This window comes from Ochotona curzoniae, unplaced genomic scaffold (genome assembly GCF_017591425.1).
Source record: "Ochotona curzoniae isolate NIBS_2020 unplaced genomic scaffold, NIBS_Ocur_1.0 scaffold_3208, whole genome shotgun sequence".
NCBI classification, from domain to species: Eukaryota; Metazoa; Chordata; class Mammalia; order Lagomorpha; family Ochotonidae; genus Ochotona; species Ochotona curzoniae.
Window position 1 is genome coordinate 365,885 of NW_024467106.1, and position 121,759 is coordinate 487,643.

The following is a 121,759-nucleotide window of genomic DNA, read 5'->3' on the forward strand; positions in this document are numbered from 1 at the left end:
ACTTTCCCACCCACCACTGGACCTGTTCCACCCACCACTGGACCTGTTCCACCCACTGCTGGACCTGTCCCACCATTGCTGGACCCTGCCCCACCCACTGCTGGACCTATCCCACCCATTGCTGAACCTATCCCACCCATTGCTGGACCTGTCCCACCCACACATTGCTGGACCTGTCCCACCCACCCATTGCTGGACCTGTCCCACCCACCCACTGCTGGACCTGTCCCACCCACTGCTGGACCTATCCCAACTACTGCTGGACCTGTCCCACCCACTGCTGGACCTGTCCCACCATTGCTGGACCTGTCCCACCCACTGCTGGACCTGTCCCACCATTGCTGGACCTGTCCCACCCACTGCTGGACCTGTCCCACCCACTGCTGGACCTGTCCCACCCACTGCTGGACCCTGTCCCACCTTCTTAGAGCCTGGCAGGTGAGTCGGACTCCTGTTCCTCTCCCTACATGAGCACCACAGGACAGAACTGGGGAAGACCTGTAAGATTCATTTTCATTCATTAGAAAGGTGAGGGGGGAGGGGGAGAAACAGAGATCTTCCACCCACTAACCCTAACCCTCTCCAAACGGCTGCAAGCAGGACTGGTCAGGCCAGAGCCCGGGGCTCCGTCTGCATCTTCCCAGTGGGGGCAGGGTACCAGGGCTCAGTCCACACTCCACTGCCTTCCCAGGATGAGAGGATGAACCCGGACTAGCATCTGTGTGTACTCCGTAAATAGGTGTGAACAGCCAACTTACCCTCTGGCCCAGCCCCTCCCAGATGCCCTGCCCCCCAGGGGGCTGTGCCCTCTCACCCTGGCCCCTCCCCACCCAGGGGGCTGTGCCCTCTCACCCTGGCCCCTCCCCACCCAGGGGGCTGTGCCCTCTTACCCTGGCCCCTCCCCCAGGGGGCTGTGCCCTCTCACCCTGGCCCCTCCCCCAGGGGGCTGTGCCCTCTCACCCTGGCCCCTCCCCACCCAGGGGGCTGTGCTCTCTCACCCTGGCCCCTCCCCACCCAGGGGGCTGTGCCCTCTTACCCTGGCCCCTCCCCCAGGGGGTTGTGCCCTCTCGCCCTGGCCCCTCCCCCAGGGGGCTGTGCCCTCTCGCCCAGCTCCTGTACTGTCTCCATCCTTAGCATCTGCACTGACCAGGCTTGCATGACCACAGACTTTTAGTTTTCCAGAACATTCTATATGGGAAGTGCAGACATCTTAAGGGATTGAGTGCTGGTGTGCCTGGGGGGGGACACTCAGGTGCCAGTCCTTATATGGCCAAGGCCCCACTGTCCCGCTGCCAGTTCATGTCCTGGCTGCTCCACCTCCTGTCCAGATCCCTGCCTGTGGCCTGGCCCAGGTCCTTGGGTCCCTGCACCCATACAGGAGGCCCAGATGGAGCTCCTGGCTCATGGCTTTGGCTTAACCCAGTCCAGCTGCATGGTCACGGACTTACTGCACACTCTCTCCGCTCAGGGTCCTATCCTGCGATCTTGTGGCCTTTGCTCCTGTTTTTTAAGCAATTTTTAAATATTTATTTTCCTGTATTTGGAAGATGCAGTTACATTGGCTGGTTCACTCCTCAGATGACCACAGTGGGCAGGGCTGGGCCAGGAATCCCAGGAGCTCCTCAGGGTCTCACATGTGGGCAAGCCACCTCCCTGTCCCCCGGGTCTGTATTGTAGAAAACTGCAGGCAGGACCTGGCATGGGGGGCATGGGGGTACCGACTGGCATCCTGACCGGTGTGCTGACTGGCATGCTGACTGGCATACTAACTGGCGTGCTCACTGGCATTTAGAATACTGACCAGCATGCTCACCGACATGCCCACCGGCGTGTTCACCTAACACCCCAGGGCAAGGGTAGCATTTAGCCTGGCACAGTCGCCCAGATGTGCAGGACACCATGGTGATGGGAGCTCAGCAGTGTCTGCACGTAGGAACGTGTGCGTGTGTATGCCTACATGTGTGTCTGTGTGTGAGGTGGGGAACGTGGGTGGTATGTGTGCGTGTGGGCACATGTGTGGGTTATGCATGTGCGTGTGTGCACTGTGTACATGTCTGTATGGGGTCATTTACATGGAGTTGGATACCCGCGGGCTTCAGCTGACCTGGCAGTGGGTTTAGCCTCTTTGTCAGTGACGAGAGGACCAGAAATGAAGGCTGTGCAGGCCCCAGAGCAGGTGCCCCATGCCCAGTCCTCTGGGGTCCCCTGGTTCCCTTCAGAGCTTGACACATGGCTGCATCCAGTCCGTGGGCTGCTGCACAACCCAGCTCCCACTTTGCAGGCAGGCAGGGCATGGGCCTCTGAACCAGCATGTGGCTGGCATGGAGGGCCCCAGGTGATGGTGAGGGAAGGTAGTGCCAACCCTGTTCCCTGTGGCCCCCGTGTCCTGTTCAGACTAATATCTGTCAGGGCTTGGTGAGAGAAATATGCATGTGGCAGGTGTGTGTGTGGGTGAGAGGTGTGAGCATGTGAGTGTGTCTGTGGCAGGTGTGTGCTTGGGTGAGAGTGTATGTGTGTGGCAAATGTGTGTGCATGGGTGAGAGATGTGTATGGTAGGTGTGTATGTGTGCAAGGTGTGTGTGTGTGAGAGAGAGAGGTGGGTGCATGTATGAGAAATGAGAGTGTGAGTTAGTGTGTGGGGGTGAGTATGTGTGTGAGAGAGTATGTGTGTGTGGCAGGTGTATGTGGGGGTGAGAGGTGTGAGTGTGTGTGTGAGCTGTGAGTGTGTGAGAGGTGTGTGTGAGTGAGAGGTGTGTGTGAGAGGTGAGTGTGTGTGAATGTGGCAGGTGAGTGTGCATTGGTGTGCGGCATATGTGGGCAGAGCCCATGCCAAGCCTAAGCTTTATCCCTGTGGGGGAGTGGGTCCCAGGGTGGGGAATTTCAGAGCTGGCACCCCAAAGGTGCCCAGGAGGGGCGGGGTCTGCCCTGGTCAGTGGGCGGGGGCAGGGTGAGTCACGACAGAGGAACGCAGGCCCCGGCGAGGCCGGAAGGGCAGCGGACATCCTGAGCGGTGGCGGGTTTCCTTGTATTGTCGTCCATGTGGGAACTCACAGCCAGGGGAAGCGGCCGCTCAGACGCAGGGGACAGAGGCCTCTCTGTTGGCCAGCAGGGGCCCCTCAGGAAACATGGAAGTCACAGCTGGGGTCCCTCACATACCACACAGCCTAGCCTCCCTGACATGGAGACCACCCGAGCAGGGCTATCGCTGGGACCTGTAGCCGGTACTGGCCTTGCCCGAGCAAGGTCATCGCCAGGACCTGCTGGCAGTGCTGGTCTTGTCCTGGGCACGCTGAGAACTCCTGCTGCTGCCTGGGAAGGATCAGCCTTGAACATGAGGGTCCTAGGAGCTTTGTACCACCCTGCATCCTCTCCCATCCCGTGTGCCCTGTGTCCCCTCTGCTCTGGCCACTCGCTTCACTTTCCTATCGGTCCCCCCTGCTCTGTCCCTTCTGTCTGGTGTCCCTTCTGCCCCATCTCTTTACCCTGTCCCCTCTGTCCACTGTGTCCCCTCTGGCATCAAGCACTGAACAGAGGTTGGGGGAGAAAAAGTTGGGAGCTTTCAGATGACGTGTGTGCCCCTGGGTGGCACTGAGAGTCCCAGGTTGGGTCAGGGCTGGGATGACAACCCAGGGGTGTACCCAGTGTCTAGGGGAGCATGGCCACAGGCCTCACTGGCATCGTTCCTGGATATCGGCTGTGGGCAGTCGAGTCCTGGATGTGGTTTGCAATTCGCTCCTGAGGCAGGGACATAACAATCTCCTCTTGGCTGACCCCCGCTCCAGTGCACTCAGTAGCTGCAAGCTGGGCTGTGTCAAGCGGAGTCCGGTCTCCTATGGGGGCAGGGAAGCCCAGTTGCCAAGGGTCTGTGTGGGCACAAAGCCAGAGTCCAGAGCCAAGCAGGAACTGGTCCCAAAGCTCCCAGGATGGATGCAGGCATCTTAAACAGGGCGGAGCCTGGACCAGCCCTGCCACGCTGTGTTCACTGACACCCCACACTGATGCTCTGAGCTGAGGGGCACCCAGGAAGGGCCCAACACATTTGCCTCCTGTCCTGCATCCATACAGCAGGATGGGCCAGTGCCCACGGCAACCGCTCCTGTGAGAACTCTGCACCTGCGTGGGGCTTGGTGACATCCTCCGAGGGGAACATGCAGCCATCTGGGTTCATCCTGGTCCTGCCTCAAGTGACCAAAACAGAGTCTGGGGGAGAAGGAAGATCCGGTCCATGGTAAGGATTCCAACAGACTCACCAACACACTGACAACAGGAGGAAGAATGGTGGCTGAGGCAAGAGCAAGCACAGGCGGACAGAGTGGACAGGAGTGGCCGGCAGCAGGGGAGTGGTCATGTCAGAAACAGGAAGCAGAGCTGAGACCCTGACACCTGAGCTGAGCTGTTCAAACCTGAGCTGAGCTGGTCACACCTGAGCTGAGCTGTTCACACCTGAGCTGAGCCGCTGACACCTGAGCTGGTCACACCTGTGCTCAGACAGTCTCTCCTGAGCTGAGCTGTTCACACATGGCACATTCCCACCTGAGCTATTTTTGCAGACTTCCCTGTACCAGACCCAGTCACCTCTGAGGCCCTCAAGTAGAAGTTGGCCGTGCCCCCAGGACACCGCAAGGTCTTAGGGGCTGGAGCAGGAATCTCCAAGAGGTGAGGACGCCTTCCACACTCCTGGTTCCAGCTCCTGGCAGTGCAGACTGAAGCGGGCAGTAGTTCCCACCCCCGACATGGGACTCTGACCGAACACAGCCTTGCAGGGTCTGGGGGCTCAGCGCCTCCATTTATCTCTCCCCCGCCTCCCTGTGTCTGGCCCCTGCCTCTCTCTTCCCCCTCCCCTTCTTCTCCCTCAGGCTCCTGTCTCTACCCCATTTCCCGCCAGGCTGTGCTCCACTCCACCCATCACTAATCCACTGGGAAGGAACTCATGTGGCCCACCAGCTTTGGGGGTGCTGGACTCACCCTTATTAAGCCGTCCCCTTCTGGCTTTGCCCCTCAGCGCCACACCCACGTAGTACCTTCCGTGCAGGCGCGAGTGGGAGTGGCCTTGTGTCCTCCAGCATCCGGGAGAGAGCGCCCCTCCTGGTCGCCCCGCTCCGCATGTCAGGGCGAAGTGATTTCATGGGGACCCTGGTACTTCCAAGCATGATTCTTAAGGTTACTTTTTCTCTTTAAAAGCAGAGAAAGGGAGAGGGGCAGAAAAATCTACTTGCCGTTACACATGGCCACAACAGCCAAGCCAGAGCCAGACTTCAGGCACCCCCTCTGTGCCCCCACATGGGTGCAGAACCCAAGCACCTCGGCCACCTCTCAGTCCTCCAGGTATATCCACAGGGAGCTGGACAAAGTGGAGCAGCTGGGGCTGGGACCAGGGCCACAGAAGTGCTGGTGGGGGCCCCTTGGCAACAAGGACCAGCAAGTGTACTGGTCGGAGACAGGCCTAATGTCAGGTGTACACACCCAGGAGCAGGGACTGCTAGGAGGGGTGGCCCGCCTGGACCAGAAACTCGTGGGGCTGCAGGTGGACCAGGAGCAGTGGTAGGGGACCCCTCAGGTACTCAGGGACCCACAGGGCCAGTGTCAGGGGGAGGGAACAGGCAGACGCAGAGTGGTCTCAGGGCAGATATGTGAACTTGAGTCAGGCAGGGAAGGAGGCTGGCAGTGACTGTGTGCCTGCAGGTCCACCTGGGCTGGTGTCCCCAGAGGTGTCCAGGGACAAAGGGCCAGGACTGCGGCCCTGCAGGCCTGCTCACCAGGCCCTGGCCATGTTCCCACTACTCACTCTGGGAGCCCCTGGACAGCAGCCCAGGCAGCCGATCCTGGGGATGAATTGGACTCAACTCTGGAAAGCTGGGTTGGTGACCATCCGTGGCTTAGCTCCCCTTGCAACCCCTGCATGGGGCAGGGTCAGCCCTGGCCCTTCTGCACAGCACAGAGCCACTGGCTACCAGCCATTGAGAGTCACACACTCAGACCAACCTGCCAGGCCCCTGCCACCCAGCTGCGCTCTGCCCCTGCCCAGCTCCCACAGCTGAGGTGCAGGGCGCTGGGCTCCACCCTCCCTGCCCGGGTCGGAGCCCGGCTCCCTCCCTGGAGAACCCTGGCCGCTGGCTGTCCATTTTCCCTTCCCGCCTTCTGCTATTTTGGTGCAGCTCCCCGAGGGAAAGCCTGAGGCCGACTGCGTTCCCAGGGCAAGGCTGGCCCAGGGCTGGGCAGTGGGGACCTGGGGACTAGGCAGCAAGGCAGCAGCCCCTTCCCAGTGGCCAGGGCTCTGGGATGTGGCCAGGACCTCAGGGCATCCCGCTTCCCTGCCTCTGGAGACCCCAAGATGGCTGTCAGCAGCCCCCCCACCCCACCCCAGTGAGCAGCTCACTCTAGGAGGGAAGTGAGGATAGGGGTGGGCCCAGAGCTGGTCTCAGGCCAGGGCAGAAGGCTGGGGGCGACACCAAGGCCTCCTCGTCCCCACCCACGACGACAGGGACAGACAGGAAGCAGCCTGGGGGTCACAGACCCCGCCCCTCCTGGGCCTTTGTCTGGGGCAGGCCCATTCCCACACTCTAGTCACCAGGCACAAAGGGGCAGAGCCCCAGCCCTAGGGATGGAGGGTGGTGCTGACGGGGCCTGGGCTGCAGCCTCCCTTACGCCCTCCGCCTACCTCCAGGGAGGCCCTGAGTCCCACCCCACAGACCCACCACTGGGACCCTAATGACCCGGACATGACCCCAGCCACTTCCCAGCCCCTGTGTGCCCTCCAACTGAGTCCCCACGGATGACACCCCAGAACAGGTGGATGGCCTGCCATAGGGCTTGGACACAGCCGGCAGCTGCTGGGGTCAGGAGGCACCCATGGGTCAGCAGGGACTCTGGCGATGGTGGGCAGGTGGTAGAGGCCTGAGTGCTAGGTAGGCATCCACCCTGGAGCTGGGCAGGAGCAGGGCACCCATCACAGGCTGGGAATACCCACTACAGGCTGGGGGCACCCACCACAAGCTGGGGATACCCACTACAGGCTGGGGACACCCATCACAGGCTGAGGGCACCCACCACGGGCTAGAGGCACCACCCATCACAGGCTGGGGGCACCCACCACAGACTGGGGATACCCACTACAGGCTGGGGGCACCCATCACAGGCTGGGGGCACCCATCACAGGCTGGGGGCACCCATCACAGGCTGGGGATACCCACTACAGGCTGGGGATACCCACTACAGGCTGGGGGCACCGATCACAGGCTGGGGGCACCCACTACAGGCTGGGGATACCCACTACAGGCTGGGGGCACCCACCACAAGATGGGGGCACCCACCACGGGCTAGAGGCACCCACCACGGGTTGGGGGCACCCACCACGGGCTAGGGGCACCCATCACAGGCTGGGGGCACCCATCACGGGCTGGGGGCACACCCACCACAGGATAGGGGCACCCATCACGGGCTGGGGGCACCCATCACGGGCTGGGGGTACCCACCACGGACTGGGGGCACCCCCCCGGGGCTGCAGTGCTGCGCATGGCACTGCCCCTCGGCCCGCCAGGCCCCGGCGGCCGTTGGCTTTTGAATGCGCGCGGCGCCCGGAGTGGCCCTTTCAAAGGCGGCGGCGGGCGGGGGCCGTTCCCAGGCGCGCCCCGCCCCCGCCCGCCCTCCTCCCGCTTTCCCACGCGGCCGGCCGGCGGTTCTCACGGCCGCCCCTCCCCCGCCTGGGAACCGCGGCGCGGCGCGGCGGGGGGCGCTCGGGGGTCAGGGGAGGGAGGGGGCACTCGGGGTCCGAGGGGGTCCCTGGGGACGGGAGGGGCCGACGAGGAGGGGCCGCGACCCCCCAGGCTAAAGCCAAGGCAGGACCATTCCCGCCCGGTGGGCCTGAGTCGTGGGCTGGTGGACCCTCGCTGGGGGCAGGAGCCCCCCCCTCATTGCCAGGCCTGCACCCTCCTGTGCCCTCAGACCTGGGGTGGGCCTGAGTCGTGGGCTGGTGGACCCTCGCTGGGGGCAGGAGCCCCCCCCATTGCCAGGCCTGCACCCTCCTGTGCCCTCAGACCTGGGGTGGGCAGCCTGGGCCTGTGCCCAGGCTCCAGGACCAGAGGTCCACCATGTGGCCCAAATGCAGGTCATGTTTGGTGAGGGGCTGTGGCCCCAGGGTCTTCAGCAGCCAGGTGACTCCTCTGTGTTGTGGGCTAAGGAGTTGATTAGCATTTGTTAAGCTTGGCTCCTGCAGGAAATGGGCTTGAGTCTAGTGGCACCTTGTCTGTCAGACTCATTAGCATCCTATTGTTCTGCTAGGGGCTTGGGGAAAAAGTATACATGGCTGAATAAAGGGAGGCCGGAGAGAGACCTCTTCCACCATCACTGGTCTGTCGGTGTTTCATTCCCTGACCCTCGCCGTGTCCATGCTACTGGCTCTCCTGGCCGGTACACCTCTGGAGCCCAAGTGGGGGCAGGACACCCCCACAGTGCCATGGCAACAGTCTAGCTACAGGCACATTCAGACCCCAACACCTGCAGACCCCAAAGCCCCCTGTGCACACAGCAGTCATGTGATTCCCGTGTGCACACCACAGGCCGTCACGTGATTCCTGTGCACGCTGCAGGCCGTCACGTGATTCCCATATGCACACCACAGGCTGTCACGTGATTCCCGCGTGCACACCACAGGCCATCACGTGATTCCTGTGCACACAGCAGTCGCGTGATTCCCGCGTGCACACTGCAGGCCGTCATGTGATCCCCGTGTCTGTCCCACCACACAGATGACGTTCACGCCGCAGGCTCCTGATACACGTGACCCACAGCAGGGCACTTCGGGCTCAGGGTGTGCTCGGGCTGCAGCCCCTCCTGCCCTCCCTGGTGGCTGGGGACGACAGAGCATGGCCCAGTAGACCCTCACTCCAGCAGCCCTGTCAGTGCCTGGGGCCCTGGCGGGGAAGGAGGCAGGCAGCAGTGGCCCAGGACCCGGGTGCAGAGCCCCTACCTGCTTCGCCAACATGGGCCTGTGTGGCGAAGAGGCCTGGAGTAGTGGGGACAGACATGCATGGGAGTAGCAGCCCAGCCTCCCCCTGCCCGGCGGCGGCAGGAAGTCCAGGAGAGGCCTCAGCCCCCCTGCAGCCCCCTCCCCTCAGGGCTCTGAGACCAGGCCAGCAGGAGGAGGGGCTGCAGGAAGAGAACTTGAGGTCACAGCTAGACCAGCCACTCTTCCAGCTGGCACCCTGAGCTCAGCACCTGCTGCTGGCTCCATCAGGACCCAGCCTGGACTGCTTGGAACCTGGGGGCTCCAAGGGTCAAAGTAGGGGAGCACACAGGGGCCTCAGCACACTTAGGCAGAGGTGCACCTGCAGGCCCACAGCCCTGGGCCTCTGCCCAGGGGGATGCCAGCTCTTTCTCACTGCCCTGGCCTGGGTATGGGTCAAGCTGAACATCCCACTCCTGTGGCTGCTGCCCTGAAGATGCCCTGGGGCTGTGGGGGAGATATAGGGGTAAGGCTGGCAGCCAGGTTCCCATAGAGCGCCCAAAACCTCTCTGCCAGAGACTTGCAGGGCATCTGGGGGGTTCGGCGGAGCCCTCGGTGGGCCTGTGTGCCTGAGGTCCCAGAAAGTCCCTCCCTAACCCAGTGGCCCAGCAGGTGCCCAGGTGGAGTGGGCGGGAGGTGGACAGGGAGGCCCTGGGAGCTAGGCAAGGCGGGGGGTAGAACCGGCTTTTCCAGCCGGGGGCGGGGGAGCGGGGTGACAGCAGGGGCCGTGGGAATCCCAGCCCCGGTGGTTCCCGAGGGTGGGGCCGGGTTGGCCGACCCGAACCAAGGCCCTGGGCTGCAAGGCAGTGACTCAGCTTGAGCAAGCCGACCCGCCCCAGCCGGCGGGGCCCTGAGGGCTGGCCCGAGCCCCACACCTGCCAGCCAGTCCCCAGGTGGACACAGCCGCACCTGGGGCAGAGTGCCTGAGGGGCCCGCCCCCCCACCCAGCTGGACCTGGCAATGACCACGGAGCTGCAAAGCTGCTCTGTGTCTGGAACCTGGGGCCAGACAGGGCAGGTAGAAGAACCCAAGTCCCAGGCTTGGCAGTGGCCTCTGGGAAGAGGGCCAGTGGGCAGGTGCCACCGCTGTGGGCACATGCTGGGGCCAGGCAACGGCAGCCAGGTGGGAACCCTGCCCCCTAGGCCTGGCACATGCAAGCTGTCATGTACAATTCACAACACACTGACACCTGCTCTGTCACACAGGGCCAGCCTGGGCAGACAGCAGGCAAGCAAGTGCCCATGTCCACCCCAACCAGGGGGACCTTCAGGACAGGGTTTCTGCCTAACCCAGCCCTGCAGAGCCCACATTCCAGGCTGTTCCTGGAGGGTGGGGGGTGAGGGAAGGGCAACAGCCCAAGACCCAGGCATGGAGACAGGGAGATGAGGGGCAGGGCACCCAGTGTCCCGGCAGACGGGGCAGCAGGACTGGACACAGGCTAGCCACGCTCCTTTGGAGGAGCGGGGAGCCCCGGGGGAGCCAGGCCTCTCCCAGCTCAGCTGCTAGGTGCTGGGCCCAGTACCCTGGGCAGGTGGGACCTCCTGTCGGCCAAGAGAAACTGCATCGGAGGGTCTCCCACGCCCCAGCTGTCTGCCTGCCCAGCAGCCAATTTCACAACTGTTCCCTGTACCGGCTTCATATGCCCGTGGCTTGGCCAGTCGGCCCCACTGCACCCTGCCCCCAGAGCCCCAACTGGCCCTGAACCCCAGAGATGGTCGTGGGATCCATCTGCCCTTGTACCCTCCCCACAGCTGGTGGTGGGGTGAGGCGGGGGTCACTGGTGCCTCCCCTTGACAGAGCCAGGGTTAGCCCAGACCTGCCACCCAGGACACAGCTCCTCCTGCTCGGGGTCCCGGGATGCTCAGCAGGGGGTCCCTTGTGGAAGTCAGGGGCTGGGAACCAGGCTCAGGGCCGCCAAGGCCTGGGCCGCGTGTGGCTGCCCTGGCGGAGAAGTGGGCCTAGGAGCGGAGGGGCTGGTGTACGTGCCCAGGGCCTGCCACAGGGTTCTGAAGCTGGGTCAGGCCAGACCTCCGCCTGCCAGGGCCCATGCCGGCCAGAGTGGCCACCACGCTGATGGCCAGGGCCGGGGCGGGGACAGTCGGAGTGGCTCCCTGCAGCCGGCACGGGCAGAGCCAGGCCATGGACTCCTGGGCGCCCTGCTGGAGTGAAGGCGGCTGAGGCCTCCGCCAGCTGCCCGGCACGACCCCGGACGTCCTGGGGGAGCAGGGGCCAGCCTGGGCCCCCGACCTCCTCCAGCAGCCCTCTCTCCGGGCTCCCACTCCAGGAATGTGCCCCTCCCCCCTCACATCCCTTTTCCTGCACTTCCCCCATGCGGAAACCGGCTCGGATCTGGCCGAGGTGCCCAGCGGAAGCCAGGGGGAGAGGGGCCCAGGGGCCGGGAAGGAGCTGCGTGCCCCACCCAGGTGGGCATGCCTCTATGCAGGCAGCACATGGAGGCTGGCATCACCCCCAGCCCGTGGCAGTGGTTCTACCTGGGGGCTTGAGACCATGCGGACGGCCCAGGGGGTCATGTCCACCCCACACCCGGCCTCCCCGTCAACATGCTGGGCAGAGAGGTGGACAGAGCCAGAAGACACTATAATAGGGTGGGCAGGCAGCCATCCCCGACCACCAGATCCAGAGGAAGCAGCTGAGGGACAGCACAGCTCAGCCCAGCTGCCCCCTGGGGCGCGCTCGCAGGCCACAGGACTCGGAGACCGGGCAAGGCTGGCGGCGCCGGCTGGACTGCCCAGTGCCTGCTTCCTGCCCGCTGCCCAGCCTGTGGCTCGCGCTGGCTGGAGCCCCCCTCCACCAGGTGCCGGAAGCGAGCTCGGGGCCTGCAGAGTGGACGCCAAGAGGCAAGCCAGGCTGGGCAGAAGCCGGGACCCGGCCATCGTCTGCCGCTGTTCCTGCCCTGGCCTGGCGAGGGTTTGTTATTCGATCCGCCCGGGCCTTCCACCAGGTGTCTGTGTCGCTGGGAAGAAGCACGCTCCTCGTTCCCACGCTCCCCGACACATTTTAATGAATTAGCTGGAAGCCCCGCCCCCGCTCCCCTCCCCCCAGGCAGGGGCCCGAAGGTGGCCCCGGCTCAGCCCAGCTCTGGCCAGCTGCGCTGTCCTGCCCCAAGCCAGCCCAGGCAGCCCCGGCCAGGCTCCTGGGGTATCCCCGCGCCCCCCGTACCATCACCTGCTGAACACAGGAGACCCCAGCCTCGCTTCTGTGACAGGTGGCTGCATGGCAGGGGAGGAGGGACGGGTCCAGCGGTGTGGCAAGGGCTGGGCCTGTCCCTGCAGGCCCCTGGGCCCACAGAGAACAGGGTGGGAAGAACCCACAGCGTCGGGGCCTTACAGCTGCCCCTCCCCCCGTGAGTGACAGGCCTGACACCAGGCCCTCAAACCCGACACCAAGGGGCCCCACATGACACCAATATGACACCAATGGGCCGTGCTTGACACCAAGGACCCCCTCCTGACACCAAGGACGCCCTCCTGACACCAAGGACCCCCTCCTGACACCAAGGGCCCCCCCAACACCAAGGACCCCTCCTGACACCAAGGACCCCCTCTCCTGACACCGAGGGCCCCCTGCCTGACACCAAGGACCCCCTTGTCTGACACCAAGGACCCCCCGCTGGCACCAAGGACCCCCTCCTGACACCAAGGACCCCCTCCTGACACCAAGGGCCCCCCCAACATCAAGGACCCCCTCCTGACACCAAGGGCCCCCTCCTGACACCAAGGACCCCCTTGTCTGACACCAAGGACCCCCCGCTGGCACCAAGGACCCCCTCCTGACACCAAGGACCCCCTCCTGACACCAAGGGCCCCCCCAACATCAAGGACCCCCTCCTGACACCAAGGACCCCCCTCCTGACACCAAGGGGCCCCCCGCCTGACACCAAGGGCCCCCTGCCTGACACCAAGGACCCCTTTGCCTGACACCAAGGACCCCCTTGCCTGACACCAAGGACCCCCCCAACACCAAGGACCCCCTCCTGACACCAAGGACCCCCCTCCTGACACCAAGGGGCCCCCCCGCCTGACACCAAGGGCCCCCCGCCTGACACCAAGGGCCTCCTCCTGACACCAAGGACCCCTTTGCCTGACACCAAGGGCCCCTTTGCCTGACACCAAGGACCCCCTTGCCTGACACCAAGGGTCCCCCGCCTGACACCAAGGAGCCTCCCCTCGCCCAACACCCCAGGGGCCCTGCCTGACACCAAGGGGCCTCTGAGCCTGACACCAAAGGCCCCGCTCCACCCAACACCACAGGGGCCCAACCCCCGCCCGACATCAAGGGACCCGACCTGACACCAAGGCGCCCTGGCCGCCCGGCACCACAGGGGCCCCACCGTCCATTTGGAGCAGGTGTCTGCCATTTGGTCGTGTCCTTCAGCGGACGGCAAGAAGTGCTGCCCCCACGCCCTTCCATCCTCAGCACCAGTAGGACCCCCCATGAGGCCTAACCCTCCGACGCCTCTCCCAAGGCCCCCCAACAGGCTGACAGCATGTGGCCCCAGCAAACGGCAGGTCTGGCCGTCTGCATCTGACCCCCACTCTGGACTGGGCTGGGCTCTGACCGCACATCGGCTGCACCGTCCCTGCCGCTGATTTCACGCCCGTGGCGGCCGCCCGCGTTCCCACGCTGTTCACACAAGGCCCTTTGTCTGCCTGGCTGCTGCCGGAGTGGACGGGGCGCTCCCAGGCTCGGCCGCGGCCCTTCTCCCAGCCCCACTGGAGCCCACCTGGCTGGGACCCACGGGACCCCAACCCTCCCCCAGGCACAGGCCTCTACGGGACATAGGTGTGACCCCCACCTTGCTGCACCCCCACCCAGCCCCAGCTGTCCCTGTGACTGCAATGACCCCACCTGCTCAGCAGGGACACCCCTTGAGAGAAGCAGAGGGTCCTGTCCAACCTCAGAGAGACCAAAGTGGGTCTGCAGCAGGGCACCTCAGAAACTCAGCTCTGAGGCCACAGAGAGGACGCATGGGAGCGAGGGGCTCTGCTCAGCCGGCCAGTTTGTGACCTCTCAAAAGTCCAGGACGGGAGCTGGACCGTGTTCACCCTGGGGCAAGGCCTGGCACAGCGGTCCCGGGCCCAAGGCGGCCCCCTGGAGTGCCCAGCCTGGAGCACCCAGGAGCACCCAGCCTGGAGCACCCAGCCTGGAGCACCCAGGAGTGCCCAGCCTGGAGTGCCCAGCCTGGAGCACCCAGGAGCACCCAGCCTGGAGCACCCAGGAGCACCCAGCCTGGAGCACCCAGCCTGGAGCACCCAGCCTGGAGCACCCAGGAGTGCCCAGCCTGGAGTGCCCAGCCTGGAGCACCCAGGAGCACCCAGCCTGGAGCACCCAGGAGTGCCCAGCCTGGAGTGCCCAGCCTGGAGTGCCTAGCCAGGAGCACCCAGCCTGGAGCACCCAGCCTGGAGCGCCCAGCCTGGAGCACCCAGCCTGGAGCACCCAGCCTGGAGCACCCAACCTGGCTCCACGCTTCAAGCCCGGGCCTGCCCGGCCTCGTTGCTGCCTTGCTCCCAGCTCCCGACGACCGCAGGAGCGGGAAGTGGGGCAAATGCTGGCGAGGACACAGACGCGGCTGTGCGCGGTCTCTCCCGAACTCCGGGCTCCTCACCTGGGGCTGCCCACCTGGCCCAGCCTCGGGGGCGGGGCGAAAGGCTTCGCGCCCCTCCCCGCGGCCGCGCCCCCGGCCTCGTCTTCCGCGCGCGGGAGCGGGCACGGGGACCCACCCACTTGGACAGGTGCCCCGCCACTAGGGGGTCCCCCCGGCACACCCCTAACCTAATCGGGCAGCGGCTGCGTCGGGGTCGCCTTGGTCCAGAAGGCTGAGCCTTCCCTGCGTGGCCGGAAGCAGTGGCGCGGACGCCAGAGGAGGCAGGGGCGGCGACGGCGGCGGGACCCTCCTCCCGCCCGGGGCCACCTGGCCGCCTCCGCCCCGCCGCCGCCCGCGACCGGCGGCCCCAGGCGCGGGGCTCGGCGCCGCCCGGGCCCGCTCCGCCCCTCCGCGCGCGGCCCAATGGGCAGGCGGGTGGCGCGCGCGTCACGGACGCCCATTGTTATGCAAATACCAGGGGGGTAAAAGGCGCCGGGGCGCGGCGGGCGGGCCAGTGCAGCGGCGCGGCGGGGAGGCGCGTGGGGCCGCGTGGGAGCCGCGTGGGAGCCCAGCCGGGAGCGGGAGCGGCCGTCCGCGGCCGGGCCCGGCCCGCGAGCGCTGCATGCGCGCCCGGAGCGCGGCGGGCCGGCGTGCGGGGCTCGGGGGCGGCGCGCCCTCCAAGCCCCGAGGCGCGCGCGCGCCCAGCCCCGCGGCGGCCGCAGCATGAGCCAGGCCGAGCTGTCCACCTGCCCGGCGCCGCCGGCGCAGCGCGTCTTCCAGGAGGCCGTGCGCCGCGGCAACGCGCGCGAGCTGCGCTCGCTGCTGCAGAACATGCGCGGCTGTGAGGTCAACGTGAACTCGTTCGGGCCCGAGGGCCAGACGGCGCTGCACCAGTCGGTCCTCGCGGGCAACCTGGAGCTGGTCAAGCTGCTCGTCCAGTTCGGCGCCGACATCCGCCTGGCCAACCGCGACGGCTGGAGCGCGCTGCACATGGCGGCGTTCGGCGGCCGCCAGGACATCGCGCTCTACCTCATCACCAAGGCCAAGTACGCCGCGGGCGGCCGGTGACGCCCGCGCCCCGCACCGCGCCGCACTTCCCGCCAACTACCTCGGCGTCCCGCCCGCCGCCGCCGCCGCACCCCCGACGGCGCGCCGCCGACCGGGTCCCCCCGCGGCTCGGCACGTGCGTGGAGTTGACGGTGCAGACCGCGCTTGCCCGGTTGTTGTCGCCTTGCGTCTGTGCGTGGCCGCGGGAGGGGAGAGCGCGTTGCCTTTGCGTTTGGTCGCTGTTTTTCTTGAAATCGAAAACTTGAGCCGGCCATGGCCCGGTGGCACTGCAGCCGCCACCCAGAGCGGGGGTGCGGGCGCGCCCCCTTCCAGCGCGCTCTGTCATCGCTGACGTCGGTTGCACATTTATTTAACGTCAACGGATTTCCCACGGTTAGCCGTCATAACATTTATGACGCAATGCAAGGTATTCACGCGTGAAGCCGCGGCCCGTCGGGGGTCCCCGACACCCCGGGCGGGCGCCGCGAACCCTGAGCGCGGCGATTCACATGGAAACGAGGCTTCCCCTCCGCCAAGTGCTGCTGACCCTCCGTGCAGAAATGGGAGCGCTCGGGACACAGGTGGGCGGAGGCCCTTTGCGCGCGGCGGGGCGTTCCGGATGCCAGCGCCTCCCCCAGGACCTGCGTTCTCGCCAGGACTGCCCGGGCGCACGAGGCCGCCTCTACCTGGATCCCGTCCCGAGGGCACCCCAGACTGGCGGCGCAGCACGAATCGATAAATAAATTTTCCACTGATTCTTTTTTTCAATATTCAAGAAGACGCGTGCTGGTCCGTGCGTCAGCGCCTCCCGGGAGTGCGGGACTGGCGAGGGGCCAGACGCCCCTCCACGCACCCCCACCTGCCAGAGCCCCTCCCCAAGCTGGGGTTCTTGATACTTTGTACCATCCCAGCTCTGTCTGCCGAGTCCAGGAGTCCAGGAAGGGTCTGTGCCGAGTCCAGGGGGGTCCCCTCCAGAAGGGATTTCCGCACCTGTTGTTGTCCCACGCGGCGTGCTGCCTCCCAGGTCACACTCCAAGCGTGGGCACCAACAGGAGCACCGTGTGCGGCCCCAGCCGTTCCCCAGACCCGCCCAGGCTTTGGAGGGGCCCAAACCCAGGGCTGCCCTGCAGAGCCCACAGGAGCCAAGGACCCTGCAGAGTCTGGAAGGAGTCTGGAGAGACGGCCTGAGTGGCCTGGCGGGGGCAGGAGGGGCTGCTCTGGCGTCCGCGCCCTAGCCAGCCAGGTCCAGGGTGAGTGAGGCGGGTGGTGCTGCCCCATTGTCCGGTCGCGAGGGCCCTGGGCGCCTGTTTGGCTTGGTGGCTGCAGGCTGCAGGGAGCCCTGCTCTGGGGACCCAGACCAGGGGATCCATGCGGGAAGGCACGGCACACAGAGGTTCCATGGGCCGGAGGACCCCACAACTCCTGACGCTTAAGGAGAGCAGCGATGGCCACTGACGCCTCTGAAGGCAAGACAAGGGTGACCCGGGCTTCCATCCCCACGGGTGCCGCGGCCTCTGCCTTCCCTGAGCAGCTGCCAGGCTAGTGAGGCCTGGAGGAGCTCTGCGGGGACTGGACGCGCACCGCCCGGTCTCCTCGGGGGCGCACGGCGGGCCCCTCCAAACCGCGGCCAGCCCAGGTCCCGGAGCAGCGCGCTCTCAGCGTGGGCTCAGTGTGGGGCGCCCGGACCCCCTCCAGTGCCCAGGGAGCACCATCCCGGACCCCGGAGAGCGGGCCGCGCTGCCGCCCTGTGGCCGCGGCCGGAGGTGCGCCCCAGCAGAAGGACTGTGGGCGCACGAGGGACCCAGAGCACAGGGACACAGGACACAGGGGACCCAGAGCAGCCGGTGGGGGTGCCAGGAGGCCACATCAGGGCAGGCAAGGCCTTGGAGCACATGGCCAGCTAGACAGGCCTTGCACCCCGCAGCCATGGACGCTACTGGTCACCCTTGGGCTGGGTCTGCATGTGCCTTCTGTGTCGGTGGGCACCCTTCGTGCCACCTGCTGACCCCAGGGGCAAGAGCCACTGGCCGACGGCGGTGGAGTCCTATGCTTCCCCGGCCTGCCCTGGGTGTGGACGCAGCCCCAGGTGAGCAGGCTTCCCTAATGAGCAGGGCCGGGAGGTCAGGCTTCTCCCACGCAGACCCCAAGGTGAGCCCGAGGCAGGCTGTTGGGCCAGGCCCCTGCTGCCCCCTCAATCCCTGGGTTTCTCAGAGTGCCTCCTGTGATGGCTTCTGGACTGTTGGCGATACTGCGTGGGGCTGAGCCACCACCCCCACGTGGGCTGCGGGTCCAGCCTGGCTGCTCCACTTCCCATCCAGCCCCTACCAATGCCCCTGGGAGCAGCATAGGACAACCCAAGTTCCTGGACCCCTGCCCCTGCGTGAGAGGCCCGCATGGAGTTCCTGGCACCTGGCTGTGGCCTGGCCCAGCTCTGGCTGAGGTGGCCATCTGGGAGTGGACCAGTGAGTAGAAGATTCTTTCTTAAAATATATATATATGTATGTATAATATATATATTTTAAAACTTTTTATTGGAAAAGCAGATAATATAGGGAGGAGAGAAATTTGTTGATTCACTCCCCAAGAGGCTGCAACAGCCAGAGCTGAGCCGATTAGGAGCCAGGAGCTCTTCCGGGTCTCCCAAGCAGGTGCAGGGTCCCAAGGCTTTGGGCCGTCCTCACTGCTTTCCCAGGCCACAAGCAGGGAGCTGGATGGGAAGTGGAGCTGTCGGGATTAGAACCGGCGCCCATATGGGATCCCGGTGCGTTCAAGGTGAGGATTTAGCTGCTAGTCTACTTCACGGAGTCCATTCTCTAACAGACACACATTTTTAATCCAAGTTTCTGTGTCTTGGTACTGACTTTCCGTTATGTGGAAGGCAGATCTTTGCTCACCTTCCTTCCCAAATGCCTGTGGTGGCCAGGACAGGGCTCCACCCGGGTGCTTTGGGGTGCAGGGGCTCTGCCTACCAGGGTGCACACTGGCAGGGAACTGGGTGGGACTCAGAGCTCAGATCCAAACTCCACCCGTCCCCACAGATCCTCAGCCACACCTCGACTGGGGGGCCAACCCCACACCCCTGAGTAGCTCCCCGGTGACTGGACCAGGTCACACAGAAATGTTGCTCAGCTTTTACTATTTTTTAGTTTATATTTTCAAATCTATGTGCAGTTTCTCCAAGCATGCAGACGTAGGGTGGCTTCAGTGGCCTGGGCTGACACCACCACTGGGCACAGTGGTAAGGCCACTGACTCCCCCAGCTGGGTGCCAGGTCCACTCCTGTGGGACCCCCCCCCCGGGCTGTCCCAGCCCCTGCTACTGCTGGCGCTTGAGGAGTGCACCAGCAAACGACAGCTCACTTTCTCTTTTAATAAAGGGCCCTGAGCTTGGCCCAAGGCCAAGAGCAGCCATCAGGACCTTGGGCACCAGCCCCCAGGACGTTGGCTGGTATTCTATACAGCATGGTGCCAAGAGCATCTCAGTAGAGCCAGCAGTAACCACTCCCCTGGCCAACTGGCCACCTTAGCCCAGAAACCCTGTGTCCCTAGGGCGGCTGGGCAGCTTCCAGAAGGCCGGATGTGGCAGTGCCACCTTGGGGTCTGGGCGGGAGCCTGAGCAGGCACGTTCCCACTCAGCTCCTCTTGGCATCTTGGGGTGGAAAGACATGACGTCGCCACGTGAGCCAGGCAGGCACTGCCCAGGACGCTAGGCACATTTACTTGGAGGGATTCACTCCCAAATGTGTGGCCATGACAGCCAGGGCTGGGCCAGGCTGAAGCCAGGAGCTCCATCCAGGGCCCCCATGTGGGTACAGACTTGAGCCGTCCTCCACTGCCCTCCCTGGAATGCCAGCAGGGAGCTGGGTGGGAAGTGGGGCAGTTTAGCCCACTGTCCCGGGACGCCAGGACAGTGTTCAGCTGGTGGAGCCATCCTGTGGCTCTCAGGTACCAGGGACTGGCGGCATGGCCGGGTGGGCACCCTGTCCCGGTCCCATCGTGCTGCCAGGCAGTGGGTTTGAAAGCCTTGCCCAGGCATCCCTAGTGGAGCCTACGTTCATCCTGGGCTGGCACCTCACCCCACCCCAGTTCCCAGAACAACCCTGAATCTTCTCCTTCCGGATCTTGGGATGCTTGGGTCCTCTGCCCTCAAAATCCTGTCCACGGGCCCGGCGCGGTGGCGCAAGTGGTTAAGGTCCTCACCTTGCACGCCCAGGATCCCATATGGGCACCGGTTCTAATCCCGGCAGCCCCGCTTCCTTTCCAGCTCCCTGCTTGTGGCCTGGGAAAGCAGTGAGGACGGCCCAAGACTTTGGGACCCTGCACCCGCGTGGGAGACCTGGAAGAGGCTCCTGGCTTCGGATCGGCATAGCATTGGCCGTTGCGCTCACTTGGGGAGTGAATCATTGGACGGAAGATCTTCCTCTCTGTCTATCCGCCTTTCCGATAAAAAAAATAATAAAAATAAATCTTTAAAAAAAGTTAGTCCAACCCTCCATAGAGCACCGTGGCATGCAGACCCTAGCCCCCCGCCCACCCCCATGCGCGCACACACTGGATAAAGTAGCTGCGGCAGCAAGCCAGGGACTGGGCCACTTTATTGCTATGTGGTTCATGGGCCTCCGGCAACTCCGCCCACAGTAGCAGTCCTCGGTGGAAGGTTCTAGAAATAAATAGGCAGGAGGCCCCTGGCGGGGGTGGAAGAGGGCAGCAGTTGCAGGGAGGGCAAGCGGAGCCCCCATGTTCCCTTCCTGCTGGCCTTGGCCACCAGGGCATGTGCGGGAACGCAGAAAGTCACCACCTGCACCATGGGCCCCATTCCTGCGGGGCCAGCGGCGGCCACTGTGCGGCAGCACTGAGACGCCCGCCTCCAGGGCTCCCCACGGCCTTCCTGGGAGGTGAGGCTCACGGCCCTGCAGCTCTCCAGGGCAACGGCTCCAAGGGCCACAGGGGGCAGACGGCTGGTCACCAGTGAGCGGCCACCTTTCAATGGCAGTGAGGACTCAGCAGGGCATTCAGCAGCTGGCATGCTGCAGGCCCTGCCCTGTTACCACCTGGCTGGGGGCACCAGGTCGCCGTCCCCACTGCCTGAAGGAACTGGAGGGACTATGTCACTGCGCCTGGGCAGTGAGGCAGCTGTCCTCCTGGGGAACCGCAAAGGCTCAGAACTGATTCTCCTATGCACGCCAGGAAAACTCAGGGCTGGGGGCTCAGAACGGACCCCGCCCCTCAAGGCCTCCTTGGCTCCCAGGTGGAGCCAGCGGCCAAAGGTCACACAGCTCTGATTCTGCGCCCAACAGCAAATGTCCGCTGGCTCCTACTACAGGAGGTTCACCTTGGCCACCACCTGCTTGCAGCCAGTGATGGCGAACTCCCGACCAGCCACGCGGTAGTAGCTGAGCTGCGCTGCCAGGCGCTCGGCGTGGGACTGCTCGGGGAAGAAGCCCTCCCCGGCCAGCTCTTCCCGGAAACAGCTGACCACATCCTGCTTGTCCAGCAAAAGAAAAGGCACCACGGCCGCGGCCTGCCAGAGCGGGTGCTGGCGGGCTAGGAGCGCACGAAGGCGCGCCCGCAGCTCCTCGTCGGGGCGCGTGCGGGATGCGTTCTGCAGCACGGAACGCGTGACCTCGGCGCTGCCCGCACCACTCAGCAGCACGTAGACTGCGTTGTGGAAGTGGCGGGGCCGCTGCGGGTGCAGGAGGCTGTGCAGCTCGTCCAGCAGCGCCGGCGGCAGCCTCTCCACCTCATCCAATACCAGCAAAGGCGTCTTCTCCTCCGCCTCAGCCCGCGCCACCACCTGGGACACGAGGCGCGTCAGCTCGGCGCGGCAGTCCCCCGGGGCGCGCGGCGCCGGGCAGTGGTGCCGGGCATCGTACTGCAGCACCAGGCCGCCGTCGTCGTCGTCCAGCGCCGCGCGAAAGTGGCGCGCCAGCAGGCGGCCCACGTGACTCTTGCCCACGCCACTGGGCCCGTGCAGGGCCAGCAGCAGTGGGCGGCTGTGCACGTGCGTGGCCAGGTAGTCGCGCAGCAGCGCCACGATGCGCGCCACAGCGGCCGGCTGGCCGAACACGGAGCGCCGCAGCACCTTCTCCAGCCCGTCTAGGTCATAGCGCTGCGCATTGTCGTCCAGGTTCTCGATGGCGTTCAGCACCTGGAAGCCCACGATGGCTACAAGCAGCAGCAGGCAACGCTGCGCACGGCTGCGGCGCTCAGCGCGCGGCAGGTACTTGCGCGAAGTCTCCGGATACAGCACCACGCGGCTGCGACGGCGCCTCCGGCGCGACACCCTGACGGGAGGAGCGGCCGGGCTGTCGAACGTGAAGAACTGGGGCTGCTCCGGGCCGGCACGCGGGGTGCGGGGACCGCAGACCGGCCGGGGTGTGCCAGGCCCGGCGCTGGGCGGCTGGAGACGCCGCTTCCGCAGGACGCACACGCGGCGGCGCAGGCGGACCACGGCACGCACCGGTGCCATCATGCACTGGCCGGAGGCAAGGGGCGCTGCGGCCGCGGGCTCACTGCTGGGCTGACCTGCGTCCATGGTGCAGGAGCGGCGCTCGGCATGCAGGTCGCGCTCCCTGCGAGAGAAGACAGGGGAAGGCTCCTGCCCCCGCCGTCTGAAGCCCTCCCTCTTACCCCGGCCCCAGGGCCAACCTGGTGTGGGGCGAGGGGACCCTCTCTCGGTCCAGGCTAGGTCCCGGCCTCGCCCCACTGGCCAGGAAGCGCCGCCTCCTCCCTCCGGCCCCAATGCAAATCTCTCCCACAAGCGGCTGCGGGCCTGCAGGAAGTGAGGGGGGAGGGGGCGTACGGTTTATCTGCCGGCGGCAGCCTGGGCTTCCTGGAGGAGGTGTGGAGAGGGGTCTCCCCCCCGCAGCAGCGATGAGCCGGATGGCCCAGTGTGGAGAGGGGCAGGGTGGCCGCCCCCGAGGCCAGGGAGGAAGCCCTCCCTGGAGTTCGGGACGCCCCTTGCCACACACACACACACACACACACACGGGCTAGCCTGAACTTCAATTCTGGGGAATCCGGGCTTAGCCCAGCCCCCTGTCCAACCCACAGCGGGGTCGGCCAGCATCCCTCGGTGGATGCACTACAACGCAGAAGGCAGAGAAGCAGGCGCCGGCAGAGAGCCCCTGAGCAGGGACCCCAGTGTTCCCATACCTCCGGCCCCTCAGCTGCTTCCGCTCCGCTGCTCCGAGCCCCAGACCAGACGCTGCAGCCACCGGGGTGGGTCGGAGCCTCCGGGGCCAGCTCAGGCCGGGAGGGGGCAGCAGCACCTGAGTCCCCGGGGAGAGTGCAGCAGAGGAAGCGCTGGAGGTTTCCGCTCCAGGGCAGAGGAAGTGAGTCAGGGGGTGCGGCGGGGGCGGGACTTGGGCTGGCCGGAGGCACCCGAGGGGGAGGCCTGGGGCCCTGACCTACAGGAGCTGGGCAGCAGAGCCGCCTCGGTCCCATCCATGGCCTGCTCATCCGGGACCCTGGCCACCTGACCACCTGAGGGTCCTAGGGTTCCTAGCAGTCCCCGCAGCCTGAGAGCAAGCAGTGAACCCCATGCGTCCCCTCGCTGCCCAGGGTCAGTGCACACTGGCACAGGAGCCCCGTGTGTCCCCTCCCTGCCCAGGGTCAGTGCACACTGGCACAGGAGCCCCGTGCGTCCCCTCGCTGCCCAGGGTCACTGGCATAGCACACACCATGTGTCCCCTCGCTGCCCAGGGTCAAGTGTACACTGGCACAGGAGCCCCGTGCGTCCCCTAGTTGCCCAGGGTCACTGGTACAGGAGCCCCGTGTGTCCCCTCGCTGCCCAGGGTCAGTACACACTGGCACAGGAGCCCCGTGCGTCCCCTCGCTGCCCAGGGTCACTGGCACAGGAGCCCCGTGTGTCCCCTCGCTGCCCAGGGTCAGTGTACACTGGCACAGGAGCCCCGTGTGTCCCCTTTCCACCCTCCCCTGTGGCATTTAGGACCCTTGGGCCCAGGGCTGCTGGCCGCTGGCCCCTTTGTACGCCCCCACTTCTGGGTGACAGGTTCCCCAGTGTGCACCCTCACTGCCCGGCCAGGTGCTACAGCCCCTTCCTTGGCTTGGGGCTTCTGACAGCGGGAGGATCTGACCCCCCCAGCCCACTCCAAGCGTGGGCCAAGCAGGGGAAGGAGCTGTCCCTGTGTTGAGTGAGGAGGGACTGTGAAAAGGTCAAGACAGGGGTCAAGGCTAAGGACCCAGCACGCCCTGGTGACTTCAGCCCTGAACTTCCCACCACCTAGTGCCCTGCAGTGGACAAGGCCCTCCAGTCCCTAGCGTCATCCACACTCCCCAGGTGGCAGCCACAGGGGGCTGTCCATCCCCAGCTCCCGACCCCTCCCCAGGTGTCGCTGTCCTGCAGCGATGGACTTGGTGCATGGAGCCGATATTAACACGCGTGGACCCTGACTGATGGTCAAAGCCGAAGTTTATTAGTGGCCTCAGTTTATTAGGGACTCGCCTGCCGCAGCCTGAGAGACCAGGAGCCCCCACGAGGTGCAGGCCCAAGCCCACACTGCAGACCAAGGCCGGCCTCTGGGAAGCCACAGCGAGACTGGGCAGGCCTAGCAACAGGGAGCTTGTCTTGGCTCATCCCCAAGTGTCCACAGCCGAGCTGTCGGGAGCCGGGTCACCCACTTGGAGCAGGGGCGCAGGGACCTGGCCAGCCTCTGCTGCTTTCCCAGCGAAAAGGGAGCTGCATGAAGTGGTGCCCACAGGGGATGCTGGGTCACCAGTGAGCCAGCAGCAGGACACAACCCAGCCCTAAACATGGCCTCGTGCCACCCCCCACCCCAGGCTGTCACCAAGCACAGGGTCCTCACACCACCAGGTTTACCAAAACACCTTTATTTATACAAGCAGCAGCAGCTTACCAGACCCCCCCGGGCTGAGGCTGAGACCCCCTCCCCTGCTCAGCACCTGCTGAGACTCCACTGCCGCTCCTGCTGCGGCCTCAGTGAGGGGAGGGTGCTCCAGCCCGCCACCCCCCAGGAACAGGAAGTGCTCCAGCCCCCCCTCAGGGAACAGGAAGTGTTCCAGCCCCCACTCGGGGAACAGGAAGTGCTCCCAGCCCCTACCCTCTTAGGAGTACCCACAGGCCGGGCCAGGGAGGACCCAACCTCAGAGCGCAGTGGGGGCAGGCCCGTGGGGCAGGGGCAGCTCCAGGGCTGGCGTCTCCGGGGCCTGTGCGGGGCTGGTCTTGCGCTGGTCCAGCTGCTCCAGCTTCTCGCCAAGCTGCGAGTAGAGCTCCTTCACCGCCTCTCCACTCTGCAGGGAGCCAGGGTCAGCCCTGCACCCCGTACCTCATGTCTGCAGCCAGGGTCAGCCCTGCACCCCGTACCTCATGTCTGCAGCCAGGGTCAGCCTTGCACCCCGTACCCCATGTCTGCAGCCAGGGTCAGCCCCGCTCCCCCTGTCTGCACCCAGTGTCAGCCCCGTACCCCACGTCGGCAGCCAGGGTCAGCCCTGCACCCTGCACCCCCCTCTGTCTGCAGCCAGGGTCAGCCCTGCACCCTGCACCCTGCACCCCCCCTCTGTCTGCAGCCAGGGTCAGCCCCATACCCCACGTTGGCAGCCAGGGTCAGCCTTGCACCCTGTACCCCATGTCTGCAGCCAGGGCCAGCCCTGCACCCCGTACCCCATGTCTGCAGCCAGGGCCAGCCCTGCACCCTGTACCCCATGTCGGCAGCCAGGGTCAGCCCTGCACCCTGCACCCTGCACCCCCCCTCTGTCTGCAGCCAGGGCCAGCCCCATACCCCACGTCGGCAGCCAGGGTCAGCCTTGCACCCTGTACCCCATGTCGGCAGCCAGGGCCAGCCCTGCACCCTGTACCCCCCATCTGCAGCAGGGTCAGCGCTGCAGCCCCGTCTGGCACCCACCTGGCCTGTGGGCTCGAGGGCCTTCTGCAGGGCCTCGAGCTTGGCCGGAGCCACCCTGGGGTGCAGGTGCAGCAGCAGGCGCAGCACGTGCCGTTGTACATTCTCCCTCCTGGAAGGGAGGCCGGGAGGGCAGCAGACCCTGCACCCCCACCATGGGACCACCGCCCATGGAGCCTTCCCCACACACGGGGGCCGCCCCCCACACCCCAAGCGGGGTCCCAGCCCACCTGGGCGATGCCGTCAAAAGGAATCCATCAAAGAGACTGCTGCAGAAATCCTCCAGGGCAAACTCATCCGCCAGCAGCGCCAGGTTCCCCGTGAGCAGGTGCAGAAAGATGTCACTGAACGCCAAGTCCCCGAACGTGTCCACTGCAAGACCAGGGGCCATCAGCCACCCCAGCCCGAGGCCCCAGACAGGAATGAGACCCACCCCAGGCCTGGGGCCGTGAGCTGGGGCCCTAGCTGTCTGGGGCATGGTCACTGCCAGGTGACTGCCAGGTAACAGGTGTGAGGACTGCGCAGCGTCAGCCCTGAGCTCACTCATGGGCACCAGCAGCCCTGCCTGTGGCTGTGACCGCAGCCTGTGGTGACCCGCTACTCAAACCCACAGATCGCTCACCCACTGGCTCACACCCAGCAGTCCCAACCACCAGGCCAAAGCCGGAACCAGGCACCCCCTCCTGGGCACCCAGGGACGTGGAGACCCCAAGTCCTTGGCAGCCTTCTGCTGCCCCCCAGGCACCCCAGCAGGAAGCGGGATGTGGAGCAGCCGGGCCCAGCAGGTGCCCGCAGGGGAGATGGTCGTGGCAGCAGTGCCACCACACGGGCTCTCATTCTCAGGGCGTGGCCATGTCCCAGTCCCAGCTGCATGTGGTTCCAGTCCCGCCAGTGAGCTGACCAGCAGCAGCTGGTGCGTGCAGCCCCGCATGGCAGCTTGGCACTCGGTCAACCAGAGCATGGACAGACACGTCTGCCCATGATGGACGTGCATACTAACGTGACCCTCGGCCACCGCCCACACACGACTCACCCAGGCCGGGCAGCAGACGCAGCAGTGCGTTCTTGTTCCTCTGCTTTGTGATGTGCAGGACGTAGTAGAGCCCCACCTCGCAGGCCGTGCGCTGCTCCTGCAGAAACCTGCACCCACAGGCAATCAGCACCGCTGTGCCCCTGCCCAGCCCTGCCCCAGCGTGTGCCCAGCCCTGCCCAGCCCTGCCCCAGCGTGTACCCAGCCCTGCCCCAGCGTGTGCCCAGCCCTGCCCCAGCGTGTGCCCAGCCCTGCCCAGCCCTGCCCAGCCCTGCCCCAGTGTGTGCCCAGCCCTGCCCCAGCGTGTGCCCAGCCCTGCCCCAGCGTGTGCCCAGCCCTGCCCCAGCGTGTGCCCAGCCCTGCCCCAGCGTGTGCCCAGCCCTGCCCCAGTGTGTGCCCAGCCCTGCCCCAGTGTGTGCCCAGCCCTGCCCCAGTGTGTGCCCAGCCCTGCCCCAGCGTGTGCCCAGCCCTGCCCAAGCGTGTGCCCAGCCCTGCCCCAGTGTGTGCCCAGCCCTGCCCCAGTGTGTGCCCAGCCCTGCCCCAGTGTGTGCCCAGCCCTGCCCCAGCGTGTGCCCAGCCCTGCCCAGCCCTGCCCCAGCGTGTGCCCAGCCCTGCCCCAGCGTGTGCCCAGCCCTGCCCAGCCCTGCCCCAGCGTGTGCCCAGCCCTGCCCCAGCGTGTGCCCAGCCCTGCCCCAGCGTGTGCCCAGCCCTGCCCCAGTGTGTGCCCAGCCCTGCCCAAGCGTGTGCCCAGCCCTGCCCCAGCGTGTGCCCAGCCCTGCACCAGCATGTACCCAGCCCTGCCCCAGCGTGTACCCAGCCCTGCCCCAGTGTGTGCCCAGCCCTACCCAGCCCTGCCCCAGCGTGTACCCAGCCCTGCCCCAGCGTGTACCCAGCCCTGCCCCAGTGTGTGCCCAGCCCTACCCAGCCCTGCCCCAGTGTGTACCCAGCCCTGCCCCAGTGTGTGCCCAGCTCTACCCCCTGCCCAGCCCTGCCCCAGTGTGTACCCAGCCCTGCCCCAGCGTGTACCCAGCCCTGCCCCAGTGTGTGCCCAGCCCTACCCCCTGCCCAGCCCTGCCCCCAGTGTGTACCCAGCCCTGCCCCAGTGTGTGCCCAGCTCTACCCCCTGCCCAGCCCTGCCCCAGCGTGTACCCAGCCCTGCCCCAGTGTGTGCCCAGCCTTACCCCCTGCCCAGCCCTGCCCCCAGTATGTACACAGCCCTACCCCCTGCCCAGCCCAGCTCCCCCATCTGTACCCAGTCCTAACCCCCTCCCCCGCCCAACTCCCGCCGTACTTGGTGAAGCTGGCTGGCAGTGTGTTGGGGTAGGTGGCGGCGGCCTTCTCCTCGGCAGGGAGCTTCTGGTCCACGCTGAATGTGTGGTCATCCACCACCAAGGACATGAGCATGGGGAGGAAGCGGGTGACAAGCTCCGCCTCCTGCAACAGGGAGCCAGGGTCACGATGGGGACCTGGCACCCCCAGGAAAGGCGCTGCATTGGAAGGGGCCCCGAGACTGCACGGGTTCCTGCTCCCCACACAGGACCCGCCACGCCTGTTACCATCTTGGGCTCCTTGAAGACCTGGCTGTCGATCATGTCCCAGGCGCCCTGGCCCAGGGCCAGCAGGCGCAGCAGCAGGAGCAGGTCAGGACTGTCCTGCAGGAAGGGGGAGGCTGGGGCTGTGCTCACCTGGGCCTCCCCCGGACTCAGAGCGGCCCTGGGCAGGCTGGGCGGGGGCTCACCCTGGGCAGGGTCTCCTGACCCACTAGCTCCTGCAGGTGCCGGATGGTGCTGAGAGAGAGCGTGTTGATGGCGAAGGGGTCGCACAGGATCATGGATAAGTCCCTGGGGGAAGCCAGGTGCTGAGCTGGGGGGGTGGGCAGCCCCCTGCTGCACAGCCTCCCCCTCCCGCTGACATGGTGCTGCCCGACCAGTGCAGCCTCACCCCAGGACCTGCTCCTGGCCCTTCTTCACGCCGTCCAGGAAGCCCTGCAGTTCCCGCGCTCTCTTGCCGTCCACAAAGCGCTCGCGGATACAAGCATCCAGGCACCAGGTGAACTGCGGGCAGGAGTGTGTTGTGAGAACCACCCCCAGAGCAGCCCAGGAGCCTCTGAGACCCTGCGGGCCAGCCAGGAGCGCACTCTGAGATCCTGTGAGCACGCTCTGAGATCCTGCCGGCCGCGGAGGAGCACGCTCTGAGACCCCTGCCGGCCACCCGGGAGCGCACTCTGAGATCCGCGCGGGCCGCCTGGGGCCACAGCCAAGCCCTGGGGCTGAAGCCTGAACCGCAGGTTCAGAGTCGGACAGCTCAGATGGGTGCACCTGTGGACATGTCCTAGGACAAAGAACCACGCCAGAGGACGGGACAGCTTGGAGAACCCCACTCTGAGGATCGCTGCTTCACCAATGGGCCCTACTGGACTCGGGGCAGGGGACACTCAGTGCTGGGGGGACAGCAGACAGACCCACCTTGTGGCAGGGGTCCACGGTACAGATGTCACCCACGTCCAGGTCATGCAGTGACATGAGCAGCTCGGCACGCAGGGTGCAGTAGTGCACGTTGCGCGTGCGCAGGAACAGCGTGCGCAGGAACTGCAGCACCATGTCATACAGCTTCACGTTGCGCCCCACCATCTGCGTCAACTTCTGCACCACCTGCGGGGCCGCCCTGCCGTCAGCCCGGCCCGCCCCTCACCCCTGCACCCCTCACCCCTGCACCCCTCGTCCCTGTCAGCCCGGCCCGTCCCCACCCCTTCACCCCTCACCCCCGCGCCCCTCGTCCCGCCCCCGGGCCCCCACCTCGCCCTGCCGCCGCGCCTTGGGCGAGGGGCTGAAGAAGTTGTGCAGCACAGAGAGCCCCTCGCTGAAGAGCGCGCTCTCCTTCTCCAGGATGTACTGCTTCAGCAGAGGCGACACCTCGTCCCCAAAGAGCGCCTGGTTGTCCTGCCAGATCTGCCGCTTCACCTCCACGGCGCACGCGCGGTACAGCTCCTTGTCAGCCATCACGAGCTTCAGCTTCTTTTCGGGGACCTGCAGAGGTGCAGGTGGCTCAGGGCGTGAAGAGAGGGGTGCAGGTGGCTAAAGGCCCAGGGAGAGGGGTGTGGACTGGCCAGGGCGCGGAGGGGGTGCGGGCTGGCCCAGGGCGCGCAGAGAGGGGCACAGGCTGGCCCAGGGAGCGGAGGGGGCGCAGGCTGGTCCAGGGTGTGCAGAGAGGGGCGCAGGCTGGCCCAGGGCGTGCAGAGAGGGGCGCAGGCTGGCCCAGGGCGCGCAGAGAGGGGCGCAGGCTGGCCCAGGGAGCGGAGGGGGCGCAGGCTGGCCCAGGGTGTGCAGAGAGGGGCGCAGGCTGGCCCAGGGCGCGGAGGGGGTGCAGGCTGGTCCAGGGCGCGCAGAGAGGGGCGCAGGCTGGCCCAGGGGCGAGCGTGCCACAGCGGGGCAGGTGGGCGGCCGCCGACCCACCTTGGGCAGGTGCTTGAGGACGCACATCACGACTGGCTGCAGCGACGGCATCTTGACCAGCGAGAAGCTCTTCTCCAGCAGCTCCTCCAGCTTCCTGGACCTGGGGAAGCGCGCTCGTGGCTGCCGGCTCCGCGCCCCCCAGGCCCGCCCCCAGCCGGGCGCCCGCCCACCTCTCCTCCGCCTTGCCCTCCGACGCGATGGCCGACACGCGCTCCAGCAGCTTGTCCCGCAGCTCGTCGAACACCGACTGGTGGAACTCCAGCCGCGGGGTTCCGTGCAGGTCCAGGAAGGGCAACGCCGACTGCAGCGAGGGCAGCAGCACGCCGTTCTCCGTCTGCGGATGGCCAGTGGGGAGGGTCCTGGGGGTCAGCAGGGCCGGTCGGCGGGGGTGGTCAGCAGGGACAGCGGAGGTCGGGGGGCGAGCGGAGGAGGTCGGTGGAGCCAGCGGGGCCAGCAGGGATGGTCAGCGGGGCCAGTGGGTCCATCAGCGGGGCCGGTCGGTGGGGGCGGTCAGCGGGTCAGCGGCCCGGCCCCCCGCCCGCCCAGGCGCGCACCTGGAACTGCTCGATGGCCTTGAGCGGCTCGGTGCAGTTGGTCAGCGTCTCCTTGAGGTCCTCGCCATTGGCCACGCCCAGGTCCTGCAGCCCCGCGAACATGGCCGCGACCCCCGCGCGGCTCGGCGCCGCATCCCCGCCGCGCTCCCCCGGGCCGGGCCCGGCCGCCCGCTCCCCCGGGCCCCGCGGGCCGCCCGCGCCGCGCTCGCCCGCCGCCTCCAGCCTGCCAGCCCCGCGGCCTCCGCTCGGGGCCGCGCCACTTCCGCCCCGCCGCGGTCCGCCCGCCGACGCGTCCCGGGGAAACGCCGCCGCGGCCGCGCGCTGGTTCCTGGGAGCGCCGCGGAGTGCGAGCGCCGGCGCGCGAGGGGCGGAGCCGGGTGACGCGCACGCCGGCGACGAGGCCACGCCCCCTCCAGGAGGGCCGACGGGGCGGCCTGGGAGCCCTGGGCGACCTTTGACCCGCCCTGCCCCGGGCGCTCCCCGACCTGCCCGGGGGACCCCGGGTGTCTCCCCGCCCTGCCCGACCTGTCCAGGGGACCCTGAGTCTCTCCCCGACCTGTCCAGGGGACCCCCGATCTCTCCCCGCCCTGCCCGGCCTGTCCAGGGGACCCCCGGTCTCTCCCCGCCCTGCCCGGCCTGTCCAGGGGACCCCGGGTCTCTCCCGCCCTGCCCGACCTATCCAAGGGGACCCTGGTCTCTCCCGACCTGTCCAGGGGACCCCCGGTCTCTCCCCGCCCTGCCCGGCCTGTCCAGGGGACCCCGGGCGCCCCCCGCGCACAGCCACACCGCAGACTCGGGGACGTGGAGAGCGTCTGTAATGGGAAGAGCGGGCCTGGTCAGTGGGGGCCGTGGACAGAGGGCCTCGGCAGCCCCCGGCGCCCTAGAGCGCGCAGAATGGGCCGGTGTCGTGGCGCTTGGGTCTGCGCGCGCCCTGGATGAGCCCGCCGGGCGCAGGGCGGCAGCGCGAGTCGAGGCAGAGCTCCGCGCGGTAGGCCCCGGGGCCCGGGACGCCGGCTGCGGAGAGGAGGCAGTGCGCTCAGCCCCGACCCGGCCCGGTCCTGCGCCCCGACCCGGGCCCGCGCCTTACCGGGGCTGCCTCCCGGCGCCGAGGCGCGCGCGTTGCGCATGGAGAAGGCCGGCGAGCGCGGGCTTCGCAGGCGATCCCCAGGCAGGACGTCGTAGGTGCAGGGGCCTGGGCGCTTCTCTCCGCGAGCCCGCGCCAAGGCCTGGATGAGGGGCTGGGGCCCTGAGGGCGCTGCTCGGGCCTGGCCCTCGGGTGCCCTGGACACGGGCCGATGCGCCCAGGGGCTGCAGGCACGGGCCGCGGGCCCGCTCAGCGGCCGGTAGTCAGCGGGCGACGGCCACTGCGGGAGACAGGACAGGCCTGAGGTGCTGCCCTCCCCTGGCCCGAACCCCGCAGTCCCCCCCGCGGGCCGGCCCCACCTTCTTCTCCCGGTTGAAGTCCACCTTCTGCGTGAAGGGGCTCTCGCTGCTCAGCCACTCGGTCTGCCAGGCCCTGCGGCCGCCGCCCTCTGCGTGAAACAGGGGGCTTAGATAGCGGTCCGAGCAGGGGGGAGCCCCCTCCAACGGCTGGGGCAGCGCACCTGGGCCGGGATGCTTCTGTCCCAAGCTGTAGCACGGGTGCGGGGAGCTCTCCCGCACAAACACATCAGGTACCTCGTACTTGGCAGGCCCGGGGACTTCCAGGTCAGTGACGAGCGGGGGGCGTCGCTCCAGCACTGGTCACAAGAGGCAAGCTGGAATGGATCCTGGAGAGCAGGGGTCTTCCACCAGACCCCACCCCAGGCCCAGCAGAGCGGCCAGAGACCTGGGCTCACTTACACAGCTCCTTCAGGGCCCCCATGTTGGCCGGTGTGCACTCTGTGGGGACGTCCAGACCAGCTGGGACATCATGCCTGGGCAACGGCCATGCCTCCTCCCAAGCTGCCCCCAGCCACAGCAGGGCAGCCCCGGGCCTGCTGGGGACACAAGCACAGGCTGGCCACTGGGCCCCCAGGCCACCCGCCCACCTGACCTCTGCCTGCTGCCCTTGCAAGTTACTGGGGGGATTGAGACAGCTGCTGGCTCAAGGGCCCACGGGTCCAGTGTCTGCCTCCATTGATGTAGAAATTTGCCAGGAATTTCACTGCCTTCTGGTCAAAATTCATCTCCCAGTCTCTGGCTGGCTTCCTGCTGGCTGTTGTGGGGGTTCTGTGACCTCACAGCTGGAAGGGACCACCTCCACCCTGTTGCCAGGGACTCCTGGCGAGGGGGTGCCCGGGGTCCCCGTGGTATTCCGCCCCTGACTTGCCCCAGCCCCTTCCCTTCTGCAGACTGGGGGCTGAAGGAGAGGTGGCCAGGGTCCCTCCCCCAGGGCAGAAGGCCAGGACAGCCCCAGCTGAGACCCAGTCCAGGAGGAACAGTGAGGGCCACCCTCCCGCTGGGGACATGCCAGAGGTGTCCCATGGACTGGCACCAACACCTGGCAGGGCCTTCCCTGGGGACTGGCCAGCTGCCCTTCTAGCCAGGACATGGGATGTGCCACCTCCATTTGGGCGTGATGGACAGGCGTCCGTCTTGAGCTGTGCTCCCACCCACCGGGTGTGATGGACCTGGCTGATGTCACACGCTGCTCTAATGGCTGGCCCCAGGCTGTACCCTCAGCTCTGGACCTCCAGCTCTGGCCACAGTGTGCCCGACTCCTGCGTCACAGGCCTGTCCTGCCCGAGGCAGTCGGCAGCTCCCACACTGGAAACAGCAGAGCCTGGTCTGCAGTTTTCATGTAACCCTGGTGTTCACAGCTCAAATCCTGCAGACAGGTCCCCAAACCAACAAACCAATACAAGCCAGGATCTGCTTACAAGGGACTGAGCTCCCTCCCCTGGTACAGGGCCACCGTGGCCGCCCAGGTAGGACCTCTGCAGGTGGCCAGTAGGACACCTGAGCCCAGGCCTTGAGCTCAACAAAGCCGGGCCCTCACAAAGGTTGCTGGGCAACAGGACCCCTCCTGGGGAGAGTAAGAGGCCAACAGGGCCGGGAGAGTTGAGGACAATGACAGCTGCTCAGAAGCACAGCTTCTTCACTCCAGAACCCCACTATATCCCTGGGTAAGGGATGGGGGGGGCCATGGACACAACGACCCCTGGGCTGCACCCCCCCCGCTGGCCTTTGGCCCAGGACACCACCAGGTGGCCGGCGTGTCCGTCAAGAGCAGAGAACTGGGCCAGCGGAGCAGCTGGCCACAGCCAAGAAAGAGTAGTGCTTGGGGTAAAGAGCACAGCCGGGCGCCTGGGCAGGCAACGGGGCCAGGGGCCAGGTCGCAACACCTGCCGGCCCCCTCCAGCGGACTGCTCACATGCACCCCGGCCAGCCGCAGACCCCTAAGGGCCTCCGGCTGCAGTGCCGCCACTGTCCACGCCTGAATGCCCAGCACCCACGCCACCTGTGTGTGATGCAGTCTGTCCCGTGGCCACCAGCAACCTGATCTTTCTCCTGGAGTGTAACTGTCACTCGTACTCCTGGAGCCTGCCCAGCCGGCAGCAAGCCCTTGGACCTGGTGCCCCCGCACTCCCAGCCCCAGGAACCCGGCTGCCATGCGTTCCTGCCTCCCTCCTCTGCCCTCTCTCCCTGCAGGTATGCCGGCTTCTACCCGCAGCTGCGCTACCAGGTGGGAAACACCTACGGGCGCACAACGGCCCAGCTGCTCACGGACCCCAGCGTACGCAAGAGCCCCTGCTCCGTGCTGTCCCCCATCTCCAAGCCCAAGTTCATAGAGGACTTCAGCCAATCCAGCCATCCCCGGGTGCCCTGCAGGGACCTCACCGAACCCCACATCCCCCACTACACGGGTGAGGCGCCCCTGCCCCCCACCCCGTCCCTGCCCTGCGGCTGTCTCACACTGGCCATGTCTGCACAGGTGTCAAGCCCTACAAGAACTTTCAAGTCCTGGGCCGGCTCCTGCCACAGGAGGTGGGCGGCCCGTGTCCACCCCGGGCCGACAATGTGGCCACGCAGGTGCAGCTGCCGGCTGGCTGCATGCCCTACTTCCCCTACCCACCGTGCCCACCAGGGAAGAAGGTGGACGCCAGGGCCTGGGGACACCCGGGCCTGCAGCTGGCATATGGACAAGAAGCATGGAAGAGCCAGGACCCAGTTCCAGAAACCCCAGGGCAGTACCAGGTACCCAGACCCTTCCCCCAGCTGAGCCCGGCCCACCCCCCAAACCAGCCCGGCCAGGACTGAGGGGCTGATGGGCCCCCCCACCCCACAGCTATACCACTGCAGGAGGGACGAGGGCCTGCTGCAGCCCCGGGGCAGGCAGGAAACACTTGACGTGGGCAGGTTCCAGCAGCTGCCCCAGCTGGACCACCCGAATCTCATCCAACGCAAGGCCATCTCAGGTGTGTAAGGAAGGGACACGCGACCCCCGCCTGCCCCTGGAGCCCCACCTGGGTTGGCCCAGCTGGAACCAACCCTCGCCCTCCCAGGCTACGCTGGCTTTGTGCCCCGCTTCGCCTGGGTCATGGGCATGAACTACCGGGACGCAGTCACGCAGGCCCTGGACGAGTTCGACAAGACCCAGGTACGGTGGGGCTGGGGAGGGGGCTCAGCCAGCGCCCAGGCACCCCCACCCGTCCATGCGGCTGGCCGTCTCGCAGCCGCACCCCGGTCCCCCAGTTCCTCTTCAGGAACCCCGAGTGCGCCCTGGGTGAGCGGCTGCCCAGCCCCCACTGGCCCAGCGGCAGCATCTACAGCAGCCAAGGCATGACCCCCTTCTACATGGGCTTCATTCCCTGTGAGTAGAGGCGGGGGGCCGGGCCTGGGCTGCCTGCCGCCCCTCTGCCCGGCTCAGCCGCCCCCCTCCCGCAGCCATGCAGGACAACTTCGCGCTGACCTTCGGCAACAGCACCCGCCGCGCCTACCGCAAGTGGAGAGGCGGAGCCACACACCGGGAAAAGCTTTAATGGTGCTTCTGTACAGCGGGGCCAATAAAGAGTTCCCCCCGCGGCCCCTAGGCCACCTCCTCCTCGGCCTCCTCCTCGAACTCGCCCTCCTCCTCGGCCGTGGCGTCCTGGTACTGCTGGTACTCGGACACCAGGTCGTTCATGTTGCTCTCGGCCTCGGTGAACTCCATCTCGTCCATGCCCTCGCCCGTGTACCAGTGCAGGAAGGCCTTGCGCCGGAACATGGCCGTGAACTGCTCCGAGATGCGCTTGAACAGCTCCTGGATGGCCGTGCTGTTGCCGATGAAGGTGGCCGACATCTTGAGCCCCCGCGGCGGGATGTCGCACACGGCCGTCTTGACGTTGTTGGGGATCCACTCCACGAAGTAGCTGCTGTTCTTGTTCTGCACGTTCAGCATCTGCTCGTCCACCTCCTTCATGGACATGCGGCCGCGGAAGACGGCGGCCACGGTCAGGTAGCGGCCGTGGCGCGGGTCGCAGGCGGCCATCATGTTCTTGGCGTCGAACATCTGCTGGGTGAGCTCGGGCACGGTCAGCGCGCGGTACTGCTGGCTGCCCCGGCTGGTGAGGGGCGCGAAGCCCGGCATGAAGAAGTGCAGGCGCGGGAAGGGCACCATGTTCACGGCCAGCTTGCGCAGGTCGGCGTTGAGCTGGCCGGGGAAGCGCAGGCAGGTGGTGACCCCGCTCATGGTGGCCGACACCAGGTGGTTGAGGTCGCCGTAGGTGGGCGTGGTGAGCTTGAGCGTGCGGAAGCAGATGTCATACAGGGCCTCGTTGTCGATGCAGTAGGTCTCGTCCGTGTTCTCCACCAGCTGGTGCACGGACAGCGTGGCGTTGTAGGGCTCCACCACCGTGTCCGACACCTTGGGCGAGGGCACCACGCTGAAGGTGTTCATGATGCGGTCGGGGTACTCCTCGCGGATCTTGCTGATGAGCAGGGTGCCCATGCCCGAGCCCGTGCCGCCGCCCAGCGAGTGGGTCAGCTGGAAGCCCTGCAGGCAGTCGCAGCTCTCGGCCTCCTTGCGCACCACGTCCAGGACCGAGTCCACCAGCTCGGCGCCCTCCGTGTAGTGGCCCTTGGCCCAGTTGTTCCCGGCCCCGCTCTGACCTGGGAGGGAACAGCGCGTCAGCCCCGGGCCGCCCCACCCCGCCCCGCCGCCTCCCCAAGCCGCTTAGCGCGGCCGTGACCTTGGGCTCACCGAACACGAAGTTGTCAGGTCGGAAGATCTGCCCGAAGGGCCCCGAGCGCACGGAGTCCATGGTGCCGGGCTCCAGGTCCACGAGCACGGCGCGGGGCACGTACTTGCCGCCTGCGGAGGGGAGCGGGGCGCGTGAGGCGGGCGCGCGGGGCGCGGGGCGCACGGGGGCGCGGGGCGGCACTCACCGGTGGCCTCGTTGTAGTACACGTTGATGCGCTCCAGCTGCAGGTCGCTGTCCCCGTGGTAGGTGCCCGTGGGGTCGATGCCATGCTCGTCGCTGATCACCTCCCAGAACTGCAGGGCGGGCGCGCGGCTGAGTCACGGGGCGGCCCCGCCCCGGATGGGCGCGGTGCGCGGCGGCCTCCCCCGCCGGGCCGGGCCGGGCCTCGGGCCTCGGGCCCCGCCGTGCGCTCCGTGGGCCCCGCCGTGCGCTCCGTGGGCCCCGCCGTGCGCTCCGTGGGCCCCGCCGTGCGCCCCGGCCGCTCGGCCCGCGCCCCGGCCGCTCCGCTCCGCCCGCCGCCATGCTCCCTGCCCGCCCGCCCGCCCGCCCGGACCCCCGCGCCCCGGCCGCCGCGCCCGCACGCCCGCACGCCCCGCACCTTGGCGCCGATCTGGTTGCCGCACTGCCCGGCCTGCAGGTGCACGATCTCCCTCATGGCGGCGGTGGCGGCGACAGCGGAAGGACCGAGAAGAGCGCGGAAGAGCGGGCGCGCAGAGTGCTACAACCGACGCTCCGCCGACGTTTATAAACCCGCTGCGCCCGCCTCCGCCGGCCTCAGATTGGGCTGCCGGAACGAGGCTGGGGCGCGGCCTCATCTGTATGGCTGAATCCCTGCCAATCGACCTGCCTAAGGCCCGCCTTTCCAACGACCTTCGCTGCTTATTGGTCAGCCCAGTGCTCTTATTTTCCTATCACAACCCGTCCCGCCTCCCGCCACAGCGCTTCGTCCATTGGTTGTTTCAAATGATTGATTTGCGCCCTGATTGGCTGGCTCCCTGGAGCGCGCCCACGAGCTGCCGCTATTGGCTGCCCGGCGTCCGCGTCCTGGTAACCGCCGCAGTGCCGCGGGAGACGCGCGCGGGCGGGCGCGGGCTTCCGGCGGGGCGCAGGGGCCAGCGGGCGGCGCTGGGGGAGGCGAGCCTGGCGCGGGCGGGGTGCAGGGGCCAGGATGCGTGCTGCAGGGCGGCCCTCCCGGGGTCCCTCACAGAGAGGGGGTGCAGGGCGGGCCTACCGGGTCCCTCACGGTGCAGGGGTGCAGGGCGGGCCGACCCGGGGTCTCTCGCGGTATGGGGTGCAGGGCGGGCCGACCCGGGGTCCCTCACAGAGAGGGGGTGCAGGGCGGGCTGAGCTGGGGTCCCTCGCGGTGTGCGGTGCAGGGCGGGCTGACCCGGGTCCCTCACAGAGAGGGGGTACAGGGCAGGCCGACCCGGGGTCTCTCGCGGTATGGGGTGCAGGGCGGGCCGACCCGGGTCCCTCACAGAGAGGGGGTACAGGGCAGGCCGACCCGGGGTCTCTCGCGGTATGGGGTGCAGGGCGGGCCGACCCGGGGTCCCTCACAGAAGGGGGTGCAGGGCGGGCCGACCGGGGTCCCTCACAGAAGGGGGTGCAGGGCGGGCTGAGCTGGGGTCTCACCGCCCCCTCAGCCGCCCGTGTTGTGGAGACGGTCACCTTGGTCACCCTGGCGACGCCGTGTGTTCTCACGGGGCCGGGCTCGGCTTGTGTTGGAAACGCGGGCGCGCCAGGCACCCCCAGAGGCGCGGGGCGGGACTGGGGCCGGGGGCGCGGGGCGGGACTGGGGCCGGGGGCGTCTAGCGAGCCGGGGGTCGCGCCTGGGGCGGGTGAGTCAGCAGGGGGGGAGGCTGGCCCGCGCGTCCCCGGGGTGCAGGGGTGCAGCCGCAGAGCCTGCTCAGGTGCCCCCGCCCCGGGGAACCGGCCAGCACCCCCGCCCTCCCCACCCTGCAGGTAACAAAACGCCACCGCGGCACTTGTGCCTTCCTCACCTCCGGGCGCGGTGCACGCTGGCCCGGCTGGGCCTCCCCGGGACACCCCAGCAGGTGCCCAGCCCCCCAGGATGCAGACAGACGCAAGGGGGAGGGAGCGTCCGTGGGGAAGGCCGGGTCCCCGCGGGAGGATGCGTTACTGCAGCCCGGGGCAGCAGCCAGACGGTCCTTAAAGGACCTTGTGGTCAGCCTTTGTGGGGGACCTCACCTGCCCCGGAAGGAGAGGTCCCCAGGGGCCTCCCCACCCGCTCCATCTCTCTGGAGAGCAGCACGGGCCACAGGGAGGAGGCAGGGGCGTGAGAGGCCCCCGGCCGTGCCACAGTGAGCAGGTGGACAGGACACTTGAGTCCTTTCCCAGGGCGGGGCTGGGCCAGAGGCCCCTGCACTTCCCCGGCGTCCAGTTCCCCCTGGCCGCAGAGGCTTTCCGGAGTGGAAACCAGACACGGTGCCCCCAGAGGAGGGGCGTCTGCCTGCCCGGACAGGCTTGGCCCGCTGGGGCCTGAGCAGGTCGGGCCGGGGACCGCTTCCCAGACAGGGTGCCTGCCAGGCCAGCGCACAGCATGGGGGGCGCCCCCTGAGGCAGCATAGGTTGACCTGCCTAGGGGACCCGACCCTGCGCCCCTTTCCCAGCCTGGCCAGGAGGGTCCCTTATCACACCAAGCACTTGTAGGCATTGACACCCCGCCTAAGGGGCATAGGGGCCTGAGTGTGCTAGCAGTGGCTGCACCCTACCTGTCCCCCTCAACAGAACACAGAGCCCCCACCCACAGGCAATAAAGACCACTGCACCTGAGCCCCATCTCGTTTATTTGTAGTCATTCATAAGCCCACTGCTGGGGACAGTAGAATGCACCCCACAACCAGGGAAATTCTCCAGGTGGTCCCAGGGATCCAAAGAACAGCCAGAGGGACAGCCAGGCCCAGGACCTCAGGTGGCCAAGCAGTGTGGGCGGTGACGCTGACCAGCTGACCAGAGGCCCCACCAGGAGAGCTCAAAGGCAGCTGGGGCAGCAGGTGGCCAGGCCTCCAAAGCCCTTGGCCAGTGGCACTTCACACCACAGCAGCACACCCTCCAGGTTGAGTAAGTAGATCAGCCCCCCTGGCAGGTGGGACAGCGGAGTCGGGTCGTGGCGGGGGGGCAGTGCCCACACTGAGGGTCCCCCACGGACAGGCATGGGCCAAGGGGCTGCCCTCAGCTGCACAGGCCAGCAGCATGTTGACCGGGCTGGCCAGTACCACTACCAGGGGGCGTGTTCATGGCGCCCTTGAAGAACCAGCAGGGGCAGAGTCACCCAGGACCCCATGAGCAAGGAGCCCTGCCTGGGCCCTACCCCGTGCCCAACACCTATGGTGAAGGGTGAAGCCACTGGTGCCTTGAAGCAGGATGGCCAGGTTGCAGCTGAACCCCAAGACGGGGCTGGGTCAGGGCCGAGCACCCAACCATGCCTCGGCCTCCCACCCCCGCACCTGCATTGAGGATGGGCTGCACCACCTGGGCCACGCAGCCCTGTAGCAGGAGCTGGTGTAGCATTGCAGAGGGAGTCAGCCAGCAGAATGCCGCCCACCACCAGGGAGAACGCCATGCCTGGGGAAGTGGGCACCTGTCCCAGGTCAGGGTGGGGGCTCAGAGGGCACCTGTCCCAGGTCAGGGTGGGGGCTCAGAGGGCACCTGTTCCAGGTCAGGGGTAGGGGCTCAGAGGGCACCTGTCCCAGGTCAGGCTGGGGCTCAAAGGGCACCTGTCCCAGGTCAGGGGTAGGGGCTCAGAGGGCACCTGTCCCAGGTCAGGGTGGGGCTCAAAGGGCACCTGTTCCAGGTCAGGGGTGGGGGCTCAGAGGGCACCTGTCCCAGGTCAGGGTGGGGGCTCAGAGGGCACCTGTCCCAGGTCAGGGGTAGGGGCTCAGAGGGCACCTGTCCCTGGTGGGGGTAGGGGCTCAGAGGGCACCTGTTCTAGGTCGGGTGAGGGCTCAGAGGGCACCTATCCCAGGTCAGAATGGGGGGCTCAGAGGACACCTGTCCCTGGTGGGGGTAGGGGCTCAGAGGTCACCTGTCCCAGGTCAGGATGGGGGCTCAAAGGGCACCTGTCCCAGGTCAAGGGTAGGGGCTCAGAGGACACCTGTCGCACCCAGGTCAGGGGTAGGGGCTCAGAGGGTACCTGTCCTTGGTCGGGTGAGGGCTCAGAGGGCACCTATCCCAGGTCAGAGGTGGGGGGGCTCAGAGGGCACCTGTCGCACCCAGGTCAGGGGTAGGGGCTCAGAGGGCACCTGTCCCTGGTGGGTAGGGGCTCAGAGGGCACCTGTCCCAGGTCAGAATAGGAGGCTCAGAGGGCACCTGTCCCTGATGGGTAGGGGCTCAGAGGGCACCTGTCCCAGGTCAGGGTGAGGGCTCAGAGGGCACTTGTCCCGGGGGGGGGGTGGTGGCTCACAGACACCTGTCCCAGGTCAGGGGTAGGAACAACTCCACACTCCTGGTCATTTCTCTCCATCTAGGGGAGGGGGAGCAGGGAGGACTCAGAATGGGTTTCTGTGGGCAGCTGGGGGTCAGAGGTCAGAGCCATCCCACCATTTCCCTGCTGTGGCTGCAATACCACTTAACGAGGCTGCTGTGTGTCACCCCACCTGTGAGTGTCAGAGGGGTCATGACCCATGGATGTCCCCTGGGGCCCCACCTGGCCTCAGGTCCCTCAGGGTCTCCCTGTCCACCCGCCCTTGTCCGCTCTCTCCTGCCCAGTCCAGGGCAGCCTCGTCACCTCCCCTCGTCACCAGGTGTGTAATCAGGCTGGTGAGCACCTTGAGGAGGCTGCTGGTGCCTGGGCCAGCGCGCTAAGCCGCGGCAGGACGGCCATGACTGTCCAACGGCAGCAGGACCAACAGGGTGAGCCAGTTGAAGATGCCATGGATGGCTGACTGCCGAAGGCCCTGCAGCCAAGGCAAAGCGGACTGACTGAGCCGGCCCTCCACTCACCTCTGAAACTCACCCTAGTCCCCAGCCTGCGTGCTGGGGTCAGTGGTGCCTACACTAATGTCCATGATGATGGGCACAGATGCCCACACTGCCCGCCATCTGGCAAGGCATCAGCTGCCTGGACTCCCAGCCCATTCCGCAGCCTCACCTACCGACCACCCACCCAGCCAGGAGGCCACTGCTGACCATGATGGCAGCATTGCTTCACATTGTCCTTGAGGACATCTGCCGCCACTCTGCCTGCATGTGCCAGAGGTCGGGACACGGTGGGGGTGCAAAGGGCTGACCACCTGGCTGCCCACCGCTCACTGCCTAGCAGCTGGGAGGCGGAGCTGAGAGTGTCCAGCGAGCAGATGAAGGGGCTGAGCTGCCCAGCAGCCCATGGGCCTTGAGGAAGCTGCTGGCTGTGCCCAGCTCTGCAAGCACAGGGTCGTGCTGCCCATGACCCCTGGCCAGCCTCACAGGGCAGGGCCCACCCCCAGAATGGGGCGGGCAGCAGCAAGCCCTGGGGGTCTGACCTGCCCACCCACTGCCCCTGATGTACCTTCCCAGAACTGGCCAGTGTCCTCCAGCTGAGCCAGTCCCCTGCTCTTCCAAGATGAGGCCAGAGCTGGAGGTCCCTGCAAGGCCGGGCTCGGGTGATGGAGGCAGGATGGAGCCCCTGAGCCCAGCCCAGGGCGTTAGGAGGTGGGGTGGGGCGGGAGGCGTTGGGGAGTTAGCGCACCTGCGTTTCCCAGGCTTTGGTCAGCCAGGTCGGCCCTGCCCAGGGCAGGCTGCTGGCAGTGAGAGACGTTGGGTCTCAGGATGGACACTGCTCTGCTGCCAAGCAGCCCGAGGTCAGGGCCGAGCCCTGGGGCCTCAGGACCTGTGATCTCGGCCACTGCTGTCCCACCCAGCCCCTGTTGGCCCGGGGGACTCTCCTCTGTCCACCAGGGTCTGACCGCCGTGGTCTAGGCTGTCATCAGGTAGGCCTGGGGCCGCCTGGGCTGTGTCTAAGGGACAGCACAGAGCGTCCCTGGCTGCTGGCTGGAAGGCAGCCTTGAGGACCTGAGAGATGTTACCATCGTCCCGCCCAGTGTGGACATTGACATCCTGCTCCAGCTCGACAGCAGCTCCATTCCCAGGGACTTCTGCTGCCCCTGTCTGTGCTCAGGCCACACACAACAGCCCCAAGCCCCAGCCCTGGCCTGCACGTCCCTGGATCGGCCTTCTTACCTGTGCAGGTGGTCAGGCCTGCGGGAGAACATGCTGAGCCGGGCCTCGTCAATGCTTACCCAGGAACTGGGATCCCCACGAGATTCCCTGCCTGGACCCTGCACCCCAAGCGCCCAGCACCTCCTCCTGGAGCAGGGCTTCTCCTGGGGACGGGCAGGGGTCATGTGATGTGGAAGTGGACATGTGTGAGGAGGTGGCTGTGAACCCAGTGGGCCTGCCATACGAACCCAGGGTGGGATGCTGAGGTCCAGCTTGTGGTGGCCCCTGCCCCCACAGGAGTGCCAGGCACCAGGTGGCCCCGGCCAGCACCCAGCACCAAGGGCACCAAGTCCAGAGCCCAGTTCTGTGGAAGGCAGTCCAGGGCCTGCGGGATGAAGGATGGCAGAGCGCCCCATGATCTGGCCTCTACACTGTCAGCCCCTCACGGGGCACAGAGGGACTTTGGCCCAGCTGGGAAGGATCCTGGGTGCCTGCTCAGCGAATTCCCCAGCCCAGGTGTCTGTGGAGCCCCCAGTCACGCCTCCTTCTAGAGCTGGCTTGGGGCTTCAGCACCCCTTCTGGCTACACAAAGTGTATGAAGGTGGCTAGCGGGCAGGGTGGGGGGGCCTGGCTGGCCCCCTGTGGGTCTCAGCAGGTCCTGCCCACAGCCCTCCTGGCCTGGGACCGCATCTGTCCTCAGAGTCAAGCTCAAGTTGCAGGCCACAAGATGGCCGTGTCCCCCAGACCACACGCAGGCCAGCTGAGGTCCAAGGCTCTGGATGGGGCAGGAGGAGGTTCTCGGGAGACCTTGAGGCTGCAGCCCAGAGGGGTGGCCTCGGCTCAGGCCTGGGTGTCGCCCCGGGGATCCCAGTGACAGCAAGGGGACTGGGGAATCCCAGGTCAGGGGGCCGGGCCTGCTTGGCTGCTGAGTGACAGCCATCATCAGGTGTTTGAGGGGCGCGGGGGGCTGCTTGGCCCGGATGGCCAAGAAGGTGGCCAGGTCTAGGTCCAGCATGGCCACCCCGCCGCGGGGCGGGGGGTTGCTCTGGCGGCACTGGGGGCAGGTGATCCGGTGCTGCTCCAGGGCGGGCACGTGCAGCCGCAGCACGCAAGCCTGAAAGAAGGTGTGGCCGCAGTGCAGGCGCCCCAGAGGTCGAAGGCAGAGTAGCAAACGACGCACTCGTTCCGGGGGGCTGCCCGCTCCTCCCCAGCTTGGGGGCCCTCGGGCTGCAGCATCTGGGAGGACGGAGAGCAGCTGGGCAGCTGCCTACCCGGAGGTGGCCTGAGGGGTCTGCGAGCCAGGCCAGACTTACCTGTGTACGCTCCAGTGGCCCAAGGTGACTCGGGAGGGATGGGCTGCCTCCTGGGCTCGCATTACCAGCGGCACCTGGAGGCAGGCAGAGGGGGCTCCCCTTTCAGGCACAAAGCAGTTGCAACTGGATCTAAGGGCTCAGGCTCCTGCCTTGGACAATGAGGCCCCTCTGCTGCCCAGCCCCTGCCCAGGCCGGCCCCTGTCAGCACTCTTCTGCCGTGGCCTGGTTGGTGCCCCCTCTTCGGCCCCCAGAGCCCACATTGCCGCCTTCAGGAAGCTGCCGTGCCCACTTGAGGGCCTCTGCCCCCACCCGGCTGGGCACAGCAGCCCTGCCCCACCTCCACCCTGGACGGCCCTACCTTGCACTGCATCTCCACACCACACCGCCTGACACCTGCTGGCAAAGCCCCACCAGGGGGCACCCCAGAGCAGGGGGGGCGACAACTCCCAGTCCTGCTGGGGCCAGGAGGGCCCACCTGGGCGGGGACCCACCCCTGGGGCAGTCTCAGAACTGGTCGGACAGGTTCCTGGGCCGGCCTGGGTGGGGTCATCCCAGTCCCCAGGGGCTGAGGACAGAGCCAGGTCTCTGTGGGCTGCAAGGGGCCATGACTTGTGGCCCCACACCCAGGTCCTGCCTGGCCGCCCTGTTTATCCTGTGGGGCTGGCCTGGCCTCCACATGAGAGTGCGTCTGGCCAGCCCTGCCCCGGAAACCCAGGCATTCCGGGGTGCTGGCCGCTCACTTCCCACTCTGGCATCTGGAGAGGTGGGTTCCACCAAGCTCCCTCAGCCCCTGCCCTCCAGAGCCTGCTCCAGGCCACTTCCTCCAGGAGCCCAGCCCCTGGTGGGGAACAGGGGGACACGGGTCAGCCGGCCGCAAGGCCCAGAGTGCACAGGAATGAGACATTTCACGGGAAACCGGAAAAACATCCCTGCTGACACGGGGCTCGGAGGTGGGTGACTCACGGGCGGCCTGGGCTTTGCCGCCTCGAAACCCAGCCAGCCCCAGCCCCACCTGCCGCCCCAGCCTCCTCACCCATGGGCTCGGCCCTGAGACCACACAGATGGGTGGCAGCCCCCTCTGCCCCCAGAATGCTCCGGAGGCGGGAAGGCTGGGGGCAGGGCGCCATGCTGTAATGCACCCAGCCCCACCCAGAGAGGCCAGCCACAGCACAGGAGGCGGCGGAGGGCCATGGGCGCCCTGCTTTATTTCCAGCCTTGGACAGAGGTGGATGGCGTGCGGTCAGGGCCGAGGACCGGCGCTAGGAGACCACGCAGCAGCTGTGGCAGCGGCAGAAACGAGGGCAGTGGCAGCAGGAGCAGCAGGGGCAGCAGCAGCAGTGGTGGGCGATGTCGTCCCCTCGGCCCACGGGCGGCCGGCCAGCGTAGGTCAGTCCCTCCGGCCGCTGCCCACAGCCGTATGGGTTGCTGGGCTGTCCCCACGCCTGCTGCCCGGAGCCGGCCCCCTTGGTTTCCGTGGGCTGCGGGCCCGGACCCCCGGGCAGGGGCTGTGCCTCTGAGGTGGAGCTGGCACCCAGAGTGGCCTGGCTCGCTGGCCCCAGGTCCGGTCGCAGGTGGGCTCTCGGGATGCTGATGTGCGTGTAGGGGTTCTTCACCACCATCTCGTGGGGGTCCATAGCCTGGCCTGCAGGGGAGGACGGAGACACAGGACCTCAGGGGAAGGGAGGGCCGCCTGCTGCCCCCCACCCACCGCCTTACCCCGAGCCCCCGAGGCGGTGGGAACTCAGCACTGGCACTCACCTGCCGGCGGTGTGGCCGCGTCCTGAGTGCTCGGGCTCCTGGCCGTGGCCACTGCCGGGGAGCGCAGGGCAGCCGCCTTTACCTGCGGGGGGCGGGGCCCCAGGAGGGGGATCCCCAGGTCCTCGGGTCAGGGCAACACGGGGTGACTCAGCCCTGCGGCATCTGGGGCATGCCCCGGGCCGTCCAGAGGGACACGTGTGGTCAGGCCTCACGGCCACGGTGCGCGGTCACCCTGACCCGGCTGCACCCCCACAGCACCCCGCAGCACCCCCGCTGCACCCTGCTGCACCCCTGCTGCATCCCGCTGCACCCCGCTGCATGCCCGCTGCACCCCGCTGCACCCCACAGCTCCGCTGGGGAACCCTCGCTGCACCCCGCTGCACCCCCGCTGCACCCCGTTGCAGCCCCGGGGCTGTGGGCGCGCGACCCCGTGAGCGGTCACCGGGGAGCGTCCAGCCCGGCGCCACGAGCCCCCTCCAGCCCCTAGGACACGCCCACTGGAGGCGACCCCGCCCACTAGGACACGCCCACGGGAGGCGGGGCCCAAGGCAGGCACGCGCGAGGAGCCCCGCCTCTGGCGTTACGTGTCCCGCTCCTTAGAGGCCGGATCCTGCATGACGCAAGCACGCGCGGGGGCGCGCCGCCGCGGGCGGGGGCGCAGAGGATCTTTGCTTCCCAGGAGCCTCCGCGCTCTAGGGCTTCCCGAAGACCCGGCTGGGGGCGGCGAAGCCAAAGGGAGCCGCGCACAGGGCGGGGCCTGGAGCCGGGGGCGGGGCTGGTGCTGACGGGCGGGGCCTGGAGTCGGGAGGCGGGGCTGGCTCCGGGGCGGGGCTTGCACCGAGGGGCGGGGCGGGCCTGCCACAGGGGCGGGGCCTGCCTCAGGGGGCGGGGCCTGCCTGGGCTCCCGCCGCCCCTCTCACCTGCGAGCTCCGGGGTCGCCGGCCAGGGCGGACCCTGCGGCCGGACCCTGCGCGCGCGCTGCCTGCGCGGCCGGCTGGTCCCCGAGCCCTGGCCGCCCCTCGCCCAGGGCGCCCCGCAGTGATCCCCGGGGTGCGGGCGGCCGCAGGCCGGCGGGGATCAGCCTCCCCGGGGCCCAGGGCCGGCACAGCCCGCGCGCCCAGGCTCGCGCTCCCCGCCCGCAGGCTCCGGCGCGGCCCCCGCCGCCCAGGGTCGTGCCCGGGCGCGCTCCGGGTGCGCTGCGGGCGCCGAGGGGCCGCGGGAGCCGGCCCCGCCCCGCGGACCCCGCGCGGGCCCAGGACGGCGTGGGGGGCGGCGCTGCGGGCGCGCGGCGCGCACTGCGGTCCCCGCGCCTCCGCCGCAGAGCGCGCCCCACTCCGCACGCACCTGCCGCCGCGCCCGCGCCCCGGAGCCGCCGCGCCATCGCCCCAGGTCGCCGCGCCCGGGCCTGCCTTGGAGAGCTCCCCGCGCGCGCCCCGCGGACGCCAGGCTGGGGCAGGTGAGCGGGGTCGGGGCAGGGGCAGGGGGCCTGCCTGTCGGGCGACGCTCACTCGGTCTCTCGCCCGCAGCTGCAGCTCGGGCCTGGTGCAGGCCTGTCCTCCGCGCGCGCCGCGCCGCCCGCAGCCCGCATCCTCCGGCTCCCGCGGCCCGGCCTAGCTGCCTTCCCTGGGCGCCCTGTCCTGGAGCCATGGCGCCCACCTAGCCCCGGCCTGCCCCGATGTCCGCGCCCGGGCGCTGCTGACCCCGGCCGCAGGGGGAACGCCCCCCGCGGCCCCTGGCCAGCCTCCGCGGCCAGAGACCCTGGGTGAGCCCCCGGCTGCGGCCTCCCAGCCAGGGTCGCCTCCCACCCCGCCCTGCCCGCGCCTGCCCCCGCGCCGGCCGCCCCTTCCTCCTCCTCCTCCTCGCAGGACTGGACCCCAGACGCGGCCGTCGTGGCCAGCGCCCCAGCTCCCGCCGGCCGGCCCTAGGAGCCCGCGGGGCTGCCGGGGTCCCCCCCGGCTCTGGCAGGACCAGGATGCTGCCCCGACCCCCAGCCCCCAGCCCCAGCCCACGCCAGCGTCCCCCCGAGCGTCCACGCTGACAGCAGGCAGCCCGATGCCGGCTGACCCCGGGCCCGAGGCGGGCAGCGGCTGGCCGGGCCTCCTCATGTCCTGCCTCAAGGGTCCCCACGTCATCTTCAAGATGGAGGCCATGAAGCTGGTGCACCCCGAGAAGTTCCCCGAGCTGCCGGCGGCCCCGCGGCCTGCGCCTGCGCTGGCCCCGAAGCGGGCCTGGCCCTCTGACACCGAGATCATCGTCAACCAGGCGTGCGGGGGCGATGTGCCCGCCCTGGACGCGGGGGCGCCCCGCACGCCGCCCCTGCCGCGCCGGCCCCGCAAGGGCAGCGTGGAGCTGGGCTTCCCGCGCGTGGCGCCGGCGGACGAGGTCATCGTGAACCAGTACGTGCTGCGGCCGGGCCCTGCGGCCAGCGCGGCGGCGTCCGGGGCGGGCGCCGTGCCCGGCGAGCCCCTGCAGTGCCCCACGTGCGGGCACACCTACAACGCAGCGCAGCGGCGGCCGCGCGTGCTCTCCTGTCTGCACTCGGTGTGTGAGCAGTGCCTACAGATCCTCTACGAGTCCTGCCCCAAGTACAAGTTCATCTCCTGCCCCACCTGCCGCCGCGAGACTGTGCTGTTCACCGACTACGGCCTGGCCGCGCTGGCCGTGAACACGTCCATCCTCAGCCGCCTGCCGCCCGAGGCACTGACCGCCCCGGCGGGCGGCCAGTGGGCGGGCGAGCCGGAGGGCAGCTGCTACCAGACCTTCCGGCAGTACTGCGGCGCCGCGTGCACCTGCCACGTGCGGAACCCGCTGTCCGCCTGCTCCATCATGTAGTGCCCGGCAGTCCCTGCTCGCGCCGCCCCTGCCCCTCGCTGCCCGCTCGCTCTTCCTCGCCCACCCGTCTTCAGTGGCTTCCGGCCCCACCCCTTGTGGCACTATTGCTCCAGCCAACTTCGCCATTAAAACTCTGCCAAAGTTTGCCCCCGTGCCCTTCTGTGCAGCCAGACAGCTCCGGCGCAGGCCCGGGGCAGTCGGGGCAGTTGCCCGGTGACCATTTGTTGCTCCGTGGGGCCGAGGCCAGGCCTGCTGCTCAGCCCAGTGAGTGTGTCTGGCTGAGGTCATGGAGGACGAAGGGGCTCAGAGTGGAGCAGGGACTGCCTGAACGGCGGATCGGGGTGAGCAGGCTGGCTCAGCCGTGTTTATTGTGCCACTGCTCAGGTACCCCCAAACCCGGGGAGGGGGGCATGGCCATGCAGTCGGCTGCCAGGGCAGGGTGGGCAAGGAGTCCCGACGGGCTGCTCACGTGGGATCAGGCCCCTCCCCTGGGCCGCCCTGACCTTCAGGTCTGTCCATGTTGGCGCCTGCTGCTCCCAGCCTGTCCTGTGGTGGTGTCCTTGGGGTGGTGTCCTTGGGCTGGGTGATGCCCCTGCCAGGGAAGGCCACGGCGTGGGGCCGAGCTCAGCGACGTGCCCCGTCCAGCAGCAGGAATAGCAGGCCCAGCAGGGTGAGCGGGGCGAAGATGAGCAGCAGGCCCAGCAGCTCGAGCCCCAGCAGGCCCAGCAGCACCAGGCGGCGGGCACAGGGTCCCCGTTCCCGCAGTGCCCACAGCCGGGTCCCCAGGCCGGGCGGGCAGGGCAGGAAGGGCAGGAAGCCCCGGCCGCCCACGGGTCCAGCCAGGAAGCGTAGCTGGTAGCGGTGCTCCAGGCAGCCCCAGGGGCCAGGGCTCCGGCCCGGCGGGGCGGGTGGTGTCGGGGGCCGGGGCCGCTGGGGTGCGTCGGCCTGCAGCAACTCCTCCTGCAGCCGGCAGATCTCCCACTCCAGCACAGGTGTCCTCTGACGACACAACGGGCAGCGCACACGACCCAGGTCCACGGTGGGCGCTATGCCCAGCAGCCGGTGCAAGCAGCCCAGGCACAGGCCGTGGCCACAGTTCAGCAGGGCCAGGCGGCGCTGGCCGGGCCCGTAGGGCTCCGTGCAGACAGGACACTCCTCTGGGGCCTCGCCCTGCTCCCGCCCGGCCGGCAGCGCCCACACACTGTCCAGGGCCACGGCCCCCAGCAAGGGCTCGCTGTCCTGTGGCCGAGCATCCCCCTCATCTGCTGGCCCCTGGCTCGGCAGGTCCAGGCCCTGGGGGCTGGGAGAAGCCTGAGGCCGACTGCTGGGCCCATAGCAAGGCTGGGTCAAAGTGGAGGTGAGGTGGCCCAAGCCAGGGGAGGGGGCCCTGGGGCAGGAGTCAGGGCTGGTGGTGGCAGGGGACCCCAGTGTGCTGACAGGGGTGTTGAGCGCGAGGGTCAGCGAGGCCCGGGGCCGCACAGGGCCTGGACTCCACCCTGGCTCCAGCACTGACCTCCAGTGGTCTCCAGATGTCACCCACCCGTGGGACCTAGCAGCGAACAGGCCCACGAGCTGCTGGCCCCTGCCACGTCCAGTCCCGGTCAGCAAGTGTCCGTGAGATGCCCGACTGCAGTGGGGGAGGCAAGCACCGCCCAGCTCCCAGACCGGATTTCCCAGTTGGAGCAGCCACACCCCTCCCTGCTGCGCCCCTCCCAGTGCCACCTCCGCGTATTAAACCAGGCAGCCCAGCAGGTGCACACACATGGGCACACCCACCCCAGGTCCTCACTGTCCCCAGGGACCCTGGTACCACAGCCCACCCACCGCCCAGGACACCAGGTCAAGCAGAAACAAAGAACACACACAGCTGGGGTCCCAGTGCTTCCGTTTACTCTCTGGGCTCGCGAGGTCAGGACCCAGCCTAGGGAGGCCAGGAGCGGCCCAGTGGACAGGTCCAGGGTGGACGTGGACAAAGCTGTGAAGTGGTGGGAAGGGCAGCCTGGACCCAGGACAAGGCCCACGTCGTCTGCCCCAACGCTCCAACAAGGTCTGACTGAGTGAGGGCATGGCCTCAGGTCAGATGAGGCTGGAGGGCCAGGCGGGGTCAGGCCCATGTCTCCGTCTGGAAGCGCCGGGTCCGCTCCAGCCTGGCCAGGTAGGCGGCAGCCTCGGGGCCGGAGAGCCTGCCCTCGCGCTGCAGGATGGCTGTGACGGCCTCAGAGACCTCTGCCGGCAGGTGCTTGGCGTTGCTGCGGGTGGCCAGGAGCAGGTGAGGGGGCGCAGAGCCCCGGGCAGGGAGCCCCTCCTCCCCGCAGCCCCTTACCCTGCCAGGTAGAGGCAGGCCCCACGGCGGTCTAGCAGCTCCCACACCAGCGGCCCGTGCTCCCGAAGACGGTGCTGCACATACACCTTGTACTCCTAGGAGGGAGTGTGGGGTGTGAGCCGGCACCCCCTTCCATGCGCCCCACCCACCCCGGCACCCACCTGCTCCCGGGAGAAGGCCGTGACCAGCGCCAGGCAGCCGCGCGCCTCCAGGAGCTGCCACTCTGCCTCCCAGTAGAAGTCTTGGTCCCGTCGGCGGCAGCCGAAAAATAAATAGTTCCCTGGGGAGGATGCACAAGGGGGCCTCGAGCCTGTCCAGGCCCAGCAGCCCTCTCCCCACAGCCCTGCATACTCACCGGTCCGGCCCTGGGCCACGCGCTCCTGCACTGCAGCTCGGAAAGGGGCCACGCCAGTGCCTGCCCCGACCATGATCACTGGCGTGTCCGGCGTGTCAGGGAAGGTCAGGCCCCCGGGTCGTACCCACAGGGGCACCTGGACGGGTCCTGCGGTGGGAGGGAGGTGGCATGAAGGGGCTTGGGGCTGGGCCGGGCCGAGGGTAGGGAACAGGGGTCACCTTGCGCAGGGTCCAGGGAAGCCAGCCAGGATGAGCAGAGGCCGCGGCGTGGCTCCTTGAGGCGGGTCCGGTACTGCACCACGGCCACCAAGATCTGTAGCCGCGAGGGGTGTACCTGGGGTGGGGACAGCAGGCGCTGCGTTGGCCTGGACCAAGGTGCTGTCCAGAGGCTGGCCCGCCCACTGGCCTGCACCGGCTCACTCACCAGCAGGGAGGAGGCGATGGAGAAGGCCCGGGGCCGGATTGGAGGAATGAGGTCCAGCAGGTAGTCCGGAGGGACAGCGGCCGCAGAGTGCGGGAAGTCACACAGCACCTAGGGTGGGCATTGGGAGTGGCAGGGCTTGGCGAGCAGGGGCAGGGCCTGGGGCCCTGGGTGAACAGGCACCCACCCGGCCTCACCTCCAGCACTGTCCTACGGGGCCGTGTGCAATACTCATGCCGCTCTTCCTGGCCGGGCCCCGACGCCAGCTCCATCAGCTTCTCCCGCTCCAGCTCATGGGGTGAGAGGCAGGCCAGTAGCTCGAAGAAGGAGCGACGGGGCACGCTGGCAATGTCCAGGTACTGTGACACCAGGTGCCTGACAGAGCAGGGTTGGGGCAGTCCCACGAGGTTGGGGGCATCTGCAGTGGCCAGCAGGAGGCCTTGGTGGCCGGTGGAGGACATGGGTGGGCAGGGAAGGGCAGAGGAGGGTCAGCTCCACCCGGCTCACCTGGCTCCTGTGGCTCCAGCAGGAAGTGCCGGTCAGGGTCCAGGCCCAGCACCTGGCAGAACTGCTGGACGTGCTGGGCGGCATTGGCTGGCTGGATCAGCACCACGTCGCCGGCAGTGTAGCTGGTGGGAGGGGAGCCATGTCGGCGGGGCTGGGGGTTTGGCCAGCCCCCTGGGACTCTGCCCACAGCCCTCACCTGATGCCAGAGCCTGCTATGTCAAACTCTATCAGGCGAACGTCCTGGAAGTGCGTGGGGCCGGTCACCCGCTGGTTGCTGACGACGGGGGCCAGGAAGGGCCGTGCCTCTGTAGGGGCGCCCCGAGGCTCAGCCACGTGTGGCTCCTCTGGGCTCCTACTGGGGGACTCCTGGAGGAACTGCAGGGTGAACCTGGCAGGGAGGCTGTGGGGAGGGGCAGGTGTCACACCTGGGCTTCTTTCTGGGGCCCCGCCCACCCCACTGCAGGGCTGACGGGCCCCAACTCACGGGACTCCGGGGGGGATCACAGTGAGGCCGGGCGGCACAGGCAGTAGCGGCAGGACCTTCCCCCATAGGTCATGCAGCCAGGGGTCCATGGCAGCATCAGGCCTGGGCAGACGGGCACAGCTTAGGACGTCACGTGGGGGGCCTTGCCGGTGGGCCCCAGCACCCCCTGGGCCAGCCACTCACCCCAGCTCGTGCTGGTCGTCCCCCAGGCAGGCGGGCAGCAGGGCGCTGCCCCCTAGCTGCAGCAGCCGGCGGTGCAGCTTCTTGGCCACAAAGTTGAACCTGCAGGGACAGCCAGGCTGGCCCAGCCCTGGAGAGCAGCCCTGTCCCTCTGCTGGCCCATGCCTAGCATAGGCTGTGCTGTCACCCGCCCCACTGCCTGTTCTCCACCACACGAAGGGGAGCTGAGGCACGCTGGCCCTGGGGGTCTGGACAGCCACGTGCCACTGGGATACCACAGGGCCCCCACTCACTTGGCATAGGAGGAGTCCCCGAAGCCCAGGACGGCGAAGTCCAGCTGGCAGAGGGAGGTGTGCGGCAGCTGCTTGCGGAATATGAACCGCCAGAAACTCTGCAGCCACAGCAAGCCGTCAAAGGCCCGGGCAGGGGCAGCAGGGACTGCCTCTACAAGAGGTGGCTGACCCAGCGCCCACACCCACGTGGCCAGAGGAAGCCTGGCCCGGGCCTGCTGGGTGGGGGTGAGGCAGTGGGTGATCACTCCCCTTCCCTCCCTACAAGTATGGAGAAAACTCGGACACCATGCGAGACCCCGGAGGCAATGCCAGCCCAGAGCCATACCGCTGGGGTAGGGACAGCCTTCTCGGGACAGGCCCACCTGGCCCTGGCACCCAGGAGCGTCTGGGGCCTTGTCCCTTTGTCTCCCACCAGAGCTGACCCCTCCGTGGCCCACTACACCCCACAGCACTGGCTTCCTGCTGCGTCCACTGCCCGTCTGTGGGTGTGCTAGGGCGGATGTGGGGCCCCCTCAGACCCAGGACTGACCCAGAGCCCAAGCTGCAGGCTGGCTGACAAGCCAATCTGCCTGCTTGGTGCCCTCACACGTGCCCCACTGCCCACCAGGACACCCCAGCTCATCTGGGATCTTTCATTTCAGCCTGGCCAGCTCCCTGCCACACCTGCTGGGTCTCTAATTGTGTCCTGGTCGTGTGCTCCATATCCTGACTGTATGCTGCGTGTCCCGACCGTGGGCTCTGTATCCTGACTGCCTGCTCCATGTGCCAACCGTGTGCTTCATGTCCTACTGTGTAGTCCCGGCTGTCTGAGCTTGGGTGTTGAATCCCTTGCCTGCCTCTACTCTCCCTGCTGTGCTCCGAGCACGTGGCACCCTCCAGGGCTCTCTGAGCAAATATCCACTATGTGGCTGTCCCACAGCGATGGTGATGGGCCAGCTTTGTTCCATGGCCCCACAGCCTTCTCAGAAGACGCCTCCGGCTTCCTGTGGGCCGTGGGACGGTCACTGGCACCACTGTGTTGCAGGGACCCAGGAGGTGTCTGCCCCTCCATGCATCTCCGTTTTGAGTTCCCTGGCCTGTGGCTGGTCTGATTTTGTTTGACCTCCCTGTGGCTTTGAGTTGGAGTCCATGCTGAGCCCCCCATTCCTCCCCTCCCAGCCCTGGCTGCTGGGCATCCTCCTTCACACTTCTGGGCACCCACTGTGCCCTGGAGGCCCGGCCACTACCACGTCTGTGCACTCGGTGGACCTGCTGTCCACCATGCCTTGCAGCCCTCGTCCACTGTGTGGCCTGTACCCATGACTCCCTGCATGCCACGTCCACCGCGTGACCCACACCCATGGACCCCTCTACCCCATGTCCCCACGTTCCATGTCCGGGCACACGGTCAGGATGCAGACCACACAGGGCCATCACCCCACCCCACGGCCCCCTCCACCCCACCGCTGGCCCCTCAGGACTCGGCCTATCCCCCTTCCCTTCCTCGAGGGCTGGCCACGGGCCCGGGCCAGCGCTGCCCGCGGAGGGCCACGCACCTTCATGTTGTCCGGCGGGTCTCCCTGGCCCGCGGTGGCGCAAACGAAGATCGCGAGGGGCTCGTGGATCAGGTTCGCCTGCAAGGGAGACAGGCGCCTGAGGCTTGCTCGGGGTTCCCAGGACGCCTCGCTCGGCGTCGAGGTTCCCAGGACGGCTCTCGCGGGGTCGGGGTCCCCAGGACGCCCCGCGTCCTCACCACTGGGTACGCGTCCAGCGCCTGCACGCGGCAGCCCAGCCCGCGGCGCCGCGCCTCGCGGCCGAGCCTCTCCGCCGCATCCTGCGCCGTGCCCGTCTGGCTGCCGAAGAGCACCAGGAGCTGCGGGCGCGCCATGGGGACCCGCGGCCCAGCGGCCGCCGTCGCCCGGAAGTGACGATCCGCGCCCGGGTGCTGCCGGCACGCCGCCGTCGCCCGGAAGTGACGCGCCGCGCGGCTCGCAGGGCCGAGGCCGGTCAGCGGGCCGCCCGGGGCGGGCGCGCGGCCATGCTGTTCTCGCTGCGGGAGCTGGTGCAGTGGCTGGGCTTTGCGCCCTTCGAGGTCTTCGTGCACCTGCTGGCCCTGCTGGTGTTCTCCGTGCTGCTGGCGCTGCGCGTGGACGGGCTGGCGCGCGGCCTGTCGTGGTGGGCCGCCTTCGCGCCGCTGTTCGCGGCCGACGGGCTGAGCGCCTACTTCACCACCATCGTGGCGGTGCGCCTGTTCCAGGACGGCGAGCGGCGGCTGGCCGTGCTGCGCCTCTTCTGGGTGCTCACCGTGCTCAGCCTCAAGTTCGTTTTCGAGATGCTGCTGTGCCAGAAGCTGGCCGAGCAGGCGCGCGAGCTGTGGTTCGGCCTCATCGCGTCGCCCGTCTTCATCCTGCTGCAGCTGCTCATGGTCCGCGCCTGCAGGGTCAACTAGCGCCCGGCGTGGAGTGCAGCCCTCGGCCGCTGGCATGGACCCAGGAGCCCAGGCCAGCGCCCTGAAGAGCCGGCCCGCCCGAGACCGAGTGCCGCGGCCGCCCCGGGCCCGCGGCCGGAGCTGCGGGGACACCCAGCCCTAGGACCGCGCGCCTTTGCGCTCCACGATGGCCGAGATCCAATAAAATGTTCAGTGTTCCCCCCGGGAGGTGTGTGTCCTCCATGCACGGTGTGTGTGTCTGTGTGTCTGTGTCTCCCAGGGTCAGGCCGGGGGGCGGCACCCCGACGCCGGGCCGAGGATGGACTCGGAACGCAGACGAGTGCCGGCCAAGTGGGCAGGGCCACCGTGATCCATCGCGTGGGACATCACCAAGTCCCCCATGAAACCGCATTGCCCCAGGAGCAGTCACTGACCGGCCCTTCCCAGAGCGGGCTGTGTGGCCCCTTGCCTGGGGAGGCCTGGCTGCTGGTGGAGCTTCCCTTCACAGCGGGGTCCTCCTGCTGGAGGATCCGGACAGACTGTGCCTTCTAGAACAGCCTACGGGGCAGGGCAAGGCCCGTGCTGACCACCGCAGCATCCCTGGGCAGGCGAGGCCCCGGCTGGGAGCTCACCGCCCACGAAGGCGGGCTGGGCGCTGGCGCGACGAGGAAGTTCAGCAAGGTCACTCCTGCGCCGAGTCCAGGGGTCCACCCCGGCCGTCCGCCAGGTCCTGCCCCGCCCAGCGCGCCCCGGGGTGCTGCGGCCCAGGGCGCAGAGGCGGAAGTCGGGGCTGCCAATGAGCGGCGCGAGCACCACGGGGCCCGGGTGTCGGCCAGTGGCCGGCGCGCAGGCTGGGCTGGGCCGGCCTCCCCGAGTGGGCGGCGCCGGGGCCAGCGGCGCTCGGGGTGCTCCGGGTGCTCAGTCCGGTGCGCGCTGGCTCTGGCCGCCGCGCTCTCCGCCATGGCCGGCCTGGGGCGGGCGCCGGCGCCGCGCGGCGTGATGCCCGCCTGGAAGCGGGAGATCCTGGAGCGGAGACGCGCCAAGCTGGCCGCGCTGGGGGCGGCGCCGGCGGCCGAGCGGCCGGTGCTGGCAGAGAGTCTCGGTCCGCTGCGCGAGAACCCGTTCTTGCGGCTCGAGTCGGCGCGCGCGGCTCCGCCGCTGCTGGACCTGTACCGTCGAGTCCCGGGAGTGCGCGCCATCCGCGCCGACAACATCCTTATCATCGAGTCGGCGCCCGGCTCCCCGCCCGCCGGTCCCCCTGCGCCCGCCGGCACCGCCCGCATCCGCGCCGCGGAGGTGCTGGTGTACGAGGAGGTTCCGCCCGCCGGCCGCGTCAGCCGCCTGCTGGAGAAGTTCGACCCTCCGGCCGCGACGCGCCCCCGCGGGAGCCCGGAGCGCACCCGTGCCCCGGCGCCGGCCACCCCGCGCGCCCCGCCGACCGCCCCGCGCGCTCCGCCGACCGCCCCGCGCGCCCCGCCGCCGCCGGCCGCCCCGCGCGCCCCACCGCCACCGGCCGCCCCGCGCCTCAGCGAGCGCCCCGGTCGCTCGCCGCCAGCCGCGCGCCCCGGAGACGGGCCGGGCCCCGGCCTTCGGCGCAGCGAGTTCCTGCAAAAGACGGGCAGCAACTCCTTCACCGTCCACCCGCGCGGCCTGCACCGAGCCACGGCGCCCGAACCCCGGCCGGCCGAGTGGAAGCCAAAGGCGGGGACGCCGGCGCCTCCCGCCAGCCCCGGGACCCCGAGTGCCACCGCCACTGCGCCCAGCCCCGCCAGTGCCACTCCCAGCCAGCGCCAGTGGGTCGCGTCCGCCACCAGCGCCAACGACTCCTTCGAGATCCTGCCGGCCCCCGCGCCGGACTGGAACGCTGTTCCCCCGGGCGATCTGCAGGCCCGGGCCCTAGCCAGCCTCCGCGCGAACTCCCGCAATTCCTTCGTGTTTGTCCCCAAGCGCAAGGCTCCTGCGGCCGCTCCTCCCCAGGAACCGCCCCGCGCGGAGCGGCCACAGAGGGAGGTGGGCTGTGCCTCCCCGGGCCACCGGGAGTCTGGAGCCCAGCAGGCTGCTCTGGGGAGGATTCCCTCGGCGCCCGAGGAGGAGGAGGAGGAGGAGGGCGGCGGCCCCAGGCCAGGTGTCACGCTCACGGACGGCGGCGGCGATGGCCGCTCTGGCAGATGGCCGAGGCCCTCCTCGCCCCCGGCTGCGGTGGTCGCAGAGCCCGCCGAGGGCCACCTGGCTCCTGGCCCAGCCAAGAATGGCCAGGAGTCGGGGCTACCGGTCACCTTTATTGATGATGTGGACTCGGAGGAGGACGAGGAGCCCCAGGACACCAGGCTGCCCTGCCCGGGGCTCCCCAGGCCCTCTGCCGAGCTCCGGCACCGGGGCACCAACACCTTCGTGGTGGTGCCCAAGAGGAAGCCGGGTGTCCAGCAGGAGCCAACCCCTGGTGAGCCGCGGCCGTTTGGGCCGGATGGGGCGCGGCAGGACGAGGCCGGAGGCCTGCTGAAGAAGCGCTACCCCACGGTGCACGAGATCGAGGTGATTGGCGGCTATCTGGCCCTGCAGAAGTCCTGTCTCACCAAGGCCGGCTCCTCCAGGAAGAAGGTTAGTCAGGGGCCATGGGCACAGCCTGCTCCTGGGAGTGGGCTCTGCTGGCCCGTTCCTGGGGTGAGTCCTCAGGGCTGTGTCTTCAACTGGCCTGGTACATTGGCTCTAGTCTCTCAGGACAGCCTGCTGTGGTCAGGAGAGAGTGGGGTATGCGGGGTCCCTGCTTCTCGGTCTGCTGGGCCTGGCAGGTGCCAGGGGGTGGCCAGGCCCTGGCTGTGTAGGAGCTGTTTGGTGCTGTGTATACGTGTGTTTACATGTATGTGTGCTGTGTCTGTGCGTGCACGAGCCCCACCCCAGGGTGTGAGCCAGGGCCACTGGGGAAAAGGCCCGTGTTGCTGGGGGCAGCGGATGGCAGGTGAGCCTGGCTGCCTGCGGCACTGGAGCCCAGGCCTGGATCCCTCTGGGCACTGCAAATGCTCTGGGATTCTTCCTGGTCCTTTCAGCTGCCAGCTTTTGTCCCCTAGGGGAAATTTTGAGGCCTCCCTGCTGCCTGCCCATTTTCCCTTGGTCCTGAGACCATATCAGGCCCTGGCCAGGTGCCCCGGCCCCTCCCTGGGCTGGGGCATTGCACCTGCCCCACCCCTCATGTGTTTCCAGCAAGGATGGCAGGGCAGGGCCTGGTGGACCAACACCCAGCTTGCTTCCTCTCTGCGAGGTAGTCCTGGCTCACCCCTGCCCACAGATGGGTGTGCTGAGGGCAGGGCCATGTCGGTCCACCGTGGGCCTGGCCATGTGCCGGGCTGCTGTCCACAGCCTGGCACTTCATCTCCAGCAGGAACCAGGACCATGGGGGGTCACTGGGGTTAGAAGAGGTGGTGGGAGGTGGGGCCAGAGCAGGCCCCGTCACTGTGCCAGCCCCAGGGTGGGGTCCAGATGGATGAGCCTGGCATGGCCAGGTGACCTGCTGGCCGCGACTTCCGCCTGTGCCTGCACCAGCTGCCCTGCCCAGGAGGAGCCAGGTGCCTGCTGGTCGGGCTGAACTGTGGGCAGCCCACACTGCCCCTTCCCGACGCTGTGTGGTATTTGGTGTGACATATAGGCTTAGAGGTCCTCCGTCCACTGCTTCACTCCCCAAGTGGCCGGCGGTGGCTGAGGGGGCAGCTGGACTGGAAGGTGGGCAGCGACTGGGATGGCGGCATGATGGGTGGTACCAGCCTCAGCCGGGTCACTTTCCTGTTGGAGGGGGGAGGGGGACCCCGGCTCAGGGTCCAGATTGGCGGATGTCCCTTCACACCCTGACGCCCGTCCCCCTGCGATATGGCATGTATCTGAACAGGCTCCCACCGGTCTGACCATTCCTCCCTCTCTGCCCATAGCCTGGCAGTGCCGGCCCCACCCGCAGCCTCTGCTGCCTGCCTTCATCCCCCCAGCCCATGGGGCGGGTGGGGGCTGGGAGGCAGTTGTGCCTGCTGGGGCTCAGCCCCGGGTAACTGGAGCTGGGCGTGAACCAGCTGGGCGGGCTGGGCAGAACAAAGGCCCCTGTGAGAGCCACAGCCCGGGGCCCACCTGTCTGCCTCAGTGTGGGGCAAAGTCCTCAGGAGGCTGGCCACACCCCCCGCCCGTCCTGCTTCCGGCCCGGCAGCATGAGTCAGGGGTTGTCCAGTGACCCACTGACCTGTACCCTCCGGGGCCCCAGCTGGGGGCAAATGGGTCTGTGAACCAGGCTGTACCAGGCTCTGTGTGCCCAGCCCCCATGGCCCTGCCACAAGGAGCTGGTCAGGTGGACACAGTGCTGACCCCCAGCCCTAGCAGCCTGCCTGCCTGTGTCTGTGGCCAGCCCCGGACCCTTTGGGAGTGCCCATCCTGGAGGGACGAGTTGACCCTGTGCCCAGGCTAGCTAGTGTGCTGGAGGCCCAGACAGCTTGGCACCCACTGTGATGGCCATAGCCCTGCCCAGTCTGCTGTGGGCATGGTCAGCAGGTTCTCACCGGTGCTGTGAGCCCAGCTGGCCGAGCAGATGGCCACAAAGCAGGGCCTGGCTCCTGTGTGAGAGCTGTGCCCACTCGCCCTGGCCATGGGACGGGGGTGAGGTGGCAGTTTCTGGACCCTGCAGCCAAGGCCAGCTCCCTGCCTGTCCCCCATTGAGGCTGGGCGCAGCCCCGAGGCAGCAGGAAGAACTTGAACTTGAGCTGGCCATGTTCCGTGCCCGGGAGGAGCTTGTATTTCGAGCTGGGGAATGGCTGCATATTCATTACTGGACGCAGCAGGCGCCCCATGCTCCCGGGAGCTTAGCCCCTGTGCAGCCCCCGATCTGCAGAGGCCTGGGTGGGAGGGGCTAGCCCCTGGCACCCAGTCTGGGGACTGAGGCTGCTTGGGGTGGGGAGGATGGGGCAGTATGCTGTTGGCTCAGCCCGTGCACGGCTGCCTGGTAGCGCCCAAGGGCTGGTTTGGGACCGGTCAGCCGTGGGCGCCCGGCAAGGGGCCTGCTGGCATCCCCGTGACCGACAGGTGACTCTTACAGATGAAGATCTCCTTCAACGACCAGAGCCTGCAGACCACCTTCGAGTACCCTTCAGAGAGCTCCCTGGCACAGGACGAGGAGGAGGAGGACGAAGAGGAAAGGGAGGACGAGGAGGAGGATGACGAGGCGGGGTCCGGCCTGGAGGAGAAGCCCTTTGCACTCTTCCTGCCGCGGGCCACGCTTGTGAGCAGCGTGGTACCCGAGAGCCCGCGGCTGCCAGATGGTGGCTCAGGTGGGTGCCCGCCTGCTCCTGTGGGGGCCGGGAGTGGTGAGCCCAGCCACGTGCCCACATGTCCTCCCCTGCCCCCAGGCCTGTCCAGCTACACTCCTAAGCACTGCGTGGCCTTCAGCAAATGGCAGGAGCAGATGCTGGAACCCGTGGCTGTGCGTGAGGCAGAGCCACCGCCACAGGAGGTCACGGTGAGCTAGCCCACCGGGGCCAAGCCTGTGGGCGGGGTCCGTGGTGTGGCAGGGGGAGCCTCTGGTTGGGGCGGAGCCTGCGACTGGCACCACTCTCAGCATGCACCTTACCTTGCAGCTCACACCTGCCAGTCCCGACGACCTCTCTGACTTCCGCAGCGAGCCAGCCCTCTACTTCTGACGCCCACATGGGCACCGCCAGGATGGCCAAGGCTGGGCCCCCGGTGCCCCCCCCCCCCCGTCGGCTTTCTCCTCCCCTTGTCCTTGGAGGCAGGTCTGTGGGTTTCTAGCCCAGGCCTGGGGGGTGTGAGGCAGAAGATGGGTCCAGCCCGTGGGGAGGGCTGGGGTCCTGCCTGCCAAGCCTGCCTTCCTGCAGGACGTACAGTGCCCTCCCCCATCGTGACTCAATAAACCAGCAACACTGGATGATACCCCTGCTTCCAGCCTCCACTGGGCCAGGGGGCGTGGGAGGGGGCAGTGCTGCAGCTGTGGGGCCTGAAGTGAGCTCCCAGAAACACCAAGGACAGGGGATGGTGGGCAGCCAGGAAGGCGCCCGTTTTCCGGGAGCTGGAGGTCAGCAGGGCTAGGGGTGGCACTATGATGCTGGCATCCCACACCCCAGCTGCTCCACTTCCCATCCAGCTCTCTGGGGTCCCTGTACCCACATGGGAGACCTGGCTGCAGCTCCAGGCCTGCAATGCTGCCTGGCCCAGCCCTGGCTGGAGCTGGGGGTGGTTGCCATAGCTACAAGAACCTGTGGAGACACACAGCCAAAGTGGACATTGGCCCTGGGCACAGCGGTGGCACTGGCCAAGCACAGTCTGAAGCTGAGTGGCAGGCATGGGGGTGGGGGACGACGACTCGGGACTATTGGGCTGGGCAGTGCACCAGCTCTAGCTTTGGGGGCTGTGCAGGCCAGCCTGGTGCAGGCTCACTGACCAGGCGCAGGCTGACCGTGTGGCTCCCCACAAAGACCCTTTATTGACAGTCACAGGCCACTGGCCTGGCCCCTCCCCTGGCCCAGGCTGGGGACACAGCGCTGGGCCTGCTCAGCAGCCGAGGACTAGGGGGCAGCAAAGAGGCCTGCATCCACTCGCCGGGGTCTGCCATGCGGGAGGCCAGGACCGTGGCCAGCAGCCGCGTCCAGGGCTCCTCAGGTCACCCAAGGCCAGGGCAGAGGTCGGCTGCTGGTATCTAGACGGTGCTGTTCTCCTGGGGGGCACCCGGTCAGCTGTCCTTGCCACCACCGCCCTTCTGCTCCGCGGCCATGGTGGCCTTGGCCAAGTTGCCAGTCTCCCTCTTGAGGACGCTGAGCAGGGTCTGTGAGCTCTCCAGGATCTGGGGAACAGCGGGTGGGTGGTTGGGGGACCTGGGAGGCATGGCAGCCTGGGGAGCAGGGCCTGTGAGCTCTCCAGGTTGGGGGTCGGGCGCTGGGTGGTCGGGAGTCTGGGAGTCCTGGGGAGCAGGGCCTGTGAGCTCTCCAGGTTGGGGGTCGGGCGCTGGGTGGTCGGGGGTCTAGGAGGCGCAGTCCCCGGGAGCAGGGTCTGTGAGCTCTCCAGGTTGGGGGTCGGGGGCTGGGGGGTCGGGGGACCTGGGAGGCTGCAGTCTCCGGGGACGGACAACAGGACGCGGCCACTCCCGTACCTTGAGGTAGGCGGCCTCCGTCTCGGCGATCGTCCTGTCGAACTCGTTGCGGGAGGCAATCTTGCAGGCCAGGTTCTCGTTGACGCGGGCCAGCCTCTCGGTCAGCTGCCGCACCTCCACCTGCAGCCGCTGCTTCTCCTCCTCCTCCTGCTGGATCTGCTGGCTGAGCTCCTCGCGCTTCTGGCACAGCTCCTCCATGCCTGGGGCGGGAGCGCAGCGCGGTCAGCGGGGTCCTCCCGGGCCCGCCGCCCCCGCCCGGCCCGCCGCTCACACTTGACCAGCTCGTTGTTGTAGGTCTGCAGCGCAGCGCCCTGCTGGGTCATGGTGGGCGCCGGGACCCTCCGCGCCGCTGCAACCGCCGAGGCGCCGCGGGAAGTGCGTCACTGCCGCGAGCCGCCCCGAGCCGCGCGTCATCGGCGCGCGCCGTGCCACGGTGTCGGCAGGAGGGAGTGCCGGGATGGCGGCGGCGGCGGCGGCGGGGCCGGGGATGCCCGGGGTGCCCGGGGTGCCCGGCGGGCCCGGCGGGCCCGGGCAGGAGCTCGTGCTGGCCTGGAGCACCGTGAGCGCCGCGCTGGTGCCGCCGGCCGCGCTGGGGCTGGTGAGGCGCGCGCGGGGCGGCCGGCCGGGCAGGGGCGGTCGGGTCCGCCGGTGCCCGCGCGCTCCGCTGCCGCTCGTGTGCCCCGCAGGCGTCCGCGCGGGACGGCGGGGCGGCGGCGTCCACGGAGGAGGAGCTGCGCGGCGCGGTGGAGGTGCTGCGGGCGCACGGGCTGCACGCGGCCCTGGAGGAGTGGTTCGCCGAGCTGCTGCAGAACCACCTGCAGGCCAGCATCGCGCCCGAGTTCTGGGCCGTCCTGGCCCGACGTGAGGCCGCGGCCGACGAGCCGCAGGCCCTGCAGCTGCTGCTGGACGCCTTCGGCCTGCTCGAGAGCCGCCTGGACCCCTACCTGCGCAGCTTGGACCTGCTGGAGAAGTGGGCGCGCCTGGGCCTGCTACCCGGCTCGGGTGCCCAGGGGCTGCGGGGCAGGGTGCATACCATGCTGCGGGGCGTGTTCTTCTTCTCCACGCCCAGAAGCTTCCAGGACATGGTGCAGCGGCTCTACGGCCGCTTCCTCCGGGTCTACATGCAGAGCAAGAGGAAGGGAGATGGCGGCACGGACCCTGAGCTGGAGGGCGAGCTGGACAGCCGCTACGCGCGCCGCCGCTACTACCGGCTGCTGCAGAGCCCGCTGTGCGCCGGCTGCGGCAGCGACAAGTCGCAGTGCTGGTGCCGCCGCGCGCTCGAGCAGTTCCAGCGGCTCGGCCAGGTCCTGTGAGTAGTCGCCAGGCCAGCCCGGCCCCTTTCCTGTGACCCTGCACCCTGGGCGGTCAGCAGGTGCGGAAAGGGAGAGAGGCAAAAGCATAGAAGGATCTTGCTCCTGCTGCTTGATTCCCAAATGGCCACACAGCCAGAGCTGGGCCTGGGCAGAGCCGGGCGCTCCACCCGGGTCTCACATGTTGGTTTAGGGGTCCAGCCACTTGAACCACCGCTTTCCCAGGCTGTCAACAGGGAGCCGGGCCCTTGGCCAGGTGGGGTTTTACTGCATTGAACTGCTGTACAGCTGACAACTCATACAGGGTCAGCCCTGACAGGCTCCTGCTGCGTCTGCCTTGGTGGATTCCGTAGGCCAGCGTCCCTGCAGGCAGGCCAGGGTGGCCCCCAGCTCTGCGGCCAGCCGCTGCAGCTGTGTGGGGAGCCTAGGAAGGCCCGTGTCCCAGGGCGGAGGTGCTTGGCCATGGTGTCCTCTCACACCTCCTCCTACCCCGCGGTAGCCAGACTGTGTGTGCGAGGCGTGTCCACCCCACCCGTGGGCAGGGCTGCACCTGCGAGCCGTGTCCACCCCACCCGTGGGCAGGGCTGCACATGGGAGCCGTGTCCACCTCACCCGTGGGCAGGGTATGTGTGTGTTGGGTTTGCCCCTGCCTGTTGGCAGGGCTGCATGGGTGCCTGTCATGCCTCTCACCCTCTCCCCCAGGCACAGGCTCAATTTGTTGGAGCGGGTCTGCGCCGAGGCGGTGACCACCACGCTGCACCAGGTCACCCGCGAGCGCATGGAGGACCGCTGCCGTGGCGAGTATGAGCGCTCCTTCCTGCGTGAGTTCCACAAGGTGAGGGCCCCCAGGACCAGGGCCTGGCCGACCCCACTGGGCTGTGCCCCCAGGACCAGGGCCTGGCCGACCCCACTGGGCTGTGCCCCCAGGACCAGGGCCTGGCCGACCCCACTGGGCTGTGCCCTCAGGTGCAAGCACGCAGCATCAGGCGGTGGCATGCCAGACCTGGGGTGCTCCTCCCAGGGCCTGTCCTGAGCTGTGGGCCCAGCCAGCAGGGACAGGGCAGCCCTGCGTCGCCTAGGGCTGCCGCCCCTCTCTCAGGCTGGCCTCCCATCTGTCTGGCAGTGGATCGAGAGGGTAGTTGGCTGGCTGGGCAAGGTGTTCCTGCAGGATGGACCTGCCCGGCCTGCGTCCCCGGATGCTGGGCAGACGCTGCGCCGCTGGCGCTGCCACGTGCAGAGGTTCTTCTACCGCACCTACGCCAGCCTGCGCATCGAGGAGCTCTTCAGCATCGTGCGAGGTGGGTCCCCCATCTTATCCCCTCAGCGCAGTGAGGTGGGTCCTTGCTGTACCCCCCTTGCCGTTACTGGCTCCCTATGTTCTGGGCAGTGGACCCAGTAGGGGCCCCAGCGCTGGCATGGCAGAGGGAAGTGGCCAGAGCCATGTCCGGCTCCTGGCTCCTGGGGACTGTCCAGGTGTGGCTGTGGTGGAGATGCTGGTGCCTGCGGCGCGTGTCCCTCCCGTGATGGTCCTGAGGGGGTGCTCTTCTCACAGACTTCCCGGACTCCCGGCCGGCCATCGAGGACCTCAAGTATTGCCTGGAGAGGACGGACCTGAGGCAGCAGCTGCTCGTGTCACTCAAGGCGGCCCTGGAGGCCCGGCTGCTGCACCCAGGTGCCCACCTGACCACCCAGCAGCCATGCCCCAGCCTGGGGGTGGGGGGACTCGGGCCTAGCCGGTGTGGTCTTTGGGTGGGATCCCTCTGACTTCATGCTCCATGGGAAGTTCTGGAGGAAATGCCTGTGAGCTGGTGGGAGCAGGGTGGTGTTGGCTCCCTTTGGTTCCCTGGGCAGTGAGGTCACCTGGGGGCGTGTGGCTGCCTGTCCGCTCCCCTGCTGCAGGTGTCAACACGTGTGACATCATCACGCTGTACATCTCGGCCATCAAGGCGCTGCGCGTGCTGGACCCTTCCATGGTCATCCTGGAGGTGGCCTGTGAGCCCATCCGACGCTACCTGAGGTGAGCCTGGCTTGTAGCCCCCCGGTGCGGTGACGAGGCCCCCCTGCGGGTCCACGGGGCCTGGCCCGGCCTGCAGACCTGTGCTTGCATCTGTGCCCGCACCAGTACCCACTGGGTAGCCTGGTTTTGTTCTTTTTTTTTTTTTTTTTTTAAGATTTAGCTTATTTTTATTGGGAAGTCAGATATGCAGAGAGGAGGAGAGACAGAGAGGAAGATTTTCCATCTGATGATACACTCCCTAGGTGACCGCAACATTTCAGAGCTGAGCCTATCTAAAGCCAGGAGCCAGAGGCTTCTTCTGGGTCTCCCACGCGGGGGCAGGGTCCCAAGGCTTTGGGCTGTCCTCGACTGCTTTCCCAGGCCACAGGCAGGGAGCTGGGTGGGAAGCGGAGCTGCCACGATTAGAACTGGCGCCCATATGGGATCCTGGCGAATGCAAGGCGAGGACTTTAGCTGCTAGTCTATTGCACCAGGCCTGAGTATCCTGTGTAACTGTTTGACTTCCATTTTCTGAGAAGTGATATGGGCCCGTCTGTGGGCAGGGCCAGTCCTCGCCAGCTGAGGATTTGGGGTCAGGTGGGGCTTCTCAGGGTTGGGGTCTCAGCCCATAGTGAGCCGTAGGAGGGGCGGGGCCGGCAGTGGGCAGGGCAAGACGGGTAGTGGGCGGGGAGGGTAAGGCCTGGGTTTAACAGCACTGGGGCCTGGCAGGACCCGGGAGGACACAGTGCGGCAGATTGTGGCTGGGCTGACTGGAGACTCGGACGGGACTGGGGACCTGGCTGTGGAGCTGTCTAAGACAGACCCAGCCAGCCTGGAGACTGGCCAGGACAGCGAGGACGACTCGGGCGAACCGGAGGACTGGGTGCCTGACCCTGTGGACGCTGATCCAGGTCAGTGCCCTGTAGGGCTCCCCCAGAGGCCCTCCAGGGATTAGCTGGGGCCCAGAGTGTGTGCCCGTGTGTGTCCATACTGGGCCCTGAGAGTGGCCACCCCTTTGTGCCTGCCCTGGCCAAGAGAGCCCCGCCCTGTGCAGGCATCCTGCCCTCACCGTGCCCCCATCCCTGCCTGCAGGCAAGAGACCCCCGCCCTGTGCAGGCATCCTGCCCTCACCGTGCCCCCATCCCTGCCCTGGCCAAGAGACCCCCGCCCTGTGCAGGCATCCTGCCCTCACCGTGCCCCCACCCCTGCCTGCAGGCAAGTCGAGCTCCAAGCGGCGCTCCTCAGACATCATTAGCCTTCTGGTCAGCATCTATGGCAGCAAGGACCTCTTCATTAACGAGTACCGCTCGCTGCTTGCCGACCGCCTACTGCACCATTTCAGCTTCAGCCCTGAGCGGTGAGCCCGCCGGCGGGGCACCACAGTGCCCACAGCCCCCTAGAGCCCCCCGCAGTGCCCACAGCCTCCTATGGGACCCTGCAGTGCCCACAGCCTCCCTTGAGCCCCCAGCAGTACCCACAGCCTCCTATGGGACCCCGCAGTGTCCACAACCTCCTATGAGCTCCCAGCAGTGCCCACAGCCTCCTATGGGACCCTGCAGTGCCCACAGCCTCCTATGGAACCCTGCAGTGCCCACAGCCTCCCTCGAGCCCCCCGCAGTGCCCACAGCCTCCTATGGGACCCTGCACTGTCCACAACCTCCTATGAGCTCCCGCAGTGCCCACAGCCTCCTATGGGACCCCGCAGTGTCCACAGCCTCCTATGGGACCCTGCAGTGCCCACAGCCTCCCTCGAGCCCCCAGCAGTGCCCACAGCCTCCTATGGGACCCTGCAGTGCCCACAGCCTCCCTCGAGCCCCCCACAGCGCCCACAGTGCTTTTGCTTTCCATTTCTCAAGGGAGATCCGCAACGTGGAGCTGCTGAAGCTGCGCTTCGGAGAAGCACCCATGCACTTCTGCGAGGTCATGCTCAAGGTGCTTATTAGCTCCCTGCCCTGCCCTGCCCACCATCAGGCCCTGCCCACTGTGCCATCAGGCCCCGCCCACCATCAGGCCCCGCCCCCAGCATGGGTGCAGAGCCTCCTTCTTGTCCCAGGACATGGCCGACTCTCGCCGCATCAATGCCAACATCCGGGAGGAGGATGAGAAGCGGCCCGCGGAGGAGCAGCCCCCTTTCGGGGTCTACGCTGTCATCCTGTCCAGTGAGTTCTGGCCCCCGTTCAAGGATGAGAAGCTGGAGGTGCCGGAGGAGGTCAAGGTGGCCCTGGATGCTTACTGCAAGAAGTATGAGAAGCTCAAGGTGGGTGCTGCGGGATCCAGGCCTGTGCCTCCCTCTGCCCAGGGTGGCGGGCCACAGTGGCCGATATCACGGGATCCAGCGGCAGGGAGCTGGGTTCCAGACAGCCGCTGAAGGCAGCCCGCTCAGTACCCGGGCACTTGCCCTAAGTTGCAGCCAGCCAGCAGTGCTCGGGGGAGACAGGGCTGGAGCCACAGGAGACCGAAAATTCTGTTCTCTTTCCAAAAGCAGCCATGACTCTCCTGGGGACAGCGGGCAACAGGCAGCAAGGGGTGCAGTTCATACCCAGGGTCATGGCTGTGAGAGCCAGTTGGGGCGAGGTGATCATGGCGGGTGATTGCCAACGATGCCAGAGCAGGTGTCACTGTGTCCTGTGTGAGAGAGCAGGTGTCACTGTGTCCTGTGTGTGAGAGCAGGTGTCACTGTGTCCTGTGTGTGAGAGCAGGTGTCACTGTGTCCTGTGTGTGAGAGCAGGTGTCACTGTGTCCTGTGTGAGAGCAGGTGTCACTGTGTCCTGTGTGTGAGAGCAGGTGTCACTGTGTCCTGTGTGAGAGAGCAGGTGTCACTGTGTCCTGTGAGAGCAGGTGTCACTGTGTCCTGTGTGAGAGAGCAGGTGTCACTGTGTCCTGTGTGTGAGAGAGCAGGTGTCACTGTGTCCTGTGAGAGCAGGTGTCACTGTGTCCTGTGTGTGAGAGCAGGTGTCACTGTGTCCTGTGTGAGAGAGCAGGTGTCACTGTGTCCTGTGTGAGAGAGCAGGTGTCACTGTGTCCTGTGTGAGAGCAGGTGTCACTGTGTCCTGTGTGAGAGAGCAGGTGTCACTGTGTCCTGTGTGTGAGAGCAGGTGTCACTGTGTCCTGTGAGAGCAGGTGTCACTGTGTCCTGTGTGAGCAGGTGTCACTGTGTCCTGTGTGTGAGAGAGCAGGTGTCACTGTGTCCTGTGAGAGCAGGTGTCACTGTGTCCTGTGTGTGAGAGCAGGTGTCACTGTGTCCTGTGTGTGAGAGCAGGTGTCACTGTGTCCTGTGTGAGAGCAGGTGTCACTGTGTCCTGTGTGTGAGAGCAGGTGTCACTGTGTCCTGTGTGAGAGAGCAGGTGTCACTGTGTCCTGTGAGAGCAGGTGTCACTGTGTCCTGTGTGAGAGCAGGTGTCACTGTGTCCTGTGTGTGAGAGAGCAGGTGTCACTGTGTCCTGTGAGAGCAGGTGTCACTGTGTCCTGTGTGTGAGAGCAGGTGTCACTGTGTCCTGTGTGAGAGAGCAGGTGTCACTGTGTCCTGTGTGAGAGAGCAGGTGTCACTGTGTCCTGTGTGAGAGCAGGTGTCACTGTGTCCTGTGTGAGAGAGCAGGTGTCACTGTGTCCTGTGTGTGAGAGCAGGTGTCACTGTGTCCTGTGTGTGAGAGCAGGTGTCACTGTGTCCTGTGTGTGAGAGCAGGTGTCACTGTGTCCTGTGTGTGAGAGAGCAGGTGTCACTGTGTCCTGTGAGAGCAGGTGTCACTGTGTCCTGTGTGTGAGAGCAGGTGTCACTGTGTCCTGTGTGAGAGAGCAGGTGTCACTGTGTCCTGTGTGAGAGAGCAGGTGTCACTGTGTCCTGTGTGAGCAGGTGTCACTGTGTCCTGTGTGAGAGAGCAGGTGTCACTGTGTCCTGTGTGAGAGAGCAGGTGTCACTGTGTCCTGTGTGAGAGAGCAGGTGTCACTGTGTCCTGTGTGAGAGAGCAGGTGTCACTGTGTCCTGTGTGAGCAGGTGTCACTGTGTCCTGTGTGAGAGAGCAGGTGTCACTGTGTCCTGTGTGTGAGAGCAGGTGTCACTGTGTCCTGTGTGAGAGAGCAGGTGTCACTGTGTCCTGTGTGAGAGAGCAGGTGTCACTGTGTCCTGTGTGAGCAGGTGTCACTGTGTCCTGTGTGAGAGAGCAGGTGTCACTGTGTCCTGTGAGAGCAGGTGTCACTGTGTCCTGTGTGAGAGCAGGTGTCCCTCTCCTGTGTGTTTATCGACATTGCTTTTTCGTGTCTGTGTGGGTTTCAGTCCTGTCCCTCCTGCGCTGCTGCGTGGACTCAGACGCTTGTCCACGTCGTGTGGTTATAGGTAATGTTCCGTTAGGAATTGGGTAAGATGCTTGTTTGATGTGCAGGGCCCTGGCCCTCTTGCTCTCCCATATCGTTTCATAGCCGGGAGGTACAGATTGGGGCCTGTAGGCTGTTCCTGCCACTCCAGAGGGTACAACCCTTGACTCCTCCCCCTGATGACCCTCTGTAGCCCTTTGAGGGATCTTCTCCAGGGGCAGTCACACGAGGTCTGATTTTGACACTATCACATTTTGGGCATATTTTGGTGGCCTACCCATGTTCCCCATACTCATAGCTTCGCTCGTGCGAGGGGAACCAGCCAATCCCCGTGTCCTCAGAAACATGGTGCATTTCTTCAGCAGCCCTGGTTTGTCAGTGCCCGTGAGGACGGGGCGTGGTGTCTGGGCACAGCCGACTGGTGCAGGCATCCTGGAGGAGTTGCAGTGGCGGTCCCAGAGGCAGCAGGGGGCGCTCCCAAGTCTCCATGCTGTGCAGGACTGGGCTGTGTGCAGCTCCAGGACGCATCCTCCATGCCCATGGTGGATAACACCTCTGGCTTGTGCAGCTTGGGTGGTTGGTCCTGCAGCCATCCCGTGGCCTTGGCCTTGGCCGTGTCAGCAGTGCCTGCTGCTTTGAGTCCCCTCCTACATGTTGCTCAAGGCAGCAAGAGACGTCTGTGGCTGTCAGAGCTGCTCCTATGGCCTACAGAGGGCATCGCTCCAGGGCGTCTCTGTGTCCTTGGCTGGCTGCCTCCTGTTTCTCGCAAGGACTACACACTGCTGTGTGACATGCAGTGCGTGCATGTAGATGCATAGCATAGGGGCTGTGCTCCCTCCCCCCCGTGCTGGGGCTGTGCTCCTCCTGTCCTGAGGGCTGTGCTCCCCCCCCCCCGTGCTGGGGCTGTGTTCCTCCTGTCCTGGGGGCTGTGCTCCTGTCCTGGGGGCTGTGCTCCTGTCCTGAGGGCTGTGCTCCTGTCCTGAGGGCTGTGCTCCTGTCCTGGGGGCTGTGCTCCTCCTGTCCTGAGGGCTGTGCTCCCCCTGTCCTGAGGGCTGTGCTCCTCCTGTCCTGAGGGCTGTGCTCCTCCTGTCCTGAGGGCTGTGCTCCTGTCCTGAGGGCTGTGCTCCTCCTGTCCTGAGGGCTGTGCTCCTCCTGTCCTGAGGGCTGTGCTCCTCCTGTCCTGGGGGCTGTGCTCCTGTCCTGAGGGCTGTGCTCCTGTCCTGGGGGCTGTGCTCCTCCTGTCCTGAGGGCTGTGCTCCCCCTGTCCTGAGGGCTGTGCTCCTCCTGTCCTGAGGGCTGTGCTCCTCCTGTCCTGAGGGCTGTGCTCCTGTCCTGAGGGCTGTGCTCCTCCTGTCCTGAGGGCTGTGCTCCTCCTGTCCTGGGGGCTGTGCTCCTCCTGTCCTGAGGGCTGTGCTCCTGTCCTGAGGGCTGTGCTCCTCCTGTCCTGAGGGCTGTGCTCCTCCTGTCCTGAGGGCTGTGCTCCCCCTGTCCTGAGGGCTGTGCTCCTCCTGTCCTGAGGGCTGTGCTCCTCCTGTCCTGAGGGCTGTGCTCCTGTCCTGAGGGCTGTGCTCCTCCTGTCCTGAGGGCTGTGCTCCTCCTGTCCTGGGGGCTGTGCTCCTCCTGTCCTGAGGGCTGTGCTCCTGTCCTGAGGGCTGTGCTCCTCCTGTCCTGAGGGCTGTGCTCCTCCTGTCCTGGGGGCTGTGCTCCTCCTGTCCTGAGGGCTGTGCTCCTGTCCTGAGGGCTGTGCTCCTCCTGTCCTGAGGGCTGTGCTCCTCCTGTCCTGGGGGCTGTGCTCCTCCTGTCCTGAGGGCTGTGCTCCTGTCCTGAGGGCTGTGCTCCTGTCCTGAGGGCTGTGCTCCTGTCCTGAGGGCTGTGCTCCTCCTGTCCTGGGGGCTGTGCTCCTCCTGTCCTGAGGGCTGTGCTCCTGTCCTGAGGGCTGTGCTCCTGTCCTGAGGGCTGTGCTCCTGTCCTGAGGGCTGTGCTCCTCCTGTCCTGAGGGCTGTGCTCCTGTCCTGAGGGCTGTGTTCCTCCTGTCCTGAGGGCTGTGCTCCTGTCCTGAGGGCTGTGCTCCTGTCCTGAGGGCTGTGCTCCTGTCCTGAGGGCTGTGCTCCTGTCCTGGGGGCTGTGCTCCTCCTGTCCTGAGGGCTGTGCTCCTGTCCTGAGGGCTGTGCTCCTGTCCTGAGGGCTGTGCTCCTGTCCTGAGGGCTGTGTTCCTCCTGTCCTGAGGGCTGTGCTCCTGTCCTGAGGGCTGTGCTCCCCCTGTCCTGAGGGCTGTGCTCCTGTCCTGGGGGCTGTGCTCCTCCTGTCCTGAGGGCTGTGCTCCTCCTGTCCTGAGGGCTGTGCTCCTCCTGTCCTGAGGGCTGTGCTCCTGTCCTGAGGGCTGTGCTCCTGTCCTGGGGGCTGTGCTCCTCCTGTCCTGAGGGCTGTGCTCCTGTCCTGAGGGCTGTGCTCCTCCTGTCCTGAGGGCTGTGCTCCTCCTGTCCTGAGGGCTGTGCTCCTCCTGTCCTGAGGGCTGTGCTCCTGTCCTGAGGGCTGTGCTCCTGTCCTGAGGGCTGTGCTCCTGTCCTGAGGGCTGTGCTCCTGTCCTGAGGGCTGTGCTCCCCCTCTCCTGAGGGCTGTGCTCCTGTCCTGAGGGCTGTGCTCCTGTCCTGAGGGCTGTGCTCCTCCTGTCCTGGGGGCTGTGCTCCTCCTGTCCTGAGGGCTGTGCTCCTCCTGTCCTGAGGGCTGTGCTCCTGTCCTGAGGGCTGTGCTCCCCCTGTCCTGGGGGCTGTGCTCCTCCTGTCCTGAGGGCTGTGCTCCTGTCCTGAGGGCTGTGCTCCTGTCCTGAGGGCTGTGCTCCCCCAGTGCTGGGTGCTAAGCCCACGTGTGCTGGGAGCCAGTGCATTTCTGGCTGAGCCCGGTCTCCCACAGGCCATGCGGACCCTGAGCTGGAAGCACACCCTGGGTCTGGTGACCATGGATGTAGAGCTGGCTGACCGCACCTTGTCCGTGGCTGTGACCCCCGTGCAGGCCGTGATCCTGCTCTACTTTCAGGACCAAGGTGAGCTGCGTGCCTCTCACGCATGGGGCCCAGCCCGGGGCTCTGCCGGTGGGCGTGGTCGGCCCAGCATCCTGCTCTCCACCTGCAGCCAGCTGGACCCTGGAGGAGCTGAGCAAGGTGGTGAAGATGCCAGTGGCGCTGCTGCGGCGCCGTCTGGCCGTGTGGCTGCAGCAGGGCGTGCTGCGCGAGGAGCCGGCCGGAACTTTCACGGTGGTGGAGGAGGAGCGGCCGCAGGACCGCGAAAACATGGTGCTCATCGACAGTGACGATGAGAGCGACTCGGGCATGGCCTCGCAGGCCGATCAGAAGGAGGAGGAGCTGCTGGTGTGTGGGCGGCCGGGGTGGGGGCGGGGGCACGGCGGAGCACCCCGCTGAGGGCAGGGGTGGGGGCGGGGGCACGGCGGAGCACCCCGCTGAGGACAGGGGCGGGGGCACGGCGGACCACCCCGCTGAGGGCAGGGGTGGGGGTGGGGGCACGGCGGAGCACCCCGCTGAGGACAGGGGTGGGGGCACGGCGGAGCACCCCGCTGAGGACAGGGGCGGGGGCACGGCGGACCACCCCGCTGAGGGCAGGGGTGGGGGCGGGGGCACGGCGGAGCACCCCGCTGAGGGCAGGGGTGGGGGCACGGCGGAGCACCCCGCTGAGGGCAGGGGCGGCCGGCGGAGCACCCCGCTGAGGACAGCGGTGGGGGCACGGCGGAGCACCCCGCTGAGGACCGGCGTTCCCGCAGCTTTTCTGGACCTACATCCAGGCCATGCTGACCAACCTGGAGAGCCTGTCGCTGGAGCGCATCTACAGCATGCTGCGCATGTTCGTCATGACGGGGCCGGCCCTGGCCGAGATCGACCTGCAGGAGCTCCAGAGCTTCCTGCAGAAGAAGGTGCGTGACCAGCAGCTCGTCTACGCCGCCGGCGTCTACCGCCTGCCCAAGTCCTGTGGCTGAAAGCCCAGTGCCCTGCCCAGCCCCAGGAAGGGCGGCCGGCCCAGCTCCCGACCCGACGCCCTGGCTGGCCCCTCCCCCAGTGGCCCATAAAGCAGCTTGAGACCTCCTTCCCTGCCTGTGGCTTTGTGTACTCCTTGGACACGTCCCTTCACCCTCGTGCCGGGCTGGGTGGACTGCACCGATGTGGGATGTGGCGTGGCCTCTGGGTAAGGGGACCTGACCTGGAACCTTGGCATCTGTGGGCTGTGCGGGGACGGAGCTTGGGGAATGTCTGTGTCATGGGCGTGTGGCAAGGGCAGGGTCTGTTGGAGGGCTCAGGGCACCAGAGTCCCGTATGGGAGGCTTGAGGGAAGGCTATGGCAGGGTCCAGCCCGGGCACTGGCCCCAGTGAGCCCCTCCCAGGCCTGGCTCCATGTCTGGGCTGGGTTTATGGCCCCCTGGTCCGCCTGGTGCTCTGGGGACTGCCTCAAGGCTTGGCAGACATGACAGGGACGGGGCACACGGTGTTGGTAGCAGCCTGTTAGTGGGTCTGGCTGGACCTGGGGTCCTCTCCTGAGGCTGTTGGGAGCCGTGGGTTCTGCTCTCGGCACGGCCGCTCACTGACCCTGGCCAAGCGCTCTGTCCTCAGCAGGATACAAACCTGCTGAGCTGGCTGGGCAGGGCAGCGTGCCAGCCCCAGCTCCGGGAACACTTTGTGCTTGGTGTTGTGGCAATGTCCCAGAGGTGAGGGCGTGTCCTGGGTCTGGCACCACTTGGCAGGTGTCCCAAGCTGTCAGGGCTTCCCCAGGGACCCCAGAGGGACACCCTTGTCCTGTGGCACTGCTGAGGCCCTGCCCCCTGGCAGGGGTGGGGGGCACTTCCTATGCTGGCTGGTGGTTGTGGCTAGATCCCCAGGGAGGAGGGAGGCCCCAGGTGGGAGCAGGTTGCCCCGCCACCCTCTCTCCTCACAAAAGCAGCAAGCCCTGGGGATGGCGGACCCCATGTGACACCTGGGCCAGACAGTGGTACCTGAGGCCACTTCAGAGCCTCTTGTCTGGAGGAGGGCAGCGGACACAAGGCCCTGGCCCTTTTGTGCCCCATCCCGGGCAGGTGGTGCTGTGCCAGCAGCTGGACCGCACAGGCCACCTGAGGTCAGGACTGCCAGGCACCTGGCGGCTCTGCCTCCCCTCCCCTGTGTTGCCAGTGCTCCCGCCTCAGATCTGGCTGGGGGCCCCAGGCCTGCCCCACCAGCCAGGAACTCCTGTGCTGCCACTTAGACCCACAGAGCCTGCTCCCGCTGCCATCCCGTGCCCGATCCCTGCCCTCCCCTCCCCCCAGCCTCACAGCCCCACTGTGAGGTCAGCGCCTTCCGTTGAGTTCTCTCCAGAGGTGTGCGCTGCAGCTGGGGGTTGGACATGGCACCTTGGCCCCAGCCCGACTCCTGCCTGCCTGCCAGTCCCCTGGGCAGCCCCCTGGGCCTGATCTACCTGTCCCTTTGGCTCGTCCCTGCCACAGGTGCCTCCTCCTGCTTCATCCCTCCTCCCCACCCCCCGTAGGCAGGGGAGTCCTGCCAGGGCAGGCAGGTGACTTGAGGCCCTGTCTCTGCAGCTGGGACCTACTGTGACTGTAGCCTCGGCCTCAGCCGTGAGGCCCTCATTGCCCTGATCGTGGTGCTGGCGGGGGTCAGTGCCAGCTGCCTGTGTGCGCTCATCATCGTGGCCATTGGAGTCCTGCGGGCCAAGGGGTGCGTGAGCCCCAGGGCTGGGAGTGGGGCGTGTGCGGCGGGGGGCAGGGCCCAGGCTCATGCCTGTGTTTGTTCCCTCAGTGAGACGTGTCCTGGGCGTATAGACAGCAGGTAAGTGCCTGGGGATGGGGGCGGGGTGAGCAGGGCCACGCAGGCCCTGCCCCTGAGGCTGGCACTGACCAGACCCCCGCCCTGCAGGCTGGTGGGCCACTTCGGGGTCCAGGAGGACCGCATGGACCTGCACACAGTGCACGTGGAGTCGCGCCTCATGGACCCTGACATGGAGGTGTCCGTGACGGCGCCGCTCGAGGACCAGGGCCTGCTAAGCATGGACCCTTCCCTGGAGGAGCCGCCCCCGCCCCCGCCCCCTCAGTAGGCCGGGGCTGCAGGGCCGGGGATTAAACAGTATTTAGTGGTCGTGGTTTCCCTTCTTCAGGCTGCTGCCGCACGTGGGAGTGAAGGGCAAGGCCCGTGCCCTTGATGTGCCCTCTGCACCCAGCTCCTCCCTGTGGCTGTTCCAGGAAGCTTTGGGGGTCCTGCCCATCCCATGCTCACTGTCCCCACCCTAGGATCCACAAGAGTCAACATAAAAGGGAACACCCATCACAGGACCTGGGTGGTGCCCCTGGGCTGCTCCCAGGGTCCCCTCAGATTCCCAGGTTCCTGGGACTGTGCCCTCATGCCCTCACCAGGAGCCCATCCTGGGCCTGGAACCAGTCCTCCTGGGTGGGGGACGGCTACCTGACTGAGGCTGAGTGGGTACCAATAGAGCGAGGGGCTAGGCGCCAGGGGTGGGGTGGTGGTCTCCCTGCTGAGCTTCCCGCTGGGGGCACCAGGGCGGGGTGTTGTGGGGTGGGGACTTATCTGGTCAGCGCGGTGGCTGGGTGGCTGGTCACGAGTGCGGAGCTCCGGGACAGGTGGCTGGCGGGGCCGGCTGCTGGCTGCGTGCCTGGCCCCCGCCCCAGCACGGGAGCAGCCATGGGACAGGAACTGCAGACGCTCGGGTGGGGACAGTTCAGTGTTGGTGCAGGCGCCACAGGGACGGGCTCTCAGGACGGCCTCCCCGCTGTGGTCCGGAGACAGCCCGATGCTGGGACCAGCATTTTTCTCATGGTTATTGCCACTGTGGCCACTGCTGCTGTGGCCGGGACAAGTTTCCCCACAGGCGCCTATCCAGGCTACCTCCGTGAGGGTCACAGACCCCCCAGACTGCCCCGAGGCATGTGCGTGTGCTCCAGGCGGCCAGGCCAACTGCTCAGCCCGGGAACTGCCCGCGGTGCCGGCGGGCCTGAACCGGCAAATGCGCGCCCTGCTGCTGGACCACAACCTTCTGCAATTGCTTTTGCCCGGCGCCTTTGCTGACGCGGACGCACTTGTGCAGCTGGATCTGAGCGGGAACAGGTTGGGCTGGGTGCACGCTCGCGCCTTCTGGGGCCTGAGCGCGCTGCAGCAGCTCGATCTGAGCATCAACCAGCTAGAGGCATTGGCACCGGGCACCTTTGCGCCGCTGCGCGCGCTGCGCACTCTCTCGTTAGCGGGCAACCGGCTGGCACGCCTAGAGCCCACGGCGCTGGGCACACTCCCGCTGCTGCGCGTGCTCAGCCTGCAGAACAACGCGTTGTCCACGCTCGCGCCCAGTCTGCTGGCCGCCCTGCCCTCTCTTAACGCGCTTACCCTGCGCGGCAACCCGTGGACCTGTGACTGTGCGCTGCGCCCGCTCTGCACATGGCTGCGCCGGCACCCGCGGCCTGCCTCAGGTGAGCCATCGGGGGTGTGAGCCTGGCGGGTCGGGAGAGGGCGCGGACGCAGTCTGACACTGCCTGTGATCTGCAGAGACCGAGCCGCTGCTCTGCGCGTCCCCGAGACGTCTGACACTCAGTCGTTTAACCGCTCTCCCCGACGCCGCCTTCCGACACTGCGCGCAGTCGCTCGCCGCGCGCGACTTGGCAGTCATCTACACACTCGGGCCCGTCTCCTTCCTCGCCAGCCTGGCCTCCTGCCTGGCGCTGGGCTGCACGCTCGCTGCCTGCCGTGCGCGCCGCCGCCGTCGGCAAGCGGCCGCCCGTCGCCGGCCAAGGAGGCCGCTGGACATCGACCCTGGCGGCCCTGCCCCGCCGGAGAACGCCGGGAGCCCTGCCGGCGGAGCTGCCGACCTCTGAGCCGGCTGCTGGCCGCCCCCGGCCCTTCTCCCGCCCCACACCCCGGTCCTCCCCTTGCTCTCCACGGGCGTCAACAAGCAACACTGGCCCAGGCTTCGTGACATTCCTTTAGGCATCACCACGGCACACGACGTGGGGGCGGGAGGGGGGCGCTTGGGGAAGGCTCGCGCTCAGACACTGCGCGGGCGGGTCTGGGACGCGGTGGCGGGCGTGCGGGGCAGAGGCGGGAGACAGTCCGGAGTCGCCGTCTGGCGGAGCCCAGCCTGGGCAGCCGGCGGAGCGGAGGCCCAGCCCCTCAGTCTGACGGGGAGACCCCCGACAACCCCTGGGTAGAGGGGGCAGGGCAGGGCCGGGCGGTGGCGCGCGGAGGGGGAAGGAGGATGCGCGGGCAGGAGAAGTTGGAGCTCGGCTGCGGCGGCCCCCCGCGGGCCTCGGGGTGATGGGTGGCTGGGGAGCGACGGGCTCCCGGACCATCCCTGCGCTCCCAGCCCCCGGCCCGGCCAGGGAGTCCCCTCATCCCACTGCTCGGAGACCCCGGGCCCTGCCTCTCCCGGAGCGCCCTGTGGCCCTGCCCAGCCGGCTCAGCTCGGGCCCGTCCTCAGCCGCTCCAGTCCAGCAGGGGCTGCCCGCCAGGCAGCGAGCGGGGGTCAGGCGGGCAGACAGGAGGCCCTGGGCGGGCAGTCTCTGGGGCTTCCCTCGGGCGGGCCTTCCCGAGCAGCAGGACCCACCAGTGTCCTTTGGCCGGGCTAACGGGGCAGGTGGGCGCCTCCGGGGGCCTCACACCACGGTGCTGACCGAGGGATCTGAGAGGTTGAGCGGGCCCGTGATATCAGAGGGGTGGTACTGCTGCAAAATAGAAATACACAGACAGCGCGGTTAGCCCCGCGCGCGCACGCGCCGGGGGCAGGGCGGCCGGCCGGGCGCGGCCGGGGAGGCTCCGGGCTGGGCGAGGGCGGGCGCTGTCCCGTCCGTGTGTCTGTCTGCGGGGGGGGCGGGCGTCTCAGCTCTCCCTATGCCGGGAGCACAGCTGCAGCGGGCCCTCCTCCCTCTCAGCAGCGCGCGGCGGCAGCACCGTGTCTTTTTGGTGTTGCAAGGGGCCGCGTCCGCCCCCGGCGCTCTATAAATAAGAACCAACAGTCAATACCGCGGGGGTCCCAGCCTTGAGCGCCCAGGCTGCCCGGGCCCACGCCGGCCACGGGGCAGGGGCAGACGACAACCCCCGCCCCCAGTCCCACCCCCCATCACCCCCGACCCCGCCAGGTGCCCTCCCCCGCGCTGCTGCCCCACTGGCCCAGCCCTGCGGCGCGGAGTGGGGGTTGGGGCCGGCCCCAGAGGGGGGCATTCCTCGGGAACGTGACCCTGCGTCAGCTCCGGGAACCGCTGAGGGCAGGTGGCTGATCACCTGCTCCGCCGACAGCGCTAGGAGGACCCCGCAGCCCCCTACAGGCTGGCTGGCCTGGGCTCACACCTGGCCGCAGGCCGCGCACACCCCGCCCCCGGCCGCGGAGCAGCGCAACCTTCCTGGGGCACCTGGAGCCTGGGCCTGCGCTGGGGGGCGGCTGCAGCTCCCACTTGCTCCCTGGGGCATTGGCCCCCTTGGGGTCCAGGGCTTTCCTGGAGGCCAGAGGCTAAGTCGGTCCCTGGATAGCTGGCTCTGGGCGGTCCCTCCCTGCCATGCCGCCTCCAGCCAGGCTGGGTCTGTCTCAAGGGCCTCCAGCCCAAGCATGCCTAGCTGGTAGCCGGTACCCAGATAAGCTGCCGGAGGCAGGCAGGAGGCAAAGGGCCCAGTCGCACAGGCCAGGCTGCAGCAGTAGCCCTGGGCTGGGGGCTACCTCCCATCGGGAGCCTTGGTGGCAAGGGACTCTGCGGGCTGCCCTCCCTGTGCTCAGAGCCCTGGGGGCTGCTGCCACCCACACGGTGCCACCCATCCCCCACCTGGCACTGTCCCCCATGTCCGGGCCCCGGCCGTCCAGCCCCCAGCCCCCAGCCCACACAGAGACCACATGGAGGATGCGACAGGCATGGCTCTGGCGAGAGGTGAGACAGGTGTCTGGGGGCGGGGCCGGCGGCCAGACAGACGGACGGGATGGGACATCACAGCCGCCCCTACGGGGCCGCAGCGGGCCTGGGGTGAGGGCGGCAGGCCCCCTGCAGGAGGCTTCGCGGGGCGGTGGCCTGGCCACCACGGGCACGGCGGTGAGGCTGGCTGGCTGACCGACCAAGACAGACACGGCTTCGATGGCGTGTGGGTCATGGCATGGGGGCGGGGCAGACTCATGGGAGACACACGGGGAGGTGGCCGGGCGGCCTGGAGGGCGGCGCAGGGCCCGTGTGGGTGCAGGCCCGGCTCGGGCGGGGCGGAGGGACGAGGGGAGGGCAGACAGACACGGAGGGCGGGGGAGGGAGCAGTCGGAGACGGACGGGCACTCTCCCCCTTACCGTGTCTTTGGAGGACCTACGTCTCTTGAAGCTGGAAGCCAGGGTGGACGTGATAGCCCTAAAAGTGGCTTTCTTTTTAGGGTCAGGCTCTGCTCTACCACTCTTTCTATCCTAAAATGAATATGTATAAGTGATTAGATGGCTAGGGGTGGCGGCCGCACGGGCCCTCGCTCCTGCCTGCCTCCCTGCGCTGGACGGATGGGCCCAGCACGGGCTCGGGCCTGACCTGGCTGGCGCTGGGGCTGGGCATGGGGGCTGGGGGGAGGAAGAGGAGGAGGAGGAGGAGGAAGGGAGCTGCCCCGGGCCCGGCCAGCCGTGGAATGCAGAGGACGCCGGCCCCCAAGGAGGGGGTGAAGGCAGGAGTGAGGATGGAACAGGGGCCTAGTGCCCCCCAAGAACAAGAATGGGCGGATGAGCGTTGTGGGGGGCTCAGCCCTTAGCGCGGGCTGGCCCCGGCTCCAGACACACGCTTCGGGTCGGCACCCAGACGGAGAATGAGAGACGAGCAGAGGGGCCCCTGGCCGACTGTGCACCCGCGGAGTGCCCTGGGCCCATGGGGCACAGGGACACAGCCGTGGGGGCACAGTGCACCTGGGGCTCAGGTGCTGGGCCCAGCGGGCCACGTCTTACCCTGCCTGTATGCCTCCTCTGGCTCTGGACTCAAGGGGGCTGGCTGGAGGCGTGGAGTAGGGTGGGCACAGCCACGCCGGGCCCTGCTCTGCCGCCGCTGGAGGCACCTGCAGGTGGCGGCCCTCCCCCGCCAACCGTGGGAGCCAGAGCCAGTGCCACCGCCTGCGCCTGTGGGCCGGAGGAGGGCGGGGTGGCCAGGCCGGGCCCTGGGCTCCAGGCCTCGGGGGGGTGGCCTGCCCTACCTGCAAGTTCTTCCGCCACACGTTCACAGCTGCAAAGGCCAGCTGCATCTGTTTCCGGCGTGCATCTTTGTGCCGCTTGTAGGCGATCTCGATGAAGATCAGGAAGATGCCGGCCACGATGCCCCCGGCCACCAGCATGAAGACCCCTGGGGGCCAAAGCCAAGGGCTCAGCTGCAGGCCGAGCGCCTGCGTCCCCCGCGCAGCGAGGCGCGGCCTGGAGAGCGAGGCCCACCTGCCATGTTCTCGAAGGTGAGGGTTGCCGGGGCGTTGCTGCGGGAGTCACACTCCTGGTACCGCACCCACGTCTTGTCCAGGTCCTCCATGAAGCCGTTCTCGTGGGACCTGCGGGGTGGGGCTGCGTGAGCGGGGCGGGCCTGGCAGAACTGGGCAGGACCTGGCGCAGGGCGGGGCGGCCTCACTTGAGAATGGACAGGGATACATTCTGCTTCCAGGGACTGTCCTTGCGCATGCCGATGCCGAAGCCTGAGCGGAAGAACAGCTCGCCCGTGGTCACCAGGTCACACTTCTGCGACGCCTCGAACTCCAGCACCGCCGAGTCCCAGATAAAGGCATGCAGTTTGCTGCGGGCCGGGCGCGGGGTCAGGCTGGGTGGCCCAGCCCAGGAGTCCTGCTCACGCGCCCAGCCGCCCCCGCACTCACTTGTCCCGCACCGCCTGGATGGCCTCGGCCGCGCTCTCGTAGTTGTGCTTCTCCATGTGCCGGTACATGGTGCTGAGCTCCACCTGCCGCCGGAAGTAGATGTCCACGGAGCTCTGCTTCACCGTGGCGTAGATGAACTTGTCCGACGGGTTCCGCAGCTGCGGGTCAGAAAGCTGTGCTCCCCTGGTCCACGCATCCACGCCCGCCCGCCCGCCAGCGCCTCGCGCGACCGCCCACCCGCACCGCCCACCCGCCAGCGCCTCGCGCGCCCGCCCACCCGCACCGCCCACCCGCGCCTCACCCGCGGGTCGTTGATGCCCGTGATGCGCTCCTCCGGCCGGTCCAGCACAAGGAAGGCCGCCAGGTTGGCGGTGTAGGAGGCCACGATGATCATGGCGAAGCCGGCCCACACCATGCCCAGGATGCGCGCTGAGAAGCTCCGAGGGGCGCCTGCGGGCACGGCACCCGTCAACTCCCCACCGCTGCTAACGCCCCAGGAGAGAGGACAGCATGCAGCCGGGCGCCAGCCGCAGCCTCACCTTCCCCGATGCCGGAGTTAAGCAGGACGCCCCAAGAGAACCACATGGCGGAGGACAGGGTCAGCGCGTCCTCCTCCTCCTCCTCGCTGTTCACCTTGAACCGGCCGAAGGGGCTGCAGGGTGCAGAGGGCAGGCGGGAGAGGGGGCGGCAGAGGGGGCGGGAGAGCTGGCGAGGCCCTCCGGCCAGTCCCCACGGCCTCTGCGGCAGGTGTCCGGCCGCGGCTCACCTGAAGCGGTCCAGCAGGTACAGCATCACGGCCACCACGTGCACTGACAGCCCGACGAGCAGCCACAGGGTGCTCTGGAAGGGCTGCATGAACGAGTCCAGCGTGCTGCGCGGGATCTCCTGCGGGCAACGAGCGGGCCGGTTGGAGGGGCCGCAGGGGACCGCTGGGCGTGCCCCAGGCCCTGACCACGCCCAAGGACCTGCCCCGCAGTCCTGGCTATGCCCCTGGACCCGCCCTGTTGCCGGGCCCCGCGCACCTTCTTGACCAGGATGGTCAGGCCCTGGTACTTGAAGGGCTTGGAGAACTCTATGTACTGGGCACGCTCGTTGTTGATGGTCAGCGGGGCCACGATCATGTCCGCCTGGCCGCTCAGCAGCTCGCCCATCATCCCGTTCCACTCTTTCTTGTTGCTGTTGTTCACCTGCACCCGAGCAGGTCAGCTCCGCTTGGCCACCACGCCCCGCGCCCCATTCCCGCCCGCTCCGCCCCGCCTCCCCGCGGCGTACCCGCTCCTGAGTGCCGAACTTGCCGTCAGCCACCAGGTGCACCTCGTAGGTGAAGTTCATGGTGCGTGCCAGCTTGATGAGCAGGTCCACGCAGAAGCCATAGCAGCACTGTGGCACCGTGTGGCGCGCTGCGGGCGGGGGCGCAGCCGCTGGTCCCGCGCCCTGCCTGCCGCCCGCGCTCAGCCCGCCCGGCCGCCCCCGCCCGCGCACTCACGCCCGCCCGGCGACGTGTCGTTGGGCCCCGTGCAGATGACCTTCTTGACCGGGTCGCCGTTCACCGTGGACTCCTCCTTGCACGTGCCGTCGCTCAGCGTAGGCTTCACGTAGACGAAGGGCTCTTGGTGTATGGTAACTATCTGCGGGTGGGACCGCCCCACCTGACCTCAGCTCCCACGGAGGACAGGGTGTCCACCTAGCACCGTCCCTCCTTGCCCTACCCACGGCCTTCCCGTGTCCCCTCGTTCCTGCTCCCGTGTGCCCTGGCATCCTCCACCAGCCCTGGGGGTGGCAGAGACTCAGGGCACAGGCAGAAGCGAGTCGGCTGAGCTGGGCCTGCCAGCACTGGGCACTGGTTGACTCAGAAACTGCCCTGTCACCTTTCCAAGCCCCGGATGGATATCCCAGCTGTAGGGGAGCCCCCTCCCGCTGGGGGCACGGAAGGGTAGGGTCTTGGGAAGCAGCCGGAAAGGCACTCTTTGGATGCAAGCCCCTCAGGGGTCTTGCTGCTGGCTGACACTGGGCACCCACAGGAGATGGAGTCAGGCCGAGGGGAGGGCCCCGGCTGGAGGGACCAGCCAGCCAGGAAGTGCTCCCAGGGCTCCAGGCCATGACGGCCCGGACACAAGGCCAGGGAAGCCAGAGCCCAGGGCCCTCTGGGCCACCGAGTGGCTATCGCTGTCTCACTCTCCACCAGCCTGACCCCAGCTTCAAGCAGAGCTGGGCTAAGAGGGGAACGGGGTGCGGCCAGCCCTGCCAGCCCTGCCAGCCCTGTCCTGGCCTCATACTTACTCCCCCGCCCTGGCCGCCCCGGCCGCCCCACCTTCAGTCTGGTGGACATCTGGTAGCCGCGAGGCTTCTCGGTCTCGCCGCCGGGCCAGATGATCTTCCTGTCGTTGGGGATGACCTGGGGGTGGGAGTATGAGATGGAGGGTGGCCACGCAGGACCCTAAGGCCCCAGCCCCCACCCCCTCATGACCCCCACCTACGTGGGTGCCGTTGTAGACGCCCACTTGCACCAGCTTCCGGTTCTGCAGGTTCATGATGCTGTAGTTGGCGAACTTGCGATCACCATCCTCGTTGAACTCCACGCGGCCGGTGACACCGTCCGCGTACTTGGAGGACATCAGCACCCTGGAACCACGCGGTGGGCTGGTCAGGGAAGTGTGTGTGTCCCAAGTCCAAGCAGGTGCACAGCGTGGGCCGGTCAGGGAAGTGTGTGTGTCCCAAGTCCAAGCAGGCGCACAGCGTGGGCCGGTCAGGGAAGTGTGTGGGATGTCCCAAGTCCAAGCAGGCACACAGCAAGGCCGCCGGGGAGTGTGTGTGGCGGGCAGGGGGCAGCCTGGGGCATTGTGTCTGTGCTTCCATGGGGTGGTGCCGGGCATCCACTGGCACCTGTGTGTGTGTGTTCGTCGCCCTCCCGCCCTCCTGGAGCCCTGGACGGCGGGCACACGGGCACCTCTTGAAGAGCGGCCCGGTCTTCCAGATGTTGGTGTTGCCCACGCAGCCGCGCGGGGGGTCTGTGATGTTCTCCTTCTCCAGCAGCTCGTGCACAGCCTGCGCCACCACGCCCACCGCGTCGCTGATGTGTGCAGACTCATTCTTGCCGTTGATGAGCTGCAACCCGATGATGCCTGCGGGGGCCACGGCTCAGCACGCTGGGCTGCATGCGCCCTTGGCTGCATGCGCCCTTGGCCCCAGCCCCCAACAGCTCGGCCCCCGGCCCCGTGCCATCCTGCTCACCATCCGGGGCATAGCGCAGGGCGTTCCCCGAGATCTCGCGCTCGCCCACCAGCCACACGTAGCCCGAGCCAGTCATATTCAGCATGGCAGCCGCGCGGTACACGGTGGCCGCGTCGTCCTCACTGTGGGGCAAACGGGGCTGACGGGTGGGACTCCCAGGCGCCTCCTCGGCCCACGCCAGGGCTCGGCAGGGGTACTAGTGGCTGCACCTGGGAGTTGTTTCCGACGCCCGGGCCACATGGAGAAGCTGGGGATGCCCTGGCCATGACAAGGACCCCGCAGGGACAGGGAGGAGACCGGCACTGGGTTCCTCCTGCGTGTGGGCAGCAGGTGCGGGGTCTGGGGGGGATGGCTATGGGTCTGCTCTGCTGTTCACACAAGATGCCGTAAGGGAACGCAAACCCTCGGTCCATGTTGGCCAGGAGCAGCCGCACTACAGGGCCATGCTGGGCAGCCTCCAGTGAGCGGTGCAACGTCTAGCAGGACCTGCCAGAGAAGCCTCCTGGTCCCAGTGGGATTCAGGTCCTGTAGAGTGGAGCAGGGCCCAGACCACATCGGAAGCTACTGCAGTGGCAAGCAGCTAAAGCCAGCACCTGCAGAGCCTGCATCTGGGCTGCTCTGCTTTCTATCCAGCTGCCTGCTAACACCCTGGGACAGCAGTGGAGAGTGGCTGAAGGAGCTGTGTTCCTGCACCCCTGTGGGCGGCCTGCACCCCATGGAGAGCTCGCTGTACCACTGTGGGCAGTCTGTACCCTGTGGGGAGCTCCCTGCACCCCTGTGGGCGGCCTGCACCCCATGGAGAGCTCGCTGTACCACTGTGGGCAGTCTGCACCCCATGGAGAGCTTGCTGCACCACTGTGGGCAGTCTGCACCCTGTGGGAAGCTCGCTGCACCCCTGTGGGCAGTTTGCACCCTGTGGGGAGATTGCTTTACCACTGTGGGCAGTCTGCACCCCATGGGGAGCTCCCTGCACCCCTGTGGGCAGTTTGCACCCTGTGTGGGAGCTCCTGGCTTTGGTGGCCAGCCCTCACCACTGTAGCCACTGGCTTGAACCAGCAGATGGAAGATGTCTCTCGCACGCTCTTTCTATCTTTCTGTTTTACAAATAAACAGATTAAATGCCAATGATATTGCATGGGGTCTCTGTGGGGTGCACTCAGCGGCCCCCAGGTCGGAGGGCTGGGCCTCAGACTTCTGGCCTCCTGTGAGGCAGAGTGGCCCCGGGGTCACCACGAGGGACTGGTACCTGTGTGGCTGGCTCAGGAGCTGTGTGTGGGCAGGGCACGCCCCTGTGTGTGGGGTGGACTGAGTGCTGCGTGCATGTGTGTGTACATGAGTCTGTGGTGTGTCCAAGGTGGTGTAACAGGCTGCGCCTCTGCCTGTGGTCCCAGCATGGTCTCCCGTATGGGCACCAGTTCAAGCCCCAGCTGCTCCATTTGCTGGTCTGGCTCCCAGCTGTTGGCCTAGGGGAGCAGCAGAAGGTGGGCCAAGTACCTGGGCCCCTGCACACACATGGGAGACCCAGCGAAGCCCCAGCTCCTGGCTGGCCCAGCCTGGGCACTGCAGCCATTTGGGGAGGGAGCCAGCAGCAGTGGTGTTCCTGTCCCTCTCCAATTTTGCCTTTGAGATGAAAGTTGCGAAGTGCTCCTGTGTGCAACCTGGTCCTTGTCACCTGGGTCCTCATGGCGTGTGCACGGCACGTGGGGTGTGGTTAACACTCAGCGTGTGCACCTGTGACGCGCAGTCAGCACATGTGGAAGCATGGTGGCATGCTACGACGGACACACGGTGTGTGCGCACCTATGGAACACAGAGCTGTGCGTTCTGTGTGGTGCACACGTGTGTATAATGTGTTCACACATTACCGGTGTTGTGTAAATGTGATATGCCACATGTACATGTGCACTGTGCATACGTGTGATCAGTGTGTTACACACACACGTATGTGTGAACCACACACTCATGATCTGTGTGTCATGTGTGCACATCCGTGCAGTGTGGTGCCAGGCATGCATGTGTAGGGTGTGTTGTGTGGTTTGCATAGTGTGGCATACATGTGGTATGTGTGTGGCATACACGTATACACGCAGTGCCATGCACATGGCATGCACACATGCAAAGAGGTCTGACACATTTGCTCATGTGTGTGACACGTGTGTGCCTGTGGTGTGAGTTTGGTGGTTTGTACGCAGTGTGTCCATGTGGTGTGTGGATGTGTGTGTGACACGTGTGTGCCTGTGGTGTGAGTTTGGTGGTTTGTGTGTAGCGTGTCCATGTGGTGTGTGGATGTGTGCGCACACGTGTGTGCCTGTGGTGTGAATTTGGTGGTTTGTATGTAGCGTGTCCATGTGTGTGGGTGTGTGCGCACACGTGTGTGCCTGTGGTGTGAATTTGGTGGTTTGTATGCAGTGTGTCCATGTGGTGTGTGGGTGTGTGCGCACACGTGTGTGCCTGTGGTGTGAATTTGGTGGTTTGTATGCAGTGTGTCCATGTGGTGTGTGGGTGTGTGCGCACATGTGTGTGCTTGTGGTGCTGACACACACCTAGCACCTGCACTTCTGTGTTTTGTGTCTCAGGGTGCTGTGCACTGTGCATACGGTGTCTCGTGTGTGTGCATATATGCACGACTTGTGGCATGCATAGGCACATTCCTGCATGTGCGTATATTTTCATGTGATTTGGGCCCGTATGCATCCATTTGTGGGGTGTAATGGGGTGTGTGCACACAACTGTGTGGTGGCCTGTTACATGTGCATATATGTAAGACTCTGTGTCATATACAGTATTACACATGTGCACTGTGTATATATCAGCTCTGTGAGCATGTCACACGTGTGGTCTGTATGCATGCACTGTGTATACATGCTGTGTACATGTGGGTGTGTCACGTGTGGTCTGTATGCATACACTGTGTATACATGCTGTGTACATGTGTGTCATGTGTGTGGTCTGTATGCATACACTGTGTATACATGTTGTGTACATGTGTGTGTCGTGTGTGTGGTCTGTATGCATGCACTGTGTATACATGTTGTGTACATGTGTGTGTCGTGTGTGTGGTCTGTATGCATAAACTGTGTATACATGTTGTGTACATGTGGGTGTGTCACGCGTGTGGTCTGTATGCATGCACTGTGTATACACGTTGTGTACATGTGGGTGTGTCACGTGTGATCTGTATGTGTGTATATTGTGTATACATGTTGTGTACATGTGTATCACGTGTGTGCTCTGTATGCATATGCTGTGTATAACATGTGGGTGTGTCGTGTGTGTGGTCTGTATGCACACACTGTGTATACACGTTGTGTACATGTGGGTGTGTCACGCGTGTGGTCTGTATGTGTGTATATTGTGTATACATGTTGTGTACATGTGTGTGTCATGTGTGTGGTCTGTATGCATGCACTGTGTATACATGTTGTGTACATGTGTGTTACACATGTGGTCTGTATGCATATACTGTACATACATGTGGGTGTGTCACGTGTGTGGTCTGTATGCATGTACTGTGTATACATGCTGTGTACATGTGGGCATGTCACATGTGTGGCCTGTATGCATATACTGTGTATAACATTTGGGCATGTCACGCGTGTGGTCTGTATGTGTGTATATTGTGTATACATGTTGTGTACATGTGTGTGTCACGCGTGTGGTCTGTATGCATATACTGTGTGTAACGTGTGGGTGTGTCACGTGTGTGGTCTGTATGCATGCACTGTGTATACATGCTGTGTACATGTGGGCATGTCACATGTGTGGTCTGTATGCACACACCGTGTATGCATGCTATGTACATACATGTGGGTATGGCACGCGTGTGGTCTGTATGTGTGTATGTTGTGTGTATATGTGTGTGGTCTGCATGCATGTATATTGGGTGTATATGTGCTATACCATTGTACTGCATGCACACATGGTTTGTATGTAGCATGTGTGTGCTGTGACACGGGCTCACCAGCTTGGTATGGGCTGTGAACACTTCGGCAGCTCTGCCACAACCATGCATTGTCTCTTGGCTGCCTTTTCCTCAGAGCCAGCCCCACAGGCCTAGCTGCGCTGGGGAGCCTTACTCTCCACACTGAGCGTGCCCCTCTCCGAGATGTAGCACAGGAGAAGGTAAGGACTGGCTCCCCCTCAGCAGCGTGGGGTGCTGCCTGCAAGACCCGCCTCCATTCCCTGGAGCCCAGGGATGAGTGAGGGGCTGCTGGGGGCCCTTGGTGTGGGACGGGGCGAGGGATGTGCGGGTTGCTGGCGCCTTGGGGTCCCAGCCCCTCCCCCTGCGTGGCCCGCCTCCAGCTTGGGGCTTGCCTCACCTGGCGGAGAGGATGATGACCCGGGCCTCCAGCTCCCGCGCCTCCATCAGCAGAGCCGTCACATTCTTGGTTCCCGGGTCGAACTGCAGCACCTTCTCTGCCTGCAGTATGAGCGGCAGCGTTAGCCAGCAGCCTGGACGGGCGCATGTGCCTCAGGGGCGAGGGTCTGGCGGCTGCTGGCACCCCCGAGGGGCGCGGCCGGGGCCACCGAGGCCCACGTCTGCCACCTGCCACCTGCCTCCTGGCTGCTCGGCTGGCCTGGCTCTGCTCCTGAGCTGGCTGTGGCCCGCCGGCCCTCCTGGGCTCAGCTCTGAGCTCTCTCTCTCTCTTGCTCTCTCTCGCTCGCTCGCTCACTGGCTCACTCTCTGGAGTTCTCTCTTGCACCTCTCCCGTCCTCCTGTTTTGCACTGGGCATGCAAGCTGAGGTGGACCGGGACTCAGGAAGAGGCGTGCAGCGGACAGGAGGTCGAAGAGCGCGTCACGGAGAGCCAGGTCGTCTTGCGCTGCTCCGCGGGGCGGGTTCCAGCCAGGGTCCGGGAGGAAGCCCTGGGCTCCCGCAGGCTGGCATGCACTTCCTCCAGCAGCCGTGCCCTGGCGGCGCAGGCTGGGGTCCCGGCGCGCCTGCCCTGTGCTGCCTACGGACTGCCTGCCTCTCCACCTGCTCTCCTGGTGCCGGGGCCTGCGGCACGCTGGCCGCAGGGGCCCGGCGCTGGGTGGCGTGCACGTCCATGCATATATACCTTGGGTCCGCGCTTGTGGTCATAGGGCAGTTGGTCGAGGCTTTCATAGTTCCTTTTTTTACTCTGATGGATAATGTGCACAGAGAAAATACGCAGACACAGAAGATTATCAACGGGCGGAAAGGACGGCGCTAAGCAACCACACCACCTCCTCGCACCTGGAGCTCGCAAACACCGGCCGGGCGGGGGCTGCGCGGGGCCGGGGTGCCTTGGGAGGAGGGGGCCCTGGGTGCACCCTCCCTCTGGGTCCCACCTGCCGCCTCCCAGCCCCGCCCCTGCCATGCACCTGCCGTGTGGCCCCGCCCCCAACAGGCTTGCAGTGGCTGCCTGCCAGCCTCTTCCCTGCCCTCCCCCGTCCTTCCTGCCTGCCTGGGCCCAGGGGGCTTCTCTACTCACTACCCGTGTGCCCATGCCGGAGGCATAGGTGCACGCCAGACACACGTGTGCATGCCTGCATGCGTGGCGTGAGCTGTGGGTTTCTACAGGGGACCCCTTAGGGACACGTGTGTGCACAGCTGTGCACATGTGTGCTGTGGGCCTCTGCAGGGGAGCCCTTGGGGACACGTGTGTGCACAGCTGTGCACATGTGTGCTGTGGGCCTCTGAGGGGAGCCCTTGGGGACACGTGTGTGCACAGCTGTGCACATGTGTGCTGTGGGCCTCTGAGGGGAGCCTTTAGGGACACGTCTGTGAACATATGAGGCAGAGCTCCGGGTGTAGGTACTGGCCCACATGGTGCCCGTGTGTACCAGCTGGAGCCTGTGGGCAGCCTGAGCCCATGGCGGGGTGAAGCATGGTGACAGCACCCAGGCGGGCAAGCGGGAGCAGGGCCACGTGCCCGTATGTGTCTGTGGAGCTGGTGCCTGCCTGTCAGGTGCAGGGAGCCTGGCTCCATCTTGGGTGGGCGGGGCTGTGATCCCAGGTTCCCCAGTCCTGACTGGGATTTCCTTCCGCGGGACTCCTGCCTTCTCTCTGTCCACTCGGCCCTCTGCTCCCTCAGGGCCCAGGATGGGCACCCAAGCTGGCAGAGTTGGGGTCTCCCTCCTTCCATCTCTGCATGCGGGGGCACTGGGATTGCGGGTGACCTGCTCCCCCTGATGGGCATCAGCTCCCCGTCAGGGTGGCAGGGCAGGGAGCTGGGGTCTCCAGGACCCCTGGGGAACCCTGGCTTGGGGGTGGCCAGCACAGGAGGGTCTCCCCATAGGGAGGGGTGGGCGCGGCCCCGGGGGAGGCCGGGCCGGGGCGGGGCGCGGGTGTTTGCGGAGCTCCAGGTGGTCCGGCCCGGCCCCGCAGGGACGGGCACGAAGGAGATTTGACCATGGCAAAGCGGTGAGATGACCCAGGACAGCGGCGCGGGCGCACGATGGAGAGAAAGTCACACGCACAGACAGGGCGCGGCCGTGCGCGCCGCCCACCTTGGACTCGCGCTCCTCCAGCAGCGTCTCCAGGCGCTTCTGCGCCGCGCGGCCCTCGTGGTCATCGCTGACCAGCAGGATCACGTGGTTCCAGCTGTAGACGCGCATCATCTCGAACCACACGCTCGACTGGTGCGAGTAGGGCGGCACGGTGCGCAGGAAGCTCAGGTGGATGCTCTGCGGGTGAGGCAGGTGCTGAGGGTTGCGGCCCCGCCCACCCGGCAGGCCCCGCCCACCCGGCAAAGGCCCCACCGACAGAGCCACGCCCACGGGCACACCCACGCCCACCAGACCCCGCCCACAGCCCACGCTGCGGCTCTAGCCTCTGTTGCCCCATCCCTCAGCCCACCTAGTCCCACCCCCGGTGTAGACACTCCCCTGCAGGCCCCACCCCCTGCTCGCCCCTTTTCCTGGCACTGTCTTCCCCTCACTGTTGTCTCCAGGCCGCACCCCGACCGCCCTGTGCTCACACCTAACCCCCACACACCCGGCCTGAGTGACGGCAGTGCCTACTCATGGTACATCAGGGCTGCCCTGTCCCACTCTGCCACAACTGCGTTTCCCTCCCCAGGTCCCACTTCCGTCCTTTGCGTGTCCCAGCATGGCACGAGGGCATCAGCTAGGGTGGCCCTCCACCCCTGCCATGGGCGAGGGAAGTGCTAGGAATTCAGCTCCCCTGCAGCATCCAGAGGCCACTGCCCAATGGCCCTGCCCACTGTGCCCCTGTCCTGGGCCCCAAAGCCTCTGAGGGTGCCTGGCTCCTGCTTTGTGCCTCTCGCAGGGCTTGACCAGCACTGCCCCCTCCTTGTGTGTCATGTGTCGGATATGAGACCCTGAGTGGTGCCCAGCAAGGCTGTGGGGCCTCACTTTGCTGCCGGCCTACAGTGGACCTGGAGCAGCTGCTCTGTCATCCTTCATCCATCATGCTCCCTTTTCAGATGACAAGGAGGACAGGGCACCCAGGGGAGGACAGGGCATGCGGCAGGAGGACAGGGCACCTGGGGGAGGACAGGGCACCTGGAGGAGGACAGGATGCCCTGGGGGAGGACAGGGCACTGGAGAGAGGACAGGACATCCATGGGGAGGACAGGGCACCTGGGGAGGACAGGGCACCTGGAGGATGACAGGGCACCCAGGGGAGGACAGGGCACCTGGGGGAGGACAGGGCACCTGGAGGAGGACAGGACATCCATGGGGAGGACAGGGCCCCTGGGGGGAGGACAGGGCCCCTGGGGGGAGGGCAGGGCACCGGAGGGTAGATGATGGTGGTAGAAGCTCCAGAACAGGACCCCTCTCGTTGCAGAGCGGATGGCCCCAGGAGGAGCACTTCACATCCCTTCCTCTTCCCTCTTGATTGTAGGACCCTCTGGGGTTCCCCACAAGGCCCAGGTCACCTGGTTTCCCTTCTCCCTCCGCCTCAGGGCAGAGCCATCGCCCCATCTGTACCAGGAGGCAGCCTAGTCGTGGGCTGAGTTCCAGGTAGGTGTCTGCAGGCCGGATTTTCCAGCCAGGCCCCTGAGCGTCCCTGGCAGGAGCTGTGCAGCCCGTGTGGACTTACTGACCTCCACTCTTGCAGCTGCAGTTCCTTAAAGTGCTATGGACTGAGTTTGCCACTGGCACCTGGAAGCCATGGGGAATGAATGGACATGTACATGACGTGTGAGGGCCCAGCTCGAGAGTGCAGAACTGGCTGAGGGCACACTTGTGCATATGAGCAGGACCCAGGCCTGTGTGTGCACCTGTGTGTGCGGTAAGGAAGCAGAGCTGCTGGATGTGCAAGTGAAGGCGTCTAAGAGTACTGGTGAGAGTTGGGAGTATGTGCATTTCCAGGTGGCTGCAGCTGTGGGTGTCTGTGTGTCAGTGTGTGAAGGTAAGTGTGTAAGCATGAGAGTGTGTCAGTGTGTGCACAAGTGTGTCAGCATGTGAGTATGTGTGTGTGTGTGAGGATTGGAATGTGTGAGTGTGCATGTGTCAATGTGTGAATGTGTGTCTGTGTGAGTGTGTGTGTGTCAGCATGGGAATGTGTCAGTGTGTGTCATTGTATGTGTGTGCGTGCATGTGTGAGTGTGTGTCTGTGTGAGTGTGTGTGTGTCTGTGTGAATGTGTGCCAGTTGTGTGAATGTGTGTGTGTCAGCATGGGAATGTGTCAGTGTGTATGTGTCAATGTGTGAGTGTGTGTCATTGTATGTGTGTGCATGTGTCAGCATGTGAACGTGTGTTCATGTGTGTATGTGTCAGTGTGTGAATGTGTGTTCATGTGTGCATGTGTCAGTGTGTGACTGTGTGTTCATGTGTGCATGTGTCAGTGTGTGGCTGTGTGTTCATGTGTGCATGTGTCAGCGTGTGAATGTGTGTGTATGTGTCAGCATGTGAATGTGTGTCCGTGTGTGTATGTGTCAGCATGTGAACGTGTGTTCATGTGTGCATGTGTCAGCGTGTGAATGTGTGAGTGTGTGAGTGTGTTTGAGTATGTGAATGTGTTGAGTGTGTGTGAGACTATGTGACCAAGTGTGCGTGTGAGCGTGTGCCCTGCCTGGCTGCCCCAGGAGTCCTGCCCGAGCATTCTGGCTATGCTGCTATGTAGGCTGAACCCAGATGCAGCTAAGTGCCAGGGCACCCGCTCATACAGAGCTGGAGTCCAGGATCCATGGTCACACAGAGCTGGGCACTGGAGGGGGAGCAAGGCACCTGGTCACACAGAGCTGGGCACCAGGCCTGCAGACAGACTCACCTTGTCAGAGTAGATAGACATGCGTGTGGTCAGTCCCAGCACAGGGATCCGGTAGAAGCCGGCTGTGTAGGAGACGGGGGTGGGGGTGAAGTGGTCATTGGGGGTGGGTGGGTGGCTAACGAGGATGGCATAAACCTGTGGACATGGAGACATGGTTAGCTAGGACCACATCCTGAAAGTGAGAATAGGAGCACAAAGAACTGCGCATCAGACACAGCACCACGCATACACACACAGCCCACACATGTATACAGTACCATGTGCACACAGTTTCACACATGCACACAGCTCCACACATGCACACAGCTCCACACATGCACACAGCCCCACACATGCACACAGCCCCACACATGCACACAGCTCCACACATGCACACAGCTCCACACATGTACACAGCTCCACACATGCACACACAGCTCCACACATGCACACACAGCTCCACACATGTACACAGCTCCACACATGCACACACAGCCCCACAGATGCACACACAGCTCCACACATGCACACACAGCTCCACACATGTACACAGCCCCACACATGCACACAGCTCCACACATGTACACAGCCCCACACATGTACACAGCTCCACACATGTACACAGCTCCACACATGCACACAGCTCCACACATGTACACAGCTCCACACATGTACACAGCCCCACACATGTACACAGCTCCACACATGCACACAGCTCCACACATGCACACAGCTCCACACATGCACACAGCTCCACACATGTACACAGCCCCACACATGCACACAGCTCCACACATGTACACAGCCCCACACATGCACACAGCTCCACACATGCACACAGCTCCACACATGCACACAGCCCCACACATGCACACAGCTCCACACATGTACACAGCTCCACAGATGTACACACAGCCCCACACATGTACACAGCTCCACACAAGCACACAACCCCACACATGCACACAGCTCCACACATGCACACAGCCCCACACATGCACACAGCCCCACACATGCACACAGCTCCACACATGCACACAGCTCCACACATGCACACAGCCCCACACATGTACACAGCTCCACAAATGTACACAGCTCCACATGTACACAGCCCCACACATGCACACAGCTCCACACATGCACACAGCCCCACACATGCACACAGCCCCACACATGCACACAGCTCCACACATGTACACACAGCCCCACACATGTACACAGCTCCACAGATGTACACACAGCCCCACACATGTACACAGCTCCACACAAGCACACAACCCCACACATGTACACAGCTCCACACATGTACATAGCCCCACACATGCACACAGCTCCACACATGTACACACAGCCCCACACATGCACACAGCTCCACAGATGTACACACAGCCCCACACATGTACACAGCTCCACACAAGCACACAACCCCACACATGTACACAGCCCCACACATGTACACAGCTCCACACATGTACACAGCTCCACACATGCACACAGCTCCACACATGTACACAGCCCCACACATGCACACAGAATCCCATATATGCACACAGCCCACAGGTCGACATTGTTCTATGCATGCACACACAGCCCTACACATGTACACAGCCCTGTCCGCCACCACAGCCACACACATGCACACAGCCTGGACAAGCCCGGCATGGGCAGGACAGCGAGGTCTTCATCTCTTGCTCTTTACCCACTTTAGTGCTGCGACAGGCTGAGGTGGGAACAGGAGATAGAAGCTGCTGCCCTGTGGCCCCTCACCGGACATGAAGCAGAGAGATCACCAGAGACCTGGCTGCTTCCTGCTTCACCTTCGGCTCTCTGAGGCCTGAGCCTCTCACTCCTGTGTGTGGACTCAGTTCCTTTCTGTGTGGACTCAGCCCCCTCTGTGTGTGGGATCAGCCCCCTCTCCTGTGTGTGGGCTCAGTCCCCTCTGTCTGTGGACTCAGCCCCCTCTGTCTATGGGCTCAGTCCCCACTCCTGTGTGTGGACTCAGCCTTGCTCCCTGGCTTCTGTTTGTGGGCTGGGAGCTGGACATCCCACGTGGTCCTGGCACTGAGCGTACTGAGGGGCAGAGCCAGTGATCTGGAACCCATCATTCAAAGCCCTGGGCCCCCACAGCCCCGGCATGGGCATGACATGGAGAGCGGGCGAGGGGGTCAGCATTTCAACCTGCAGCCTGTTTGAGAGGTAGGGACAGAAGGACAGAGTGGAGTTTTCCACAGCCCCCACACTCCCTAAGTGCCCAGAACTGCTGGCAGCTGGGGCTTCCACCCCACCTCGGGGGCAGAGACCTGGACACCTGTGCCACTGCCGCTGCCTCCGAGGCCTGAACTGGCAGGAAGCTGGGGTCAGGCATGCTAATGGGTTAAGCCCAGGCTCTGGGAGGTGGGAGGGGAGGGCCTCGGCAGCTCCCACGCCTGTGCTCGCCTTTTGCCCTGCACCTGAGTGTGCCAAGGCACGTGGGTGAGCTTGTGAGCACGTGCAGTGGGGGAACGCAGCTGTGTGCTGCCCCACCTCTTACATAAGCGGCTGCAGTGCGGGAGATCCGGATGGGCAGACAGCTCCCAGCAGCCGGTGACACCAACCGCACCCGCAGCACACTGTGCCCCGCACTTCTCCCGCCCCCACAAGGCACCGCGCCTTTGCGCCTGTGCCATTTCTCCTATCCAAGGCGGGCCCGCTCCGCGTTAACCCGCCCCCGCCCCGTGCGGCTCCGTCTGCACACCCTGGCCCCGGGGGAGGGCCTGGCCAAGGGGATCCGTGCCGAGGGGAGGGCGCGCGGGCACCTGGCTGGAGATGAGGTCCTCGCACACCGACAGGGCCATCTGGATGGCGTTGGGTTTGTGCGTGACGGAGGTGGCGTTCAGCTGGATCTTCCAGGAGCCGTGGCGCTTGTTGGCTTGGTTCACCGCCTCGCGGAACATCTGCTCGTGCTTGCGTGTGCTCAGCACCGCGCCAATGTTGACGATCTTGGGGTCGCAGGCGGCGCGGGCGACGGAGCAGGAGAACAGCAGGGCGAGGGTCAGCAGGCGCATGGTGCTCATGGGCTCGGGCCGCGGCGGGGCTGGCTCGGGCGGCGCCCACGGGACCCCGCGGGTGGCTGTCCGCGGTGCTGAAGCGCCCGCCGCCGGGAGGACGCGGGCCCCGCGCTGCGGTGACTGCGGCGGCTGCGGAGCCCGAGGCCGGCCGAGTCCCCCGCGCCTCCCGCCGCCCCCGCTCCCCGACGCAGAGCGGAGTGTGCGCCTGCGTTCGCGCGCGCGCGCGAGCGGGGCCGTGCGTGTGCGCCCGCAGCGGGGTGCGGGGTCCTGCCCGGAAACCTGTGCCGACGCGCGGGGGCTGGGGCCGAAGCTGTGCGTGGGCTGGTGCACTGCGCGAGAGCGAGGGTCTCCCGCCTGCGTCTGCGCGCCTACGCGTGGCGTTGCGGGGCTGAGTCGCGCAGGGACCCTAAGCCATGCGAGCTGGAGCGGCCCCGGGCGCCCCCTCACAGGGAGACCCCTCTCTGCCTGGCCACGTGACTCGGACCCCTAGAGTGAAGATTTCGGAGGCGCGAGCGCCGTTCCCGCGGGCTGAGCCGCTTTTTCCCGGGGAGGCACTGAGGCTGCGCGGCGGGCACAGCGTGTCCCCGCAGCCCGCCCCGGCCTCCGGTCCTCACCACCCCAATTCTTTGTCCGCGCCACGCATCCCACCCCCGCAAACCCGCCCCTGCAGTGATGTCACCGTTTCCAGTGGCAACCTCGGAGCCCGCAGCCCCCACCGCAAAAGCCCGGCGGAGAGGCAGCAGGACCCTCCCCGGAGCAGCGCTGGCCGCCGGGCAGACGCCCCGGGAGCCGGGCAGACGCCCCGGGAGCCGGGCAGAGCAGGCCCCTGCGGGGCACAGCAGCCTCCCCGCACCCCGCGCGGCTCGGGCAGGTGCCTCAGAAGGGCGGCTGTGCGCCCACCTGAGCGCGGGCAGGGCTGCGGGCCCTCCTGGCTCCGTGGCGGGGGCTGGGACACCGAGCCTGCCTGCCTGGGATCCCCGAGTCTCCCCAGCACCCCCTGCCGCCCATTTCCGGGGACCGCTCCTTTTGGGCGGTGGGGTGCGGTCTCCCCTCGTCCGGGCCGCTCCCACCCTACCGGCTTCTGATTGGCCAAGACGTTGTCACGTAACAGAAATGGGCCAATCAGGGTCATTCCCTAGGATTTAGGGCAGATCTTAACGGTGGGCCAACCCCAGCTGTCCATGTCCGTGGAGGTGACCCAAGCCACCTGTGGACCCTGACCCAGAGGAAGCTGGCGCTCGAGCAGGCACGGAGGATGTGTGGCTCGCAGCCTGGCCGATGTCCAGCTTCTGGGGCAGGGGTAGGCCTGGCCACTGAGGTGGGTCCTGAGCGCGCAGGGTGGGACTGAAGGCCCCTCCCAGAGAACCCCCATCCGCGTGGGCCCTGCCTTCTGCGCGCTCTGTCCCCCTGCTCCTGGGGTTCCAGACCCTGACTCCCAGGCCACGGCCTCTGCAAAGCCACGCCGGCTCCCGGGGAGGTCTGGTCGCGACTTGGAGCTGCACGCCTGTGGGCAGTGGCGTAATCCGCCAGGGCTAAGTCTTCTCTTGAGGAGGAGAGCAAGAGAGAGGCAGGTGCCTGCCTCCTGCCCACTGGCTCCCCAGGTGCTCCCCAGGTGCTCGCAGGACTCAGCGCCTGCGCCTCCATCTGCTGCTGCTGGGCGCCTTAGCAGGAAGCAGCCCAGGTGTGGCGGGATAAGGGACACGCCGTCCCCAGCCACCCTGTGGCTCTGCCGTGGGCGTCTGCCTCTGCTCGGTGCGCTCTGCAAGTGGCAACCGTGGCAGCTCCAGGACGGGATCCCCAGAGGCACCCTTGGGATCGCGGTGCTGGTGTGTGCAGTGGCAAGGCACAGTCATGCCTCTTCCCTGCTCCTCCGTGCCACAGAACCCCGGTGCCCCTGCGCCAGGCCCAGGGAATGCGGGGCCACAGAACCCCGGTGCCCCTGCGCCAGGCCCAGGGAATGCGGGGCCACAGAACCCCGGTGCCCCTGCGCCAGGCCCAGGGAATGCGGGGCCACAGAACCCCGGTGCCCCTACGCCAGGCCCAGAGCAATAAAGGGAGACTTGGCAGAGACTTCCACCATCACTGGTCTCCTGTCGGTGCTTCATCCCCAGACCCTCTCCCTGTCCACGTTACTGGCTCTGCTGGTCGGAGCAAACGGCGCCTAACGTGGGGCACGGCACGAGGGACCCCTGAGGGACCCCGGGCCTACGAAGGTAAGTTTAGAATTAAAAATTTTGCAGGGGTGTGAGTAAAATTTATCATGGGGCAAGAACTGGCTAAAGTGCAGATGATTAAGGGATCCAAGGTCTGCTCCAGCCACAAGGCACCGACGCTAAGCTTAAGGCCTCGCAGAGTTCATTGAAACTGGCTGTGACGTACCCCCATGGTTTGTTCTCCTTGTAGCCACCTTTTCCCTCTGGTGTTTGGTAAATATTGCTTTGTCATCTCCTCAAGCAATGGTGCAACCCTGCCTTGAAATATTATCCGTAAGAAGGGGCAGGGAGCCACAAACCAGAGTAAGAAGACAGAGGGGACCCCAAACCAGGGTAAAAAAGGAAAAGGAACCCCCAAACCAAAGTCTGGAGAAACTGTGCGAAGAAGATTCATGGTCCTTTTCCGAGGAGGAGGAAGGGGGAGAGGAGGGAAGCGAGTCGTCCGAGGATCCTCCACCCGTACACCACGTGCCCATAGAGCGCGTGCCAAGCAAAAATCTCTTGGCCAGGCACGAGCCCTCTGCGCCGCCTGTGCCACTGGCGCCATCAAATCTGGACGCAGCTGTGAAAGATTTCCAGAAGCAACTCCGGCTCTCTCCAGCTGAGGCGGGGTTAGCTACAGCCCCAGACAAAATGCAACTTGTTTCTCTGATTATTTGGAATTTCAACTTTTTCAGAATTCTATTAAACCCCCCAAAATTTCCATGGTCCAGATGTTTTTAGCCATCCTTAAAAAGGCATCAAGAATTCAAACATTTCAAATCCTAGGGCTTCCCTTGGTATTCTTATGAGCCTCAAGAATGCCAACAGATTAATCTCCGTTTTGTGGAGACAGTTAATCAGGTTGATTGAATTATATTAAGGTTATTTGCAAATGGGGCCCGGTGGTGTGGCCTAGCAGCTAAAGTCCTCACCTTGAACATGCCAGGATCCCTATGGGCACCGGTTCCAGTCCCGGCAGCTCCACTTCCCATCCAGCTCCCTGCTTGTGGCCTGGAAAAGCAGTTGAGGACGGCCCAAAGCCTTGGGACCCTGCACCCATGTGGGAGACCCAGAAGAAGTTCCTGGATCCTGGCTTCGGGTCGGCATAGCATCGGCCCTTGCGCCCACTTGGGGAGTGAGTCATTGGACGGAAGATCTTCTTCTCTGTCTGTCCTCCTCCTTGCTGTATATCTGACTTTGTAATAAAAATAAATAATTTTTTAAAAAGATTTGCAAATGGCCGTGACGCACATCCCAGAATTTGGGACATTAAAGTATGCGCATGATACTGTCGGCACTTGCTCTGGGTTTCTCGTAGCTGCTCCTCAGACGGGAGCAAGTCAGGCACCTCTAGTCCATTTGCTATGCATGTTTTTCCATCTTGGGAACTCCCAAAGTTATCAAAACTGATAATGGCCCCTGCTATATCAGCAGTAAGTTTTCTGCTTTTGTTGCCTCCCACCGTATACAACTAATTACAGGCATTCCTTATGATCCTCAAGGACAAGGTACTGTGGAACACGCCAACCGTACTACTAAGGATTACCTTATTAAAACAAAAAAGGGGGCGTATAGCACTCCCCGAGATCATTTGAACCTTGTATTATTTATCTTAATTTCCTAACATTGGACGGTCAGCTGCAGTTCGCCATTGGAATCCGTGTCTGGAGCAGAAGGGTTACGTGATGTGGAAGGATCCCTTGACCGGTCAGCAGCAAGGCCCAGATCCCGTCCTCATATGGGGGCCAGGATCAGTTTGTGTTTTCCCAGAAAACGAAAATGGCGCACGGTGGATTCCTGAGAGGCTTGTCCGACAGGCTCCTGCTGGGAGTCTTGTGAAAGCTCGGAACTGGCCACGGTGATGGCATTTGAGTCGGAAGAAAGATGGGACAAGCAAGTACATTGGGCCTTTAGAATATAAGTTAGTATATTGCTAAGTATTCCCCTTTTATCTTCCTCCCGTGAGCACCAAGGTCCCAGTATTTCCGGTCTTTTCTATGTGGCAGCTCTGTGGGGGACGGGCATGCACCGGCACACGCCCCTTTCCCTTATTAAGGGAGGCGATTATTCCTATGGAACTTATCAGTTCAATCACTCCTCTGGGTCTGAGGACTCGCTCACGTGACCCTCAGCTCCTTGAATTTGAAGCCTGTGTCTGTGTGTATTCTCCCCCCGTCTTTCTCTTACATACAGAAAATGTCTCTGAAGTGAGTCGCTCCGAGGTCAGCTGCACCCCAACAGCGCGTTGGAATGGCAATGGTGATACTGCTGTTGTCCTGCAGCTGCCCCAATCCTGCCTGTGCCCGTTGGGACTGACGGAGAGGCCTCTGTTGGCCTGATAAGGTGAAAAAGAGACTTTGACGTAACATCGACCAGCGTAGCCAGCATTGCCCTGGCATCGGCAGCCACCACCACAGCAGCGGTGACCCTAGGACACCCTACAGTTACCACGGAGACCATGAACAAGTTTGCGGAACTGACTGCCTGAGCTAGGGAACAACAGAACTTTATTAATCAACACGTGTGGGTGGGCATGCTTACGCTGTAACAGCGGGTTGTCTTGCTGGCAGAGGAGTGGCAGAGGCTGTGGGATGTGGTCAGGGCCTCTTGCTCCCCATCACCTGTCTTCATGTATGTAACACCTGTACAAGTGCAAAATGTTTCCCAAGCCCGGGAACTGCTGTCTGCTCATTGCTACGAGCTAAAGATCGGAAACAATGTCCTAGCCATGGAGCAGGGTTACCAGCCTCCCCAAGTATGGTTTGTGCAGCTGCAGCAGACAACGCGTTGGATGGCAGCCAGTGACGGGTAAGATGGACCCGGGACTGACCAATCTAAGACAGGGGCTCCGTCATGCTACGGAGATTCCCGATGACGGGTAAGGCTGATGAACTGAGGGTCCACAACCTAAGACAGGTGCATTCGAGTCTGCTTTAAAACAAAAAGGGGGACCTGCTCTGGGCTAAGAAGTTGATTAGCACTCAGAATGGGCAGGAACAGGAACTGGGTTTGTGGCTAAATAAAGGGAAATTTGGTAGACTTCCACCATCACTGATCTGCTGTCGGTGCTTCATCCCCAGACCCTCTCCCTGTCCACGTTACTGGCTCTGCTGGCCGGAGCACCCACTTCCCAGGGTCCTGGGACCATCTAGTGGGGTCAGGATGGGGAGGGGCTCCCACATGCCCCCCGCCCCAGGTCCCACCTGCCACACTGTGAGATCCTGCTCACAGGAGAGTGCCCACCCATGGGGCCGCTCGCACCACACAGGGACAGGGAAGTTAGGGCTGTGGGGGCGGGGAACTCAGATGGACCCCGTGGTCTGGCCCAGGTGGCACCCACAGGTGTCTGCAGGCTCGGGCTGGCTGTGACATCTCTGCACAGGTGCAGTGGGGTGGGGCGGGTGCTCCTGCACACCATGGGAAGCCACAGATGGCGGTCCCAGGGCTGGGGTCCCCCCTGTCCCCAGCGTGGGAGTTCCTGGAGTCTGATTTCAGCTTGGCGCAGCTTGGGACAGGAGCCGGTGGAAGGAGTGTGTAGCTCTGTCATCAGCAAGAAGAAAATGAATCCACAGCTAAAGATGTTTCCCAGAGCCCGACCACTGGCACGGGGTCCTGTCCTCAGCGGTCTGGTGCCCCCCTGCGCCACCCTTGGGGCACACCTGTGCGATAGAGGGCTCCATCTCCACCCTGCAATGTAATAGGGATAACTCCTCCCCCTCAGGGCCCCCACAGGCTGAGCTGTGGCAGGGACAGTCCCGGCCAGCCAGGCTAAAACACCGCCTGCAAATGCGAGATGAGGCGGGCCACGCCAGACTGAACCCCAGCACCCACCAGGACTCGTGAGACCCCAGTGGAGTGGTGCGAGCCCAGTAGGGAACTCTCGGCTGGGCCACTGCTTCTGGCTGGTGAGCATGAGAACTGAACTGGGGCAGCCAAGGCCAGGCAGGGCTGCGGCACCTGCTGGCCTGCATGTGGGCTGGGTCAGGGACAGAGCAGGTTGGGATAACTGACCATACCCACTGGTACATGCATGGGCCAGAGTCAGGGCAGGCTGGCTGGGCTTTGCCGAGCATCAGATGGCAGGTGCTGGGACTGGGGGCAGGTCCTGTCAGGCTAGACTGCGGAACCTGGAGAGTGCAAGATCCGGGGCTGGGAATGGGCCCAGTAGGGACACTGTGACCACTTCTCTGATGGGCTGCAGCTCCCGCCGGTGAGTGTGAGAGCCAGGGCAGGGGTTGGGCCTAGACAGACAGGTGGCAGCACATGCTGGCATGAGTGTGGGCTGGATAGTGAGCTCGGTTAGGCTGAGCTAGGCTTCAACGCCCATTAATGCAAACGAGAACTGAACTGGGATGCAGGACAGACTGTGGTAGTCTGCTGAACATCCTGGCAAGCACAGGAACCAGGGCTAGGGACCAGGCCCGGCAGGGTTACTGGGGGTCGCCCTGACTGGGCTGCAGCTCCCACTGATGTAAGTGTGTGCTGGGGAGGGTTGGGCTGGGCTGCAGCATCCATTGATTTATGTGAGAGACGGGGTTGGAGAGGGAACTGACCCACCAATTACAGCTGCCAGTGTGTGCATGGGCCAGTGTGGGTGATGGACAGAGCCAGACCCTGTACTGGCAAGCACACACGAGTCAGGCCTGGGGTCACCTCGGATGAGATTTCCCCAACTGAACTGCTGATCTCAGAAGTCCAGTCATGGAGAGAAGTGCAGGTTCCATGGTCTGACCGTGGAGTGCGTGTGTCCGAGCTGGGCCTCCTCAGTGGCTTAGAGCAGTGGACGGCATGCCCAGAAACACGTGGAGGACACGGCAGTCCATTGGCCTGCAGAGGACATGTGGTGCCACAGCAGAGCTAGGAGGGCAGAACAAAACGGTCTACTATCCCAGCCAAGCGTTGACAGCAAACATCTGGACGAATGGAGACTCTGGGCTGGACCACTTCAGCAAGATGGACCTTGGAAAGATTTCCTCATCCTTGGAGCAACAAAATCAACAGCATTTCAGAACTATCCAAACCACTCGAGCGGCACCCTCGGAGCAGGCATCGGGCACCCTGGGATGGCATCGAGTGGCCGGTCCCCATCCCTGGTACTGGGGTGGTGGGGAGGCTGGGTGTGGCTGCTTCTCTAATTCCCCACCTTCCCCCAATGCCGGAGGAAGTGGGGAGAGGGTTTGGAACAATAAAGTATTTTTTAAACAATAAAACAAAAGAAAGGCCCCCCCTCCCCGGACCCTCTGACAGTGCTGACCCAGGCACAGTGGCTGTGGGATTTTCAGCAAAAGAAAAAAGGCCAGTGTGTTCACAGCCGAGTCGGGCAGATGTGGGGAGACCTGTCCCCCTGGCTGCTGCGGTCCTGGCCGCTCGCTGTCCATCAGCCTGCTCCCAGCTTAGAGGAGCAGGCTGAGTGGACTCTGCTGCCACTCTGAGAGCTAGGCCCAGAGCACTCGCTGCTGGGGGACTACGGGTGTGCATGGCCCCCATGACTGCCTCAGCTGGGGTTGGGCCAGGACGCAACAGGTACACCTCGGGATCTGGGGCCTGGCTGCCCTGGAGCTGGGACAAGAAAAGCCAGACTCGATGCAGGACAGGCCTAGCAGGGTGGCCAAGTCGTAGCTCAGCACCCTCACATCCCACAGGGCAAGGCTGGGACTCCAGCCTCCTGCTGCTAGGTCCCCACCACCACGAGGGAGACCCCAATGGAGCTTGCAGCTCCTGGCTGCAGCCTGCTGCTAGGAGCGAAGCAGCCAGTAGCTGGTGGGAATTCTGGGCCTGCTTAAGGCCAAATCTGTGTTAACTATACCAGTGTGCCAGCGGGCAGCTGCAGCTTGCCTAGGCAAGGGAGTCTGGGGACACAGTGGAGTGGGAGCATCGGAGGGCATGCGTGACAGGAAAGGAGCGACTTCTGGGGTCTCCTATAGACCAGGCCACTGCACTCACAGGTGGGCAAGGGAGCTGAGACAGAGTGGTTTGGGGGGATCAGACCCAGTTATGTGGAAGACCTGGGCTGGGCTCAATGGCATTGGCTGCTGCCCACTGGTGCACAAAAGAGCTAGACCTGTGGGCATGCCTGGCTGGGCTAGGTCGCAGTGCCCACCCGCGAGTGTTAGAGCAGGGAGGGGTGGGCCAAGGCAGGCTGGGCTGCAGCACCCACCAGAGAACCAGCTCCCATGAGAACCAGCTCTGGGGACAGAGTCTGTAGGGGGCTTGTGGGCTCACCTCTGTGGGACTGCGGTTTGCACAGAGCTGGAAGTAGTGGCGGGCCGATCCAGGCTGAACCACGGAACTCACCTGACCCTTGCAGGACTGGAGCTCGGAGAAGGTCAAGTGGGGCCAGGCTATAGCACCTACTGGTGCATGCATGGGGCCAGGACTGAAGGCAGACCATGCCAAGCAGGTCCACCGCCCCCAATTGGCACATGTTAGACCCTGGGATGGGGAGCAGGCTTGGTAGGCAAACACGGGGAGCTCCCCTGCCATGCCACAGTCCCCTCTGGGGAACACAGAAGCCGGAATCGGGGCCAGGGAGGCCAGGCGAGGCTGCGGCACTCATCAGCATTTGTGTGGGCCAGGCCTTAGCACTCACTGGCAGGTGTGGAGCCAGAACTGGGACAGAAACAGCACTGGGCCCTGAGTGTGGCTGGGGGACCTGACTGGCCTGGTCTCTGGTCAGCTGCAGGGCTGCCCTCTGGGAGGGAGTGCTGGACGAGTGGCTCAGGCCTGCGTCCACCGCCCTTCAGGCAGCTCCAGGCACAGCCTTGCCATGGGGGCCTGGACAGGCACACTGTCACCCTCCCAGGGTCCGAGTGAGGGGCCGCTGGCCACAGCTAGGGCTGGGAGCCCATGGCCCAGCACCTCTGCAGCCTGCCCTGGGCCAGTCCCTGTGGGCCTGTGGCTGGAGCGGATGCAGCCCACCCCGTGTGCTCCTGGCCCGGCCACTCTTAGTGTCAGGGCTTTGTCAGGAGGCGGCCCTCCAGAACAGCAGGGACGCCCAGGGGACAGCGTGGTGGGAGGCCTGGGGAGAGACACAGTCCCGGCCGTGGGTAGGGAAGCCGTGGCTCCGTGAAGTGGGCCTGAGGGGAAGAGGCGCCCGGCTGCAGCCCCTGCTTGAGCGAGCCAGGGGCCACTGCTCCCGCATCCCTGCCGCCCCGCGCGGCTCCGCGGCGACCGTCTCCATGGAGACACAGTGGGCGCCAGGGACCGGGGGACCCGGAAGCTGCGGCGGCGCGCCGCGTCACGTGGCCGCCGGGTCAGGTGACCGGCGGGCGCAGGCAGCCATGGGTGCCGGGCGCCGTCCGCGGTGGGCGCCGCTGGCGCTGGGTGCGCTGCTGGCCCTGGGGCTGCTCGGCCTCGGGGCGGCGGGTGAGTGCGGTGGGCGCCCCGCGGGGCCGGGGGGTGGGCGCCCCGGCCGCTGACCCCGCGCCCCACCCGCAGGCCGCCGAGTCCGCGACCCCGGCTTCCGCGAGGGCTACTTGGAGCAGCCGCTGGACCACTTCAACTTCGAGAGCTTTGGCAACGGGACCTTCCGCCAGCGCTTCCTGCTCTCAGGTGAGGGGGCCGCCGCGCGCCCCGCTCCCCACACGCCGTGACCCCCGCCCCGCGCCCCGCGATCCCCGCACCGCGCCCCCTGCCCCACACCCCACGATCCCCGTCCCGCTCCCCACACCCCGCGATCCCCGCCCTACACCCCCGCGCCCTGCGGCCCCCGCCCCGCGCCCCGCGAGTCCCGCCCCACCGACGCCCGCCTGTCCCCGCAGACCGGTTCTGGGAGCGCGGCCGCGGGCCCATCTTCCTATACACGGGCAACGAGGGCGACGTGTGGGTCTTCGCCAACAACTCGGGCTTCATCGTGGAGCTGGCGGTGCGGCAGAAAGCCCTGCTGGTCTTCGCGGAGCACGTGGGTGCCGGGGCCGGGGGCACGGCCAGGGGCGCGGGGACCCCGCTGGGCTGGGGGCGTGGGGACCCAGCTGGGCTGGGGGCGCAAGGCACGCAGTGGGGAGACCCCGCTGGGCTGGGGCGCAGGGAGCAGTGGGGACCCATTAGACCGGGGCTGTGGGCGCGAGGCGCACAGTGGGGAGACCCCTCTGGGCTGGGGCGCGGGGAGCAGTGGGGACCCCATTAAACCGGGACTGGGGGCGGGGGGAGCGCAGTGGGGACCCTCGGAATCTCGAGGCCGTGGGGCTGGCGGCTCAGCCACGCCTCCCCACTGCCTGCAGCGGTACTACGGGAAGTCACTGCCGTTTGGGGCGCAGTCCACGCGGCCCGGGCACACGGAACTGCTGACTGTGGAGCAGGCGCTGGCCGACTTCGCCGTGCTCCTGCAGGCGCTGAGGAAGGAACTGGGGGTCCCGCACGTCCCCGCCATCGCCTTCGGAGGGAGGTGGGTCCCCTCCACTGGGTCCGTCCCCACGCCCCGACAGACCCCGTCCAAACTGCTGGGACCCTCAGGTCGCCCCACTGGGGCAGCTCCAGCTCAGCCCGCGGGACCCTCGCAACCTTGCCCCCTGGGACCCTGCCTCTGCCTTACCCGCCACCGCTGGGCTCGGGTTCTGGGCTCCGCTCTGCGGGACCTGGGCCTTCCCTAGAGGAGGAGGCGCGGGCAGTGGCAAGGCACCGGCCTCAGCTCCTGCCCACCCCCAGCTATGGGGGCATGCTGGCCGCCTACCTGAGGATGAAGTACCCGCACCTGGTAGCTGGCGCACTGGCGGCCAGCGCCCCCGTCGTGTCCGTGGCAGGCCTCGGGGACCCCACCCAGTTCTTCCGCGATGTCACAGCGGTGAGTGTGCTGGGGAGCCCCTGGAAGGAGAGGGCTGGCGGCCACTGCAACTCCGTGTCCCCGCAGGACTTCGCGGCCCAGGGCCCCGAGTGCGAGCAGGCCGTGCGGGAGGCGTTTGCAGAGATTCAGTACTCTTTCCGGCGTCGAGGTGAGGAGCCCCCGTGCCCGCCCCCGGGAGCACCCCCGGCTGCAGCTTGCTCAGTACCCCCTCTCCGCAGCATCCGGACGCATCAGCCGGGACTTCCGCACCTGCCAGCCGCTCTCGGGGGCCAAGGACATGAAGCAGCTGTTCGTGTTTGCTCGCAACGCCTTCACCATGCTGGCCATGATGGACTACCCCTACCCCACCGACTTTATGGGCCACCTGCCCGCTAACCCGGTCAAGGCAGGCGTGGTCCCCGCGAGCAGGGGGCTGGGCCGGCGTGGGCCCCCACTGCTCCCACTGAGGCTGTGCCTCTTCCCTAGGTGGGCTGCCAGCGGCTGCTCAGTGAGAACCAGCGCGTCGCCGGCCTCCGGGAGCTGGCAGGTGGCCTGGGGCTGGCAGAAGCTGGGCTCCCCTGGCCCCGCAGACTGGCTGCGCAGGGGCCTGAGAAGCCATGTCCTGCTCCACAGGGCTGGTGTACAACTCCTCGGGCTCCGAGTCCTGCTACGACATCTACAAGCTATACCACAACTGTGCCGACCCCACCGGCTGTGGCACCGGCTCGGACGCCCGAGCCTGGGACTACCAGGTGGGCAGGGGCGGCAGGGCCGGGTTGGGTCACGGGCGAAGCCATGGCTGAGCAGCATTGGCCCACAGGCTTGCACCGAGATCAACCTGACCTTCACCAGCAACAACAAGACGGACATGTTCCCTTTGCTGCCCTTCACCGAGGCCCAGCGCCGGCAGTATTGCCTCGACACGTGGGGCGTGTGGCCCCGGCGCGACTGGCTGAAGACCAACTTTGGGGGGGATGGTAAGCCAGGCACTGGGCTGGGAGAGGGTGCCTGCGTCCTGCCCCTCACCTCACCCACTGCCCCTTTCAGACCTCAGAGCCGCCAGCAACATCATCTTCTCCAATGGCGACCTGGACCCCTGGGCAGGAGGCGGGGTGAGTGAGCGGCCCCGGTTGGCAGCGCCTGCTCCCGCCCCCACTGGCCACGCAGGGATCTGACGGGGGTTTCACACTGCTGGCAGATACGGAAGAACCTCAGTGCTTCCCTTGTGGCCATCACCATCCATGGAGGGGCACACCACCTGGACCTTAGGTGCGCAGGGCAGGGGTCTGGCTGGGGGCTCCTGGGCCAGGTGCAGCCTGCCCAGCTGAGCCCACCCTCTGGCTCCTCAGGGCATCGCACCCAGAGGACCCCGCGTCCGTGGTGGCGGCCCGCAAGCTGGAGGCCTCGCTCATCCGGGAGTGGGTGCAGGCGGCTGCACTCGAGCGTCCTTGAGCCTGGGCTGCCGAGGCCCTGGAGCAGCGTCTGCACCGTGTGACCGGGGCTTGGGGGGTGGCACAACCCTCTCCGTCCTGGGGACCCATGTGGTAGGGGTCAGGCACAGCTCATGATCTGGGCTGAGCCACATACCCAATAAAGAGGACTCTACCTCAACCTACATTTCCCTCTGGTCCTGCCCAGGCCCGCAGAGCACACCAGCCAGGCTGGTTTTTCTAAAAAAGGTTTATTGAAAGGCAGTTACAGAATGCTCTTCTGTCCACTGGGTCATGCCTGACGGCCACATGACCAAGTCTGGGCCAGGAACTCTTCTGGGTTTCCCACGAGGGTGCAGGGATCCTGGCACTGGCTGGCCTTCAGCAAGAGCTGGACAGGAAGCAGAGCAGCTGAGAGGGGTGCAGCGTGGCGCATCTCTGGCCCTCAGGGGTTCCATAGCTGTCTGTCCCGCCCAGGGGACTCTTGGCCATGCCACACCAGGCTCAGGCTGGGTGCCAGGCCCTAGGAGGTGGGTGGAAGCCCGCCACCTGCCAAGGTCGTGGTTAGTGGCCATGTGTCAGGCGTTCTTCCCGGCATGGACACTAGGCAGGCTTGGGACTCTATGAGCGCAGACACTTGGCCCAGCCACGGTCAGCCCCAACAAGGGGCTCTGAGGGGGCAGGCTGACCTGGGCTGAAAAAGTATCTTGGTCCCCTTGTGCCTTGGGAGCAGTAGGGGGCTCTGCCCTGAGACCTGGCCCATACTGCCCAGCACAGACCCCACGCAGGAGACATTGTGAGCAAATCCACATTTATGTTGGTTGGAACCTCAGGGTGCAGGAGATGGGACAAGCTCTGTCATCCCATCCCTGCACCAAAAGGCAGCAGGAGGTACCTGAGTCTGATGAGAGTGGGAGGAGCCAAGGCGGAGTCCCAGGGTACAGGCAAGCTCTGGGTGACCCACAGCATGGTCCAGGACGTGGGCAGGTCCTGGGCGACCCACAGCATGGCCCAGGACGTGGGATGGCCCCGGAAATGGGCAGGCCCTGGGCAACCCACAGCATGGCTCAGGACATGGGCAGGCCCTGGGCGACCCACAGCATGGCCCCAGACATGGGCAGGCCCTGGGCGACCCACAGCATGGCGATGGTGAGCGGCCCGACCAGTGCACCTAGGCAGAGGACCAGATGGGCAGAGGGTGGGCCTCGGTATTGAACACGTGGGTGTCAAGGCTAAGCAGGCCAGCGTCCTCTGAGAAGAGCAGGTACAGGTATTTCAGTGTCTCGCCCAGGAAGAAACTCTCCATCTTGTCCCGGGGCTGTGGCCGCTGTGCGTCCTGCACATTGTTGATGGACGAATAGCCACCCGAGGGGACCTGCGCCACCAGAGCCGGGCCTCAGACATGCCCCAGAGACCCCCTGTAGGGCACGCACGTGGGGCCCCACTCACCCGCGTGTGCTTGTTGAAGCTCTGTAGGATCTCCCAGCCCCAGTCCTGGTACTTGCGGTCACGTGTGACGCGGTACAGGTAAAACAGGCTCTCCACGGTTTCCGGCCTCAGCAGGTTGTGCCTGTCTGATGGCTGCAGGCGGGACGGGGGCTCAAGCTTGGCCATGTCTGCCCTGGCTGCCAGCCAGGCCCCCTCACACCTGCCCCTTGGCAAGGCCCACCTTGACCTGCACGTCCTGGTAGCCCGCCTTGGGGTACAGGTTGAAGTGTGCGATCTCGGGGCTCAGCCCGGTCTGCATCTGCCGGTTCATCTCATAGCACGTCTCCATGAGCAGCAGGGCCAGCTCCATGTGCTCGGCCGGCAGGCCGTGGTGGACGCCCAGGGCCAGCGTCCCTGGCAGGAAGCACACCAGGTGGTCCTGGAACCAGAGGCTCCCTTGTCACCAGGCCCCAGCCCACCCTGGCTCCCCGGAAGGCGAAGGGGGTGACCCCAGGTGAGCCCCCACACACACTCCAAGGCAGGCAGCTGGGCTGGCCGGCCCCGGGGCCCCCAGGCACCACTCACCATCTTGGCGCTGAAGTGGCCATGGGCCAGCTCCCCCACGAAGGTGAGCTTGCTGGGCTCGGAGCGCCGTAGCAAGTGTTTCTTCACGCCCTGGATGGCCGTCAGGTAGTCCTCCAGCAACCTGCGCGGGGCAGCTGGTCGGCAGGGGCTTGGGGCCCCCTCACCCCCGCGAGGGCGGGACCCAGGGCCGGGAGGGGCCTCACCGTGTCTCCTTCTTCCCGCCCTGGATCCACTGCTTGAGCAGGTACTCGTAGTAGCTGTCAGCCCGGGCGCCCAGCGTGAACACGTTAGGGTGAGTGAAGAGGCCGCTGTGCGTGCTGATGAACATGGGCACCAGGCCGTCCTTCTTCCCTGCCAGCGAGTGGATGTGCCTGCTCACCGCTTCAGCCGCCTCCTAGACGGGGGAGCAGGCCATGGGGACGCAGCAGGGGCCCTCTCCTCAGGACCCCATGAAGGCTGAGCCGGCCAGCGGGTGACGGAGGCTGAGCTGAGCCAGCCAGCGGGTGACGGAGGCTGAGCTGAGCCAGCCAGCAGGTGACGGAGGCTGAGCTGAGCCAGCCAGCGGGTGACGGAGGCTGAGCTGAGCCAGCCAGCGGGTGACGGAGGCTGTGCGCCTGGCACCGGGGCCTGCAGGGCTGAGCCCAGCCAGGCAGAAGCTGACACTAAAGCTGCAGCTGTAGCCAGCTGCTCTCTCCCCACGTGCCAGGCCGCACAGTCAGCTATGTCCACGCACAAATACGGCTTCTGCACAAAGCAGCTTAGCTTTCCATTACACATTGAGAAACCGTCGTGAGCAATTTTTTGAGAGACACCTCAAACACAGCTGGGAGGAGGGCACTGCAGCCTGGTCTCGCTCTGCCTTCCAGGGTGCCTGGGCAGGAGTGGAGCAGACCAGCACCCAAGGAGGACCTGTGGGGCTCAGTGACTGTCAGAGAGAGGGCTCGCTCAAGCTGGATGGTGAGCGGGGCAGCCGATGACCCGAGTGTGCACAGCCCAGGCGCCCCCTCTCCTCCCTGTTGCCCCTGACCACAAGGACCAATGCCTGCCCTCAGGAAGACCCTCAGACAAGGGACCAGGGCTTTCTGCAGCTCAAAAGGGACCTGGACGGAGCTCCTGGCTGCTGCCAGGCCCAGCTTCAGCTGCTGTGGGCATCTGGGGCAACTGGCAGACCAAATTGCAGGGTATGCCTCTTAGCCGCTGCCTGTCTTCCTGTTTTTTCAAAGATTTTACTCGATTTGAAAGGCAAGGTTCCAGAAGGAGGGAGAGAGATCCACCTGCTGGTTGCCTGAAGCCAGGAGCTCTGTCTGGGTCTCTCCTGGGGCTGCGTGGGCCCAAGCACACTGGCTGTCCACTGCTGTCCCAGGTGCATAGCAGGGAGCTGGGTCAGCGGTCAGCAACAGAGCAGCCAGGAGGTGAACCAGTGCCCATACAGGATTCTAGTGCCCCAGTTGCAGCTTAACTTGCCGTACCACCACACTGGCCCTGTCTCAGCCCTGTTAGTAGATTTTTCAGAATCCTAAGTAGTTAAAATAAGGGAGTAACTCAAGTGTCCACTGACTGGACTGATGGAGCAGACAGGGTGGGGTCCCTGCCTGAGGGGTTGCGGCTCTCACTGGCTGGGACAGCACTGAGCCAGCTCTACCACGCCCATCATGTCAGTCATATCACGGGTGGGACCTCACGGCTCCAGGGTACCACACCGAGGCCCCTGCACAGAGGGCCCAGGTGGAGTCAGCTCCCAGCCTTGACCTGGCCCAGGGCCCGCAGCTGTGGACCCTTGGATAGGCTGTGTGCCTCGGGAGCCCTGCACCTGGCTCGCTCCAGCAGGATACCCTGCCGTCGGGGAAGCCGCCTGCCTACCCGGAATGTCTGCACTCCTGTGAGACGTGAGAGCTCCCGGAACTCGAGCTGGATGCTGGTCACCTCGGCCACCGTGCTGTCGGACGTCCAGCGGGGGGGGCGGGCCATCCCAGTGCCAATGTTCACGTCCGAGTAGGGGATCTTGGAGGGCGTCCTGAAGGCGGGCAGCAGGCGCCGTCCGAAGTCCTCCTGGGGGAGTCCCCCCACACCTGTTAGTGCCCAGCATCCTCAGGACCCCAGCCCCTTGCCCAGGAGGTCTGATGGGATAGGCACCGACAGGTGGGGCCGGCTGGCAGGCAGGGCGCTCACCGCTTTGCTCAGGAAGATGCGGTCCCCCGACAGATGGTAGGCGCTCAGGAGCCCCCCGAGGATGCGGATCGTGCTCTCAAACAGGTTCACTTCCACGTCCTTGTCAAAGGTCAACTTCTCTGCCACCCAGTTCCGGGCCTCCTGGAACTCTGGGAGAACAGGGCGGCTGCAGGAGGAGCCCTGAGCCCGCGGGCTCCTGGGGGGCGCACACGCAGGGTCGGGGAGGAGAATGACACGGACGCGCCTGGGTCGGTACACGCAGGAGGGCTCTGGCCACAGCTGGCCGCCAGCTGCCCCACTTCCACCCAGTCCCGGTCCGTGACGCAGGGCCCGGGCCCGACGGCGCTCGGAGGCCCAGCCGGAGCTCATGGCTCCCAGCCTTGGATGCTGCTGCCACGTGGGGAGAGAGCCGGGAGGAAGTCTCTCCCTCTCACTGCAGTTCTTTCCTTCAAACACGTGGAAGCAGCCAATGCAAAGCGAGCTTGCTCCTTCCCAGAGTCCTTTAAGTAACTCCACCCGGTGAACGTGAGTCACCTCGGAGGCCGGGACCAGGCTGCGATGGCGGGGAGGCGTCCCCACCCCTACCTGACTTGAGACCCAAGATCCACATGGTGTCGAGGGCGTCGATGAGGGTGAGACCGAGGCCGAACCACTCGCTGAAGGACCTGGACACCGGCTTGAGCTCATCGCGGCCCCAGGCGAAGCGGCGGTAACCCTTCCAGGCGTGCAGGAAGGCGGCGATGACGCCCTTCTGGCGCTCGCTGGGTGCTGTGAGGAGGGGGGCTCAGGAGACACAGGACCCCAACCACGGGCGAGACCCTGAGCCACAGGTGGGACCCCAACCACGGGCGGGACCCCGAGCCACAGGTAGGACCCCGAGCCATGGCAGGCAGGCCCAGACCGCGGCATGCCTAGAGTTGCTCTGAGCACCCACGGTGTGTGCAGCTGACAGGGCATCTGGAGGACCACGGGCAGCCGCTGAGGGATGGACACGGCTTAGGGTGCTCAGACCTCCTGCCTGCGTCCCCCCATGTCTGATGGGGTCTGGAGTGGCAGTGGCCAGCACAGCCTGGGAGGCACCCCTCACAAAACCCAGGCACCCAGCAAGAGGTGCCTTCCCAACACGGCAGCCTCACACGGCACTCGTGTGGGCACTCCACCAGCTCTGTGCCCATCTCTGCAGGCCCCAGCCCTGCTGGAAGGACAGCTGGGTCCCCATGGGGACTGGACGCAGCACCCTGGCCTCACTGTACCCTTCCATCGGGTGGGAGCTGGAGGGAGGGGCAGCAGGACGCCAGGTCCAAGGAGGGCCCGATGCTGAGGACAGAGTGCCCCGGGGCCGTCTAGGGACCCACAGTGCACCCCTGTCCAGCACTGCCCAGCCTTGAACAGGGCAACCCCCACAGCCTGCAGAGCGCGTCTGGTAGCCTCACCTGTGTCCTGGACCACGGGCCGCGGCGCGGGGGGCTTGCTGGGAGCCCCTGCCGCCCTCGAGGGGAGCTCCGTGCCCTGCTCAGGTTCAATGACTGCGCCCCGCCAGCTGCAGGGACAGAGCCACAGTCAGGGTGTGGGGGACCCCAGCCCTGCACCCTGCAGGATCCCAGATCCCTCCAGGACGATCGTGCCATCGTCCTGGGGGCGAACCCACTCAGGGTCACCGAGTCAGGTCACTCAGCACTGAGGCACAGTAGCTGCTGCTGGCAGGGCGACCTGAGGGCCTCCTGGGGGAACCCCATCACTCGGGAGTGGGGACCACCATGGTGTACACAGGACTGTTCTTGGCAACACGGAGCGGCTTGCCCGACTGCCTAGAGCGCCAATGCCAGCTCCCAGCACGTCTGCCCATGGGGGAGCGCACTGTGAGTGGCACAGGCTCCCAGCCTCTCTTCAGGCAGGCAACTTGTGGCTCAGCCCAGGCCCGCCAGGAGCAGCCAGTGACCACTCAGAGCAGCCAGGGCCCAGGTCAGTCTTGGGACAGCAACGAGAGCCCCAGGCTGCTGGGCAGGCAACAGTGTTGCGGGGGCCGGGGCCTTGAGGTCTCCCCTCAGCCGACTTGCTACCCAGAGGGCATGAGCCCGCAGCTGATGAGACGAAAGGCCCTCGCCCACCCGACCCGGGACACGGGCCGGGCACCTGTCTCCAACAAGCTCCTCTCACCTGATGACCGTCCTGGGCACGTCCGCGCTGACCAGGGCCCCTTCCCGCTCCTGACCGCCTTGGGGGGCTCCGATCTGCAGGTAATGTGGGTCCCGGTGGGGCCTCTGCGGCCCCGATGACAGTCAGTGAGGGTTCCTGGCCCCCAGACCCTGCAGGCACTCCCCCTTCTGCCCCTGGCACTCCTCGGATGCAGACCCACACTACAACTGGCTCCAATGGGTAATGGTAAAGTGGCAGGCCGCCCAGGGCAGCCCTGGACAAGGGCCAGCCTCCCTGGCTGGGTACTCCAACACTTACACACTCAAACCCCGGGCCTGGAGACCACAGACCCCAGAAAGGGTCCTGCCAGGCGCCTCCCGGGCCGGTGTGCTGCCCCTACCCCCTGCGCCTTCTGCTCTGAGTGCTGCTTCGCAGCCATAACAGAATGGAGTCCCTGCTGTAACTCCGGAGGCACAGTCTCAAAGGACAAGCCCCCACCGAGTGGCCAGGCCTGCAAGAGGAGCCCCGAGCCCTGCTGCCCAGTGTCCACATGAGCCACATGCAGCGGGGCAGCCCACGCTCGGCCCCTGTGCAACAAAGTCCTGGCACACACAGCGCGCCCAGCAGCCCCCCAGCGCTCGTGGGCACGCCAGCACCACTGCGGAGACGCACCGCTGTTTACGGGCATGGCGGCTGCCTCTGGCACCCCGACACCCCGCAGCTCACAACTGCACAGAGCGCCGGGCAGCTTCTTGAGTGCCAGCTGTGCAGCTGGGCCGGCCCTCATTCCTGCAGCCAGCGGGTGGTTCCCGAGCCCATCTGAGAGCCTGGGCCAGCATGACTTTCTTCCCCCATGGCCACCCACAGCTACCCAAAACCACCTTGTGATGCCCACAGCTCCGGCCGCCCCTCCATGTGGTCGCTGCCCTGTCCCTGGTCTCCACTGCTACTCCCTACCCCGGGTGGACCACAGCCCACTGGTCGCCAGGACGCCGGAGGCCCCACACCACCTCCTGCGTACCAGTGAACCGGCCCTCCACTGCCCCCAACCTCACAGGGAGGGTCTCCCTGCCTCCACCTCGCAGCTCTCCTCCACCGCTGGAATCCCCCAGACTGGGGGCTCCTTCTCAGCCTTCCCGGGGAACAGCCAGCCCCCAGCCCAGCCCCCAGCCCAGCAGGGGCTGCGGGGCAGTGTGGCGGGGAGCTTGTCCCTCCCCACGGGGCACACAGGTCAGGGAGCCATGAAGATGATGTCTCCATCTGGAGAGGCCCTGTGCCCGGGTCGGTACCTGGGGTGAGGGCAGGTCCGCGTTGGCCTTCTGGGGGGGCGGGAGCACAGGCGCGTGGGCTGGTCTCAGCTGCTCGGCCGCCTGCAAGGCTGCACAGGGCATGGAGGAGCCTTACCTGAACCCCGTTCCAGCCACCTGCTCCCGCCCCACCCCCACATAGGGGAGACGCAGACCGAGTGCCCGGCTTTGGCCCGGGGTAACCAGCACATGGGAGCGCCTGCTGCGTCTCCCTCCTCCGTGACAGAGATGGGGACAGAGGCCCACGCACGGCACAGCTCAGCGGACCACGGCCTCCCTGGCAGGCCCCTGCCCCTTGATCTCGCCTCTGGACTTTGGGCAGGCCCAACCCTGCTGTCCTGGGGTATGAACCAGCAGCCTGAAGGCCTCTGTCCCACCCTGTCTCCCACCCAAGTCGGAAATAGAACACAGGGAGCGAACGCAGGGGGCGGATGTCACCGAGGTCTTGGCGCTCCGTCCTCACCTTCGGCCCCAAGGCCCCTCCACCTGCTCCCGCAGCCCTAGGCTCCGCGCGGGGGGCGGCCCCACACCGCCCACAGGCTCGCGCGGCACGGGGGCGCCTACCTCGCCACTGCTCGGCCAAGTTCAGGTACGCCAGGAGGCCGAAGACCACCAGGATCGCCGCGAGGAACAGGGCCAGGTTGCGCTGCAGCCGCGACAGCTGCTTCCATTTCTAGGACCGGGCGGGGGCGGCAGTTTGCGTGGCTTCCCCGGCCGCGGCAGGTGCGCGGGGGAGGCCACGGCGCGCACGAGTCCGGCCGCTCGGGTCCCCGCGCCCCGCGCCCGCGCCCCGCGCCTCACCCGCCAGCACGAGCGTCGCCGCCAGCCCTTGCTGTTGTCGTAGCGGTCGCCGAGGCTCAGCGTCACCGAGATGAAGTCGCGGGGCGGCGCGGGCGGCGGCGGCGGGTACATGGCGGCCGCGGCCGGGGGAAGCCCGCGGGCCGGCCGCGTCAGGACGCCCGACTCGGAGCTCCGGCCGGAACCCGGCGCGGGCCACCCTCGCGGGCCGCCATGGCAGCGCGGCCGACTCCCCGCCCATCCCGCGGCTCGGCCAGTGCGGGTCTGCCCCGCCGCGCCTGCGCCGCGACGTCACGGGCTTCCGGGTCGGTACTGGGGTGGACCCCGCCCTGACGGCCCTGGGCGCGGGGCTGTGGGGTCGGAACCGCCTCGCCGCCCTGACCCCTGGGCGCGCGGGGACCCTGTGGCCCGCGGGGTGGGAACCGCCTCGCCGCCCTGACCCCTGGGCGCTCGGGGCTGTGGGGTCGGAACCGCCTCGCTGCCCTGACCCCTGGGCGCGCGGGGACCCTGTGGCCCGCGGGATGGGAACCGCCTCGCCGCCCTGACCCCTGGGCGCGCGGGGACCCTCCGGGGTGGGAACCGCCTCGCCGCCCTGGGCACGCGGGGACCCTGTGGCGCGCGGGGCTGTGGGGTCGGAACCGCCTTGCCGGGGCAGCCCACGGTGACCCCATGCGTCCCAGGCCATGGCGCACCAGTGCCAGGGCAGGAGCCGGCCACGTGCCCGAATACGGGCCTGTGTGTGCACATGGACCTGGGGTCCTGTCCAGCACCGGCAGCACAGGTGCACACGGGCCGGGGACCTGGTGGGACACTAGACGGAGTCAGGCCGTGTGTGTGGGTGGCCGCATGAAGGACACAGGACGTGTACATAATTGTATGTAGGTTTATGGCCATCCGAAATGTGAAAACGCGTTCAAAAGTGTAGCGCTGCACTTGCAGAGCCAAGAGGTGCCAGTTACTGTGGGCAGCCTGCGGGGCACAAGGCACACCTTAGCAGCAGACCGACAGAGCCAGGGAAAGCACCAGGGGGCCAGGGCTCAGCCGGCCCCACCCAGCTCCATCAGCCCAGCCTGCAGGGACTGCCCCCAGGGAGACCAGGGTCCCCGCTGGGCGGGGCGGACAGGTGTCCCAGCTGCTCTGCCATCCAGGCTGTGGGGGCCAGGAGGGCACAGGTCAGCGTCACAATCCCGCTGTGGGGACAGGGCTGGTGAGCTGGTTCCGCGCGACACGTCTCCTCCGAGTTCTGCAGGCCAGGCACCCGGGCCTCAGGACCAGCCTGACTGTGGGCTAGGAATCCTGGGGCATCAGCAACTCCCTGGCTTGAGTCTCGTCCAGGATGAATGGGGACCGGAGCGTCCGGCCTCGCAAATACACGTCCAGACCCTGGCAACAAGCAGGTGACAGTAGCCACGTGTCTGCCTGCCAGTGCCTTTCCCATAGTCAGGGATAAAGACCCGATCCCCCTAAGGCCCCAGGTCAGCATGAGCCCCCTCCCCGGTTGGCACGCCCAGCTCAGGAGATCAGCCGAGGGCCGCCCTCCCCAGGGAAGGCCCCCAAGATTAGCCCTCGGCGCAGCCCCACTCAAGCCTGGACCAAGAGCCATCGAGAGGGGACAGGGAGCGGCAAGCTCACCTCTCCCGCATAAGAAACCAAGGGTGAGATCTCGCAGATGGCCGGAGGGTCTTCGTTGGGTGGCAGGCTGTGGGCGGTGCCTGGTCAGCATGTATACCCAGCACCCCAGTCCCGCCCATCCTCAGCCGTGCCAGGCAAGAGCCTGCAGCCAGCTCCTGTGGAAGCTTGGGCACAGCGGGGTTGCACCCCACACTCACCAGAGCTGCTCAGGCAGGGGGGTGCCCTGCGCGTCCAGGAAGCGGGCACCGGCCCGCAGGGCCCAGCGGTAGTGCTGAGCCAGCAGGGCACGCCGGGCCGAGGAGGGGCTGTCGCTGGCCGCCCCGTCCGCGTTCTTCAGCGGCGAAAACTCCTCCTCCCTCTGCACTTGGAAGGCCACTAGGTTGCTGGAGGGGGGGGGCTGAGGTGGGGGCCATGTGGCATGCAGGGCAACCCTGTTCCCACCGACCAAGGGGCCAGTGCCTGGCTCCCCGGGAGGCCTGAGCTCCTCCCTCCTGGGACCTGCCTGCAGGACCCCCCCGAAACGAAACGGGAGCAGGGCAAGCTCTCCCACTGACCTGGCAAACGGGAACACGTCAAACACAAACTTCTCCATTTTGATGCCATTGGGCTTCAGCGGCTTCACCAGAACGCCCTGCTCGTCCACATGTGGGACCTTCTTCACGGCCACGTGCGGCTGCAGCAGAGGCTCAAATTCCCTGGGGGGAGGGCCGGGCCAGGCCATCAAAGCAAGCTGCCTGATTGGATGTCCCAGGTCTGGACTCAGCGGAGCCCGGTTAGCGCCCCTGTGTGTCCCACCCCCCACTGTCCAGCTGAACCTGGGCACCGTCAGCCAGGGGCAGGGGAGGCCCTGACCACGAAGCCAGCCCACCCCAGGGTACTCCTGCGCCCCTCAGGCTGAAACCAACACCCTCTCCCCCCACGGCCCTCAGTGGCTCCTGGCTGCAGGCCAGGTCCCCAGCCAGCACACACCCACCTGGTGACTGTCTGCAGGAAGCCCCGAGTGACGAAGTGGTTGCAGATGTTGCCCGCGTGGTAGAGCAAGCTGCCGTCGGATGCCCGAAGGCTCGCGGTCTCAGGGCTGATCTCGCTGTACTCCACCACCTGGGGCACGCCATCCAGCTGGCAGAGCACGCCCACGGGCTCCTGGGGGTCTGTCTTCTCCACCACCTGCACCATAGGGGGAGGGGCTCAGCCACAGCTCCTGGGGTGCCCCTGCCCCACCACCTGAGGCCGTGGGGGCTCACCTTGGCGCCACAGTCAGCACCCTGCAACACACAGAAGCCCAGGAAGACGGGGTCTGCCAGGCGCACGAGGATATTGTCCACGCAGTAGATGTGGACAAAGTCCACTCCACGGCGCTGCATGTCCTCCAGGACCTGGTGGTCAGCCAGTGCGCGGTACAGGCCACCGTTTCCGTCTGCAGAGGGAAGGAGAGGCCTCAGCATGAGGGAGCTGTGGTCCCCATGGGAAGGCAGTGCTGGATCATCAGCCAGCCAGAGCCGGGGATGCACCCTGGGGCTGG

General features: G+C 66.3%; 20 protein-coding genes across 36 annotated transcripts in view; 9 read left to right on the forward strand and 11 right to left on the reverse strand.

Annotated features, from left to right (window-relative positions):
• The first annotated feature begins 15,323 nt into the window (after nucleotides 1–15,323).
• On the forward strand, nucleotides 15,324–15,712 carry LOC121145030 (NOTCH regulated ankyrin repeat protein). The gene has a single exon (XM_040963686.1). It carries the CDS (start codon nucleotides 15,330–15,332, stop codon nucleotides 15,672–15,674), a length of 345 nt encoding a protein of 114 aa, XP_040819620.1. The 5' UTR covers nucleotides 15,324–15,329; the 3' UTR covers nucleotides 15,675–15,712.
• A 4,517-nt stretch (nucleotides 15,713–20,229) lies between these two features.
• Nucleotides 20,230–22,944, reverse strand: TOR4A (torsin family 4 member A). The gene is made up of 2 exons (XM_040963507.1): nucleotides 22,808–22,944; nucleotides 20,230–22,224 (listed from the first exon to the last, which is right to left on the reverse strand). The coding sequence occupies exon 2, from the start codon at nucleotides 22,185–22,187 to the stop codon at nucleotides 20,970–20,972; it is 1,218 nt and encodes a 405-aa protein (XP_040819441.1). The 5' UTR covers nucleotides 22,188–22,224; nucleotides 22,808–22,944; the 3' UTR covers nucleotides 20,230–20,969.
• A 1,551-nt stretch (nucleotides 22,945–24,495) lies between these two features.
• NELFB (negative elongation factor complex member B) lies at nucleotides 24,496–30,169 on the reverse strand. The gene is made up of 11 exons (XM_040963501.1): nucleotides 30,016–30,169; nucleotides 29,359–29,589; nucleotides 29,029–29,214; nucleotides 28,505–28,617; nucleotides 28,302–28,404; nucleotides 28,120–28,215; nucleotides 27,855–27,997; nucleotides 26,567–26,673; nucleotides 25,764–25,905; nucleotides 25,537–25,645; nucleotides 24,496–24,925 (listed from the first exon to the last, which is right to left on the reverse strand). Exons 1-11 carry the CDS (start codon nucleotides 30,064–30,066, stop codon nucleotides 24,779–24,781), a joined length of 1,428 nt encoding a protein of 475 aa, XP_040819435.1. The 5' UTR covers nucleotides 30,067–30,169; the 3' UTR covers nucleotides 24,496–24,778.
• A 1,209-nt stretch (nucleotides 30,170–31,378) lies between these two features.
• Nucleotides 31,379–33,443, reverse strand: STPG3 (sperm-tail PG-rich repeat containing 3). Its single transcript, XM_041004575.1, has 6 exons — nucleotides 32,631–33,443; nucleotides 32,412–32,545; nucleotides 32,174–32,308; nucleotides 32,013–32,101; nucleotides 31,657–31,933; nucleotides 31,379–31,583 (listed from the first exon to the last, which is right to left on the reverse strand). Exons 1-6 carry the CDS (start codon nucleotides 32,735–32,737, stop codon nucleotides 31,450–31,452), a joined length of 876 nt encoding a protein of 291 aa, XP_040860509.1. The 5' UTR covers nucleotides 32,738–33,443; the 3' UTR covers nucleotides 31,379–31,449.
• A 177-nt stretch (nucleotides 33,444–33,620) lies between these two features.
• Nucleotides 33,621–35,533, forward strand: FAM166A (family with sequence similarity 166 member A). Its single transcript, XM_041004576.1, has 7 exons — nucleotides 33,621–33,676; nucleotides 34,203–34,417; nucleotides 34,486–34,748; nucleotides 34,840–34,969; nucleotides 35,057–35,151; nucleotides 35,247–35,364; nucleotides 35,439–35,533. Exons 1-7 carry the CDS (start codon nucleotides 33,621–33,623, stop codon nucleotides 35,531–35,533), a joined length of 972 nt encoding a protein of 323 aa, XP_040860510.1.
• Nucleotides 35,512–43,039, reverse strand: TUBB4B (tubulin beta 4B class IVb). Of its 6 annotated transcripts, XM_041004495.1 has the most exons (5): nucleotides 37,332–37,447; nucleotides 36,918–37,026; nucleotides 36,733–36,843; nucleotides 36,550–36,641; nucleotides 35,512–35,943 (listed from the first exon to the last, which is right to left on the reverse strand). In XM_041004495.1, the coding sequence occupies exons 1-5, from the start codon at nucleotides 37,386–37,388 to the stop codon at nucleotides 35,581–35,583; spliced, it is 732 nt and encodes a 243-aa protein (XP_040860429.1). In that variant the 5' UTR covers nucleotides 37,389–37,447; the 3' UTR covers nucleotides 35,512–35,580. The 6 variants fall into 6 exon arrangements, with proteins under 6 accessions (XP_040860429.1, XP_040860430.1, XP_040860424.1 ...); XM_041004496.1 differs by lacking the exon at nucleotides 37,332–37,447 and adding an exon at nucleotides 43,031–43,039 and having other exon boundaries at nucleotides 35,512–36,641; XM_041004490.1 differs by having other exon boundaries at nucleotides 35,512–36,641; nucleotides 37,332–37,484.
• Nucleotides 39,726–44,125, reverse strand: RNF224 (ring finger protein 224). Its single transcript, XM_041004577.1, is given in 4 exon segments — nucleotides 39,726–39,832; nucleotides 40,201–40,252; nucleotides 43,824–44,038; nucleotides 44,041–44,125. Coding segments are annotated over 4 exon segments (459 nt in total).
• A 1,336-nt stretch (nucleotides 44,126–45,461) lies between these two features.
• Nucleotides 45,462–45,836, reverse strand: CYSRT1 (cysteine rich tail 1). The gene has a single exon (XM_040963870.1). The coding sequence runs from the start codon at nucleotides 45,834–45,836 to the stop codon at nucleotides 45,462–45,464; it is 375 nt and encodes a 124-aa protein (XP_040819804.1).
• A 1,977-nt stretch (nucleotides 45,837–47,813) lies between these two features.
• RNF208 (ring finger protein 208) lies at nucleotides 47,814–48,842 on the forward strand. The gene has a single exon (XM_040963563.1). The coding sequence runs from the start codon at nucleotides 48,013–48,015 to the stop codon at nucleotides 48,790–48,792; it is 780 nt and encodes a 259-aa protein (XP_040819497.1). The 5' UTR covers nucleotides 47,814–48,012; the 3' UTR covers nucleotides 48,793–48,842.
• Nucleotides 48,843–50,692: 1,850 nt separating this feature from the next.
• On the reverse strand, nucleotides 50,693–55,226 carry NDOR1 (NADPH dependent diflavin oxidoreductase 1). Of its 4 annotated transcripts, none has more exons than XM_040963413.1 (14): nucleotides 55,087–55,226; nucleotides 54,890–54,967; nucleotides 53,355–53,452; nucleotides 53,065–53,163; nucleotides 52,882–52,983; nucleotides 52,594–52,797; nucleotides 52,398–52,519; nucleotides 52,088–52,308; nucleotides 51,894–52,001; nucleotides 51,689–51,782; nucleotides 51,471–51,617; nucleotides 51,277–51,395; nucleotides 51,116–51,210; nucleotides 50,693–51,041 (listed from the first exon to the last, which is right to left on the reverse strand). In XM_040963413.1, the coding sequence occupies exons 1-14, from the start codon at nucleotides 55,219–55,221 to the stop codon at nucleotides 50,897–50,899; spliced, it is 1,767 nt and encodes a 588-aa protein (XP_040819347.1). In that variant the 5' UTR covers nucleotides 55,222–55,226; the 3' UTR covers nucleotides 50,693–50,896. The 4 variants fall into 4 exon arrangements, with proteins under 4 accessions (XP_040819347.1, XP_040819345.1, XP_040819346.1 ...); XM_040963411.1 differs by having other exon boundaries at nucleotides 51,689–51,803; XM_040963412.1 differs by having other exon boundaries at nucleotides 51,689–51,803; nucleotides 52,389–52,519.
• Nucleotides 55,227–55,345: 119 nt separating this feature from the next.
• TMEM203 (transmembrane protein 203) lies at nucleotides 55,346–56,505 on the forward strand. The gene has a single exon (XM_040962825.1). It carries the CDS (start codon nucleotides 55,372–55,374, stop codon nucleotides 55,780–55,782), a length of 411 nt encoding a protein of 136 aa, XP_040818759.1. The 5' UTR covers nucleotides 55,346–55,371; the 3' UTR covers nucleotides 55,783–56,505.
• A 35-nt stretch (nucleotides 56,506–56,540) lies between these two features.
• TPRN (taperin) lies at nucleotides 56,541–61,674 on the forward strand. Its single transcript, XM_041004632.1, has 4 exons — nucleotides 56,541–58,359; nucleotides 60,824–61,055; nucleotides 61,134–61,243; nucleotides 61,362–61,674. The coding sequence occupies exons 1-4, from the start codon at nucleotides 56,722–56,724 to the stop codon at nucleotides 61,422–61,424; spliced, it is 2,043 nt and encodes a 680-aa protein (XP_040860566.1). The 5' UTR covers nucleotides 56,541–56,721; the 3' UTR covers nucleotides 61,425–61,674.
• A 525-nt stretch (nucleotides 61,675–62,199) lies between these two features.
• Nucleotides 62,200–63,252, reverse strand: SSNA1 (SS nuclear autoantigen 1). Its single transcript, XM_040962785.1, has 3 exons — nucleotides 63,159–63,252; nucleotides 62,888–63,087; nucleotides 62,200–62,581 (listed from the first exon to the last, which is right to left on the reverse strand). The coding sequence occupies exons 1-3, from the start codon at nucleotides 63,208–63,210 to the stop codon at nucleotides 62,471–62,473; spliced, it is 363 nt and encodes a 120-aa protein (XP_040818719.1). The 5' UTR covers nucleotides 63,211–63,252; the 3' UTR covers nucleotides 62,200–62,470.
• A 92-nt stretch (nucleotides 63,253–63,344) lies between these two features.
• ANAPC2 (anaphase promoting complex subunit 2) lies at nucleotides 63,345–74,597 on the forward strand. The gene is made up of 13 exons (XM_041004589.1): nucleotides 63,345–63,485; nucleotides 63,574–64,196; nucleotides 64,900–65,032; nucleotides 65,321–65,495; nucleotides 65,750–65,869; nucleotides 66,097–66,214; nucleotides 66,923–67,104; nucleotides 67,409–67,550; nucleotides 68,050–68,125; nucleotides 68,247–68,450; nucleotides 73,412–73,541; nucleotides 73,630–73,865; nucleotides 74,273–74,597. The coding sequence occupies exons 1-13, from the start codon at nucleotides 63,345–63,347 to the stop codon at nucleotides 74,483–74,485; spliced, it is 2,493 nt and encodes an 830-aa protein (XP_040860523.1). The 3' UTR covers nucleotides 74,486–74,597.
• Nucleotides 74,598–75,879: 1,282 nt separating this feature from the next.
• On the forward strand, nucleotides 75,880–76,584 carry TMEM210 (transmembrane protein 210). Its single transcript, XM_040963003.1, has 4 exons — nucleotides 75,880–75,979; nucleotides 76,073–76,208; nucleotides 76,290–76,319; nucleotides 76,407–76,584. Exons 1-4 carry the CDS (start codon nucleotides 75,880–75,882, stop codon nucleotides 76,582–76,584), a joined length of 444 nt encoding a protein of 147 aa, XP_040818937.1.
• A 711-nt stretch (nucleotides 76,585–77,295) lies between these two features.
• Nucleotides 77,296–78,367, forward strand: LRRC26 (leucine rich repeat containing 26). The gene is made up of 2 exons (XM_041004590.1): nucleotides 77,296–77,965; nucleotides 78,042–78,367. The coding sequence occupies exons 1-2, from the start codon at nucleotides 77,296–77,298 to the stop codon at nucleotides 78,365–78,367; spliced, it is 996 nt and encodes a 331-aa protein (XP_040860524.1).
• A 480-nt stretch (nucleotides 78,368–78,847) lies between these two features.
• GRIN1 (glutamate ionotropic receptor NMDA type subunit 1) lies at nucleotides 78,848–97,881 on the reverse strand. Of its 8 annotated transcripts, none has more exons than XM_041004457.1 (21): nucleotides 97,548–97,849; nucleotides 94,774–94,908; nucleotides 92,043–92,219; nucleotides 90,629–90,691; nucleotides 89,889–89,989; nucleotides 85,570–85,691; nucleotides 85,286–85,460; nucleotides 84,816–84,960; nucleotides 84,650–84,733; nucleotides 83,825–83,966; nucleotides 83,611–83,738; nucleotides 83,361–83,525; nucleotides 83,105–83,223; nucleotides 82,878–82,990; nucleotides 82,640–82,788; nucleotides 82,339–82,496; nucleotides 82,098–82,259; nucleotides 81,911–82,020; nucleotides 81,679–81,824; nucleotides 80,807–80,917; nucleotides 78,858–79,213 (listed from the first exon to the last, which is right to left on the reverse strand). In XM_041004457.1, the coding sequence occupies exons 1-21, from the start codon at nucleotides 97,803–97,805 to the stop codon at nucleotides 79,145–79,147; spliced, it is 2,832 nt and encodes a 943-aa protein (XP_040860391.1). In that variant the 5' UTR covers nucleotides 97,806–97,849; the 3' UTR covers nucleotides 78,858–79,144. The 8 variants fall into 8 exon arrangements, with proteins under 8 accessions (XP_040860396.1, XP_040860391.1, XP_040860395.1 ...); XM_041004456.1 differs by lacking the exon at nucleotides 78,858–79,213 and adding an exon at nucleotides 79,368–79,484 and having other exon boundaries at nucleotides 97,548–97,805; XM_041004462.1 differs by lacking the exon at nucleotides 80,807–80,917 and having other exon boundaries at nucleotides 78,848–79,213.
• A 9,372-nt stretch (nucleotides 97,882–107,253) lies between these two features.
• DPP7 (dipeptidyl peptidase 7) lies at nucleotides 107,254–110,363 on the forward strand. 2 transcript variants are annotated; one of them, XM_040963317.1, is made up of 13 exons: nucleotides 107,254–107,359; nucleotides 107,432–107,545; nucleotides 107,755–107,894; nucleotides 108,214–108,377; nucleotides 108,638–108,773; nucleotides 108,840–108,921; nucleotides 108,992–109,158; nucleotides 109,239–109,299; nucleotides 109,386–109,504; nucleotides 109,573–109,729; nucleotides 109,800–109,864; nucleotides 109,951–110,021; nucleotides 110,102–110,363. In XM_040963317.1, the coding sequence occupies exons 1-13, from the start codon at nucleotides 107,275–107,277 to the stop codon at nucleotides 110,202–110,204; spliced, it is 1,464 nt and encodes a 487-aa protein (XP_040819251.1). In that variant the 5' UTR covers nucleotides 107,254–107,274; the 3' UTR covers nucleotides 110,205–110,363. The 2 variants fall into 2 exon arrangements, with proteins under 2 accessions (XP_040819251.1, XP_040819250.1); XM_040963316.1 differs by having other exon boundaries at nucleotides 108,638–108,921.
• A 54-nt stretch (nucleotides 110,364–110,417) lies between these two features.
• On the reverse strand, nucleotides 110,418–118,797 carry MAN1B1 (mannosidase alpha class 1B member 1). The gene is made up of 14 exons (XM_040962926.1): nucleotides 118,609–118,797; nucleotides 118,372–118,480; nucleotides 117,790–117,878; nucleotides 116,522–116,625; nucleotides 115,798–115,904; nucleotides 114,950–115,132; nucleotides 114,365–114,513; nucleotides 114,056–114,244; nucleotides 112,399–112,589; nucleotides 112,196–112,316; nucleotides 111,852–112,049; nucleotides 111,632–111,763; nucleotides 111,316–111,557; nucleotides 110,418–111,276 (listed from the first exon to the last, which is right to left on the reverse strand). The coding sequence occupies exons 1-13, from the start codon at nucleotides 118,717–118,719 to the stop codon at nucleotides 111,354–111,356; spliced, it is 1,887 nt and encodes a 628-aa protein (XP_040818860.1). The 5' UTR covers nucleotides 118,720–118,797; the 3' UTR covers nucleotides 110,418–111,276; nucleotides 111,316–111,353.
• Nucleotides 118,798–119,195: 398 nt separating this feature from the next.
• UAP1L1 (UDP-N-acetylglucosamine pyrophosphorylase 1 like 1) overlaps nucleotides 119,196–121,759 on the reverse strand; it is a 3,666-nt gene continuing 1,102 nt past the window's right edge. The window contains exons 4-9 of the mRNA XM_040963209.1: nucleotides 121,482–121,654; nucleotides 121,211–121,404; nucleotides 120,792–120,932; nucleotides 120,435–120,620; nucleotides 120,238–120,304; nucleotides 119,196–119,988 (exon numbers count right to left, since the gene is read on the reverse strand). Coding sequence (XP_040819143.1) covers nucleotides 119,893–119,988; nucleotides 120,238–120,304; nucleotides 120,435–120,620; nucleotides 120,792–120,932; nucleotides 121,211–121,404; nucleotides 121,482–121,654 — 857 coding nt within the window. The 3' untranslated portion in view covers nucleotides 119,196–119,892. The remainder of the gene's footprint in view (nucleotides 119,989–120,237; nucleotides 120,305–120,434; nucleotides 120,621–120,791; nucleotides 120,933–121,210; nucleotides 121,405–121,481; nucleotides 121,655–121,759) is intronic.

Bases quoted from the DNA above. Each gene is read 5' to 3' on its own strand.
- LOC121145030 (XM_040963686.1), top strand. From the start codon at position 15,330: ATGAGCCAGGCCGAGCTGTCCACCTGCCCGGCGCCGCCGGCGCAGCGC.
- TOR4A (XM_040963507.1), bottom strand. From the start codon at position 22,187: ATGGACGCAGGTCAGCCCAGCAGTGAGCCCGCGGCCGCAGCGCCCCTT.
- NELFB (XM_040963501.1), bottom strand. From the start codon at position 30,066: ATGCCGTCGCTGCAGCCAGTCGTGATGTGCGTCCTCAAGCACCTGCCC. The intron at 29,215-29,358 runs GTGGGGGCCCGG...GCGGCCCCGCAG, and splicing joins AGGCGCGGCGGCAGGGCGAG to GTGGTGCAGAAGTTGACGCA. The intron at 24,926-25,536 runs GTGGGTGCCAGA...GGCTCCCTGCAG, and splicing joins CCCTCGAGCCCACAGGCCAG to AGTGGAGAGGCGGTGAAGGA.
- STPG3 (XM_041004575.1), bottom strand. From the start codon at position 32,737: ATGAATTTTGACCAGAAGGCAGTGAAATTCCTGGCAAATTTCTACATC. The intron at 32,309-32,411 runs GTAAGTGAGCCC...TCTTGTGACCAG, and splicing joins GGGGGCCCTGAAGGAGCTGT to TGCTGGAGCGACGCCCCCCG. The intron at 31,934-32,012 runs GTGGGGCCGGCC...TGTCTCCCGCAG, and splicing joins ACTTCAACCGGGAGAAGAAG to TGGCCGTCGCCCGCTGACTA.
- FAM166A (XM_041004576.1), top strand. From the start codon at position 33,621: ATGACAGCTGCTCAGAAGCACAGCTTCTTCACTCCAGAACCCCACTAT. The intron at 33,677-34,202 runs GTAAGGGATGGG...CTCTCCCTGCAG, and splicing joins GAACCCCACTATATCCCTGG to GTATGCCGGCTTCTACCCGC. The intron at 35,365-35,438 runs GTGAGTAGAGGC...CCCCTCCCGCAG, and splicing joins CTACATGGGCTTCATTCCCT to CCATGCAGGACAACTTCGCG.
- TUBB4B (XM_041004491.1), bottom strand. From the start codon at position 37,388: ATGAGGGAGATCGTGCACCTGCAGGCCGGGCAGTGCGGCAACCAGATC. The intron at 37,027-37,331 runs GTGCGGGGCGTG...CCCGCCCTGCAG, and splicing joins GCAACCAGATCGGCGCCAAG to TTCTGGGAGGTGATCAGCGA. The intron at 36,844-36,908 runs GCCCCGCGCCCC...TCCCCTCCGCAG, and splicing joins CGAGGCCACCGGTGAGTGCC to GCGGCAAGTACGTGCCCCGC.
- CYSRT1 (XM_040963870.1), bottom strand. From the start codon at position 45,836: ATGGACCCCCACGAGATGGTGGTGAAGAACCCCTACACGCACATCAGC.
- RNF208 (XM_040963563.1), top strand. From the start codon at position 48,013: ATGCCGGCTGACCCCGGGCCCGAGGCGGGCAGCGGCTGGCCGGGCCTC.
- NDOR1 (XM_040963412.1), bottom strand. From the start codon at position 55,221: ATGGCGCGCCCGCAGCTCCTGGTGCTCTTCGGCAGCCAGACGGGCACG. The intron at 52,798-52,881 runs GTGAGTTGGGGC...CCCTCCCCACAG, and splicing joins GTGATCCCCCCCGGAGTCCC to CCTCCCTGCCAGGTTCACCC. The intron at 52,002-52,087 runs GTGAGGCCGGGT...TGCCCACCCTAG, and splicing joins CCCGTAGGACAGTGCTGGAG to GTGCTGTGTGACTTCCCGCA.
- TMEM203 (XM_040962825.1), top strand. From the start codon at position 55,372: ATGCTGTTCTCGCTGCGGGAGCTGGTGCAGTGGCTGGGCTTTGCGCCC.
- TPRN (XM_041004632.1), top strand. From the start codon at position 56,722: ATGGCCGGCCTGGGGCGGGCGCCGGCGCCGCGCGGCGTGATGCCCGCC. The intron at 61,056-61,133 runs GTGGGTGCCCGC...CCCTGCCCCCAG, and splicing joins GCTGCCAGATGGTGGCTCAG to GCCTGTCCAGCTACACTCCT. The intron at 61,244-61,361 runs GTGAGCTAGCCC...CTTACCTTGCAG, and splicing joins CACCGCCACAGGAGGTCACG to CTCACACCTGCCAGTCCCGA.
- SSNA1 (XM_040962785.1), bottom strand. From the start codon at position 63,210: ATGACCCAGCAGGGCGCTGCGCTGCAGACCTACAACAACGAGCTGGTC. The intron at 63,088-63,158 runs GTGAGCGGCGGG...CTCCCGCCCCAG, and splicing joins CAACAACGAGCTGGTCAAGT to GCATGGAGGAGCTGTGCCAG. The intron at 62,582-62,887 runs GTACGGGAGTGG...GCTGTTCCCCAG, and splicing joins CGGAGGCCGCCTACCTCAAG to ATCCTGGAGAGCTCACAGAC.
- ANAPC2 (XM_041004589.1), top strand. From the start codon at position 63,345: ATGGCGGCGGCGGCGGCGGCGGGGCCGGGGATGCCCGGGGTGCCCGGG. The intron at 65,033-65,320 runs GTGAGGGCCCCC...TCTGTCTGGCAG, and splicing joins TCCTGCGTGAGTTCCACAAG to TGGATCGAGAGGGTAGTTGG. The intron at 67,551-68,049 runs GTGAGCCCGCCG...CCATTTCTCAAG, and splicing joins TTCAGCTTCAGCCCTGAGCG to GGAGATCCGCAACGTGGAGC.
- TMEM210 (XM_040963003.1), top strand. From the start codon at position 75,880: ATGGCACCTTGGCCCCAGCCCGACTCCTGCCTGCCTGCCAGTCCCCTG. The intron at 75,980-76,072 runs GTGCCTCCTCCT...CTGTCTCTGCAG, and splicing joins TTGGCTCGTCCCTGCCACAG to CTGGGACCTACTGTGACTGT. The intron at 76,209-76,289 runs GTGCGTGAGCCC...TTGTTCCCTCAG, and splicing joins GGAGTCCTGCGGGCCAAGGG to TGAGACGTGTCCTGGGCGTA.
- LRRC26 (XM_041004590.1), top strand. From the start codon at position 77,296: ATGCTGGGACCAGCATTTTTCTCATGGTTATTGCCACTGTGGCCACTG. The intron at 77,966-78,041 runs GTGAGCCATCGG...TGTGATCTGCAG, and splicing joins GCACCCGCGGCCTGCCTCAG to AGACCGAGCCGCTGCTCTGC.
- GRIN1 (XM_041004456.1), bottom strand. From the start codon at position 97,805: ATGAGCACCATGCGCCTGCTGACCCTCGCCCTGCTGTTCTCCTGCTCC. The intron at 84,734-84,815 runs GTAGGTGGGGGT...TCCCACCCCCAG, and splicing joins GCGTCTACAACGGCACCCAC to GTCATCCCCAACGACAGGAA. The intron at 83,224-83,360 runs GTGCGCGGGGCC...CGTTGCCCGCAG, and splicing joins TGACCATCCTGGTCAAGAAG to GAGATCCCGCGCAGCACGCT.
- DPP7 (XM_040963316.1), top strand. From the start codon at position 107,275: ATGGGTGCCGGGCGCCGTCCGCGGTGGGCGCCGCTGGCGCTGGGTGCG. The intron at 108,922-108,991 runs GTGAGGAGCCCC...CCCTCTCCGCAG, and splicing joins GTACTCTTTCCGGCGTCGAG to CATCCGGACGCATCAGCCGG. The intron at 109,865-109,950 runs GTGAGTGAGCGG...CACTGCTGGCAG, and splicing joins ACCCCTGGGCAGGAGGCGGG to ATACGGAAGAACCTCAGTGC.
- MAN1B1 (XM_040962926.1), bottom strand. From the start codon at position 118,719: ATGTACCCGCCGCCGCCGCCCGCGCCGCCCCGCGACTTCATCTCGGTG. The intron at 115,905-116,521 runs GTGAGAGGAGCT...CTGTCCCTGCAG, and splicing joins GTGCCCAGGACGGTCATCAG to CTGGCGGGGCGCAGTCATTG. The intron at 111,764-111,851 runs GTGGGCCTTGCC...TCCCGCCTGCAG, and splicing joins ACCAGGACGTGCAGGTCAAG to CCATCAGACAGGCACAACCT.